A 115,571-nucleotide genomic window follows, 5' to 3' on the forward strand; every position below is an offset into this window, starting at 1 on the left:
GGTATCACGAACGGTTGGACGTAAACATGCTGCCATTCTGTCGAATCATGCTCTAAAGTTTCGGTGTGGGTGAAGTAATTTAATTAAAAATAAATAATTTAATTACAGTAAGTTAGCACCCTTTATTTCTGTCATGTAATGTTGGTTTGACCTGGTTTCAAAACCTTTATGGAGCCAAGGAACATATTTTACATTTGAAAAATCTCACCGCACACCAACAAACAAAAATGTCACATAAAGTGGATACATTAATTACTGTAGCCATCTAATAGAAGACCATTAATTTGTTCTGTCTGTCACTATGCCTCACTGGTATAAATAGATGAACAAAGATACATTATTTCTTGTAAATACATTTCTTTTTAACAATTCCGTAAAATGTTATAATTTCCCATGGCACACCTGAGCGCTCACGGCACACTAATGAGAATCACTGCTGTAGAGACTGGTGTAGCAGGCTACATCTTTACGTGGTGCTCCGTTTTGTCAAATAACACAAACATGGACTGAAAAGCACACCGGGCACATCCAAATATGTGACTTGTTCACAAAAAACTGCTTGCCAGTCATCAAACTAACGGCAATTGAACAAAACAGGAAGGAGCAATTTTACAAAGCAATACCAGTCATCTACATGAGTACTGGCAGTCATCTCTGACTATCATAACACCTTCTCTTACCAATGTCAGAAAATTAATGCCTGAAAAGATTCCAACAAAATGTTGATCTAACTCCAGATTGTAGAACTTTTAGGGGTGCTAAAAATTCAAAGTTCTGTACCATTTGTACACCCTGGAAACCCATGTTGGGTCGTGGAATAGGTACAAAAAGTTGCATTGGAGTTGACAAATTAAGTGTAGATCAGTACTTTGAGGGATAGAAAGGGACCTTTTACTGTTAAGTATAATTGTCACTGCAGTGAAACAGTTAAAGTTGCATTCAAAGCTTTAGCTGCAGTAGTTCTGCTGGCACCAAGACTTCTAGCTATGCAGGACCAGATGATTATAATGTCTTACAAAAGACTTTTTTTCTCCCTTCCACTCATTGCTATGTCCAAAATATATAACAACAGACTAAGGGAGAATGGTGTATTGTCCTTGTTTACTTAATGATATGGCATGAAGCTGAAAAGATCCAGCAGATGATACACGATTATGACGTCCAGCCTCAGAGTTTGTGTGTGTGTGTGTGTGTGTGTGTGCGTGTGTGTGTCGGGGCCTAATTAGTACACCCAGCTCGTCTCCACTTTCCAACAATATTTCAGTAACTAGACCTTGTCTCTCTCGCTAGCTTCTCAAACCTTCTCCTCTGTTTGGAGACGACTTTCACTAACATTGATTGCGTGTAAATGACTAATGACTGCTCAATCTTGTCACTTACACTTGGACTGACTGTGTACAAACATCGAACCAATTTTTCAACTTCTCTAACCTAATCCACAAACCCAAAAATAATTGCCTCATAAAATATTTAGAAGCCGTTTTATGACAAGATAATGGGCTAAACTAGTGTTTGTGGTTCATGCTTTGGCAGTCAGTGGTCAGTATAATTAGTTGGCAGCGTTCAGTGAAACTACCTCTCCAACTCAACTGATTTCTTCATAAATCCAAACTGTAGCCAAAATGTACATCCCCTTAAAATGTTTATTCTTGCTGTAGATTGAAAACACGTTGTTTCCCACCATATAATCTATCAGCAAACTCAGTGGAAGTAATGTCATGGTTTGGTCTTGAATGCCTTGTTCTGGGATGGGCTTCCCAATCTTTCTAATACTTGATGGAAGAAACATTTCTTCTTCTGCCAATTTAAAGGAAGATGCAACCAAACTAATAAGGGGATCCTGCATCATGTCAATAGAAGATAATGACCCACAAAACACACTGCCCAAACAAAGAAGGAGTTCATCAGGGGAAAGGAGTGGGATTTTTTTTTAGACTACCCAAGTCAATTTACAGACATAAAACCTATTGAGCATGCATTTTACCTGCTAAAGAAGAAACTGAAGGGAGTAACTCCCTGAAGCAACTAAATATTAAGTCTTATTTACTTTCATCTCTTTTAGGTTTTGTTCCAATACCTTTGCTCAAAATGTGGTGTTTTGTTACAAAAAATGCTTTCCTGTAAGTTGTGTATCACATCTAGATGTAAATACCTGGAAATAAAGGCTGAGCTGTCGCGCTGTCGCGCTGTCGCGCTGTCGCGCTGTCGCGCTGTCGCGCTCTCTCTCTCTCTCTCTCTCTCTCTCTCTCTCTCTCTCTCTCTCTCTCTCTCTATATATATATATATATATATATATATATATATATATATATTCATCATGTAAAGCCCAAATGTCTTCAGTCTCCAGAAAAACTAAAGGTTCACAAGAGCTATTCCAATACTTTTTGAGGGGCTGTCCAAGTTAATGTCTCCTCCAATTTCAATCAAGAGAATTTTCTCAACGAGGCATCCTTAGATGGTCTCTTTCACTAACATTGATTGTGTATAAACAGGTAAATGTCTTCCCACGCATAGTTCAACTTCTCTTCCTTATCCACAAACCAGAAAATGATGGCGGAATGCCCCGTAAAACATTTAGCAGCTATTTTATGACAGGATAATGGGCGAAACCAGCATTTGTGGTTCATACACTGGCAGTCATTGGTCGGTCTAATTAGTTGGCAGCATTTAGTGAAACTATAACTCAACACTATAGTTCCCCCTTTTCAAAGTTTTAACACTTCATTCTTGCTGTCAGTTGGGCAATATTCCCACCACTGCTGGTTTCTCTGCATAGCTTGATGCAGAAATGACTGAACCTCATTAGGGCCAAAAAAAGATTTCGGTGAAGTTTCATTATTTAGCAGTTCTCTATAACCAGCGTGACCTCACTCTCGCCAAAGCTAGATATGACCTGCGTTGTTACTGGGTTGTAGATATAGCCTTTGATGGAGAGGACGGTGTCAGAAGCCGGCTCTGCTGTAACCTCTATCCACCGAAATACTCCACAAGGTTGTTGAATTCCTTTGCCCGCGCCCATGAACCCATGTCTTAATGTTATTCCTGAGAATTGTGTAGGAGACGACAGTGCCTTGACTTGTCAATTAAGTAATCAGTTTGGACGTTTAAGAGTCGCTGAAGTATTCCTGCAGCTCCCCTTCAGACAACTGCCAGAATGACGACTGGGGCGCTGCTTTCTAGATGGGATTACGGAAGGACATGAACTACACCAGTCAGCTCCGTTGGGTGGGAAGGGATCTTCCACGTAGACTGTGCTCCACTTTGTGCATTGTCTTCGAGATTAGCTGTTGCCCAAGCCCTTGTAATGCGATGCAATATGTCTGGGGCCCTGATTAAGAGACACCTACACCAAGACTTACCTTGTGATTTTGTTATTTTTGACATAACTCAGCTTTCAAAAAGGTCTCTTTTGTAACACTCTCAAAACTAAGTATTTGAACTAGAAGAACCTGCAAAAGGTTGCTGTCAGAATACATATTTGAAACCAGTGGTGGACCCGCTGAGAAAAGCGGACAAGAGAGATTCAACCATAAAAATTCAACTAATGCTAAAAGCGGCACAAGACATACTAAGGAAAGATAGAACAACATGGCGGCAGAAGACTCGCTAGTGGAGCGACTAAGCGATCCCACCATAAAACAGTTCAAAGCAGAGCTCGTCATACTGAGGAAAGAGGACCGCACAGACACAGACGAGTTGCTATCGGAGCAACTGAGCGATTGAACTGTAGTGAGCTAAAGCAGCGACCTTTACAGACTAATGACAGAAACGTTGCAAGCACAGAGGCTAGCGAACAAGCTAACGTGTGGTTTACCCTTGTTGTTATACAGCCATACCGGAACTAAATTGACTCTTTTACGTGATTAAAATATATTTCCACCAGGCATCTGATAAGATGAGCATGCTGATTAACCCCCCCGCTAACAACTCCTTCTCTCCCGTCCTCCTGGTGTGTTTTCCTACTCCTGTCTGCGTTCCACAGTCTGTCTAACATATCTTTTCCAAAGATGGTTGGTAGTTTTTATTGGTAAAAATCAAACACATCAGGTTTACTGTCTTACTATCTGAGGATAAAATCCAGCTAACCTGTCTGGCATGCTACAGTATGGCACAGCTCGCAGGATTATGTTGTAATAAGCTTATACAAACACCCCCCCACAGTTCAATCTTATTATGGGGAGGACAAATCAAGTCAGGTGGGACTTTTTGAACCATTTTCCCCCGCAGACAACATCTGACTCTTTTCTGTGTCCCATCCATTGTCCATGCTTCAGAGGCTTCAATCAATAGATTTTTTTCCATGTAAAAAAGTGGCACTGTATATTCATATTAAGTGAAACTGATAATGGTGGAAACAATCATGTGAAACCCTTATTCATCAAATAATCATATGAGAGGTTACGCTAGTTGCCTTCCAAAAAGACTTAGCTGTTCAAGGAAGGAAGGAAGGACAGAAAGAAGGAAGCAAGGCAGGGAGGAAGGACGGAAGGTAGGAAGCGTCTTAATTGGCTATATTCGGTTCAACATCACAATTCACGGCGTCATGACTCGGAGACGTCGACCTTCCCCACACACATGAAGAGTTTTGGTCGTAAATATTGAACATGTTAGTTATTTATGATTGTCGGCCCCGACCTGTTTCAGACCCTAAAATTGGGACAAATCCACTCTAAACACATCTCAGACCAAAGAATAATCTTGTAAAATATATATTAAAAAAAGGATGGTATGAAAGGAAGAAGTCGAATAATTGTGTACTAAGGTAGCAGTTAATGACCTCGAACGTACCTTGCAGCATTGGTGGTAGCTGCCTATTCTTCTTTTGGGGTGGTAAAAGTTGACTCGGTTCAAGTTGTAGCCTGCTTTACTGATAACTTAATGGCAGTTTTCCATTGAATTTGTATGACTGTTATTGTGTAACCTTTAATTGAATTCATCCTTGCTGACGTTTGGTCTAATGTTTTCTAGAACTATTACAATGATTCTGATTGTTAGCTTCAAATTTTGGTTGTGGAGAGACCAAACCATAAACTTCATTGGAAACATTGCAGGGCAACAGAGTCCAGAGTGGTCTGTTGTTACGTTGCATTTTTTTGAAAGCATTGCTATAAGACAGCTGGAGTTTGTTTATTTGACTCCAACAGTCATTTTGTACTGAGGCCGGAGGCGTGCGTATTACTGTAGTAGTACTGAAGTGGGCCATCACGTAGTTGTTGTATGTGGCTCTGTGTTGGAATGGATAGCACATTGGGCTTCAAAGCAGCTAAAGCTGTTCAACGATTGTGGGTTCGAGTCCCACCAGAGTTGTCTCGCAGTGAAGCTTTTGACAAAATGTACCTGAGGAACATTTGCTCAAAACAATCAAGTCAAGTGAAGTGTATTTGTATAGCCCTTCATCACAAATGAGACTCAAAGGGCTTCACAGGCCCACAATTGGCAATGATTGACAAGATCCCCCTAATCTAAGCCCCCAATCGGACAAGGAAAAAGTCACAACCCCATTTGGGGAAAAATGAAACCTTGAGATTGGACCACAGATGGGAGGGAATGAACAGGCTGCAATGGATGTCGAGTGGCAAACATTTATTGCATAGTCTGGTACTGTACAATGTTGATTATGATGGCAAGATGTTGTACAAGGTTCATTAAGATGCCATAAGAGTCAATTTAAAAAGAAAAAGGCGCCGCAGGCTAGACACCTTCGGTGGTTCTGCCCGGTCGGTCAGGACTGTTATCTGGAATGTAAACTTGCGCTGGACCTCTACAAATATCTTGGTCTTTGTCATTCTACACCTCTATGTTCACTTCAACTGTTTATGACCTAGAAGTTTCTTTTCACTTGCTGGTAGACTGATTATCATAGATTGCTTCCAAGCAGTTGAACTGGATTTTACATGTCCCTCTGTGGTGCAACGGATAGTGTGTCGAATTTCTATATTGTTAACAAATCAAAGATTGTGGTTTAAAAATCCTATTAACCTGAGTACCTTTTGCCCAGGCACTTTAGGCTTTGTTGTATAAAACTCTCTGCAAACACCCTAAAGGGACATTTTTCTTCAATTGGAACATGCAACTTTGGAATCACTTCAACTATTCAATTCCTGAAAGTTACTTGAACAGTCTGTAAAGACTCAGGCTTTGAAACAGGAAGATATTGGTTCAACTTGCAACTAGTTGTTAGAGACATGCTAATCTGCCTCCTGATTGCCTAATGGCTCTCTTCCCTGGACTCACAACAAAACATCATTGCTGTTTTTTTTTTGTTTTTTTTTTTGGTCCAATGTTTTATATAACTATTACATTGATTCTGTCAGAAATTCAGTCTGTGGAGCATTACTTGAAAGAAGTGTTGTACATCTACTGTTACTTTGCATTTTGTTGAAAGCTTCACTATCAGACGACTCTGGGAGGACTCAAACCCACAACCTTTGAATCACTCCATCTGTGAGTTATTACGCAAACGTGACTGGACATCCTAAAAACATTCTGCGAAGATAACTGGTGGGATTTTAAGACAACAATTTGTCTAGCGCCTTAGTTCAAGATGATTGTGGTGGGATGAAACTAAAACCTTACTTAAGAGGGTTACACCTCAACACCACACCAAGCGAGGAGGGGATGCTGAGGACGAGCACGACCGACGGCCGTGAGGAGGCCTGGTTAGCTCCCAAGCTAGCTGGTGGCCAGCGCCTCTTGTCGATGACTCGCCGGGCTATATTTCAGCCACAAACATGCAGGGCTGTACGTAAGCTGCACCTATTGGGATTTGATTGACAGCTGAGCGGGACGTGTTTTCAGCGTGTTCCGTGGGCAAGCCCACAGCGTTCGAGAGCGGAGACAAGGGCTTGATTTTTCACGATTTTGAAGCCTCATTGTATACACATGGTGATTTTTTTTTTATCATTTAATTTACAACAACTCATTTTTTTCACTTTACTGTTGATTACCTAGACACCCATTTGTTTTACACACACTACATTGTACATTTAAATTACAGAACCCGCAGTGTTGTGTAAGGTCTACATTCAGTACATTGGAACTATTACAATAATTATGATGATCAGAGTGCAATTTTGTCTCCGGAGGGACCCAGAAAATTAGAAGTACATTGCAGATTTAACTTACTGTATTACAGTAGTTTAACCATACTGCAACAATTTTTTTTTCTAATGTTCACATTAATTTGCATTTAAGTTTCAACAGAGATACGTTTAAAATGTTTCACATTTTATTTTGTTCCATTAAAACAGCTCAACAAAATCGCTCTGTTAAGTACCACTTACACACGGTGATATTACAAACATCATATTATAGGACATTTATTTATATATATATATATATATATATATATACACACACACATATATTTATACTATGTAACATACATAACATGGCACATTCATGCATCTGCTTTGTTAATGATCAGTCGTAGGCCCAGAGGGAGCAGATATGAAGAAACACACTCAGAACGTAAATGAATGAATGACTAGCTCCTGAAAAATAAGAAGCAAACATACAAGTAAATTCTAGAATGAGTTTCGTTGGTGGTTAACAGAGGAGTCACATGTCCGAGAAGACCGATAACGATCTATACTGGGCCACCAACATGACTGTTTTAACCACCCTATTTAGTTGGAGGTAAGCACTGAATGTATAGCTGACGCTTGAGTCTGAACACAACTGGTCCAAAGGCCATTCATTGCATGTCATTTGCTTAAGTCAGTGTTGGAACTGCGTGTGTGATGAAGTGCAATTGACAGTGGCACCACCCAACTTTAGTTAGTCATTAAATGAAACAGGCACACTTTCACCTGCAGTATATGGCTGCAGCTTTTTTGTAAGGTATTAAACAAATTTAAAAAAAACCATCTAATTAAATGTATGTTTATTATTTTTTTGTTACCAAAAAATAAATTGTAAGTTCTTCATATTTAGGCCAAAATGTTTAACATTGTAATTTTGTGGATCCAAATTTTTTCTTTTCTAAAAATCAGAACCTCAATACAAGGTTTTCAGGTCAAATAAATTTGAGATGCACATTTCAATTCCAGTATATTGCCACCACTTTCTTATTTTACAGATGAAACAAATTAAATAAATAAACATTTTTGACTTTTTGTTTGAATCAAATCAGTACATGCTTTTTTGAATAAAAATAGAGAATTCGCTGGATTAATTGTTTTCTGCAATTTTTGAAAAAAATAAATAATCTAAATTCTGCAAAATGACTTTTTCTTGATCAAAACATGCATCCATCCATTTTCTACACTGCTTACCCTCACTAGGGTTACAGTTATGCTGGAGCCTATTCCAGCTCACTCCGGGGCAGGAAGCGGGGTACACCCTGAACTGATTGCCAGATTTGAACCCGGGTCTTGAGAACTGCGAGGCGGACGTGCTAACCAGTTGTATACCTGATCAAAATAAATGTGCAAAATTCAGACAAAAGAAAGCCTCACAAAATGTGGATGTCCTGATTTGTATATGGACCTAAACTTAATATATATATATATTTTTGCAGCAAAAAAGCAGACTCAACTTTTTTCAATTTATAATACAAACTTGCCCAATTCTGACATTTTCTCAGATAAAAACCTTTTTTTACTGATCAAATTTTTTTTTTTTTCTAAAAAAACAAAAAGGACAATTTTCAGATGAAAATCCAAACTTTTTTTCATCTACAATTTTTAAAAACCTTTACAAAATGTTGACATTTTTTTCTCAAGTAAAAATCTCTATGATTTCACTGGACAGCGACAATGGAGACCGGACTATTTATTCGCCTGACTATTTGGTTTATTTGCTTTACATTTTTTGTCACTGTGCGGTCAATTCTCCAGCTGTGTTGCAAATAACTAAATTCTCTCCAAGCTCAATGTGTTAATGTGACAATAAAACAAAAACAAAAATCCAGTTTAAGAAATTGATTTGAAAAATACTCAAGAACACACACAGTTCCATCAGTTGGTGAAGTTGATTGAGAAGGAAGGTGCAGGAAGTATTGGCTTTCATTTGCTCTCAATTTGGTATTCATTAGTGAACAATTATGAAGGTAGTAAAGCAATAAAGGAGGTTTTACAAACATCTTCATCTTGAGAATGCAAGATGAAACGAGTTTTGATTTTGGCAAGTTGAATTACAGTGTACAACGCATAGACGATATATTTGAATATACAGTATATGCTGTCAGTTCATATGCTGATCATCTGACTCCAGTTCACATTTGAGTATGCAGTCAATGTGTGGCGAAAGCGGCATCGTTTGTGGTTTGGTTGGACGCTGCTCTCATTCATGCGGTTTTTCTTTTAACCCCCCAAGCCCCAAAGGAGAAGGAAGAAAAAAAAAAATAATAATAATAAATCACCAAGCGGCACTCCACCATGTCACTGAAAGTAATCGTGTTCTACTGAACACACACATACTTCTTCCACCACGACTTGGAGAGCATCTTCATCTTATCGGCCGTGCTGCGCACCTTCCTCTCCCGCCGCAGCCTGCGCTCACAATTGCGCAGCCCCACGGCGATGGCGGCATCAAACACCTCCTTCAGATTCTTTTGCGTGAGTGCCGAGCACTCCACGTAGGTGACGGCGCCGATCTTGTCCGCCAGCGCGCGGGCGTCCTCCTCGGCCACGGGCCTCTCTTTTCGCCGAGCCAGCTCGATGAGCACCTTGACGTCCTGGCGCAGGTCACACTGCGTGCCCACCAGGAGGACGGGCGTCAGGGGGCAACGACGGCCGATTTCCGGGACCCATTTCTCCCAGACGTTCTGGAAGGAAGCCGGGCTCACCACGCTGAAGCAGAGCAGCAAGGCGTCGGTGCGGCTGTAGCAGAAGTGACGCAGCTTGTCAAACTCGTCCTGGGGAGAAACACGCAGGTTAGGATCATAAAAAAAAAAAAAAAAAAAGAGGTTTTCCACAAGTTCAAATGTTCAGGGTGGCAAGGTATAGAGTTAAAGACGACACACTGGTTTCCGTTTGGGTACATTTATTTACTCAACACTGTGTACAGTATCTAGAAAATTACATAAAGACTGTAATCAGTAGTTAAATTACTCAACACAAACAAAACTACCTTCACATGATCCTCATCAATTGTATTAGTAATAGCAATAGTGTCAGGGACTATTATTAGTTACATCTGGAAAGAAGCAAAAACAAACTTTCACTTTAACTATTCCACAATTCATCTGGAAAAGGAGTGAACAACAACACTCACTAGATTATCAAATACAGTGCCGTGAAAAAGTATTGGCCGCCCTTCTCAAATTCTCTTTTTTGTGTGTGTGTGCATAGTTTCCTCACTTTAATGTTTAAGATCATGAAACAAATGTAAATATCAGACAAATATAACTCAAGTAAACATAAAAAGCAGTTTTTAAATTGTGATTTTATTGGTTAAGGAGCCAAAAACTGTGAAGCTCGTGGCCCTGTGTGAAAAAGTAATTGCCCTCCCTGTTAAATAATGAATAAACTGTGGCTAATCACATTTTTTGGCCTGTTACAGGACCGATACTAAACTTGCCCCTTGCCCTTCCCATTGAGTGTTTAGTGTTGTTCGTACAAAACAGTGACTAGGATTTCTGGGAATTTTCAAAGTTGGAAACATTCCATGGGAACTATTGGGAATAATTGCCAATTTTCCTAGTTTGGGACTAATACAGGTGATCTTATCTTAAACCACACATTTAAAATTTAAAGTTGCCTCTAAATAGGGGAGTTAAATATATCCATCCAGCCATTTTCCATACCGCTTATCCTGACTAGGGTCACGGGCGTGCTGGAGTCTATCCCAGCTGACTCTGGGCGAGAGGCGGGGTAACACCCTGAACCGGTCGCCAGCCAATCGCAGGGCACATATAAACAAACAACCGTTCGCACTTACATTCACACTTACGGGCAATTTAGAGTCTTCAATCAATGTACCATGCGTGTTTTTTGGTGTGTGAAACCGGGTCCTCAGTACTGTGAGGCAGATGTGCTAACCAGTCAACCACGGTGTAAATATAGTTGGAGTAAAATTTATTTGATCATAATGCTGACAAAAACTGATTTCATGCGAGTGCAGTGGTACCTTGACTTACGAGTGCCCCAACGTCCAATTTTTCCAAGTCACGAGCCTTCACTTGTTCAACTTTTTTGCTTTGTGTAGCGAAAACTAAGAGTAAGAGCAAGCTACTGCTCAAGTGAAGTTTAAAAAAAAAAAAAAAAAAAAAAAAAAAAAAAAAAAGGAGTGGGGAATAACGGTACTTTTATCAATGCCTCAGCATGTGGGCAAGGAGACCCATCTATTCTGCAGTGATGTCTGCTTAGGGCAAAACAAAATGTTTATATTTGAGCCACTGAGCGCTAGAGAGGCCCAACTAAATCTTTGTCATTTTTTAATTTAAGTGCAGAAATTAATAGAGTAAAGGCATATCTTTTGAAGACTATTGATCTAAATCTGGGTTTTGTTCCAATTTTGACATATAGGGGGCAGTTCATCATTGCACTCAGCACTTTTTCTGATTCATCAGTGGAAGAGCACTGGTCCAAACCTGGTCCCACATAGTAAGCTTCAGAGATTGATACAAGACTCAGAAAGTAAGTGGTGCTACAGCTTGGTTGCCAGCGTGCCAGCGCATCTGCATGTCAAAATCAGTGAATGTTATTTATCAAATGTTTTTTTTTTCCCAGGTTGTTTCTTTTCTTTCGGGCAACCTAGTTAATACTGATATTGGACTGTCAAAATGCCTCAATCTGAGGAAAACCACAATTTCTGTAAGAACAAGTATCCACTATCCAGATGACGTAATCGGCGACCGCGCTGACGTCACTGCGGCTGTCCCACGCGTAGTTTGTCTGTATACTCGAGCGCAACCCACGGACACTGTTTTGAAAGTGTGCTGCAGTTCTCCTCCAAGTCGGGGGTGTCGGACCAAGATGACTAGATGATACGTTTAATTACGCCGCAAAATCGATTGAGAAGGCGGCGACGTAGATTGTACGTAGAACCGAGGGGCACGATGGCACCTCATCACAGCATGTGACTAAAACGGACCAATCATGAGAGATGATCTCCGCGGCGTTCGATGCGCACCAACTATTTTTGTCAGGTGTGCGGCAAGCTATGCAGAGGGGCTGCGTGGGGCAATTTGTTGGTCACGTGATGCCATTCGGGCTTTATCGGCCGCGCAACCGCGGGAGTATAAAGAGGCCTTTATACTGTACTTAAAAACAGTGTAATAATATTTATATAGAATGTAAATCATTTGTGCGTCATGATTTAATGCTCCAATCCAATTCATTGTGCTGCTCCTTCTGGTGTGCCCGCCTTGGTCACTAGGAGGCAGTACTGTATAATACAGTCATGCAGACACAACCGAAGTATAGACTTCTACTAATACTCAGTAAGTTCCTGTAATATTAGTCATTTTTCAGTAATTGTATTGTACATTATCATTCTAGATGTGTTGTTCCACTACATGCGTTCAAATATCTGTGGTCTAAAATCGCAACTAACTTTTAGCATGTCAATAGGCTTGAACATTAGGTGTTAATCATTAAGCTAGCGAGGGCCGTTCTTAAGGTATCATACTTTGGTGATTTTAAAAACACCATGTGTGATTCTGTATTTTAGGTTTAGTATGACAGTAAATGTCAACCGGGATCACAATTAAACAACTTGAAGCCTGTTTTTTGATGAAATGTTCACGATTTGCCAAACTGCTGCTTATTGTGAGTTTAATTACGTTTACTGACACCGTGTAGCACCAGTATCTCAAGTTTGCACTGGCAAGTCAAAGCAAGGGGGGGAGCTAAATGACAGCTTGTATCTTGAAAAACCCAGGTCACTTGTATCTCAAGGATTTTTCTGGACATCTACCAGAAATTGCCCACTCATTTGCAACCCTAACAGTGAAGTATTTGGAGGAAGTAGAAGATTTAAGAAGAAGAAAGGAGGAGGAGGAGGAGGAGGAGAAGACAACGACTTGCCCATGACACCATAAAAAAGGGGCTCAAGTGTCCTCCATGAACACTACGAGTTTCTGTGACTGGACGAGCGCCTCACACCCCCTTAAACACAGACAGATTAAAGTTGTCAAAACTTTAACACTAACCAACCCTCCTCCTCTGTCACTTTTCCAGACCCGTCTCACTAATCCCCCTTTCGCCAAATGTATCTATCCCATGTCCCCGCTGCGCCTTAACTTGTGGCTCACATGTCAGTCGGTCCATCGGCAGAGTGCACACCAGGCACCCACAACCATTTCTGGCATGTGGAATTACATAAGTGTCGACTTGAATCTGCTCATATTTGCCCTTACACGCCAATGTGTGTGTGTGTGTGGTTGCTGCAGCTCATGACACGCTATGAGCTCAGTATTAGGAGAGGCTCAGTCAGAGAGCTGGCGATGGCCGGCAGGCTTTATGCATATCGAATGTGCTGCTCCCAGGGAAGGGTTCATCAGAGGGAGCTTATGAAACAAGGCCCCACGGATCCACGCTAAGTAACGACGCTGTGTTTCACAACCACTGCTGATGGTCCGATTTTTTTCCATTTCCATGTTTGATGACGTGGAATTAATTCATGGGGTATAACTCTGGCAATGGAGCCATTGTGTAGAAATCAATGGCCACACTATTTATGAATCAATGATTGCATAAATCGGGTAATGTTTGATTTTCGGCATCATTGTGATGCGATTTTTATTTTTATAAATCTAGCACAAAATCACAACACTGATGGACAAAAAGTACTTTGTTAGTATACACTTTGTACATTTTTAATCCATTTTGTGATTATTTATTCGTTCAATATTTGTTCTGAAAAGTCCACCAACTGCCGTCGATCAAGTATGTTGTGAGAAGGGCTGCGGTTATCGAATATTTTTTTGAATCATGTATCGTACAGATTAGCCCATCGATTATCCATCCATCCATTTTCTGAGCTGCTTCTCCTCACAAGGGTTGCGGGAGTGCTGGAGCCAATCCCAGCCATCGTCGGCCAGGAGGCGGGGTACACCCTGAACTGGTTGCCAGCCAATCGCAGGGCACATATAAACAAACAACCATTCACATACACATTCACACCTATGGGCAATTTAGAGTCTTCAATTAATTTACCACGCATGGTTTTGGGATGTGGGAGGAAACCGGAGTGCCCGGAGAAAACCCACGCAGGCACGGGGAGAACATGCAAACTCCACACAAGCGGGGTCGGGGATTGAACCCCGGACCTCAGAACTGTGAGGTAGACGCTCTAACCAGTCGTCCACCGTGCCGCCGCCCATCGATTAATCAGATAAAAATGTATTTTTCATTCTTAAACACAATAATGGTCATGTCAGGTGCAAATATAATTTTTCTACACCTAGCGTCACCATCCACATATTCTATTGTAGCGTTTGCAAATTTGATAACTGTATATGGCTTTAAAAGGCGTGGCGTGGCCTGGTGAGTGCCGTGTGTGTCAGCAAATGAAAAGTGTAGAGTTATATGGCTGTTAACTGCATGTGGGAAGATTATCCCTGCAAAGCATCGAGGCAGAGTTTTGCTTCGACTTTATAGTCCACTATAAAACAACAACCTCTAGTGTAATATACTTTATATGGTAATTAATCATATTGTTTGGGGATTATTTATGTTTATGTCCTTTTTAATTCCATAATTTCATCAGACTTTTAACACAAAATTGCCTTTGTGTATGAAATAGGCTATGAATCATGCACTGAACTGATGAAGCATAAAACAATCATGCGCCAAGAATCACCCAATGTCGTAACTCAACCAGTTGAGGCAAATGGCCACCCCACCCAGGTTTCTTGTCACAGAAGTGAACTAGACCTGCTTCGTTTTAAAAAGTGCCTAGATTAAATTGTAGTCTTATTGGAAACAGCTTGTGCAGTTTTACTACAACTGCAATATAAACAATGTAGTGTCAATCAAAAGTAAACAAATGGACGTCATTAGATTGTGCTGGTCTAACCAATCGGACCAGATTCGATTAATTTAGACACAAATTAATTTAATTTCATTAGCCTCAAACTACTATCTTGAGTTCAAGCAGATCTAGGACCATCTCATTGGTAATGGGATGTGTGTGTTCGTTTGTGTGTGTGTGTGTGTGTGTGTGTTTGTCGAACTCACCTGTCCCGCAGTGTCACACAACTGTAGTCGAACTGGGCTTCCGTCCACCTGAACCACAGCTGAGGAAGTACAAACGTAGACACTGAAATCAATTGGATTCAGACAAAAAAAACAAAACAAAAACACACGCACACACACACGGACCGCCGCTGGAGCAGTTTGTACTCGACGGCCGTGTTTTTGACTACTCCAAGAGCGAAGAGCAGATTTTGTTTGTTCAGTGTGACTCTTCCACTGGGCCTCATTTTGAAAAGTGTGCGAGTCATCAGAGTTTGGACGACGGGGTCATTCGTTCTTACAATACAAAGCAATGGGCACATGGAAACGTTTACATACAATAGGCCCACAGGGGTGGGTGGCTGGGTGTGTGTGTGTGTGTGTGTGTGTGTAGTCGCTTATATGCACCTGATCAAAGCCTTGGCTGGAAAGCACCGCCCTCATCATAGTACTAACAAAGAAGCATATGGAACGGCTAGAAGACCAAGGCCAAACAATTTTTTTAGACTGTATATTTACATGTATTGTCAAGCGACCCTTATCTGACATTTACATGAGTGAACACCTGAAAACAAACTGAAAGCGTACACATTCAGAGTGTAGGTAAACAAAGCATTATATCAAACATTAAGTGGGTGTATAGTTGTCTATCAACTGCTGATGGCTGGTGTTTATTCTATATATACACACAATGGAACCCCGCTGTTAGTGGGGGATAGGGACCAGGAATATCAAAAATCCATGGATAACTGACACCCATTATAATTGCATTGGGAAAAAAGGTACATTTTTTTTAACTCCCCAAATTCTTTAATAAGTGGGGATACACCTCCAATAAGCGTTTTAGGGGTTGGTTCCCCTCCCACCCAAAAAAAGAAGAAAAAAAAAGTCTTATTATCATACTGAAAATTCTATCAAATAATCGAGTATTGGGATAAACTATATTTTTACTTAATTAAAGAGCAATTATGAATACAAAAGTGAAAAGACATTTCAATTGGTTTCCTTTTTTTATATAATCAACAGTTTTTTATTCTTATATTCACAAACAGTATTTTCTTGTCTAGAAACATTTTAAGTGGGACAATTTCAAACAAATAAATAAGTTTCAGTTTAAATTTAGCACAAGACATTAACTAAAAACAGGCATTAACAGCCTTTATGCCTTCAGCTAGCATTTCAGCATGTGACATAATACAGTAGGTTCATGGCTGTGCATTTATGAGCTTAGACCAGCTGAATACGAAAAAGATAAATATTCTTAATACTACAAGAAGTTTTGGAAGTGTTCAAACTAAAATGAAGACACCCCAAGAGGAAACGCAAATATTTCCTTTAGTTCTCTTATCATTTATCTGTTTGGGTACATGACGCATATTATTTTTCAAGTCCTCTCTGACCACCTTTGCCACGATTTTCAGCTACATGACGGAAAATGTAGCCTCTTACTTATGTCTCACCGTGCCTACACTGAGCAAAACTTACAAACAATCTGTATTAAGTTACGTTATGGATGCTATGGTTACGGGTGGAGGAAGGTGTCAGGTGTGTTATGTGACAGAAGAGTCTCTGCTAGGATGAAGGGCAAAGTTTATAAAACAGTAGTGAGGCCAGCCATGATGTACGGATTAGAGACAGTGGCACTGAAGAGACAACAGGAAGCAGAGCTGGGGGTGGCGGAAATGAAGATGTTGAGGTTCGCTCTTGGAGTGACCAGGTTGGATAAAATTAGAAATGAGCTCATCAGAGGGACAGCCAAGGTTCGATGTTTTGGAGACAAAGTTAGAGAGCGCAGACTTCAATGGTTTGGACACGTCCAGAGGAGAAATAGTGAGTATATTGGAAGAAGGATGATGAGGATGGAGCTGCCAGGCAAGAGAGCTCGAGGAAGACCAAAGAGAAAGTTGATGGATGTCGTGAGGGAAGACATGATGGCAGTTGGTGTTCGAGAGGAGGATGCAGGAGATAGGCTTACATGGAAAAGGATGACGCGCTGTGGCGACCCCTAACGGGACAAGCCGAAAGGAAAAGAAGAAGAAGAAGATGGATGCTATGGTTGCATTATACTGCAAAATAGTCACAAATTTGACGGTAGTCATAATTAACAGAGACCTAGCCCTCCGAAGGGCTAACGTTATGTTAGTAAGGTACATAAACATTAATCTCACTGATTTGCGCTACGTTAATGTTATCTTGTTTCGGTTCATACAGCTTCATACCGGGCCTCTTCAAACAAGGCCCGTGTTACAACGATTACCCGCTTATTACTCGGTGCTTGCCTTGCTGTTCAGAATGAAATGCTCTCACACTTTTGCCATTTTTTTCTTGCGTTATTCTTCTTGACATAAGTGCATTGCACATTAATGCTTGTGCGTCCCTTAATCTTCACAAGAAAAGAAATGGTTAAATTCCTCCAGCATTTTTTTAATTTGAGGTACTCAAAATACACGAGTACTCGCTGCAGCCATACTTGTAAGTCAAATAATTCATATCTCAAATTATCTTTCGCCATTGAAATGAATGAATATTCCATTATCCGCTCCAGCACACCCCCTCCTAAAAAACAACAACAATGTAGGTTGTGTTTTTTAATAAGAAAATATCACTCAATAAAATTGTACTTAATAAAAACATACAGCAATTACATAACTAAATAGATTGTAAATCATTTTTGCCACTTTTTTTACTTCAATTAATTTGTGCAGATCTTGGCCACCTGGGTGCAGTATAATACAGACAAATGGACATACAGAATATGGAACCAGTCAAAACTCCTCAGTAAGGCACAGTATTAGTCGTTCTTTGCAGAGTATAAAGAATATATACAGTGGGTACGGAAAGTATTCCGACCCCCTAACATTTTTCACTTTTTTATTTTTTTTATATTGCATTAATTTGCTAAAAGCATTTAAGTATTTTTTTCCCCCCACAATGTACACACAGCACGCCATATTGACAGAAAAAAATGGGATTGTTGAGATTTTTGCGGATTTATTAAAAAAGAAAACTGAAATATCACACAGCCATAAGTATTCAGACCCTTTGCTCAGTATTTAGTAGAAGCACCCTTTTGGGCTAATACACAGCCATGAGACTTTTTGGGAATCATGCAACAAGTTTTTCACACCTGGATTTGGGGATCATCTGCCATTCCTCCTTGCAGATCCTCTCCAGTTCTGTCAAGTTGGATGTGAACGTTGGTGGGCAGCCATTTTCAGGTCTTTCCAGAGATGCTCAATTGGGTTTAAGTCAGGGCTCTGGCTGGGCCATTCAAAAACAGTCACGGAGTTGTTTTGAACCCACTCCTTCACTATTTTAGTTGTGTGCTTAGGGTCATTGTCTTTTTTTAAGGTGAACCTTCAGCCCAGTCTGAGGTTCTGAGCACTCTGGAGAAGGTTTTTGTCCAGGATATCCCCGTACTTGGCCGCATTAATATTTTCTTCGATTGCAACCAGTCTCCCTGTCCCTGCAGCTGAAAAACACCCCCACAGCATGATGCTGCCACCACCATGCTTCACTGTTGGGACTGTATTGGACAGGTGATGAGCAGTGCTGGTTTTCTCCACACATACCGCTTAGAATTAAGGCTAAAAAGTTCTATCTTGGTCTCATCAGACCAGAGAATCTTATTTCTCACCATCTTGGAGTCTTTCAGGTATTTTTTTTTAGCAAACTCCATGCGGGCTTGCATGTGTCTTGCCCTGAGGAGAGGCTTCCGCCGGGCCACTCTGCCATAAAGCCCTGACTGGTGGAGGGCTGCAGTGATGGTTGACTTTCTAGAACAGTTTGGCCGGACGGCCAGCTCTAGGAAGGGTTCTGATCGTCCCAAACGTCTTCCATTTCAGGATTATGGAGGCCAGTGTGCTCTTAGGAACCTCTAGTGCAGCATAATTTTTTTTGTAACATTGGCCAGATCTGTGCCTTGCCACAGTTCTGTCCCTGAGCTCTTCAGGCAGTTCCTTTGACCTCATAATTCTCATTTGCTTTGACATGCACTGTGAGCTGTAAGGTCTTATATACAAGTGTGTGGCTTTCCTAAGCAAGTCCAATCAGTATAATCAAACACAGCTGGACTCCAATGAAGGTGTAGAACTATTTTAAGGATGATTAGAAGAAATGGACAGCACCAGAGTTAAATTTATGAGTGTCACAGCAAAGGGTCTGAATACTTAAGGCTGTGTGATATTTCATTTTTTCTTTTTTTTAATAAATCACCAAAAATTTCAACAATTATGTTTTTTCCCATCAATATGGGCTGCTGTGTGTACATTAATGAGGAAAAAAATTAACTTAAATTATTTTAACAACTGGCTGCAAGATAACAAAAATTTAAGGGGGGTCTGAAAACATTCCATACCCACTGCATCTGCAAGTATTTGTATATCTGCCTACGCGAGGTGATACACCGTTTGTGTTCAAATACCCGTTGCTTAAAGGGTTACGACACAACAACACCGTTGCTAGGTGAAAGCTCTGTGGTTGTTTCAAATAAACAACATGTAAGTCTCTATGTTTTACATTTAGTTTGACAGGAAAATTCAACTGGGAGAGACAATAAAGAGTTTGAAGCCTCTTTAAAGAAATGCTCACTTATTCTAACTGCCAAACTGCTACTTGTTGTGAGAGTTCAATTCACTGCCAACATACAGTGCTCTTATCTCAAACATTTGCTCGCAAGACAAAGCAAAAAAAAAAAAAAAAAAAAAAAAAAAAACTATCTTGAAAAACTCTTAAGTCGGGTCACTTGCATCTCAAGATACCACTGTATTATTTGTCAAGTTGCACCATAATCGATGAGGGAAATTTTGACAAATGCCCGTCACAATTCAAATTCATATCTGTCCATCCATCCCTTTTCTATAGGTCTTGCCCTCAAGAGGGTCACTGGTGAGCTGGAGTCTTTGGGAGAGAGATGTGGTACACCATGGACTGACTAGTTAACAGCCAGTCACAGGGCATACGTAAACAAAGAACCATTCACAATCACATTTACACCTACAGACCATTTAGATTAACCTGAGAAGTTTGCTTGGGAAAGGGGGAGGAACAGATAAAACCCATGCGAACTGTAGGGAAGGCTGAAGCTAAACCTGAACCTCAGAATTATGAGGCAGAGGTGCAAACCACAATTCACCGTGCTGCCCATGATTCATATCTAATACACCAGTCATTCGCAAAGTCTGGGTGACACTAGTGGTGTGTGGGCTCCCGCTGGTGGGTCGCAAAAGAAGCTAGAAATAAGAAAGAAACCCCAAGTACCCAGTTGTATTTACCTTTTACGTACAACAATATATTTGAATTTAGTTTTGAAGTACAGTTTTATATTATATTAAGTAAAAAAAAATATATATAATAATAATAATTTAAAAAAACATAAAAAAAACAAATTAAAGTTTTCTTCACTTTGGACATGCCGTTTTATACTTTTAAAAGTAATGCGCCGTAGCTCTGTTTTTGATTTGTAGTTACTTTACGGTGTTATCATCTGACATATGATACAGTACTTCTTAGCTAATCTGCTGCAAACTCTTCCTTATCATCACCATCTCACTCTTGAACACCCTTGCGTCTCCGCCCGCCACCTGCGACGTTGCGCAACTCCTCTCGAGTCAACTTTCACAAACTGGGACGCTCTCATTCATTCAGAGGAGGCCTAAAAGAAATGACATCATCACAAAGTGATGCCTCCCATCCCACACTCTTCGCTGCTACCCCCACCAAGTGTACAATCAGTCTCTGTCAATCCAATCTGTGCCTGTGAGCCTCTCTGACAGATGCGGAGGAGATCGCCCACGGGTCAAGGCTGACGATGACGACAACAACAACAACGGGCTCGCTTGTGCAACCCAAAACCGACAGCGAGCCACCGAGTGGGTCTTTATGATTTTTCTTCCCACACTTTCAGGTTTTTTATGTGGATTTGTGGCAGCAAAGTGGGATTTCAAAGCTAGTTAGTGCGGAGTAGGCTTTACACGATCAGGATTTTTGGGTCGATCAGAGAGTTGAAAAAAACAATAACCGATCCGATCACAAGATGGAGCAATGCGTATTTAAATGACATGTTCATTTAGTGTATATACTTGTGTACTGTATACTGAGTATCTTCAAAAGTATTCTCTATTGATGTAAAATATGTGCCTTCGCGCCACAAAAGTTGGAAATTACTGCTCTAGTCAGGTCATGTATTCTAATCAGTCAGGTCCAACCAACATTACAACATGACAGAAATAATGGGTGCTAAATTACTGTAATTACATTTCTTTATTGTAATTAAAGGACTTCACACACACACCGAAACTTCAGCGCACAGGTGTCAAACTCAAGGCCGGGGGCCAAATCTGGCCCACCAAGTCATTTCATGTGGCCCGCGAAAGCAAATCATCTGTGTCAACTCGCATGATTATTGCGCAAATTCTCATAAAATAACAAATAGTAGCGTTGAGACATTGCAAGCATTTTCTGTTTATAGTAACTTGAATAATAGTTGAGCAAACTATTATCCTTGACTTTTGATTTCAAAACTAGGTATCCATCAATTTGCTGTGTGTATGTAATAATGAGGTGACTAAACATTTATATGATTTCACAGTCAACGGCCCTCTGAGGGAAACCGTGACTACAATGTGGCCCGCAACAAAAATGAGTTTGACACACCTGCTTTAGAGCATAACGCCGGCATGTTTACGTACAAGCGTTAGTGCTAGCACTAGCTTGCTAGGCTACTTAACGTTTTGTTGCCTGCTTTAAAAGTATGTGAACATACCTCAAGCACAGCTTGAATTAAAATCCTCTCCCAAGCACCGGTGACCACCACCACGTTTTTCCCCATTTTGTTCTTATAATACACACGACGCGATCCATTGTTGTTGTCGTCGCCATGGTAACGAGTGTATCCAGTCGCGTTTTAAGTTGACAAAATAAAGCCCAGTGATCGTAAAAGACGGGATGCGGTCACGTAATTGATCGGATCGGCGAATGAGATTAAAGCCGATCAGCATAAAATGGCAATTATTGGCCGATATCGCTCAAATCAGTGTTAAGTCTAGTGCGGAGCCTGAAATGTGTGGTCGATCGGGCTGGAGCTATCAAATAGTTTCAGAATAAATTACACTACAGAGTATCCATCCATCCATCCATCCATCCATCCATTTTCTGAGCCGCTTCTCCTCACTAGGGTCGCTGGCGTGCTGGAGCCTATCCCGGCTATCATCAGCCAGGAGGCGGGGTACACCCTGAACTGGTTGCCAGCCAGTCGCAGGGCACATACAAATAAACAACCATTCGAACTCACATTCACACCTATGGGCAAATTTAGAGTCTCCAATTCATGCATGTTTTTGGGAGGTGGGAGGAAACCGGAGTGCCCGGAGAAAACCCACGCAGGCACGGGGAGAACATCCAAACTCCACACAGGCGGGGCCGGGGATTGAACCCCGGTCCTCAGAACTGTGAGGTTGACGCTCTAACCAGTCGTCCACCGTGCCGTGCCGCCCACTACAGAGTAAGCTGATAAAAAAATAAATAAATAAATAAATAAAAAAGAAAATAAATAAAAAAAGAAAAAACTAAATATATCATGTATAGTGCTGATATTAATATTGTCTATTCGGAGTCACCATCCTCTGCTTCTATACTGTATTATCTCAGACTTTGATTGTGTATGGCTTTAAAGGGCAGAGCTTGGAATGGTTACCGACATGGGTGTCAGCGAAGAAAATGAAAAGTTAAATACAACTGAACTGAAGGCAATGACTCTTTCGTGCACCGCAAGAGGGAGCCCGCATACACCACAGTTTAAGAATCACTGTACTATACCATCAGTAATTTCAAAAACAAATAGATTTTGTAAAGAGTACAAAAGCAGAAATCTCAAACATTGAACATTTTTCATTTGTAAAATTTAACTAACTTTACTAGCGCAAGGCTCCAAAACAGAGAGGACACGGTTGACAAAAGCACACTCACTGTTGCAAGCAGTGATTTTGACAACCCCACTAGAGACTATTTTTCAAAAAAAGTGATGAATGGTGACTTTTATTCCAGCGAGGAAACGGACAATATGAGGGGACTCATTTTCTCATTTTTGTCCGTATGACAAGAAACAAGCCCGGTGGAAGGCGTTCGGACTGGACATTGCCAAAAACAAGATGACAATTTATATGGTGCAAAAGCTGTGATTTATGAACGTGATGTAAAGTTTTGACCCAAGTTATGTTTAAGTTGCAAATATTTTGCAGAGGTCGCCTTGCCTCACCTGTACAGCTCCACACAAGAACGTGAGCAAGCTGGACGCGGTGCGATCTTACTTTTTGACAGGACGTACTGACCAGCTGAGCTATGCAGTATGACCGCTCATTTTATGATGTCTAATTGTTGAACATCCATCCATCCACCCAATCTCTGTTCCGCTTATCCTCACTAAAATTAAAAATGTTAATTTATCAACGATGGTGTTTGCTTACGTTTTGAAAAAGAGTGGAAGCACTTATTTACACATGTAAAGAAAAAAATATTTGTATTAGGGGTACAGCTATCAAATATTTTTAGAGTCGAGCATTCTAAAGATGATCTTATTGATTATTTGGTTCGAAATAGATTTTGCATTATTAAACAATAATATGAGGAAGTATTATTTTTGTCACCTGGGGTCATCAAGAGGACACATTCTACTGTAGTATCAGTGACTTTCAGCATGTATGGCTTTAAAAGGTGGGGCCTGGGCTGGTGAGTGACTTGGGCGTCAGTAAATGAGTGTGTGGAGTTAGCTGGCTAACCTGTTAAGTCAGGCTGCCAGTTGACTTGTCTTGGCGCAGGTTGGGCCATACCTTCAGCAGTTCGGGTATGAATGAATGTGCCTATTATGTTTTTTGTTTGTCATTTGTTCAATAAAATGATTACATGTGCACAGAATTATTTGAGTTATTCTATTAATCTTTGCAGCCCTGATTTCTATTTAATTTCTGAAAGTTAATGCAAGTTAATTCTGGGGCAAAAAAAACTGTTTCCAAACTGGTTCAGGAGAAACCAATTTCTTACGCTTGAATGACTAAAAATGTTAATCAAAAAGGTAGGTGTGGAGTTAGAGGTTTTACGATTGAGACAATTTGACGCTGGAAGGGGTTATTTCTATTCCTACAAGTTTCTATGGAAATAATAGCTTCCAAATCCAAACAAAGTTAAAGAAGTAAAGCCAGAGGACACGCTGGCTGCATGTGATTATGACATAATGTACAATGTAGACTTACTGAAAATCACTTTCATGCACGGGTCAAGTCACATTGGACTGCTAATGTTTAAGCAAACAAAAGCTTGCAGGGACACATTTGGGAAAAGTCGCAACATGGCAACAACGTCAGAAGTAAAACATGAAACGAAACCCACAAATACGGGTTGTAGGAAAAACAAACACACCTTATTATTATTATAATAATAATGGGACATGGAACAAATTTGGGTGGGTGCTGCTCTCACAGTGTCAGACAGGTAAAAACACATTCACATAATCTCAGCCAAGAACGTTATTAAGGGCTTAAGTATCCAATAATCTCATAAAAAGTACACACGTGTAACTTTACGGGAACAATATCTTGTCACTGGGGTGGTCGCCTTGAAGCAGGGGTGGGCAATATGTGGCTCGTGGGCTATATAGTACATCCTGTGAGAGCAACTGAAACCATAGAGGAATGTTAGAAAAAATATTTAAGCCACAAATGCTTATACTGTATTATTAAATAATTAACACCTGAATGCTTGGGCATTGAAAGCAGATTTTACTTGTAGAAGTGGAAGCCGGAGTGAGGGGAAAAAAAGCATGTGCCCATAAAGGTCAAAAGTATTTTCACTCATGGGGGCAGTGCTTCATCACCAACCTACTGAATTACACTTTTCAATTTCGTGTGGACACATCACCAAACACAAATACACTGTTACGAAATAGGCAGTTTGCTCACAGACACATTTTCTGAAATAGGTAGATAACAAAAGATGTTGTTTAATTTCACAATGTAGGCAGTAAGGCAGAGACAACTTTTTTTTGTATATAAACACAAGTCCGTCCATCCATTCATTTCTGATACCGCTTACCCACTTCAAGGGTTGCGGAGAAGTGAAGCATACCCCAGCTAACTGGGAAAAAGCCTGACTAGAACCAGTACTGGTTGTCAGTAGGCTTCACACAATCAGGGTCACCGATCAGAAAGGTTAAAAAAAACGACAAACCGATCACAAGATGGAGCAATGTGTCTATTTAAATTACTTGTTCATTACTTAAGTGCTCAAAAAATTATATTTACAATAAATAATGTATCTTTGAGGCGGCACGGTCGACGACTGGTTAGCACTTCTGCCTCACAGGTCTGAGGACCGGGATTCGAATCCCAGCCCCGCCTGTGTGGAGTTTGCATGTACTCCCCGTGCCTGCTTGGGTTTTCTCCGGGCACTCCGGTTTCCTCCCACGTCCCAAAACCATGCATGGTAGGTTAATTGAAGACTCTAAATTGCCCGTAGGTGTGAATGTGTGTGCGAATGGTTGTTTGTTTATATGTGCCCTGCGATTGGCTGGCGACCAGTTCAGGGTGTACCCCGCCTCCTGCCCGATGAGAGCTTGGATAGGCTCCAGCATGCCCGCGACCCTAGCGAGGAGAAGCGTAACAGAAGATGAATGAATGAATGCATCTTTGTTCAGCTATTTATGGCAGTGAGGCATAGTGACAGACAGAACAAATAAATGCTCTTCTATTAGATGGCAGGAAGTACATACAGTAATTAATGTATCCACTTTTTGTTTGTTGGTGTGCCATGAGATTTTTCAATTGTAAAATATGTGGCTTTTGCTCCATAACGGTTGGAAATCACTGCTCTAGTCAGGTCATGTATTCTAATCAGTCAGGTCAAACCAACATTACAACATAACAGAAATAATGGGTGCTAACTTACTGTAATTAAATTACTTTATTGTTATTAAATTACGCGGCACGGTGGGCGACCGGTTAGAGCGTCAGCCTCACAGTTCTGAGGACCCAGGTTCAATCCCCGGCCCCGACTGTGTGGAGTTTGCATGTTCTCCCCGTGCCTGCGTGGGTTTTCTCCGGGCACTCCGGTTTCCTCCCACATCCCAAAAACATGCATAAATTGGAGACTCTAAATTGCCCGTAGGTGTGACTGTGACTGTGACTGTGACTGCGAATGGTTGTCTGTTTGTATGTGCCCTGCGTTTGGCTGGCAACCAGTTCAGGGTGTACCCCGCCTCCTGCCCGATGAGAGCTGGGATAGGCTCCAGCATGCCCGCGACCCTAGCGAGGAGAAGCGTAACAGAAGATGAATGAATGAATGCATCTTTGTTCAGCTATTTATGGCAGTGAGGCATAGTGACAGACAGAACAAATAAATGCTCTTCTATTAGATGGCAGGAAGTACATACAGTAATTAATGTATCCACTTTTTGTTTGTTGGTGTGCCATGAGATTTTTCAATTGTAAAATATGTGGCTTTTGCTCCATAACGGTTGGAAATCACTGCTCTAGTCAGGTCATGTATTCTAATCAGTCAGGTCAAACCAACATTACAACATAACAGAAATAATGGGTGCTAACTTACTGTAATTAAATTACTTTATTGTTATTAAATTACGCGGCACGGTGGGCGACCGGTTAGAGCGTCAGCCTCACAGTTCTGAGGACCCAGGTTCAATCCCCGGCCCCGACTGTGTGGAGTTTGCATGTTCTCCCCGTGCCTGCGTGGGTTTTCTCCGGGCACTCCGGTTTCCTCCCACATCCCAAAAACATGCATAAATTGGAGACTCTAAATTGCCCGTAGGTGTGACTGTGACTGTGACTGTGACTGCGAATGGTTGTCTGTTTGTATGTGCCCTGCGTTTGGCTGGCAACCAGTTCAGGGTGTACCCCGCCTCCTGCCCGATGAGAGCTGGGATAGGCTCCAGCACGCCCGCGACCCTAGTGAGGAGAAGCGGCTCAGAAAATGGATGGATGGATAATTAAATTACTTCACACACACCGAAACTTTAGCGCATGATTTGACAGAATGCCGGCATGTTTACGTACAACCGTTAGTGCTAGCACTGGCACGCTAGGCTACATAACGTTTTGTTGCCTGCTTGCGAGCTGTATTGTATTAAAAGTACGTGAACATACCTCAAGCAAGCCTTGAACGAACGTCCTCTCCCGAGCACCGGTGACCACCAACACACGTTTTCCCCCATTTTGTTCTTATAATACACACGACACGATCGATTGTTGTTGTCGCGGCCGTGGTAACGGGTGTATCCGGTGGCATTTGAGTTGACATGATAAAGCCCAGTGTTCGTGAAAGACGGGATGCGGTGGTATTGGAATACAAGATTTTATTGCAGTAGTCTGACATAGTGGAATTTGTGACAGACTAAATTTGTCTCTTAGTGTGATGCACGCATTACGTGTTGTCTGTCTCAGACATGTTGTCCGTCCACACCGCCAACGTTTTTATAAAAAAAAAAAAACTTTATTGGTGGTCAGATATTTACAGTAAAAAGACATGTGACAAGGCTAAAAATAAACTAGCTTTCGGATTCAAAATATACCGTACACAATGTAGACGCGGAGTAAATGTCTTTTGCGGAGCAGATCAATGACGTCACTGATCGGCTCGCCAAATTATGACATGAAAGCCGATCACCATAAAATGCTAATTATCAGCCGATACCGCTTAACTTCCAGAACAAGGCCCATTTACCACTCCATCGTGGAGTTAGCAAACTTACGATGGCTACACCCCGAAAATGAGTCTTCGCTGGATTCCCCAATTTACAGAGGAACTCGGTGATGTTTTTTTTAAGCTCCCAAAAAATGAGGAAATAAAAAAAGTGATGGATTGACTTTTTAAAGACACACATATGGCGAGCTGAACAGCAACACCACCAGCCGACTCTGCAGTGCGCATTTTACAACAGATAATTTTGTAAACTTTCACCAGAGAGAACATGGCTTTGTGAGTAACTTGATGAGTGAATGGGGCAGTGCTGACTGTCTAACTACCTGGGCTTCCTCCTACCATCCCGCTGTCGTCAGCTGCTGTGTTCGGCTGCAATATTATGTCACCAACAACGAGGGTAAGTGGAGTTGTGTGCTTATTTTTATGATTATAGTCCACAATAATCATTCAATTTCAAAGTTGAGCCTCCTAATGTGATTTTACATCATAAAAGCTATCACCACCTCAGTATTTTTTATTCCTTTTGGCGCATCCATTCGATACGCTCACAGCGACTGATAGCTGGCCCTCATTATTCAAGTTTTGAAACCTGATTTTATATACTTATCGATATTTTTTTTTATTAATTTAAATTTGCTAGGCTTGTAAACATTACTCGTCTCTGTGGTGTGTCGAATTTACATGCCATTTTTTGGGCCTGCTTAATGCCACTTTAAAATACTAAAATATGAGGGAATAATATAAAGAGTTGGAAAACATGTAGCTAGGAAAAAGGGGGAAATTAAGAAATATTAAAAATATATATTATGATAGTAATACAAAATGATTAGAAAATTATATGAATTATTAGAATAGAGTACAAATACAAATGCTTATAAAATAATTAAAACACAAAATCAAAAATACAAAAAAATATGAGAAAGAAAAATGTAAAATGTCAAAACACTATAAAAATCCAAATTGGGGGTGGGGAATATTTTCAAATTATATATTAAGCAAAAATACAGAATATAATACAAACATATTAGACAAAAAAAAATCAAAATATTGGGAAAATGTAATCTTAAAAGTAGACAAAAAAAAAATCAAAATATATTCCGAAAAAACTATGAGGCATCATGAAACGGAAAAAAGAATATATACCCAAGATTAGATCAGTGATTCCCAAAGTATGGTAGCGTGCCACGCACCTCGTATGCAGGTTCCCTCTAGTGGTAAGCGAAAGAATCACCTAATTTAATGTTTGATCTGTGCATAATGCCACAGTGGCATCAACCTTTTATTTTGTTTAATCCAGTTAATTTGTTAAATTCATTTCAGGTGTTTTTAATTTTTTTATTTACTTTGAATCTTTTATAACTGTTTTATGCATTTATTTAGGTACATTTTATAGTTATCGGCAAGACATTTTAACCGAATCATTATTTAAGTACATTTTATTTCCATTGTTATATTGAAGTGCAGTATATTCAACCAACGCATAATGTTAGTGACTAACAAAAATATTAAGTGTGCTTTTTTTTTTAGGGATTAAAAAAGCGAAAGCGAGCTCGATCAAGAGATTCTAAAATGCCATGTGATATGAATTCATTGATCTTACCGGAAAAGTCGTCGAAGGCGGTGGGCACGTATTTGGTGGGGTATCCGTTGGTGGTGTAGCTGACCACCAGGCTGGTCTTGCCCACCGCTCCGTCCCCGAGCAGGACGCACTTGAGCAGCCGGTCGTGAGGCTGCCCCGGCCGACCGCTTTGGGCTTTGTGAGGCGGCACCGGCGGAGCCATGGTGGTCAGGTATTCCATGGAGGCTGAATGAGGGGACATTCAAAGAAGTCGCTCGGCCGGCTCCAACGTGAAAGCCGTGGCGTCCAACGTTTAAAAGAAACGGGAGGGGGGGGGGGGGGGGGTCGAGTGGTTTCGCTGGACAAACACGTCGAAGATTAAGGGAATTTGGTCATTATCGCGACAAATTCACGCGTTTAACGTGGACTGACCAAACTCGAAATTCTACGGTTTGCCGCTTACGAACCTGGCTTTTATATGCACGGCTCCTTTGCATAACCCCGCCCACTTCACGTTTTGGACCCGGGAGGATTTTATTTTCAACTGCCACAAGACAAGCAATAAAAGAACACCCAGAAAGTATTATTTATGAATTTTCACATGCCAGCTTCGGTGCCACTGGAATAGAAAGTTGACACGCAAGGTCGAACATCTTAAATGTCCATTTCAATTCAATTTATAAAAATTTTTTTACAACTACTCTCACATCCGCTGACCGAGTTTAACAGCTGACTCCATATGGAACATAAAGGTACACTAGTACATCCTATACCACGTACTATATATTTGTAAGCCACTGTAACATTATGCAGGTTGAACGTTAAAACTTAAATATGGTATAGGAAAATGTAAAAAAAAAAAAAAAAAAAAACAGCACTCAAATAGCGATTCAATTAAAATGTGTTGCACATAAAAAATGAATGAAAATCAGAATCAGAATCAGAATCATCTTTATTTGCCAAGTATGTCCAAAACACACAAGGAATTTGTCTCCGGTAAATTGTACCTAAATAAAAATGTAACAACAAAGTCCTTAAAGATGAAATGTAAAACTATTATATAAAAAAGTTAAATACAACTGAGCAGTACTCAGGTAGTGATTCTTTCACGTACCACTTCAGGGAGCTCATAAGTACCAATCGTAGTACGAGCACTTTGAGAATCAATGTACTATACCATTAACGAAAAACAATGGTGAGCTCAAATCAATTTCTTATTATACAGTACACTATATTGAGCATTTTCCATTTTATTGAATTAGAACGTATTTATTTAATCTTTATATTGTTCCAAGTTTACGCCTATCAAATTTAAAAATGTTAATTCAATTGTCCAGTGGCTAGTTTTTGTAGTTTTGAGTCTAACACGTTAGGCATGTTGAACACTGGACTTTTGTCAACCTCTTGTGGCTATAAGCAGCAGCACAGCAAGAATTGAATCCCTTTAGCAAAAAAAAAAAACAGCTCTAAAAACAATGAAACCTTTCTATAATCCAGTTGAAACCGTTAAATGAAATTACATTTTAACCCACACTACTGTATATGACTAGACAATATACAGGTGCACTCCAATAAAGTATATTTAATAAAGCTCAGTTCAGTACATTGAAAAAGGGAAACTCATACATTATACAGATTATATTAAACAGTTTTCGCACAGCCAGTTTCTGCCTAATTTCTATATTTAAAAAGTTTTGTTTCTTCTATCATTTCTTGAGATGCTGAATTTCATTATCTGCAAACTTTAATCAACATTACAAAATAAAAATAAAATCATGAAATATTTCAGTTGGTGTGAAAAGTATGTATAACATGAATTTCACTACAGAAATAACAGACGTTTTCCATGAATTCTAATTCATTGTTTCATAAGGCTGTGATGTCCATTATGACGTAATGGGAAAAGGTTGTGTACTGTACAGTCTTAAAATGTTAGTTAATATAAATACAGTAACTTTGAAATTGTAACCCCAGAAAGCAGTCAATTACTAAAATAGTAAATAAAACTGATAAAATAATTTATATTGATACATCAGTTAAGTACATCACTATTTCATGAATTTAGTTGTATAACGTTTTATTAAATATACTGTATTCTTTTAATTAATAATTGGTTGGAAGAACTGAGATTGGCTTGAGACCAGTCCAGGGTATACCCCACCCACCTCTTGCCCCACGTTAGGTGGGATAGGCTCCAGTTTACCAGTTGGTTGGGCTGGTGGCTGTTTGGGAACAATCACATGGTATTACTACCTCAATTTGGGATGCGTTTCACCTTAAATGGCAAATTAAAGATTAATTGGATACTTGTTTACAATTATTTTTAAAATCATCCAATTTTTCATGTTTATACCATTCCTTGAAGTAAATGACAGATTAAAAGACATTTAAGGCCAAAAAGCCAAGAGACTGCAAATGTTGGGAGGCTATCCTGACCAATTTTATTATTTCTAAAAGTGATTTTACTTACTTTTACTTACATTGTCATGTCATCACAAAGGCATCGTACAGGTACAAAAGTCAATTTTTCCAAGGGCAAGGTGCACGTAAACAAGGGCTGTGTTTGCTTGTGTGAGTAAGCTGAAATCATGAATACACTTGAACCTGCAGTAAGAAAGGCACCTATACTTACATTTCCTCGTAAAGAAATCTGACCACATATCCTTTCAAACATAATGATGCCCATAAATGATGGTCAAACTACAATAATGCACAATGTGATGAGTTGACATGAGAAAACATTGATGGCAAAGTCTGAAAAAGGACAAAAAGTGAATTTAATTGCTTGTTTCAATGAGTTCTTCACTCACACACGCAGGCAGATACACACGAAACGGTCATAAAAATTCATATGCATTCAGAAATTAACAAGCACCCCAACTGTCAATGTGACACTGCCATCAATAATGAACAGGAAGTTTCCATATGGGGTGCAAGGAGCCTCATTTGGACGACAGCTTTCAACAGACACTTGGATAATTTATTAAAAAAAAAAAAAACGTCTTTGTTTTCATACATCTTGATTAAGAATTAACCCTCTAAAAACACAATAACTTAGACACAGTTTTAATAGTAAACATCCCGTCCTCCTGGACTCAGGAGCCCGGTCATGTGGAGCTGGGACTGCTTTGCTCGGTAAGATGGCGGCGTGACGGCCCGCAGCTTCTCGTGATCCTGTCATCCATCATGTTTATTGGATTTTAGGTTTGGCACCACCCGGGGTCATGTCGGGTGGGGGGGCACCGCCGTGGGCCAGTCTTCGTATGCTGTGGGAGAGAAATAAGAAGGTGGCTTTGGAATCTGGATGATTGAGCAGTGGACTTTAACAAAGTGGATTTAGAAATTCAACTAAAAGTAGGGATGCACCAATACCAGTATCAGTCCCGATGTCTTTACTCATACTTAGACTACCCAAATGGAGAAGAAAAGAGGTGGTAAACCGTAGAAGAACACAAAGGAGACATCAGACGCCTACAGTATGTTATGGAGCTACAAAACATTGCGGAAGGCAAGTCAAGGTTTATTGTATTAATCATATCTTTTCATATTTGTTTATTATTTTGTAATATTTTCTTTCAAATATTTTTGCTTTTATACGTAGGCTATGTTCACGCTGCAGGTCAATTCTGATTTTGTTTGCCCAATGTGACGTATCTGATTTTTATCATGTCAATGGGAACAGTACAATTCCGTTTTTTTTTTCATATACGACCCAGACGTCTTTCATATGTGGATACAGCGGTGTTATTAGGCCTATTTTAAGGGGGGCGTCAGCCTGTGTGGATATACAGTGGGTACGGAAAGTATTCAGATCCCCTTCAACTTTGCACTCTTGTTATATTGCAGCCATTTGCTAAAATCATTTCAGTTAATTTTTTTCCCACATTAATGTACACACAGCACCCCACCCATATTGACGGAATTATTGAAAGTTTTGCAGATCTTCTAAAAAAGAAAAACTGAAATATCACATAGCCATTAGTATTCAGACCCTTTGCTGTGACGCTCATATATTTAACTCGGGTGCTGTCCCTTTCTTCTGATCATCCTTGAGATGGTTCTGTGTTTGATTATACTGATTGGACTTGATTAGGAAAGCCACACACCTGTCTATTTAAGACCTTACGGCTCACAGTGCATGTCAGAGCAAATGAGAATCATGAGGTCAAAAGGAACTGCATGAAGAGCTCAGAGACAGAATTGTGGCAAAGCACAGATCTGGCCAAGGTTACAAAAATCATTTCAGCTGCACTTAAGGGTCCTAAGAGCATAGTAGCCTTTATAATCCTTAAATGGAAGACGTTAGAAATGACCAGAACCCTTCTAGAGCTGGCCGTCCGCCCAAACTGAGCAATCATTGGAGAAGAGCCTTGGTGAGAGAGGTAAAGAAGAACTCAAAGAGGACTGCGGCTGCGCTCCAAAGATGCAGTCGGGAGATGGGAGAAAGTTCTAGAAAGTCAACCATCACTGCAGCCCTCCACCAGTTGGGGCTTTATGGCAGAATGGCCCGACGGAAGCCTCTCCTCAGTGCAAGACACATGAAAGCTCACAGGGAGTTTGTAAAAAAACACCTGAAGGACTCCAAGATGGTGAGAAATAAGATTTTCTGGTCTGATGAGACCAAGATAGACCTTTTTGGCCCTAATTCTAAGCGGTATGTGTGGAGAAAACCAGGCACTGCTCATCACCTGTCCAATACAGTCCCAACAGTGAAGCATGGTGGTGGCAGCATCATGCTGTGGGGGTGTTTTCAGCTGCAGGGACAGGAAGACTGGTTGCGATCGAAGGAAAGATGAATGCGGCCAAGTAAAGGGATATCCTGGATGAAAACCTTCTCCAGAGTGCTCAGGACCTCAGACTGGGCCAAAGGTGCACCTTCCAACAAGACAATGATCGTAAGCACACAGCTAAAATAACGAAGGAGTGGGTTCAGAACAACTCCGTGACTGTTTTTGAATGGCCCAGCCAGAGCCATGACGTAAACCCAATTGAGCATCTCTGGAAATACCTGAAAATGGCTTCCCACCAAAGTTCACCATCCAGGCTGACAGAACTGGAGAGGATCTGCAAGAAGGAATGGCAGAGGATCCCCAAATCCAGGTGTGAAAAACTGCATAATTCCCAAAAAGACTCATGGCTGTATTACCTCAAAAGTGTGCTTCGATCAAATACTGAGCAAAGGGTCTGAATACTAACGGGTGTGTGATATTTCAGTTTTCTCTTTTTGTAATAAATCTGCAAAAATTTCAACAATTCTGTTTTTTTTCTGTCGATATGGCGTGTTGTGTGTAAATCAATGAGGGGAAAAAAATATTTTGGCAAATGGCTGCAATATAACAAAGTGAAAAATGTAAGGGGGTCTCAATACTTTCTGTACCCACTGTAAATTGGATATGTATCTGATGCAAGTCCAGTATGTACACGCTGGTCACACTCATCTGACCTACTTTATACATCATCAAAAGGCGACAAACATCACAATTGTTAAACAAAACAGACACACAACAAAGGCAATGGCGGACGAAAGACCATAAAACTGTCAGTGGTGAAAACACGATGCTTTACAACTGATAAATGTAAGAAAATGTTGGCGCCGGTTGCACAAAATCGTTGAAATTGCCACAAATGTTTCAGAACTGAGACGTACACGCGGGGCCATATTTACTTCTGTCAACACACGGCACCTCATGTTTGCGCACGTGCACAACATGACGTCTGGTTTTGTACACTTGCGTGTCACTTCACGGACACATTCCTGTTCATAGTAGAAGTCACATTTGTTATTGTAATGTGAACGACTACATAAAAACAAATTCTGATTTGACAAAAAATCTGCCCAGCAGTGTGAACGTAGACTAATATCTTTGCTTTTCATTCTAAAAATGTTCAAATATTCATCGAATATTTTTGTATATTTCCAAGTACTAAGCAGGTCCTACCCTGCTTAGTACTTGGATGGGAGACTGCCTGGGAACACCAAGTGTTGTAATCTTTACCCGCAACCCTAGTGAGGATTAGCGGTACGGAAAATGGATGGATGTATGTAATATTTTTCAATTTTCGATCTTATCTATTTTTTTTATAACTTTTGTCTCATATTTTGTATTTTTTTTACGTATTTGTCATAGAAAAGTAGTTCTTCTAATATTTGTGTCTATTTGGCAAATAATCTTTAATATTTTCTGTATTATTGTATTTCTGTAAAATATTTTTGTATTTTTGTTCTATTGTCTAGCATTTTTATTTGCATTTGTTTCTAATATTTGTGTACCTTTGTGAAACATTTTTGTATTGACAAATATTTTCAGTATTTAGTTTTTGTTTTTATTTTACATTTCCTATTTGTTTCTTTTTTGCATTTGCATGCATTTTGTGTGATATCTTTTATTGTTATTTAAAAGTTAAATTTTTCTTCCTGAAATTTTAGGAGTTTTCACATAACATTCTCTCTCTCTCTCTGTCTGTCTGTCTCTCTATCGATCGCTGTACTCACAAGTCCTTTAAGTTGTCAATGTGGGCCTGGATCCTTCCAATAATGTTGTCCACTTGCTCCTGAGGCACATTTAATAAAAACATGTTGGCGTTAATATGCAAATGAAGGGCAGGACAGTGATCGTAATAATGTAAAAGGGTTTACCTGATGCCGTCGGTAGAAAAGTGGCAAAGAAAAGAGAGCGATCACACCTGTGCAGAGGAAAAGAAGCCCAAAAAGTGCTTAAAAAAGGCAATGCGAAGTGTTGGTATTTTCAGAAGTGTTGTGGTACCTATGATGAGGAGCGTGAGGCCATTGCACAGATCTCCCAGGTATGTAACAAGATACATCAGGACCAGCAACTATAAAACAAGGTGATAAACACTTTGGCTTTCATCACTGAGTCATCCATTTTGAAAGCAGTCATACAGTTGTGCTCATAAGTTTACATTCCCTGGCAGAATTTGTAAGATGTGTACCATTCTTCCAGAAAATGAGTGATCAGGCAAAACACATTTTTAAATATATATTTTTAATTGAGCGACTGGTTAGAGCATCAGCCTCACAGTTCTGAGGACCGGGGTTCAATCCCCGGCCCCGCCTGTGTGGAGTTTGCATGTTCTCCCCGTGCCTGCGTGGGTTTTCTCCGGGCACTCCGGTTTCCTCCCACATCCCGAAAACATGCATGAATTGGAGACTCTAAATTGCCCATAGGTGTGAATGGGAGTGCGAATGGTTGTTTGTTTGTTTGTGCCCTGCGATTGGCTGGCTACCAGTTCAGGGTGTACCCCGCCTCCTGCCCGAAGATAGCTGGGATAGCTGCACGCCTGCGGCCCTAGTGGGGAGAAGCGGCTCAGAAAATGGATGGATGGATGGATATTTTTAATTGGATTTACAGTAAATTAAATAATGGCATTTAAGAATAGTACAATCATTAAAGAAACCATAGCAATAAATACAATAGCTCTTAAGGCTTAAGGCTTGCAGTCTTTTGTGATACTTGTGGTGAGGCACTTTATTTTATCAGGTGGAAAAACCTCCCCATTCTTCTTAGCAAAAATAAAGTTCAATTTTGGTCTTGTCACGCAAAATGATTTTGTATTGGCCCAAAGTTCGAGATAGTGGGACACTGCAATTATTATGCCTTCCTCCATTTCCCCCTTGCCATTTAAAGTACAAGTCTGCCAAAATAGCATTCAGAAATCACTCCGCGAGCCCCTCTCCCTTTGGAGGAGCTTTCTGACGTCACCGTGTTGCCGCTCCAGAATAGAAAATGTTTCTACTCGAGGATGAGACGCTGAGGGTCAGATGCCCTCTGCATTGACTCAACGCGGTTTGTTGCTTCAGAACGCGCCGCTGTCTCCTCCGCACATACACAATGAAACTTTTTTTCTTTACATCCCGAACAAGCTTCATGGCAGTTGTGGCTGTAATCTTTGTTGGTCTAACCAATTATGGCTGCCTATCAACACAAACACTATATAAACACTATAGATTAGATTATGCACACTGCTGATTAGCATTTTCAAATTTCATAATTCTGCTTTATTCTTTTAATTTTTAAAAATTAGTTTCCTTATTTCAATATAGCCCGAATATACTCCTTAACTCCCGGCTCTTTCCCCCACACTTGAATTAAAACAGTACATTCCCATTTGACTATTCACTTCTTAAAGAGTTCAGGAAATAGTGAACCTTTTGAGACATACAACGTTAGAAATAAATGGGCATGACTGTAGCATTTGGGTGTGGCAGGGGGACGGGGTCTGGTTCCATCTTGACCGGGCGATTCGGACCTTTACCAAAATTTTGCACTAATTTTAGGGAAATGTTTCACCTAGGGTGTACTCACTTTTGTTGCCAGTGGTTTAGACATTAATAGCGTTGTGTTGAGGGAACATTAAATTTACACTGATATACAAGTAGTACACCGACTACTTCAAAATGTAGCAAAGAGTCAATTCTTCAGTGTTATCAAATGAAAACATAAAATATTACAAAAAGGGGGAGAAAATGGATGGATGGGCTATATTGTTATGAATGTCACTGTAGGTTGCCGGCATCGATAGATGAACACAGATATATTTGTAATTAATAAATAAGAATTTTCCTACAAATTAAGAAAAACTGGATAATTTCCCGTGGCACGCTTGATAATCACTCACTGCACCCTCATTGGGAATCACTAGTTTAGAGGACGCACTAATGAGAGAAGCTGCTATTACATTTTGGTGAGGATCTGAATAAAGGTGCGGATACAGGAATTTCATGGTTCGAGTCACGATATCGTCAAAGTGAACAATCCACAACGTGCAGAAGATAAACTGGAAGCACCTGTGTTTTTGTAACGTGTCCTATCAAAATCTAAAAGAGGTTCCAGTGAGATCATCTTGCCACAGGAGTAGCGGCATCAATGGTGTCAGTGTCTCCCTTTATAGTCTACAGTCAGTGTACCTCAATATGGGACATGACGGTCTCGGACGAAGGACTCCATCTTATCCCTTTCCATCTACATATACCCACTCCTCGTCCTGCTGCTGCGTTTCATGTCACATTCCAGCCAGGTCAGGGTTGACTCTGGAAGGTCCTCCGGTGAAGGCTCACTTAGCTCTCACTCAATCACTATGCACTGCTAATGTCCTGCAGCCTTCTCTATGTATAAACTAATGCCGTTAATAGCATGAGTGGTCAATATAAAGGTAGCAGATGAGTAAAGAGAGATTCACAACTCAAGACTAGAAATACATGGTGGAGTGATCACTCGTTTATCACGGGTGATAAGGTTCTGGACCACCCCTGCGATAGGTGAAATCTGCGAAGTAGTTACCACACACACACACACACACATATATATATATATATATATATATATATATATATATTTTTTTTTTTTTTTTATTTAAACACATTTTAAAGGTGTATGACCCTTCCCAGATTCCTATTAATCTTCCTTACACTCCTATTGACCGCTACCATACATATAAAAACGTTCTATACAGTTAAATACCTTTTAAACTCAATCATACAGTGATACACAGTAATACTGTACACTATCTACATTTCATTCCTTGTAATGTGTTTTAATGCTTGGAAGTGTTTTATTTACAACAATAAAATTACAGCATACACTCAAAATCCCACAATATGGCGAATTATGTTCAATATGAATATTTTAAAAAAATCCGCGATGCACTGAATCTACAAGAAATGAACAGCAGTATAGCAAGGGAACACTGTATTATGTAATCATCCATGCAGGTGTGGTTCCATTCTGCCACAAATGGTAAGGAGAGAAAATAATAAGTATAAAGACTTAAGAAACAAATGGACAGGAGTCTATCACTTGTATTACTTCTAGGTCTGGCTAGAAATGCATGGTGGCAGACAGGACATCTTTTGCGTTTTTAACTAAAACCGGACTCAGTAAAGCACAGAACTCCACCAAAGTTGAAGAGTTAAGTGATTTGCATGTTAGGAGGCCATTTACTGGTTTACATCAGACAACCAGACTTTACCATTTTTTATTCTTGGGCAGGGGGTGCAGTTCCAGAGGGTAACTTTAGAACACAAAGTGCTAAAATAATAAATCATAATAATAATATGAATATAATTACAGTTTCTGTCACTCGCTTTGGTACATTAGATCAGAAATTAAATTCAAAACTACTGGTTCAATCTTCACATCGTTTCAGTTGTGCACTTCGAAAATGCAGTTTCTGATTTCTCTGAACAACTTTCAAATGCTTTGGCACGTCCATGCAAATGATTATGTAAACCGTTCTCCTGTTTCCAACATTAACAAATGCTGATGTCATGTTGATTAAAATGTATTCTAATGGGACTCTGTTGAATTCCCACACCTCTCCACACACACGACATTCAGGAATTAGTTCATCACATAGGTCTTTACATGAAAAATGGTTAAACAAATTGTCATATGTCAAGCATATTTCTATACATGTCCACTACTTTCCATTAGACTTTTTCAACCAATTTTCTGAAATAGTTCGTTGCAAGAGAAGATATTCTTTGTGATGTGGATGACAATTTGTTGCCCAAAAGCCAGGAACGTCAGTTGCAGGAAGACTGTTTTCTCTAAGAAGACTGTACTTCTGTTCAAATTTCTACTTTTTTTTGTGTTTTTGTTATACAGTGATGTTTTGTCCATATTTTTTTTACTGCAATGACATGCTCAGTCAACAAATTACAGTACAAACAATAAAAGCATAAATGTGAATCTTGTCCAGTCTCTTGCAATCAATCTACATACACTAATGTGCAACTCAGAATTTAGAATAATTGTCATGCAACACCAATTCCAATGAAGTTGGAATGTTGTTTAAACATAAATAAAAACAGAATAGAATGATTTGCAAATCATGTTCAACCTATATTTAATTGAATACACTACAAAGACAATATTTAATATTCAAACTGATAGACTTTATTGTTTTTAGCAAATAATCATTAACTTAGAATTTTATGGCTGCAAGACAATGCGCCACACATTTTCAATGGAAGACGGGTCTGGACTGCAGGCAGGCCAGTCTAGTACCCGCACTCTTTTACTACGAAGCCACGCTGTTGTAACGTCGAATGTGGTTTGGCATTGTCTTGCTGAATAAGCAAGGGCGTCCATGAAAAAGACGTTGCTTGGATGGCAGCATATGTTTCTCCAAAGCATGTATGTACCTTTCAGCATTAATGTTGCCTTCACAGATGTGTAAATTACCCAGGCCATTGGCACTAACACAGCCCCATACCATCACAGATGCTGGCTTGTGAACTTTGCGTCTATAACCGTCCAGATGGTTCTTTTCCTCTTTGGCCCAGAGGACACGACATCCACAATGTCCCAAAACAATTTGAAATGTGGACTCGTCGGACGACACAGAACACCTTTCCACTTTGTATCAGTCCATCTTAGATGCGCTTGGGCCCAGAGAAGCCGGCGGCATTTCTGGGTGTTGTTAATAAATGGCTTTTGCTTTGCATAGTAGAGTTTCAAGTTGCACTTACGGATGTAGCGTCGAACTGTATTTATTGACATTGTTTTCTGAAATGTTCCTGAGCCCATTTGGTGATATCCTTTACACATTGATGTCGGTTTTTGATGCAGTGCCGCCTGAGGGATCGAAGGTCAGAGGCATTCAATGTTGGTTCTTGGCCATGTCACTTACATGCAGTGATTTCTCCAGATTCGCTGAAACTTTTGATTATATTATGGACCGTAGATGATGAAATCCCTAAATTTCTTGCAATTGTACGTTGAGGAACATTGTCCTTAAACTGTGTGGAGTTTGCATGTTCTCCCCGTGCCTGCGTGGGTTTTCTCCGGGCACTCCGGTTTCCTCCCACATCCCAAAAACATGCATTAATTGGAGACTCTAAATTGCCCGTAGGTGTGACTGTGAGTGTGAATGGTTGTTTGTTTGTATGTGCCATACGATTGGCTGGCAACCAGTTCAGGGTGTACCCCGCCTCCTGTCCGATGACAGCTGGGATAGGCTCCAGCACGCCCGCGACCCTAGTGAGGCGAAGCGGCTCAGAAAATGGATGGATGGATGGATGATTATTTGCTAAAAACAATCAAGTTTATCAGTTTGAACATTAGATATCCTGTCTTTGTAGTGTATTCAATTAAATATAGGTTTAACATGATTTGCAAATCATTGTATTCTGTTTTTATTTACGTTTAACACAACGTCCCAACTTCATTGGAATTGGGGTTGTACAAATTTAAGCCGCAGTTACATAAGAACATCCCTCCAGAGTACAGCGGACCCTGCATCCAGCCCGATTCCCCATGAATAGTGAAAAGCCGTGTATAATTGATGCCCAATAGAATTGTATTGAGAAAAAGTAAATAAATAAATAACTTTCTTGAATAAGCAAGGATAAACCAGCTACAAGTTTTTGGGATGAGCTCCACCGGAGAGGGGGAAAAATACGAATAAAAATAAAATTGGATTTTTTTTTTTTTTTTTTTAAAAAGCACGCCCGTGACCCTAGTGAGGAGAAGCGGCTCAGAAAATGGATGGATGGAATAATTTTTAAAAAATCCAGAAATAGGTGAATCCCCAGGTGCCCAATCGCGAGTATGCAGGGGTCCACTGTATACTGTTATAGTGACACCATGACTAAGCAATTCCACTATCGTATCTGTACACAGAGACAAAAAAGACCACATTCTGATGTTCAATGACAGACATTTACTTTTGAGAGAAGAACTAATGCACTCACTGCTTTGCAAATGCCGAGGATGATTTGATAATTGGACCAAAGCAATAGAGAAAAACAAATTAATTGGTCACGTAGCCTTGGCATTATAAAATGTACTGTATTTTTGTGTGTGTTTATCTTTTTGCTTTGCTCCTAAAAAAGACAACAAAATACAAATATACTGATGTCACAGTGAATATGTGATGAGGGGTGACAGTTGCCGGCAGTGACGTTGGCCACATTTATTAGCTTCATACCAGGCCTGGAGCGAGCATAATGAGAAGGACACTGCCATCAAAGCGAGTGACGTGGAGGAAGATAGGATGGATGGCGTGCGAAAGGAAAGAATGAAAGCGACGCACCAAAAATTAATGACAGGGAAGGGAGGTTTTGAAGGCCACGGACAGACATACGCATAGGCTGGCCATTAGATCGGTGTTTTTTCTCACCTTGAGGGACTCCAAGAGGTTGCTGACAAAGAAGAGTCTTTTCAGACTGTCTACAGCATACAGAGTCATGACAATGACTTTCTGCATGTACAACTCAGTCTGATCCCCACTAAAACTGATGTCCATGTCCAAGTATGACCTGACACACACATTTAAAAGATAAGGGTTATTAGAAACTGACATCATTTTCTCATTTTCTATCCAGTATATAGTTTTCTCAAAGGGGGTGCCATTCAAGCTGGGACCACCACTTGAAAATTTGAGCTTGAACAAATGAAATGACAAATGACATTATCTCATATGGAAATGCAAACGTCAAAGAATAGATTATGTTCAACTGCTGAGGTTCTATCTAAAAAAATACAGTTGTGCCTTGACTAACAAGTTTCATTTGTTCCTTGACAACACTTGTGACTCAAAACACATCTCTATTGGAGTTTGCATGTTCTCCCTGTACCTGTGTGGGTTTTCTCCGGGTACTCCGGTTTCCTCCCACATCCCAAAAACACGCATGGTAGGTTGATTGACAACTCTAAATTGCTCTTAGGTGTGTATGTGAGTACGAATGGTTGTTTGTTTATGTGTGCCCTGCGATTGGCTGGCGACCAGTTCAGGGTGTACCCCGCCTCAACGCCCAAAGATAGTTGGGATAGGCTCCGGCTCGCCCGCAACCCTAGTGAGGATAAGCGGTGAAGAAAATGGATGGATGGATGGAATTGACAAACAGCTTGAGGCAAGCACGTGGCTTCTTTTTTTAACAATTGTTAACAATATGTTGCTTGCTGTTAAGTTTACTTTACTTTACTCATTTACCACTTGTAACAAAAATGTTTGCTCACAAATCAAAGACAAAATAATTGTCCGAGTGACAGCTCACATTTAAATAAATAAATTCATAAGTAGGGTCTCTCGTAAGTCGAGGTATCACATATTTTATAGGGATGCACGATAATTGCTTTTTCTACCGATAACCTATTGCTTATCCAAACTGATACAGATATTATTTTTTTTAATGGTTTATATCAGGGGTCGACCAATGTCCAGACCAAAGACTTTCAAAATGATAGAAGGGTAGACCCACTACTTACAGTATTTATATTGTACATAATTGCATTTTATATTAAACTGGTCCTATACGAGAATGCCTTTTTATTGTCATTATACACAAGTACAATGAGACGCCATGTATAAATGTACCTTGCTATTTTGCAATCAATACTTAGATATTCAAATAATACACAGGTTCAAATATGCAATTTTTTATTTTAAACAATGTAAAAAACGGGTGGTCATTCATTGTCAAAGTTTATTTAAAGTAATTTGAATGTGTGGCTGGGCAAAGACTGCAAGGGGCGGGGTGGGGGGGATTGGGGTGGTGTTGGTGCTGCCAGACGCGCTTTCATTAGTGGATGCACGCTTGAGCTGTACCTGTTGAACAAAGGAGGGCCACTCTGTGTTTTGATATTCATTACATTCCTACATTATCTAATTTATTGTCCAGTGAGCGAATGTTGGAAAGAAAGATAGATAAGAGTCAAAATATCCATGACTGTCATGAGCCAATGTAACAGCAGCCGTTTGGCTGGCCGCTAGCGAGGAGCACGCTGCCGAATAAGACGGCTCATTATCGGTCCACTTTATTTAATTTTATTTTTTAAATATATCGGACCTAGCGGTGTAACGGTACCTGAAAGAAAAGAGCTTACTTGAAAGGGTGTTCTCCATCACCCCAGTTGAGCATATGGAGGATTTTGTAGTAGATGCGCACTGACATGGTAAAGCACACGATGGCGAGAGACGCTGTGGACACCACAGTGATGATGCTGAGCTGGAACAGGCACAGTAGGCCCACCACGAGCCCCGTCAGCACAATTCCCGTTCGCTCCGTGTCCTTCCAGTAGATCAGGTCCATGACTGTAAGACAGGGGTGTCAAACTCAAACTCACAGTGGGCTAAAATTAAAAATTAAATATCTCAGCAGACAGCTTAATCTCAAAATGAAGGCAGTCAAAAAGCAAAGGGTGCCAAGAAATGGCAATGATTTTCAAAGTGTGGCATGTTAGTGGTATGAGGGCTCCCTCTATCTGCATGCAAAAGAACCACTGGGTAAATCCAGTTCAGTTGTATTTTAAAGTTCAACACGTTCACATCTAATCTTTAGGAACAGTTTTGGTAAACATTTTATTGAACTTTTATGTACAAAATCTAATTGAATCATTCAATTATTCAACTTCAGTTTTTGTTTTTAAGATTTTCAGGAATAAAACCATTTTTGATGAACACTTTTGTTGTTATATTTGTTTTTTTTTTGTTGTTTTTTGTTATATTTTTGCATTTGTTTCTCATATTTCATGCATTTCCCATTTAATATTTTTGCATTTATTTTGTTAAACACTTCTGTATTTCTTTCAATAATTGTTTTTTATTTTGCATGACAAACTTTATTGTTCTAAAATTTGTATTAATGTTGAATATTTTCGTATTAGTATCATTTTTTCTGTATTTTTGTCAAATATTTTTGTAATTTGGGTTTGCATATTATCAGTTTTTATTTTTCTCCACTTGCATTTTTCAAAATATTTTGAATAAAATATTTTTTGTTTTTTTAAATCTAAAATATATGTATTATTAATCTATTATTCTTTTAACCTGAGTGTGCAATGACAAAGATTGTGATCAATAATATTATTTTATAATTCTGATTTTGGTCTGTTTTCCTTTTCCCCCTAATATGTTATGTTTTTTTCCTAGATATTTAATATTTTGAGCATTATTGCCATGGCTTTCATTAGACCGACCTACCTACCTTCAAAACAGTTTAATAATCAGTATTTTGGTAATTATTACTTTCTAAGATTTAGTATGTTTCTCCTAATATTTTTCTTTTATGTCCGTACTGTTCTATACTCCCCCTAATATTTGTTTATTTAATTATAATATTTTGAGCATTATTGCTATGGCTCTCGCTAGATTTATCCATTTACCTACCTACCTACAGTACCTAGCTACGTACTGTATCTACCTACTTGGTGTAAAAGGTTTGAGAAACACTGGATTAGAGGGAGATCCATGACCTCTGAGATGGTGGGGAGGGGCAAGAAGGTGTGAGTAACAGTAGGGGGGAGACCTGAGGAAGAACAGAGTGCTTTTCAGCCTCCAACATGAGAAGCCAGCGCAGCGAAGAGGACACATAGGGATCCAAGCACAGGCTAAATTTAGCCCTCGGATGACAGAGCGAAGCAAGCGGTGGATGGGGAATTTAAATGCAGCCCTTGCACGGCACCTGCTGCCAGGCGTCAGCAACATTTTCTACACTTGCTTGGTTTCCCCTCTCTTCGTCACCCAGCAACAGCTGCCCGAGAGACTGAAGATGGCGTCTGTACAGTCACGGTGTAATAGAATTATGAAACACACTATGTGATTCTGTCACAAAGGTTTTTCTATATCATTCAGTAAGTTGTGGTTGTAGTTTATATCATGCAGGTGTTTTGACTATTTTGGTTACCTAACTGAGCTAAACAAAGAGGGACAACATATATATAAAACAAATATATTGTTAAATTAACACTTTTGACTGTGTTCATCAAAACAGAGCATTATCATAAAGGCACAATTTTTCATGCAGCTCTTTTACTCCTTTATGCTCTTCCACTTAAGGCAGAAGGCACAATTACTGCATTTACTTGTTGCCATTCATACAACATAATGAGTCAAGGCTTCCTATGAGTATTTCAGCTTTGTGTTCAACTAAACTTGACAAATTTCACAGTGAGTAAGTCAATTTGTCAATACATTTTTATAATGTAAAATATTTGCCTTGGGGCGACACGGTAGACGACTGGTTTGCACATCCGCCTCGCAGTTCTGTGGTCCCGGGTTCAAATCTGGCCTTCCTGTGTGGAGTTTGTATGTTCTCCCCGTGCCTGTGTGGGTTTTCACTGGGTACTCCAATTTCCTCCAACATTCCAAAAACATGCATGGCAGGTTAATTGAAGACTCTACATTACACACGTGAGTGTGAATGGTTGTTTGTTTATAGGTGCCCTCTGCCCTGAGATTGCCTGGTGACCAGCTCTCAGTATATGAAGATCCAGCATTTGTTTTTGTCTCTTCCACAGATGGGATCTCAGATTTTTACAATGTAGTGACGGTGAAAACTATCCAAGAAGGGTTCTGGTAGACCTCAGGTTAACACTCACACTCATTGTGATTCAAGTTTCTTCCATGACGACCTGTCAATTAGGACTGGCCAAGTGTGAATTACGTCATCGCGTTTAAAAAAGGGCATACCAAAATGATGCTTAGAAATAGTAAACTACAAACCAAACCAAATGAAGAGTCTATGCATTCTAAACTTTGGAAATTATGAGATTAAGTTGTGCATTCTATTTATCTTAAATTGTTTCAAGGCACAATGAATAAACAATCAATTCTACAATATTGACACAACAATTCGATCAATTAATCAATTATGATCAGCCATCGTCTTGGAACAACAGGCCAAACCAGGGTTTACCGATCAGAGCAGTACCACAGCTAACCAAATGAAACTGTACTACCTCAAGTAAAAGCAAATTAATCAGGGTACATAAATACTGATAATCAGGCCAAATTTGAACATCATTCCACTCTTCCAGTCAAAGGTAAGCCAAGGCTTGACTGCCAGATAGCTTTAAAAGATTATCGTGAGCGATTATCCTCTGGTGAAGGATCTGCTAAGAATAATTTTTTTCCTCTCCAATCTGCTCGGAAAAACGATCGGAGCCGACAATCGTAAAAGTTAAAAACCTGTTCAATTTCACAATCAAAAATCCGAGCCAAAGTTTCCGTGATAGTGACATGACATGGAACGATTTGCTATTGAGTAAGCTTGCTGAAGCTTGCACTGTTACCAGACAAAATTAGTTGTGTTGAGTGTTTTTATAACGTGTCTCACAAGCCATTCATCACAATAAAAAAAAAGGAAAATAATTTAGCACTACAATGTGGTTACCAGAAAAGCCAACAATCACCCTAACTTACTAGTACTTATTTGTATTTTCAGATGGTATGGATAACTTGTGGCACCATGCTGTATGTCACAGGTCAATCTGGTTTGGGGGAGGGCACCGACGACTGTCAGTAGAGATATTGTGTGTTGTATACTGTGTTGGTCATCTTGAGTACACCACCCACTTTAGGTGCAGTCAGAACACACATGCTGATTTTTTCCTGGTTATGTGTTGGGTCTTTGGCATTTTAAAAATCACTTACAATGTCAAGAGGCAGTATGTGTGTAGCCCACTTCAGTCATAACTCATTTAAGGCTGTGATCAGCGGCATTCACCATTCACCAGTGTACAAATTTAGAAACCTCTGAGTGGAAATATTAAGCAAAAAGGTCACAAATCAAGAAACTGAAAGACCACACTAAACACAATACCGCCACTACTGGCTAATTCTATTTTACTGACTGCCGATCTGTCAAATTAAGACTAATGTAGGAGAATGAATGGTAAACTGCATCACAACCTCCAAACATGCCTGTAGTAGAAGCAGCTGTCTTCTGATAAATGGTCACAAAATTCTTCACACAATTTCTCCCGCCAGATATTCACTTGCACAAACTCGACAATGCTAAGAAAGAAGATTTTCAGCAAAGTTCTCTCACCTTTGCTGGCCATTTTGGCTGCCGTTTTGCCTCGCTACCCTCTCTGTCCCGCGGTGATCCCCTCAACCCCCCTGAGCTGTTTTTGGCCAGGCCCTGCTCGTTGAGCAGCCCCCAGCTCTGACAGCCCAAAATAATCTGTCCTGCAGCACAACCCACTCCCACTTCTCCAATGAAGGGGTTTTTACTCAAAGACATCAGTCAAGACTACAGTAATGCAAATTGTTTGGTCAAACAAAACTTTTACTTCAAATCAACCAACTTAACCCTTAAAAAAATAAAGTGGGTCATAAAGACTAGTGCCATTTGGCAGTTGAAACTAGAGAAGCAGGTTTAGTTTTTGTTATGTCACCTATTAAAATAGAACCAGTTAAATACTAAATACTAAATATATAACCCTAACCCTAACCAGGGTTAGGGTTAGGGTTAGGGTAAATAATAAATAATAAATAAATAATAAATAATAAATAATAAATAATCAGCTAATCTTACTAAAACTCACGTTGTGAGCTTTAGTAAGATTAGCTGATTAGCTAACGACGCTAACTGAAGAACTATCTGATTATTTGAGTGACTCACAAAACAACAACAAAAAGTAAGACAAAAAACAGTTTGCCAAGTAATAAAAGAAAAACGCTAAATCTGGAATTTTAGTCAGATAAGCTGATTTGCGAAGAAAAGTTAACCGAACAACAATCTGAAAAGGTGAAAGAAAATATTAGGGAATATGTGCCAATTTAAAGATTGTTTTTCTTTTTTTTTAACAATGCTATACCTATCCTTTGTTCGAAGCAAAACAATTCTTGATATACTTTCTGATATATATGACTTATATCTACATATGAAAGAAGCCTGTGTTGGATATGAATCAATACAGTATATGATAAATTTAGTCAATTCTATTATTGGTAATATTAAACCTATTATTGGTTTGGTGCGCACTAACAGACCAAAGCATCAGAAACACGCTCGTCCAATAGATTAATGTGTGCTATTTATTCGGACATCCTAAACTGTCAGCAGTTTCAATGTACATTCAGGTTCCCTGTAACGCCCGAAACGCGCGCACACACACACACACACACACACACACACACACACACACACACACACACACACCACTAAAATAAAACCAGCTCTGTTTTGAGTGACAGTCCACTTAGAATGCCACCAAGCAGAAAGAAAGGATGTTATCTCACACTCCAACAAGCTAGCACAATGCTGTAAATAATAAAGCCAAATGCAACTACGATACTAATACAGGAATACACTCCGAGGTTATGGCGTGTTGAAGTCCTTAGCCCATGGCAGCAATACATTCCACACAATTAGCTGATCATTCCTGAATCCCGGAGAGACAGTTGCCATGGAGAGGCAGTGAAAAGGCAGGACTTTTCAAGGGTGAGCATCTACCTTAGCCTGCTCTTGAAGGATCAATGTGAAATCTGATCTGTGTCATTCAAGAGATCATTGGAGGCATCCCTCCTGCTAAAGATAGGGACATTTAGGAAGTTGCAAAAGGAATAAAGACATGTACCTTCTTTGTGTGGGGACACTAAGGTGCTGGCTGATGGGTTAAGTGCTGAGTACCAACACTGGCTCAGCAGCTTTTCCTGAGTAGCTGGAGCGGCGGCATCCGGTGACATGGACCCGGGTTCAGTCGGTTGCTGGGGCTCCTCTGAAATGATGAATGACTCAGGCTTGGGGGTCGGTAAGCATGCCGCTGCTGCTGGGAAAACAGGGAATGAAATCACCCATCACATCACTAAAAGACAATCATCATTGCGCCCTCATGAGCTCTTGCATATACCTGGTGGATGATTCAGTTAATACAATTTGGCCTCATTTACACAGTAAACACTCACTGTTCATGGGGAATAGCGACCCAGCCATGCTGCTAACAGAAATGTCTATAATTGCCTACACGCAGGGGTGTCAAACTCAAATTCACAGTGGGCCAAAATAAAAAATTGGGACAACATTGGGACAACGTGGGCCAAACTCAATATTTAATGAAAAATCACTGTGATGTGCATGTTTCCCTTTTCTCCAGAAATGTAGTGTTAAAGTATAAATTTGTCTAAGGAGACTGGTAGCATGTCGGACAACTGGTTAGCACATCCGCCTCACAATTCTGAGGACTTGGGTTCAAATCCAGCCTCGACTGTGTGGAGTTTGCATGTTCTCGCCGTGCCTGCGTGGGTTTTCTCCGGGTACACCGGTTTCCTCCCACATCCCAAAAACATGCACAGTAGGTTAATTGAAGACTCTAAATTGTCCGTACATATGAATGTGAGTGTGAATGGTTGTTTGTTTGAATGTGCCCTGCGATTGGCTTGCAAACAGTTCAGGGGGTACCCTGACTCCTGCCCGCAGTTAGCTGGGATAGGCTCCAGTACGCCCGTGACCCGAGTGGGGATAAGCGGTACGGGAAATTTAGCTTTTACCTCCATGATTCTGCTTTGCCTTTTGTTTTGGAAATTAAAATATTTTTTGAGACTCCTACACTCCTGCCTTGCCTTCCTGCTTCCTTCCACTTGGGTCCACCACGTTTTGCCTTTCCTCCAACACCACCAAAAAACTCAATTGTGACACAAAGTAATACTCGCTTTGGTTGAGCACAAAACCATAAATAGGTTCCCCCCAAAAAATTGTAAATTTCAAGTGACTGTCAGAACTGATTGTACCTGGAAGTATCTGTGGTTGAGATAAAATCTGGATCAAACTACTCTCCTCAGTTATGATCCCTGCATCGCCCTCCTGAGTTTCTATGTCTACAGTTTGGGGCGATGGCTGCATTGTTACGGTCTCATTTTGCCGCCTCCTCCTTCTTGGGCTTGTGGTCCTCATGTCCAGACTTTCCTCCTCCGCATTGGCCCGACTGAGGAAGCCTTGTGTGTCCCAGTCAACGTCGGGGGAGTCCAGCGGTGTCTCCGGGGTGTCCGTGCGCACTAGGGAGGTCCGACTTCCCCGCGAGGCGCCCCTGCGCCTCTCCCGGTGGGTGCGTGAGGCCCCCAGGGCCTCAGGCTCGGCGATGGCGATGTAGGAGAACGTCAGCTCGAGGGAGTTCTGACGCGGCGTGCCCCAGATGGATGGGGAGGAGGCCAGCCCGTCGTCATCATCGAATCCAACCGCTTCATCCTCTGACCAGTCCCTCGCTGTTTGCAGCTCTGACTCCTCATTACCACCTGGAGGAATTGTATGATTTTATTTTGAAAAAACACTATAATAAACAACTAGCAATATACCTAATATTATTAGAATGGATTATGCCATCGATTAATCGAATACAAATTTATTTCATATTGAAACTGAATTTCAGGTGCAAGTATTGTTGGACTTTTTTTAAACTGGATTATTTGATTTATCGTTTTGGTAAACCCAAGTTGCATTCACCTTTAAATTGTGGGCTAATTATAACCTTATTCCAAGGCATTTTTAAAAAATATTTTATGGTAGCCTACATGCAAATTTATATTCAATTCATCTATCCATTTGGGCACGGTGGATGACTGCTTAGCACGTCTCCCTCACAGTTCTGAGAACCCGGTTTCAAATCCGGGCCCGCCTTTGTGGAGTTAGCATGTTCTCCCCGTGCTTGTGTGGGGTTTCTTCGGGTACTCCGGTTTCCTCCTACATCCCAAAAACATGCATGGTAGGTTAATTGAACACTCTAAATTGCCCATAGGTGTGAATGTGAGTGGGAATGGTTGTTTTTATCTGTGCCCTGTGATTGGCTAGTGACCAGTTTCGGGTGTATCTGCACACCTACAGACAATTTAGTCTTCTACCATGCATGTTTTTGAGAGAAGAAACAGAAGTACCTGGAGAAAACATACCAACTGTGGTGAGATTCAAACCTGGGACCTCTCGACTGTGAGGCACATATGGTAACCACCACTCCACAGTGCTGTCATTTTCATAAGACTTTATATTAATTTACATTTCAAGACAGGGGATTTTTTAAAAATATCGCAGCAGGTTCATCCCTGGCGGCACGGTGGACGACTGGTTAGAGCGTCTGCCTGGTTAGAGCGTCTGCCTCACAGTTCTGAGGACCGGGGTTCAATCCCCGGCCCCGCCTGTGTGGAGTTTGCATGTTCTCCCCGTGCCCGCGTGGGTTTTCTCCGGGCACTTCGGTTTCCTCCCACATCCCAAAAACATGCGTGGTAGGTTAATTGACAACTCTAAATTTAAATTTCTTTTTTTAAATGATTTCATGGAATAGTCTACACCCTCGGCAGGGTTCTCGAGGGTGCATGGGAGTTCGCCCAACCAGTCTACATGTGTTTTGTGGACTTGGAGAAGGCGTTCGACCATGTCCCTCGGGTGGTCCTGTGGGGGGTGCTTCGGGAGTATGGGGTACCGAACCCCCTGATACGGGCTGTCCGGTCCCTGTACGACCGGAGTCAGAGTTTGGTCCGCATATCTGGCAGTAAGCCGGACTCGTTTCCGGTGAGGGTTGGACTCCGCCAAGGCTGCCCTTTGTCACCGATTCTGTTCATAACCTTTATGGACAGAATTTCTAGGCGCAGCCGAAGCGTAGAGGGGGTCCGGTTTGGTGGCCTCAGTATTGCATCTCTGCTTTTTGCAGATGATGTGGTTCTGTTGGCTTCATCAAGCCGTGACCTCCAACTCTCATTGGAGCAGTTCGCAGCAGAGTGTGAAGCGGCTGGGATGAGAATCAGCACCTCCAAATCTGAGACCATGGTCCTCAGTCGGAAAAGGGTGGCGTGCCCTCTCCAGGTCGGGGATGAGATCCTGCCCCAAGTGGAGGAGTTCAAGTATCTTGGGGTCTTGTTCACGAGTGAGGGAAGAATGGAACGGGAGATCGACAGGCGGATTGGTGCAGCGTCTGCAGTGATGCGGACTTTGTATCGATCCGTTTTGGTAAGGAGGAGCTAAGCCGAAAGGCGAAGCTCTCGATTTACCGGTCGATCTACGTTCCTACCCTCACCTATGGTCACGAGCTGTGGGTCGTTTGAGTTTCCTCCGCAGGGTGTCCGGGCTCTCCCTTAGAGATAGGGTGAGAAGCTCGGTCATCCGGGAGGATCTCAGAGTAGAGCCGTTACTCCTTCACATCAAGAGGAGCCAGATGAGGTGGCTGGGGCATCTGATTCGGATGCCTCCCGGACGCCTCCCTGGTGAGGTGTTCCGGGCACGTCCCACCGGGAGGAGACCCCGGGGACGATCCAGGACACGCTGGAGAGACTACATCCTTCGGCTGGCCTGGGAACGCCTCGGGATCCTCCCGGAAGAGATGGATGAAGTGGCTGGGGAAAGGGAAGTCTGGGCATCCCTGCTGAAGCTACTGCCCCCGCGACCCGACCTCGGATAAGCGGTAGAAGATGGATGGATGGATTTCATTGAAAAAAAATAGTTACCTGTCCCTGCGTGAAAAAGTAATTACCCCCTTTGTTAAATCATGAATTAATTGTGGCTAATCACAAATTTTGGTTAATTTTCACTGATCATACCTCCAGACCTGTTCAACCAAGAAATCACTTAAACAGAATCTTTCCTGACAAAATCAAGTTGGACAAAAGATCTATAAAAGCTGCAAGCAAATGACATGATCCAAAGAAATTCCAGAACAGTTGAGAAATAAAGTAATTGACATCCATCATCCCGGAAAGGGTCACAAAAGCCATTTTTAAAGCTTAGGGACTCCAGCGAACCATAGGGAAAGCCATTATCCTCACATGGAAAAAACAGGGAGCAGTGGTGAACCTTCCCAGGAGTGGCCGGCCTACAAAGATTACCCCAAGAGAACAGCAATGACTCGTCCAGGATGCCGCAAAGGAACTCAGGACAACTTCGAAAGAACTGCAGGCTTCCCTTGCCTCAGTATATTTTTTCTTTATTTTTCTCAAGCTGAGTTCCGAGAGGTGCACCTCACACTGAAAAGCTCTGCACTATACAGACATGCAAACACCAAAGGCATGAAAAAGGTGACAAAAAAAACCAAAAACATTGTCATGGGATCCCCCGGGCACCCGCAGAGAATTTTAACATAAATTAAGCAATCTGGAAGACTTTGAAGAGTACAATAAGGCAAAAAGAAATAAAAAAATAATCACGCAGAAAAACTTATTTCCATGTTGATGTACAAATTTAAGTTTCAAATTAAATTTGCCTCATTTCTTTGCTTTTTTGTTCTGGCCTCCAACTTGAGTCAGGACCATCTCCACCTGCACCAGATGCCTGCTTCAACCTGTGCCACATGAATAGCATCCTCCTCTTTAAGCACTCTCATTCTGGAAAATAATTGATTAAAATCATTGCCTGTTTCACTTCATTTGTCACTGTTACTAACTTCAAAGGCTAATCCCAAATGCATACTCCAGGAAAATATTAAGTACAATATTTTTCTGTTTTTATTGGCCATTTCTGAATTTGTAGTTAGTTCATTCTATGTTGTGACATAATCCCTAACATCACTTAATACATTTAACATTAACATCTGTAAACTAATTAGATAATTGTAGGCACGTTTCCTAATTCATACAAGATGTACTAGCGGATCAACTTTTGTCGTCGATTTTACGTGTGCTTCGCAGTTCCGCTGGGACCGCGACCAGGGCCACGAGCCGCAGCACCTCAACGCGAAAATACAAAAGACCATTGCAACAACTACGACACTGGCTGATTTGATGAGCAAAAATGTTGCTTAAACATAAAAGTAGCAATAGAGGATGGCCGCTCCAGAGGTGGGTAGAGTAGCCAAATATTGTACTCAAGTAAGAGTACTGTGACTTGACAATAATGTGACTCGAGTAAAAAGTAGTCCTCCAAAAAATTAGTTGAGTACACTGTACACTGGGAAATAATTACTCAAGTACTGAGTAAATAGTGAGTAACTTCTGATTGTTTTTACCGCCGCATGAACATCAATTAAAACAAACTAAAAAATAAAATGTGAATGTGCAAATTCTGATGTTGTTGTGTGTGTGTGTGTGTGTGTGTCATAACGACAACAAAACATCTGCAATTTACTGCACGGTGTTTTCTCAAGTTATAAGTGAGCTGAAATATATCCATGTTTGGGCAGACAGTGCCAGACAAATCCTACACTACATGAAAACTGTTGTTTTTGTCTCGCGCACAAAATAGTTGATAAATAATCAATAATTGATCAATAAAAGTAGCGAGCGACATTTAGATCATTGTAACGGATTAAAAGTACCGTTACGTCTTAACAGTAGAAGCGGCAGAAGTGTTTTTTTCTGGTCTCGTCAGCTCCTGTGACTCGCATATTAGTCCGCCGCGGAGTAATATTCAGAAATTACATCTGTGTGAGGATGCTGGATGTGTGGAATGGATCTAGCTGCCAGCATTCAAGGACTATGAAATAGCCCATGACCTCAGCGACAACGAAACCCCCCCACCTCCAGGAAAAAACTCATCGGATCTATATGATTCACGTAAATGGCCTGGTTTGAGTTCAAAGCGAATTTTGCCGAAAGGCGACTGATTTGCATGTATGACAATACTGTGTGAGAGTCAGAATAAGGGAAACCAACTCAATGTTTTTTTTTTTTTTTACTTTTCACTTCCTGTATCTGTTAATTCCAGGTGTCTCAATCTTTGTGTCTCTCTTATGCTTAAATAAAAACTCGTCAGGAGTACCTGATGTTTGATGTCTGAAAAGAGAGAGCTCATAGCTTCTTTGAGAGATCAGAATCGAAGCATGCGATCACTTGTGGATCTTCAGTGAAGGTATTTTGAGGAGAGCAAGAGTTGCACTATTATGATATGCTTTCAAAAAACCAGAAACTCCAGTGAGTCATGTCAGAGTGTCAGTGTGCAGCTTACATACCGTCGGTGCACGGGGGTGTCGAATCTGGAGTGGAGGCCACTGAGCCATATTCCTCTGCAAGACAACAAATGGCAGTTTTTATTTTTCTAGAGGTTTGTTGGAAAACTTGTAATAGGTTAGCAGTCAATGTCACATAAATACTTTAACACCCAATGCTGATATGGTAAAACTTGGCACCCTATTTTAAAGCTGTCAGTGTGCAAATTACATAATGGTGGAACTGCAAAAGTCAAATTAATGTAAGGTCATCCTTAAACCACTATTAACTCATTCACTGACAGACATTTTCAAAGCAGAGTTCTCCATATTGCCAGCTGTTTTAAAGCATTTGACTAATTTTTCAAGACCCACAGAATATGGTGTTCTGTGACAATATAAGTATAGAGCCTAACAAAATAAAGAGTACTCTCTTCTTTCACGAGTTTGTTTCTACCCTTTTCTGTCTTTTAGTAATCAGCAGTAGAACATGGGTTGGCTTCACAGAAAAACACCGGTTCCTGACTGAATAGGAGAGAAAACAAGCTTTTTGTAAAAGAAAAACAAACAGAACAGTCACATTGACGGTAATATTTTTTGCTTTTGTTACACCACAAACTATAAAACAAGGCGTAGAAAAGGGCTTTTGGAGGCTTTTTTTTTTTTTTTCAGATACAGTATACATTATGAAATACGCCATGAGCGAGACTGACTCACTGCATCACTCGAGCTGAACGTCAGTGGTTTATTTTTTTTGCATACTGTTTGGTGTTCGGGCGGCACGGTGGCCGACCGGGTACAGCGTCAGCCTCACAGTTCTGAGGACCCGGGTTCAATCCCCGGCCCCGCCTGTGTGGAGTTTGCATGTTCTCCCCGTGCCTGCGTGGGTTTTCTCCGGGCACTCCGGTTTCCTCCCACATCCCAAAAAACATGCATTAATTGGAGACTCTAAATTGCCCGTAGGTGTGACTGTGAGTGCGAATGGTTGTTTGTTTGTGTGTGCCCTGCGATTGGCTGGCAACCAGTTCAACCCTGCCTCCTGCCCGATGACAGCTGGGATAGGCTCCAGCACGCCCGCGACCCTAGTGAGGAGAAACGGCTCAGAAAATGGATGGATGTTTGGTGTTCGTCATTCAGTCCATGAACTGCGTCATCAGTTGTGGTTTGGAGGCCTCCACCGAGATCGGAAGAAGGTGTCCATTAGCCTAGCCCTGAGGAGCTGCACAGATATTCATGGCAGCGCCACAACCGAAGCCGAAAACCAGCCATTGTCAAAGTGGACGGCGACCGGGGAAGAATGAATGGGAGAAAGATGATCCACCACAGAGTGACAGATGACGACAGCCAGATGGCTAGCCAGAAAGGAGGCAGCTGGTCCAAGGCATTAAGGATTTACTGCACCTACAGGTGCAAAACCAACCCAGGTTCTACCTTTGGCCATGGTACGGCAAGGGATCCTGGTTAAAGTAAGCCATTTTAAACTAAAAAGTAAAACATTTCTGGAGGGAGACATAACACACCACATGGCACTGTATTATCTTTCCGGTTCAATACAGTTTTCAAATAATCAAATTCGATTTTTCATTTGTTGGACGATGACATGTCTTTATTTCAGAATAGTAGGAGGAGTAACAATTCTCATTCAGAAGTCATTCGTTACTGTTAACACTAATAACGACTCGAGATTAAGCGGTTGAGTCCAAGCCCAAGTTTATACCAAGCATTTACATTGTCTGTTTGAGTGTGAGGTGGCTAAACCGGTCCGACTTCCATGTTGGCATTTCTCTCCCTCATGAGCAAGGTGATAATCCAAGATTCACACCCTAATCTTTATCTTCATTTCAATAGTCGTGATGATCTCAAATCTAAAGCGATGCAACAGTGCCATCTACAGTGAACTGTTTGTCATTACAGTGGTTTACAAACTGGAAAATCACAGACAAGCTGGGTGAGACCCTCTTCCACGCCTACCAGTTGAAAAAAGTACTTGATGTATATATCAGCCGATGGCATGATGAACGGTTGAATTCCGGTTGACGAATATAAACGTATATGGCAGTAAATCAGGTAATAACTGTATTTCTCATGACGGGCTAATTTCTGGTCCAAAGGTTATCATCACGCTTTTCTTTTTTGCATCACTGGTATTGTTCTGCGGTGGCATCACCAATTAATCAAAAGAAAATGAAAAACACACGAAAAACCTCACTAGATTTGCTGGCATCTCAACTTTTGGGGCATTTGACTTTGGAGGTTCCGTAATGGAATGGTTGCATTACATATACAATGGAACTTCCATTGCCATTCCATGACCAGAACCCTTCCTAGAGCTGGCCGTCCGGCCAAACTGAGCAATCGGTGGAGAAGAGCCTTGGTGAGAGAGGTAAAGAAGAACCCAAAGATCACTGTGGCTGAGCTCCAGAGATGCTTTCGGGAGATGGGAGAAAGTTCTAGAAAGTCAACCATCACTGCAGCCCTCCACCAGTCGGGGCTTTATGGCAGAGTGGCCCGGCGGAAGCCTGTCCTCAGGGCAAGACACATGCAAGCCCGCATGGAGTTTGCTAAAAAAAACACCTGAAAGACTCCAAGATGGTGAGAAATAAGATTCTCTGGTCTGATGAGACCAAGATTGAACTTTTTGGCCTTAATTCTAAGCGGAATGTGTGGAAAAAACCAGGCACTGATCATCACCTGTCCAATTCAGTCCCAACAGTGGACCATGGTGATGACAGCATGTGAGTTTTTCAGCTGCAGGGACAGGAAGACTGGTTGCAATCGAAGGAAAGATGAATGCGGCCAAGTACAGGGATATCCTGGACGAAAACCTTCTCCAGAGTGCTCAGGACCTCAGACTGGGCCGAAGGTTCACCTTCCAACAAGACAATGACCCTAAAGACACAGCCAAAATAATGAAGGAGTGGCTACAGAACAACTCAGTGACTTTTCTTGAATGGCCCAGCCAGAGCTCTGACTTAAACCCAATTGAGCATTTCTGGAGAGACCTGAAAATGGCTGTCCACCAACGTTCACCATCCAACCTAACAGAACTGGAGAGGATCTGCAAGGAGGAATGGCAAGGATCTCCAAATCCGGGTGTGAAAAACTTGTTGCATCATTCCCAAAAAGACTCATGGCTGTATTAGCTCAAAAGGGTGCTTCTACTAAATACTGAGCAAAGGGTCTGAATACTTATGGCTGTGTGATATTTCAGTTCTTTTTTTATAAAATCTGCAAAAACTTCAACAATTGCGTTTTTTTTCTGTCAATATGGGGAGCTTTGTGTACATTAATGAGGGAGGAAATATGAACTTCAGTGATTTTAGCAAATGACTGAATGCAATATAACAAAGTGAAAAATTTAAGGGGGTCTGAATACTTTCCGTACCCTCTGTATCATGCATCCATCCATTGAAGCTATTGCTTCAGTAGTTAACCACAGTGACAAAAGATGATAAAGCAATTTAACAGTCTTTTTTGCCCATGTGTGGGAACATGTAAATAAAACTAAGTGTGCGACATCCGCAAGCAGTGCTGCCGCATCCCCTCTGTTCAGCCATGTGTTTATCAAAGAACAGGGGAGCGGGATGAAGAGGAGGCAGTATGAGTGCTAAAATACAACATGGCTAGCGATAGAAAGATGCTGAGTTTACGATGATGAAAAGCAGGAATATGCTCTCACGTCAGCCGGAAATCGAGAAAAGAAGAGCAGACTCACGGCAGTGGGAGAATCCTAAAACCTGGCCCATACTCCATCAAGACATCGCTGAGCCCTCTCAGGCTGGAAGACACCCCCCCCGGTCCCCCTCCACCCTCAGGCAATGCCAGGGATTTGTGTGGAAAACCCTCTCGTCGTTCTCCCCCGCTGCCTCCGTGCTCCTCGGTGATGTGCGTGAGCAGCTTCCTGCCTCCAGCTCTGACACTCAGCCGCCCCGCCCTGCCTCACACCAGCATCCCACTCATACTCCCCCTCATCATCATCCACCGCCTCCTACTCTCTCTGACTGCTCTCACATCAGTGCCACGGCTGCAGCTATCAGGGTACGCTACAGTAAACAGCGAGATGCATGAGCGAATGGGTCTGGTCTGGACGTCTGGTCGTCACGGACATGCTATGTGAGCATCTAATGGGGAAAGAGAGGAGACATCAATAATGAATGAGAGGAGTGCATACAGCACATATACTGTATTATGCTGCGTTTCATCCACAACATTACCACAGTTTTGACTTATGTACTACACTACGGGTCTCCAAACTCTGATCTGTATAAATATATATCAAAATTATGGCTACATTCATTTGACCTTGTCCTGTATAACCGAGTGGTTCCACTAGGTTGCGCTGTAATGCCATACATATATATACATACACATATATATATATATATATACATACACATATATATATATATATATATATATATATATATATACACACACACACACACACATATAAATATATATACACACACACACATACATATATATATATATATATATATATATATATATATATATATATATATACACACACACACACACACACATATACATATATATACATATATATATATATATATAGGTATATTGTTATGTATATTGTCATGCACTTTGACTAATTACGAAATAGAAAAAATAAGTAAAAGCTCTGGCGGTTATATGCCTCCCTGTATGTTGCATCTTCATTCAAATTGGCGCATGTGTGCAGACAAGTCATTTAGGTGAGAAATCCAGCAGTGTTCTGCAAACAGAGGGCGGGAGGAAGGAAGGTGAGGGCAGGGCTGAGGGATAAAGATAGCCAATAGATGGAGGAGGCTAAGAAGGGAGGAGTAAAGAAAACACAGACCCAAACAGAGTTGTGGTTAAATTAACTGAGTGACACAACGGAGTCCTCGGTGCAAACGGGTGGTGAAGGATGCAAGAAAATGACCTCAGAGTTGTATTTAAGTAGATCTTTTTGACCTAGATTTGGGTTCACCAGCTCAGCAATTGCCCTGGACCTGCTGAGAAAGACTCAGGGCCGGCGCAGGGTCACCAGGAGGAGGAGGCTCGTGGTAGCCAGGTCCAGCAAGAAGCTCGAGCAGCGTCTCAGAGGCGTGATGAGGACGGCGCGCAGAGCCAGCAATGTGGAGGTGCCCTCCTTCCTCCGCCAGCTCGTCAAAGAAACTGAGAAGATGGTGACCTTCTTTTTCAAAGGCGGCTCAAGAGAAAAGGGGCCCGAGGAGCAAGACAACTGCGACGAAGACGACGACATTCCCAGCCCGTACCTGGAGAGGCCCATTCTGGAGAAGCACGTGTCCGAGGGGGGATCCCTGTCAGGGCTAAACTACGCGGTGGCGAGCATGCAGGGCTGGAGGGCTCAGATGGAGGACGCGCACACGTGCATGCCTCACATGAGAGGAGAGCTGCACGAGTGGGCCTACTTTGCCGTGTTTGATGGCCATGCGGGGAGCACCGTGGCCCAGTATTGCTCCAGGAACCTGCTGGACCACATCCTCGCCACAGGTACTGAAATAAACAATAAAACAAGCATTGCTTTTTCAGCGCCAAAGGAAAATAGATGTGCATATCTAACATTTTGTATGTCAATAGCCCTAATATGCCACAGTACCATTTTTTTAAATTTTTATTATACAGTGTGGCCTTGTGATACGAGTCACTCAACTTATAAGTTTTTCAAGATTCGGGCACGATTTTGTAATTCATCTTGAAAATATTTTTTTAGATACAAGCGCTGCATAGTGGTGGCAAATTCAACTCAACTCACTTCACAACAAACAGCAATTTGGCAGTGAATAATTCTTCAAAAAAGAGGCTTCAAGCTGTTTAATGCCACTCCCATTTGAAGTTTACTGTCAAACTAAACATAAAACAAAAACAATTAGATGTGCATTTAAAACAACCACACGTTTGCCTCCAGCTAGCTTAATGGTAGCAAACAATGCAAGACACCATAGAGCGGCTAAGAAAAAGCAACAATCGCGGTGTTACAACCCTTTAAGCCATGGCTATTTGAATACAAACAGTTGAGCAACATATGTAGATAGACAATACAGTGGTGCTTTAAGAGACACGTTTAATTTGTTACGTGACCACGCTGGTAACAACACTAGCATCTCAAATCATCTTTCCCCATTGAAATGAATGGAAATGCCATTAATCTGTTCGAACCACCCTGAAAAAAATGGCAACAAAAAATATATATTTTTTTTATTACAAAAATAGCAATGCATTACATTTTACTTCATAAAAACACACACTAATGACAAAGAAATACAACCTAAAAAACAGTTCATGCCACATTTTTTGCTTCTACTTAATGGACATTGTGTTGCTCCTTCTGGTGTGTGCACCCTGGCCACCTGGGGGGAGTGCAACACAGATATATGGCTATACAAAGACATACGACTTTTTGTTTGTTTTTGGGGTTTTTTTAAGATACGAGCAATCATTTGGACGATTTTTTTATGCTTTGGCCTGCAAGTGCAAACTTGAGGCAATGAGTTCAACTCATTTGACAATAAGCAGCAGTTTGGCAAATAGTGAATAATTCTTCAAAAGAAGAGGCTTAAACCCGTTTAATGCCACTCCCAGTTGAAGTTTTCCGTCAAAGTAAACATAAAAGAAAGAAGAACAAATTGTGTATTTAAAACAACAAGATAACTTTGCCTCAGGAAAGGCTGCTTAGCTTACTGCTAACAAAGCAAAATGCCATAGACAGGCTAACAAAAAGCATCGGTGTTGCAGATATTTGAACACAAGCAATATGGAGATAGAAATATAACAATACTCACAGGCATATATTATTTACCTTCGATGAAAAAAAACTAATATTACAGCTTCTTACTGAGTCATTTAAAGTAGTAGTACTGTAGAAAAAGAAGCAGTATTCTTCTTCGTTTGTGTCTGCATGACTACAGTATTATACTGCCTCCCGGTTGCCAAGGCGGGCACACCAGAAGGAGCATCACAATGAATTGGATTGCAGCGTTAAATCATGATGCACTAATTATATAATTGTTTACATTCTATTCAATTTGTTATTACTCAGTTTTTATAAAAAGGTGAGTATTATAGAGTCCTACTGTTATTATTATAAAAAAAATAAAATAAAATAAAAAAACACAAAAATCTTAGTTTCTTTGGGGAAGGTTGGAACGGATTAATGGCATTTCCATTTATTTCAATGGAGAAAGATGATTTGCGTACGAGACTTTTCAGTTACAAGCCTGGTAATGGAACAAATTAAACACGTTATCTTAAGGCACAATGAGAAAATTTAAAAGGCACACTATAAGACATTTTGATATAGCTTGTTAGATCTTATATTGAAAGACTACTTATTGGAAAGTCTTGAATACATTATTATTATGGTTATTATTTTTGCTTATTAGTGATGTTAACATCAAATTCAATGTTCCAAAAAGGGGTCAAATAAGCCGAAACTAGCAAAAGGAGATCTCTTTACGTCAGGAAGTTCCTGTTTAAGAATTATTTTTGCCAAATTAAACTCCAGAGGGACCTGCAACGGTGTCATAGTGCCCCGTTTGACACAGGTGGGGTAAAAGCAAGCGAAGACCCGGAGCAGGTGAAGGAAGGCATCCGTGAGGGATTCCTCGAAATTGACCGCCAGATGCACAAACTGGCCCGAAAGGACAACTGGGACCGAAGCGGCACCACAGCGGCGGCCGTCATGATCTCCCCGCAGTACGTGTACGTCATCAACTGCGGGGACTCGCGCACTCTGCTCTGCCATGACGGCCAGCTGGTCTTCTACACGGAAGACCACAAGCCCTTCAACCCCAGGGAGAAGGAGCGAATACAGAACGCCGGCGGCTCGGTCACACTGCAGCGTGTCAATGGCTCACTGGCCGTGTCCAGAGCACTGGGCGATTTCGACTTCAAGGAGGTGGACTGGAGGCCTCAGACCGAGCAGCTGGTGTCGCCCGAGCCCGAAGTGTACGAGGTGCAGCGGGCGGGCCGGGACGAGTTCATCGTGCTGGCGTGTGACGGCGTTTGGGACGCCATCGGCAACGAGGAACTCTGCGCCTTCGTGCGCAGCCGTCTGCAAGTGTGCGACGACCTACGAGAGATTTGCACTCAAGTCATAAACCTCTGTCTCTACAAGGTGAGAAGATAGGCAAAGAAGGTTCAGTAGGGCTGGGTGATATGCCATATTCAATTAAATATCACACATTGATGTTTCATAAAAAAATATATCTAAATGTTTGATAAGAAACAGTTGTGAAAGACTCAATGTCAAGGTACTGTACTTTAAAGTTAAATACAACTGAACTGTACTTTTCAAATGTAATGTAGTGGATTAGACAAACGTTTGAGGGGATTTGAACATTTAATTACCGTAAGTGATTCTGTTGTGGGCGGCACGGTGATCGACTGGTTAGAGCGTCTGCGTCACAGTTCTGAGGACTGGGGTTCAATCCCGGAGTTTGCATGTTCTCCCTGTGCATGTGTGGGTTTTCTCCGCACGCTCCGGTTTCCTCCCACATCCCAAAAACATGCATGTTAGGTTAATTGACAACCCTAAATTGCCCGTAGGTGTGAACGTGAGTATTTGTTTGTATGTGCTCTGAGATTGGCTGGCAACCAGTTCAGGGTGTACCCCGCCTCCTGCCCGATGATAGCTGGGATAGGCTCCAGCACGCCCGCGACACTAGTGAGGAGAAGCGGCTCAGAAAATGGATGGATGGATTCTGTTGTGTATAACCAGAGGGAGCCCGCGTACCACTGGTGGTACTCGTATCACACTTTGAGAACCATTGTCGTAGGGGAGGTTTTTGGGCTTTCATGTTCTTCCAATTCACGTACAGAACAACATTTCACCCTATCTGCTGAGTGTCTCTGTTTCAGATGATGAAACTCTGCCTTTAAACAGGCTTTTGTTGGTTGTTTTGACCAAACTCTCGCTCTTTTGATAACTAGCACCTTTCTGTTCACGGCAGTTTTAGTGTAACCGGTAAGCCGCCAAGCGAAAACTCGGTCAATCGATTTATCACCCAGCCCTAGTTACAGGGAGAGAAAAAAATACATTATATACATTTACTGTACACTCCTTGGGATTAACTGTAAAATCTAAGTGCTGTGTTCAAAGACATTCTCATAACTATTAGTCGAATATTAGTTTCTGGTATGTTGGCCTTTTCATGAAGGGAAATTATGTCAAAAAGTACCTGTATTTTATTATAAACAGCTCCCAAGTTCTACACTACTGCAACCTACAAGCACAATTATAAAACATACTTTTAAATTAATACCTCTGTGACATTAATGGATAAGGCAGATTTTGTTATGATACTGTGCAGCTGTAACTAATATAAGTAACATCTGGTAAGGTTCCATGGTTATTTCACAAAGTTACAACAGGTGTTTTTTATGTCTGGAGAGCTTTATGTTGAAGGGAGGTGTGGGCATGGCTTTGAGGCATTATACTGACGTCGATTTGTAAGTAGATTTACACAGCCGCCCGGTTGAGAGCGTCAACTTGACACTATAAATAGGCACGTGCGGTACTAAGGTACACTGGGAGGTTAGATGACACATGGCTGGGATTAACGCTGAATGTGAGGTCCTGCTGTTGCTCAATATACACCGGCTCACTGGCATTATCCCAACCGTATGTGGCTTTCTATTTATTTCAACTGAAAAGCTTAAAGTCCGCCAGCACTCAATTATGAGCCTTGCGGCTCCTCTGCAGAATAATGATGTCATTAAGGATGACGATGACATCATCAGCATTAAAGTGCCCCATAACATACTGAACAAGAGGTATCCTCCAATCCAATACGCAAGACAATGATTTGAGTGCCCTACAAGAACATTTTGCTTTGGTGACATCTTCAAAATAGGTTTTTATTATCATGATGTTACTTTGAAACTCAATCATTAGAATTAGATTATGCTGCACTTTAGTTTGTAATATTTTGCGAAACATAGGGGGTTGAATAACACATAAATGAAAATGTTCCATAAAAAGACAGACTTCTTTTCGAATCGTTTTTCTCTCCATATCACTTGAATAAACAGATAGCAATCTGTTGCCCCCTGCAGGGCAGTTTGGACAACATCAGCATCATCATAGTGTGCCTCCCTGGCGCTCCCAAGGTGTCACAAGAGGCCCTGCAGCGGGAGGAAGAGCTGGAGCGACACATTGACATGAAAGTAGAAGGTACTTGCCTCAAACTTAAAAAAATACCATTAATTTCTAATCTATTTTCACTTACAGAAATCATCCAGATGATGCGGTCCAAAGATGAAGACCCTGACCTGTTGTATGTGATCAAGTTCCTGGCAGAGGAGGAGATACCGGGACTGCCTCCGGGGGGCGGCATCACCAGCAAGTAAGCACTGAAACACACCATAAGGAGTCACGGTGAGGCTGCAACATTTGAAGAATGAAGTGTCCATTTGACATTTGTCACCATGCAGGCGAGACTGTATCATCTCTTCATATCAGAAACACATCGCAGCTCTCGGGACTCACGAGCCAATGGTAAGCGATATTAAAGGCACAAAACATTATTTTATTTGGCAGGGTTTTTGGGGGGCATTACTAAAACAGAGCACACACATACCGACAATAAGGCCAAATTTGAGCATTATCCCTCCCTTGCGATCAAGGTCAGCTAAGCTCCCGGTTAAGAGTAATTGAACCTCCCTGATCCAGATCTGCTCAGAAGGTCGGGCCGACAATCGTAAATGTTCAATATTTATGTCGCAAATCCTTGTGTGTGTATGTTTTGAAATGTTTTATGATAACTCATTCACTGCCAGCAATTTTTAAAGCAGAGTCACCCATGTTGCCACGCATTTTAGAGCATTATGATTGACACTTTTTTTTTTTTTAAGAAGGGAGCCAATACCTTTCCATGGCACTGTAAGCACCGAACATTCTAATAGAAAAAGTGACTCTTTGTTTGTTCTTCTCTATTCTTTAATCAGCAGTAGAATAGGTTAGTTTCTCTGACCAAAAAGCAGAGAAAATTAGCTTTTTGTGAAAAGAAACATGTCAAGCAATATCCTTTGCTTTTGTGACGCCTCAAACTATAAAACAAAAACGAGACAGAGAAAGGGCTTTCGATGGCAAAATAATAATTCATTTACAGATGCTGTAAACAAATAAGAAACGCACCATGATAGACGCTGACTTACTGCATGGCTCAAGTTGAACGCGAGTGTCTTCATTACATGCCAATCATCACTCAGTTCATAAAGTGCATCATCTTTTCTCACGATTGCGACACACGTTCTGCTACCTCCCATGACACAACTATATACCATCTCATACAGTGCTGTGAAAAAGTATTCGCCCCCTTCTCAAATTGTTATTTTTAGCATAGTTTCCCCACTTTAATGTTTCAGATCATCAAACATGTATATACCAGAAAATGTAACCCATGTAAACTTAAAATGCTGTTTTTAAATGGTGAAAACTATTCAAATTTACCTCGACCTGCATGAAAAACTAATTACCCCCTTGTTAATTCATGAATTAATTGTGGCTAATCGCAACTTTAAAAAAATATATTTTTGAGATATCCAGCACCCATAAACTGATTTTCTATGATGCAATATGGACCGGCAGCAATGTACGACACATAAAAGGTTTCATTTTTACAATATGCAGTGCATAATGCTGCTGTTTTATTGCCCTTTTAGGACATTGGCGGATCAGAAGAGGACTCCAACTAAAAGCATCGCCATAGAAACGCAGTCATCAACATCCTCCCCCAAGCCCATCCACATTTCAGAAGCGCTTGTTGACTTTTTAATGCAGCATACTGTACCTATTTATTCAAGCCAATTTGTGTCCATTTTTTGTAAATACAAAATAAATTAACGCGGTCATTATGTATCATGTGTTAGAAAGCGTCTGCATAAGGCAGCTAATTGTATCATTCCGCCTATACAAAGATTATATTTTAGACAAAAAGGGTATTCATTTAACGATGTTTTATATTGTGGTTAATATATATCTAAAAGAAGCTCTCAGTATAATGCAGTTGTTTTCTGAAAGTTATCAGTAAAGTACAGCACAAGTTTTAAGACATTTCTAAAAAGAAATATTGCTAATATAAATGTGTCCTTGTAAATATGTAATTTCTACTATTAATGTCTATTTAATGAATGGTGTGTAAACATTTGAACAAACAGCAATATTTAATAGGTATAAATATAAAATATCTTAACAATATATAAAACTATAAGAAAGCGCTCAGTGTGAAATTCCACACCACTCCAAACTACAACCACATAAAAATATTACTACATGAATCTCAATAAAAATAGAGCATTATTAGCTTTGTGAATGCTGAATTTTGGATACAGTTCTTGTGTCGGATGAGATTAGGTCGTGTACCTAATGAAGTGGCCCATGATTGTACATTCCTGATATGGTACTGTAAACGACCACAATAAACAATGCGCTTTCCGCATGTGCCACATGGTCTTGTGATGACATACAGCAGGGACAATGCTCTAAAGAAGTTGACACGATGGTGTCAGGGTTCACAAGGTGAGCAGGAAGGCACAACAGGATAAGAGAATGCACGACAGAACTTGGAAAGAGAGCGAGAGAGATACAAGGAATTAGCACTAATGTTTTATTAAATGACTGACAGGAATTTTGGAAGGCCATGTGAGGGGAGACATCACAGCTTATGGAACTGTTGTTCATGCCATATATATAGACAGACCAACAGACAGACAGACAGATAGCAGTACAGAGGGTTTATGATCCAAAGCATACCACATCATGTGATAAAGATGGTGGGGGATGGAAAAGGATAGGGGGTTGACGTCAACCCGAATTTGCCGGCTACCGACATAGTATCGGAGACGTAACAGCACGTGTGAAGTTTATTGCCTGAGACGTACTGCCGACAGCCCTTTTTCTCGAACGGGATTTTCGCTGATGTTGCCACGTATCTAATTATCTCAATGCGCGGAGCCGCAACGACTATATGAACATGCACTTTGGACAGGGCAATATCACGCTTTGGTGAGCTCTGTCTGAAAGAGAGAGAAAAAAAAATCTTGGCTCTACCGTTTGGCCGCTGATCAGTCAATTGACCGGGATTCCAGAAAAATATTTTCGGACAGCAAGAACTGCTTTCAACGTGACTGGGCGACATAAATGAGTATTAAACCTCACCGTCCCTTCCAATTGTGGAATAGATACGATTAGATTAGATTAGATTAAATTTGTCCCACAAGTGACAAGTACAAGGCAACGAAATGCAGATTACATTGAACTGTAAGTACATAATCATTAATTAAATAGCATTTACAGCATATACAACGTGGAAGACATGACTTGTAAATATACAGTGAACCCCCACTATTCCTGGAGGATAGGGAACGAGCCTTGCCGCGAATAGCGAAAATCCGTAAATAATTGTAATTGTATATAGATGCCACAAGATGGTGGCAAAGTACTTAAAACGCAGAGGACCATAAAGCACCAACACCATGCATTTAGAATGTACACAATCATGAATCCTCATGTTACATAATTGACTGTCTTCAATTAATTATAAATTAGCAATCACCTGCACATGAGACTCATCAATAGTATTATCTAGCATACTACCCTAAATAATACACGAGCAAAAACTGACTAGACATTACACACTAGCGCGTTACACAAACGGTATTATGCATTAAACTCACCTTTTTGCATTTACATACAATGGCTATTAAGAGTACCTGCATTGGGAGAGAAGCAAAAACATACTCTCTCTTGCACTTTGACTGTGCACAAAATGCATTTAAGGACTTCCAATAAAACAGGATATCTCAAACGCAGATTTAAAAAAATAACAAAATAACAAAATAAAAAACACACCAATTATTTAAACCTTCCGTCCACACCAAGATTCCATGAGATGACATGAGAGTAATTTATTTATTGCTTTGGAGTGAGCACCTAAACAGCAAATGACGACCGGTGGCTGAGCTATAGGGCGCATTACAAAGTGAGCCTACTTATGGTATACAGTATATACTGTTCTTATATTTCAACTCCTTAAGTGACTATTTTCTTTCTAAAGCAATGAACAACAAGTCAAGCAACATTTTTTGGTGTTATTTAAGACTTCTGAAGACGCTCACCCTTCCGCGTCCAGACTGAAAATGAACGGCACTACCATGAAACCACCACTGGTAATGACTGGCCAACTATCTGTATACAATAAAAGCATTTAAAAAGTCAATTGTCTTAATACTTTATGACCCATTTAAGGCTAAAAGTATCTGCTTCAATTACTCTTTTGAATTGTTGAAAACTTGTAAGAATACTCCTAGGTCTGACAGATGGATAAGAGAGGTTAAAAGTGCACACGCAGGTCTTTGTCATGTGTCTTCAGAATGTGTTGTGAGGGTGCGTGGCGAGGATCGACACCCGTGTATTAAGTGACTCAGCAGAAGCTTTATTGGACGGAGGTTCCTTCTCACCTCTTCACTCCACAAAAGTCGGGACAGTGAGACCACACAGAAAAAGGTTCTACGACAAGACGACTGCAAGGAACGTGATAAGGTGAGTAGTAACTGTGTTTGTTTGATTGGTTGTTATTCAGCAGGATGCATCAATTGGAGTGAAACTTTAAATTCAGACATTTAGAGAAATATGCGGGAGGTGCATGATTTCAGAGGGCCTCACAAAACAAGGCACTGGTGTGAAAATTGGACATTAAAGAAACTAATGAAGTTCAAAGTGGGCCACATAGGTGTTCAAATGATGTCTAAACAGACAAGGCGACGAAACAATTCAATTCAAAAGCAGTTACAAATGGAGGAAAAGAACGAAGTACATGTAATGTCAATTTAATGCAACATGTAGCACCAATAAGAGGAGTCTTACACTTGCTTGACAACTAAAGTCAATCCTAAACTTGTTATATGCCACATATGCTTACCAGCCACAATGGTAGGCACACAGTCACACACTGGTTCTGTGTGGTGTGCAACAAAAATATATGGCAGTGTGAGTTGAATTGCCACTTAAGGAATTATAATATACAGTGGTGCCCTGAGATATGAGTTTAAATCATCTTTCCCCATTGGCATTGAAATGCCATTAATCCCTTCCAGCACCCCAATTTTTTTTTTTTTTTTTAAAGAAAAAATAGCACTCACACTGTGGTTTATCAGAATATCCAGTAATGACAGAAACAAACAGAATGAAACAGTTTTTGTCACACTTTCTCCTTCAATGCACATTGTGCTGCTCAATCTTTTGTGCACACTTTGGCCACTTGAGGTAGTGTAAGACTGCTCTCTCGGCTTCTCGGTATGGCAGAAATATTTGTGGTTCTTCCTCAAGGTTAAAGAATATATATGCCTGTGAGTATTGTTATATGTTTACATGTTGCTGCACCATTAATGTTCAGATATCCATTTCTTAAAAGGTTAGCAACACCGCCACATAGATGCTAATTGTTATCCCGTGGACACTGGAGTGACCCTAACCCTTCCATTGCATATAAGCATTAATATAGCAGAGGTTATGTGGTTGTTTTAAATACACAATGTGTAATTGTCTTTGTTTAATGTTTAGTTTGACAATAACCTTCAGATGAGAGTGGCAATAAACAAATTGGAGCCTCTTTTTGAAGGATATCTACTAATTATAGCTGCCAAACTGCTGTTTGTTGTGAAGTGAGTTGAGTCACCTGCCACTACACAGCACTCTTATTTAAAGCAGGTGATTGCGGGTCAAAGCGAGGTGGTTTTGGGCCCCTGCGGCCTCCTCTGGGTGGCCAGTTTTGGGGCACCTCGGTGAGGCCGGTGGACCGCCCTGGGTCCCTCAGTGTGGGGGGTGTCCCATCCACCAGGCCGCTCTCGGGTGGGTTCCTGATCTCATCGCCACCTCTTGGTTGGGTGGAGTGGGGTCCTCAACCCCACTCCAGGCGCAGCAAGTACAGGTCACTTATAAAGGTTACAGTGCATGCGAGACGGTGTTTATTCACTTGCATGTGTCGGGAGATACTGACCTCTGGGACTTATTCGCTTGGTGTGGGGTCACTCACTCATTGTGATGAATAACTCATAACAATGAGAACTTCCTGGGTATCTCCTAACTTGCACTCTGTTTCTATAGATGTTTAGAATTTACATAGCCACTCCCACCACACTTCGTCTGTACAGCCGGTTGCACTACCGCTGTCCTGCATGTTTCCCCTCCGGTCCTTGTCCTGTCCTATCCTATATCGTCCTGTCCTTCCTACACAGGGTGTAGCACTACTGCCCCATACAACACTCAAATCTCGTGTCATTGTACAAGGCATATAATGATTTACTTTCCTCATGTTTCTTACAGCTAATGTCCTGTTTTTAGTTGTCTCCTCTTCCCATTTTATTTAGTTATCATTTCACTGTCTCTCCCTTTTGTTTTTTCTGTCACTCCCCTTTAAACACTTTCTTCTGTGTGGTTGAATTTTCAATAAAAGTCCATCAGAATACGAAGAACCACAGTGGCAGCTTAAACACTCCACTGTGGCACAGTAAACATGTTCTGGCACAAAATGGATACGGATCCTTCTTTCTGCTTGACCTAACAGGCGAACAGGACAAAAAATATATGTATTCTATCTAATTATTCTACAGGTTGCCGCATAAATTTCCATATATATGGTTTTTCAAATTGGATTATAATTTCTTTTTTTTTTTTTTTTTTTTTTTAAATACTTCCAATACCCTTAAAAAATGTCTTTGAATAATGAGCAACAAGTTGAAATCATACTCAGGGCCGACTCATTAACATGTGCAACCCCAATTCCAATGAAGTGGGGACGTTGTGTTAAACAAATAAAAACATAATACAATGATTTTCAAATCATGTACTACCTATATTTAATTGACTACACTACAAATACAATATATTTAATATTCAAAGTGATAAACATTATTGTTTTTAATCATTAATTTAGAATTTTATGGCTGCAACACGTTCCAAAAAAGCTGGGACAGGGTCATGTTTACCACTGTGTTACATCACCTTTTCTCTTAACAACATTCAATAAACGTTTGGTAACTGATGACACTAATTGTTGAAGCTTTGTAGGTGGAATTCTTTCCCATTCTTGCTTGATGTACAGCTTCAGCTGTTCAACAGTCTGGGGTCGCCGTTGTCGTATGTTACGCTTCATAATGCGCCACACATTTTCAATGGGATACAGGTCTGGACTGCAGGCAGACCAGTCTAGTACCTGACCCATTTTACTACGAAGCCACACTGTTGTAACACGTGCAGAATGTGGTTTGGCATTGTCTTGCTGAAATAAGCAGGGGCATCCATGAAAAAGACGCTGCTTGGATGGCAGCATATGTTTCTCCAAAACCTGTATGTACCTTTCAGCATTAATGGTGCCTTCACAGGTGTGTAAGTTACCCATGCCATTGGCACTAACACAGCCCCATACCATCATGCTGGCTTTTGAACTTTGCGTCCATAAGAGTCTGGATGGTTCTTTTCCCCTTTGGCCCGGAGGACACGACATCCACAATTTCCAAAAACAATTTGAAATGTGGACTCGTCGGACCACAGAACACTTTTCTACTTTGCATCAGTCTATCTTAGATGAGCTTGGGCCCAGAGAAGCCGGCGGCGTTTCTGGGTGTTGTTGATAAATGGCCTTTGCTTTGCATAGTAGAGTTTCAAGTTGCACTTAACGGATGTATTGCCGAACTGTATTTACTGACATTGGTTTTCTGAAGTTTTCCTGAGCCCATGTGGCGATATCCTTTACACATTGTCGGTTTTTGATGCAGTGCCGCCAGAGGGATCGAAGGTCACGGGCATTCAATGTTAGTTTTTGGCCTTGCCGCTTACATGCAGGGATTTCTCCAGTTTCTCTGAACCTTTTGATCATATTATGGACCGTAGATGATGAAATCCCTGAATTCCTTGCAATTGTACGTTGAGGAACATGGTCCTTAAACTGTTGGACTATTTTCTCAAGCACTTGTTCACAAAGAGGTGAACCTCACCCGATCTTTTCTTGTGAATGACTGAGCAATTCAGGGGAGCTCCTTTTATACCCAATCACGGCACCCACCTGTTCCCAATTAGCCTGTTCACCTGTGGGATGTTCCAAACAGGTGTTTGATGAGCATTCCTCAACTTTCTCAGTCTTTTTTGCCACCTGTCCCAGCTTTTTTGGAACGTGTTGCAGCCATAAAATTCTAAGTTAATTATTATTTGCTAAAAACAATAAAGTTAATCAGTTTGAACATTAAATATATTGTCTTTGTAGTGACTTCAATTAAATATATGTTGAACATGGAAATGTTCAACCTATATTGAACATTTGAAAATCATTGTATTCAGTTTTTATTTATGTTTAACACAACGTCCCAACTTCATTGGAATTGGGGTTGTAGCACAAAGAGATTTTTCCATCCCTGCGAAATGGGGACAGTAACTTTACTTTCACTAATTTACTATTAGATGGAATTCCATCTCATTACGGTATTCATGTGCGTAAATGGTTCGAGATGCTTGGATTTTTCAGCGTGGTCCTTTGGAGTGGCCTCCCAGATCTCACCCTACTGGATTTTTATCTATGGAGGCATTTGAAGGCCATGGTGTTTTAAGCATCTGCAGCACCGCTACAGTATGTACATATATGCAGTGTTTTAAAATATTAAGCAACTATGTTTATGATTTAATACCTCTGACTATTAAGCAAAGTGTGGAGAGTATCCATAACCGAAATGCATGGGTGTAGGCAGTGAATGAGGCGATCGATCATTGCCAACAGCGTCTCAAATATCCACACTCTCCTTATTTTCGTTCCTCAATGTGGTCATCTACCTACTCTTTGACAATTACGCCATGTTTTTTTTTGTTCATCCATCCATCCCTTTTCTACCGCTTATCTGAGGTTGGGTCGCTGGGACAGTAGCTTTAGCAGGGACGCCCAGACTTCCCTCTCCCCAGCCACTTCATCCAGCTCTTCTGGGGGGATCCTGACACGTTCCCAGGCCAGCCGAAGGACTTAGTCTCCCCAGCATGTCCTGGGTCGTCCCCGGGGTCTCCTCCCGGTGGGACGTGCCCGGAACACCTCACCAGGGAGGTGGCCGGAAGGCATCCGAATTAGATGCCCCAGCCACCTCATCTGGCTCCTCTCGATGCCGAGGAGCAGCGGCTCTACTCTGAGATCCTCCCGGATGACTAAGCTTCTCACCCTATCTCTAAAGAGCCCGGACATCCTGCGGAGGAAACTTATTTTGGCCGCTTGTATCTGGGATCTTCTTCTTTCGGTCACGACCCACAGCTCGTGACCATGGGTGAGGGTAGGAACGTAGATCGACCGGTAAATCGAGAGCTTCGCCTTTAGGCTTAGCTCCTCCTTTACCACAACGGTAAATGTTTTGTTCGATTCAAAATAATACAGTACAGTATAATTGTATGTGGAGCCTCAAAACCCGATACAATGTCACAGTGTTTCTGTTGCAGTGTACCTGAAGATGTTTGATGCTTTGTGTGCAGCAAAGAGTTGCTGACTGCAATTTTTCTTTCATGACACCCAACTTCATCCGCGTTCAGCCGCATCACTTGGTGTGCGGCGGCCACCAAGTGGCCAACCATGCCACTGTATTTTAATGTTGGTCATACTTGTTTTTTTTTGTTTATGGAAAATGTGTATATACATTAATCAATATCAAAATACAAGAAAACATGCTTGCACCAGATTTAACAGAAGGCTAACTTCCATCTGTAGCCCTAAACTTGAAATAAAACAAAACATATTTAAAAAAAACAACATTGGAATATACAACAAAACTAACACAAACTCATAAAATACAGTAAAATAAAAAATAAAATAAAATGATCTAAACATGCAGTGCGAGGATAATGACAGTGTAAAAAAGCCAATACTTGGAGAGTTAAATATGTTTTGAGGTGGTACTTGGTATAAAAGGTTTTCGAACCATGGATGTAGACCATATTATATAAATAAAAATATTTTAGTAATATATATATATATATATATATATATATATATATATATATCCTTAGAATGGAAACGTGGCTTTTGGGACACCCTGTATTATTTTATTTTTGATGTGTTATTTGTAATATTGTTATTATGTGCATTTACTAACACATCAACTGAACTACATTGTGTACACAATGTAATTCAATCTTTTATGTCTTCTAATGCATTGTGGATTTCATTATAGAGTAAGTATACTAGAAGGTGTTGCATTCAGCTTTTAATCAAATATTTATAGCAGATTTTTGTTTTATCCGAGGTCGGCTCACAGGGGCAGTTCAATATTATCAAAAGAATAATTTTTTTTTTTTTCATTCTTTGTGCTAAAGTTGATCCTGTAACTACTTACAATTCCTGTAAGTACATATTTAAAAAAAAAAATATTAACAAAAGGTCTGCTCTGTTGTCAGGAAAAGAATAATGAAGGCAAAATAAATGGCCTTGACAAATGCATAAGGCGCCTTCACCATTTGAATTTGGCGTCATATAAAACACCTGTAACAGGCAGAAAAATGTAACAAGCAACCCCTCTTACCTGCAGCCCAGCGCCATGCCCCTAAACGTCGGCGACACTGGCTACGGCAGCGTGGACCGCCCGGGCCTCTCGGCCAGGGGGGCCGCCGGCTCCTCGGAGACGGCCGCTCTGCTCCAATTAGCGGGGGAGGAAGAACAGGAGCGGCGGCCCATGAGCAAGGAGGCGCTGGAGGAGTCGGCGGGCGGGCCCGCCTGGAGGAGGCTACGCTGCTACCTGGTCGTGCTCTTCTGGCTGGCGTGGATGGCCATGTTGGCGACCGCCGTGGCCATCATCGTCACCAGCCCGCGGCCCGTGGCGACGCCGCTGGCTTGGTGGCAGGAGTCGCTCTTTTTTCAGCTGCAGCCTGACCTCTTCAACGCGACGCCACCTGGGAGCTCAGGGGCCGTCGACGGTGAGACACAAAAGCTCAATTATCAGTCTTTGTGAACTCCATTATAGCCCATTACAGCTGTCGTTTTTTGTTTTGTTCTTCAGTTCAAACTGTCGCACAGTTGCCGGGTACCTGTAGCCTTGACTTCTTTGGCAGTTACAATTGGGCTCTTTGTTGTTATTGTGTGCCCCCTAGCGGTCCAGAGAGCAATCACAGACATTAGGTCATGCCTACATTCGTGGAAGGTACTGTACAGGAGACAGTATATACATATAAACATGATCAATAAATCTAATGCAAACACCTGTTATATAACATGTGCGTATGTGATTGGTTGTTTCACTTAAGGATGTACACGTACTCACTGGTACACTTTCACAATCTAATGATAGCTATAATTTCTTGACAAAGATAACTCCTCTTGATAACCTGTTGTTTTTGTTTTTAACACTCATCGTCTGAGCTCAGCACTGTCTTTGTGCAGACACAGCAAAAAAAAATAAAAATAAAAAAAAACACCCACTCAAAACCACATTCGGTACAAATCATAAGTCAGCATTGTTACCAAGAATAAGACCGGTCATATCTTTTTTTAATGGAGACTTGTTGAGACAGCTCATACTGGATCTTATTAGCAGGTGTACCTAATGTTATGGCTGGTTAGTCCATAGCATTTATTTACCATTCATTTCATTCATGTAAAACAGAAAACGACATTTTTATAGAGATCAATAGGTGATGAGAGGAGTTTGAGAAAGATATGTTAAGGTATCATTTAAACTACTGTAAGTGAAACCCTAATATGAAACCTTGACTTTTGCTTGACAGGCTAACTCTGGCTCAACACCGTAAACCAGGCCTGAAACCTGAACGTGAAGATAGGGTTATCTTAAAACCATAACTGTAGTTTGAAACCCTTACCCAGGCTTGTAAACCCAGTTTAAATCCCTGAGCCTGGCTTGAAACACTAATTGAAACCCTAAAATTTCCTTTAAACCCTAAACAGGGCTTAAACCCTGGTTTAAAACGCTTAAAATCCTTGTTTGAAGCCATAACCTTAGCTTGAACCCCCAATGTTAGCTTGAAACCCTAATGTAAACCCCAAACCCTAGTTTAAAATGAGACTTTACACCGATCTGATCTGCTTGATCAGCATCAGCTGATAATTAGCATTTTATGCTGATTGGCTGATAATTCGCTGTTCCGATCATTGACGTCATTGATCGGTTCTGTAAAAGACATTTACTGTGTACAGTATAGTTGAATCCAAAAGTGAGTTTATTTTTAGCCTTGTCGGGTCTTTTGACGTAGAACCGTAAATAGCTGACTGCCGATAAAGTTTTTTTTTTAAACATGGCCATGTAACATGTAAAGCGTGGCTCAGACAAATTTGGTCTTTCACGATTGCACTATGTCAGACTCCTGCAATAAAATCCTGTATTCCAATACCACTGCATCCCGTCTTTTACGAACACTGGGCTTTATCTTGTCAACTCAAATGCGACCGGACACACTTGTTACCATGGCGATGACAACAACAACGGATCGTGTCGTGTGTCTTGTAAGAACAAAATGGGGAAAAACCGGTCACCGGTACTCGGGAGAGGACTTTAATTCAAGGCTTGCTTGAGGTATGTTCACGTACGTTTAATACGATACGGCTTGGAAGCAGGCAACCAATCGTTATGTAGCCTTGCAAGCTAGTGCTGGCACTAACAGTTGTACGTAAACATGCCAGCGTTCTGTTGAATCATGCTCTAAAGTTTCGGTGTGTGTGAAGTCATTGAATTACAATAAAGTAATTTAATTACAAGTCACTGATGGTGTAGTGGTACACTCGCCTGGCTTTGGTGTGGGCAGCGTGGGTTCAGTTCCCACTCAGTGACGGTGTGAATGTGAGTGCGAATGTGCCCTGTGACTGACTGGCGACCAGTTTAGGGTGTAGTCCGCCTTTCGCCCGAAGTCAGCTGGGATAGGCTCCAGCGTCCCGCGACCCTAACCAGGAGAAGCGGTGTTGAAAATGGATGGATAATTTAATTACAGTAATTTAGCACCCATCATTTCTGTCATGTTGTAATAATGTTGGTTTGACCTGACTGATCAGAATACATGACCTGAATATAGAATACTTTAAGATACTCAGTATACAGTACACAAGTACATACAGTAAATGAACATTTAAATAGACACATTGCTCCATCATGTGATCGGATCGGTGATCGGTCATCGCTTTTTTAGACTTGGTGATCGGCCCCAAAAATCCTGATCATGTAAAAACTATAACCTCGGTTTGAAACCAGTGACGGGAGGTATATTTCTGACCTGGGACTGTGTTGAAATCCTAACCATTTTGAAAACCTAACCTAGGCTTAAAAATCTTGATTTGAAACCCTTAGTTGGATCCCTAAACCTCGTTCGAAACTCCAATTCGAAATCCAAAACCCTAGTTTAAAAACCTGACTCCTCGTTTGAAACCCAAATATGAAACACTAACAAAAATGTTTGAAACCCTAACTTTGGGGCAATTTGAAATCCTAACAATTACACCGTTCCACAGTGGAGCAATCCATGAGTAATGTATTCATTGTATGCCAATATAGCGCAAACCAACCATGGAGTCTGTTGACTTTTGCACCATATTGTCCAGATAACATGATCAACATACAGTACGTATGTATTTTTAATTTCTTTTTAAAAACAAAGCGCTGTGTGACCAGCTTCCTTACTTCAAGTCTTTGGGCATCAGCGCGCTCATCCTGAGGGGCTTGTTTGACCCGATAAACGCCACCGAGAGCGGGGGGCGCTCAGGAGCGCTGCCGCACGTCCAGCATCTGCTCGGCGAGAGCGACAGAGTGGGTGAGTGAGCCAAAGAAGGTTTTTGGCTGGAATCATCGTTCTCAATTCTTCCTCAGATGTTTGGGTGTTGATGTCTCCTTTCAAGGCCTCAAAGTGGTACTGGATGTGTGCGATGTGCAGCTCTTTGGGACTCGTGAAGACGAGACGAAAGAAGCTTTGGATGCCACACAGGTCTAACATGCTCTCGTCACTAAAAATATTTGTAGTGATGCTGCATTTGCTAAAATGTTCATTAAAATGACCGCAGCACGCACTTCGCTTCTGGTTGGGTCAAGGTGTGGTGGGATTTTTGATTTGTGACACAGATGCAGCCTATACAGAAGAGGTAAATTCCTTGCCGCCTGTAGAGCTTTTTTTTTTGTAAAATCCATTTAAAATGATTAATGAATCAAGATATTTTGATTGCAGTCTCTGATCCTGTGGAGAAGTATTTTGGAGGAGTTCAATAAAGAAGATGAAGAAAGGTATTGTTGATTGCAGATACACTGCTGGATAGATTACACTCACTTTTATGTCTAAAGTCTGCAATTCCCTAATAACTCAAATCAATTATTTATTGTTTCTTACAAATACAGAGGTGCCTTGATTTATGAATTTCATTTGTGCTAGGGTCACGGGCGAGCTTGAACTTATCCCAGCTGACTCTGGGCGAGAGGCGGGGTGCACCACACATAAACAAACAACCATTCGTACTCACATTCACACCTACGGGCAAGTTAGAGTCTTCAATCAACCGACCATGTTTTTGGGATGTGGGTGGAAACCGGAGTACTCGGAGAAAACCCACGCAGGCACAGGGAGAACTTGCAAACTCCACACATTTGAACCCATTTGAACTGTGAGGCAGAGGTAGTAGTCAGTAATGACCAGAGGTGGCTAGTAACGCGCTACATTTACTCCGTTATGTTTACTCAAGTAACATTTTCGATAAACTGTACATGTCAGAGTACTTTAAATGCACCCTATGTTTTACTTTTACTTGAGTATTTATGTGAAGAAGGATTGATACTTTTACTCCGTTACAATGATCGACACGCCGTTCGCTACTTTTATTTATCCATTCTTGCGTGTGCGCATCTATTTTTAAACTCAATCTTCGACTTCCGCGTAGGGCGCCCGTTGGGCCAATCAAATGGGATCACTCGTGTCATTTGTCTCCAATTCACCAATAAGACGACACAAGTGTGTTTTGTTTTATCAGGATTGTTGTGGCCAAACAGACGCGAGAGCTCCTTCCCCCGCTGAGAGTCTCTGGCCAGCAACTCAACGTCACCTTGGTGGACGTGGTCCTGAGATCCGTGCTGCCCGACTCGCCTCGCCCGCTGTCGGCCCGCCAGGTGGCCGGCGCCATTGAGACTCACCTGCAGATGACTGAAGACACGTGGCTTGGCTGGATGGTAAGAACTGCGAACGTGTGTGTGATCTAGAGATTGCTATGAATGCTGTGATATGACAATCAACATTTCAGAATCATGTATGTTAAAAAAACTAAGAATCCGTATTGTAGCACAGTGTTTGCCGACCTTTATTGAGCCAACATAGATTCAAATGTCAAGCAATGTCCAATTCGTCCTGCTACATATGATACCAAATAAGTAGACTGTGTATCGATTACGTTTTTCATTATACTTATGTAATTATTTATTTATTTATTTATTTTTTTAATATTTTGAAATTGGGTGTCATGTTATTTTATAAATTAAAGAAAATTATAAAAATAATACTGTATTTGATTTATTTTGTACGTGTATGTAAATCACTGATGGAGTTGGGTGCCATATAAAATCTCACCTCGGTCGCCACATTGGGTCGAGCCAATTCTGTTCCCGTGATTGTAACACACAACGGTCTTCTGATAATTCCTATAGTTCCTTGGGAAAGGACATCCATCCATCCATTCTGCTGATGCTCACTAGGGTTGCGGGCGTGCTGGAGCCTATCTCAGCTGACTCTGGGCGAGAGGCGGGGTACACCCTGACCTGGTCGCCAGCCAATCGCAGGGCACATAGAAACAAACAACCATTCCCACTCACATTCACACTTACGGGCAATTTAGAGTCATCAATCAAACTACGATGCGTCTTTTTAGGATGTGGGAGAAAACCGGAGTACCCGGAGAAAACCCACACAGGCACGGGGAGAACATGCATAGTCTACACAGGCGAGGCCAGATTGGAACCCTCGTCCTCAGAACTGTGAGGCAGTTGTGCTAACCAGTTGTCCACTGTGCTACCAGGGAAAGCACATATGGCCTGAAAAAGAACCTCCAGTAAAGTCCTCAATTCCTTTCTTTTTCTGGCATTTCACTTGAAAGAAAACATTCACACATTTTTCGATCAGACGAATAAAAAAGGGACTTTTTAAATGATTAAGAACTGTGTGTTCAATTCATTTAAATCATTTTTACTTGAAAAGCTTTCATTTTCCATACCTTGATTGTTCATGATGTGTTAATAATTGATTTCACGCTTATAAATAAGTGAAAATGTATCATCTGACATCATGGCGTGAAGGTTTAAAAGACAACTTGTCTCGTGTTAGGTTGGAGGAAAAGCACCTTTTGACTTGAGGAGACTGCTGCTGGTGTTGCTCATGACACTGCCAGGGACCCCCGTGGTCCAATATGACCAACTGGACCACGCACAGGTTTAGTCAAAGCTTTACATTGTATTGCATTTGAAATAATAAACATGCATAAACCTTTTTGTTTCCACATAATGGGTCATTGCAGGGAGGAAATGGCAGCAAATCATCTGACTTCACAGTAAGTAGTAATAGCATTATGTTTATTGTCCCAAAGGTACCGTTTTTGTACTCTTTGCACTTTTACAGCTGTACCTATTGGTCCTGGAACATACAAATTATAGTAAAAAAAAAAAAATGGTGCGGCAGGGGGAGGGGTACATTCGTGTAATTCCTAAAAAAGGATATTTAATATGATTGTAAGCCAATGTAACATTCTGCAGAGTTTGAACATTAACACTGCACTTATGGAGAGGAATATAAAAAAACTGTACTTGAATAATGAGTCAGTTAAAAAGTGTTGCACGTAAGTTAAAAAAAAAATGTACCTAAATGTTTAAAAACGAGCATTTCAAAGATGTTCAATGCAACAGTATTTTACTTAGACGTTCAATACAACTAAGCTGTACTTAACAAATGGTTATACATTTAAATCCGTGATTCTTCGTATAACACTAGAGACAGCCAGCATACCACACTTTGAGAATCACTGCTGTCGATCATCCATTCGGTTGTCCTCATTGGGGTCGCGGGTCCCCAGCTGACTTGGGGCGAGAGGTGGGGTCCGTAGACAAACAACCATTCGTACACATATTCACACCTATGGACAATTTAGTCTTCAGTTAACCTAACGGCATGGTTTTGAAAGCAAACGATGAGAGATGGGACTACAAAAACGTCAGGAAAAGCCTACTACAAAATTTGAACTATAGTTGGGGTTAATCAGTGGCAAGTGTATGCTGACTCCCATTTGACATGAGTTTGAATGTGAATGATTGATTCTGAACACAGTCAATCAGATGTGAGGCAATAGGATCATACCATTATGTGAAAACAGAAAGGGGGGCGCTGAGAAGTGTGTGTGAGTATTTGGTTCTTGTTCTGTTCTGTGGATTTATTTGCAGTTTTGTTGTTAATTTGTGCAATAAAATGTTTGCTTAAAATATTAAACAAAAACGAATGGTTTTGTAACAGAATAAATGCACAAAATTAGGCAATTGGAAGGCTTCTCATAACAACACTACACATGGAAAGGTTTTCAACACACAAACCATTATTTTTGCATAGTTATGGTAAAATAAAGGCCTACAAAAAAATCCTAAATTAAGAGCCGTTCAGGAGTCGAAAGTCTTCTTTGGGAGCTGAGCCAGCTCTCTGAACAGAGCCGAAATTCCCGTCACTAGCGTACAGAGTGTTTTTCAGAGTCTTTTTCTACCTCTGCCTTGAAAAGACAGAAACGGACCGTACCACTGTCTTCTTCTTCAGGAAAAGGTCAAGTTGAAGCGTTCCATAGTGGCCCTCTTCAGCTCCCTGAGTCACAACAGAGCGCGTGAAGAAGCTCTCCTCTTCGGAAGCTTCACCTTCCTCCCCTTCAACGACTCCTCCAACGCAACGCTGTCCTCTCCGTCGTCGCCGCCCGTCCTGGCCTTCCTTCGCTCGTGGGGCTGCGTCCACTTCCTGGTGCTGCTCAACACCGGGTCCGAGCCCCGCGGCCTGGATCCCGCCTGGGAGATCAGGCTGCCCGAGGCCGGTGTCTTTGTGGCCAGTACGGCGATGGACCGCCTGGGCGCCGTCACCCTCCATACGCTGGTGCTGCGGCCCCGCGAAGCCGTGGTCGTCAAACTGTTTGAGCCAGGGAACTACTCATAATGTCCATATACAGTAAACAACATGACATTTTTTAAAAATTGTTATAGTCCCCATGGTGGGTGCTATTGTGTCAGTGAAATAAAAAGGATTAGATCTCCAGCCAACTTTTTTTTTCAATGCTAAATTTTCTCTTGAGACCTTTGAAATGTTGCAATCAAGTGGTTTGTGTTAGGAGAAGATGTGGAACCTGCTGCAGCTGTTTAGTTACTTATACAACAAATGACAACCTCATTTGTCTGTGTCAAACAGGTTTTCTCCACTTAGCGCCACTGAGAGTCAAGCATCGTACTGCGAAGGCCACCAAGTGGTGGAATAGAACAAAAAAGCCTCTCCGCTACCACCTCAAAAAAAATACTTTGATTTTCAAGTACCACCAGACCAACATTGAAATACAGTAGTAGGCCCAAGTGTTCATCAAACACGGAGCAGAGTTTTTATGCCTAAAAAGTATCATTCATATTATTGTAAACCCCTGTAATATTATGCATAGTTTGAACATATAATTGCACATAAACGCCAAATACTTTGTTTACCTAAATGTTAGAAAACATTTTAAATGTTAAATACAACTGAACTATTCTAAAAATCAAGCAATCGAAAAAGGTTGAAGCCTCTGTGACGTGCATATGCTGAAATTTTAATTCAGCAATGCTTTCACATACCACTAGAGGGAGCCCATACACTTGGATAATCACTGTACTATGTCAAGCTATAATCCTGTGTTTCTCACCCGCCAAGTACTGAGTCAACTCCTGTACTTAGGTAAAAAGCAAAACATTACAGACCCTAAATTTGAGTACAGCAGCTTGCTTCTACAAATCTGGTGCTGTTGTCCTTAATGCTCCCTGACTCACGTCGCTGTTACATATTTTTCACATTATTTTTATTTGTATTCATTTCATCTTCGCAATTGTTTTCCCCCCTATTTGGGGTTGCTGTTATCCATCCATCCATCCATCCATTTTCTGAGCCGCTTCTCCTCACTAGGGTCGCTGGCGTGCTGGAGCCTGTCCCAGCTGTCATCGGGCAGGAGGCGAGGTACACCCCGAACTGGTTGCCAGCCAATCGCAGGGCACATATAAACAAACAACCATTCGCACTCACGTTCACATCTACGGGCAATTTAGAGTTGCCAATTAACCTACCACGCATGTTTTTGCGATGTGGGAGGAAACCGGAGTGCCCTGAGAAAACCCACGCAGGCACGGTCGGGGAGATCATGTAAAACTCCACACAGGTGGTGCTGGGGATTGAACCTCAGTCCTCAGAACTGCGAGGCAGAGGCTCTAACCAGTCTCCACCGTGCCGGGTTGCTGTTATTTCATCTTTATTTTTATTTTATAAGTTTTGTCAGTATTTTTTTTAAAGTAAGTCTTTAATGTTGTTCCCAATATTTGTTTAGTTTTGGGTACAAGTGGATTTTTATTTGGTAAATGACAAAAGACACACTGGATATACAGTACATGTAGTTAAAAAAAAGGGGGGGGGGGTATAAATCATTCAGGATAAAATGGTTTAAAAAATTACAGTATATAAACATCTAAGTAGCCATTTAAAAATGCGTTTGGCACTTTTTTGTGTCTTTTCCACCTGGAACATACTCATCCATACACTTAAAAATAGATTGTAACTACAGGTTATTGGGCTTAACAATTCATAAAACAGTTATTCATGTCATTGTTCTTCAAAATGTGCTGCAGTACCATCAGATTCTAAATCCACATTTACAAAAGAGTCATTTCACAAAATCAGCAAAATTGACACATCACGCATAAATGCATGCATCGCAATACTTGTTTTTCTTTGGTAACATTTAATTTCACATTAAAAAAACAAAGTGTAGAGTGCTATTGAATGTACATTTACAAATCAAATCTTACATCGATTCTAGTGGAGTCACAAAACAGGTCGTAACAAGTACTTGGCTTGGGCGTCATGCGTGGATGAACCTCAAAAGTGCAAAATACACAGCACAGTGACAACAGCAAAGAGGCACAAATACACATTTGTTACAACAAGTTACATTGTACAGCAGCAGATGTTATAGAGGAAACACAACAGAAGCTCTTTAGACCGTAATATACATGCAGTGAAGGAGACAAAGAGATAATTGCAGACTTTAAATCCCAACGATGTACATGTTTCACCAATAAAACTTTCACATCATACAGAATACGAGAGGGAAAGCGCTCCCATTTGGAGATTTCATAGACTTTTCACTGTCCACATAGTTTCTTATGTGAGAAAACCCACGCAGGCGCGTGGAAAACATGCAAAAACTCCACACAGGCGGGGCCGGGATTTGAACCCCAGTCCTCAAAACTGTGAGGCAGACGCTATAACCAGTCGTCCACCGTGCCGCCACTAACTGATATATGCACAATATTAATTTACCCTGTGCTGTCATTTCATAAGCCAATCTGCCATCTAACTGGAAGGGATGTGAGTTGCAAAAGAAACTGTCAGTGATACATCTTTAGTCATGTTGAGACAGAATCATTGTGAAAGAACACTGTAAGCATTCATGCATATTATTTTAGGTATCCTTGCCAGAAGGGCGATGCTGAATTGCCAAGCATTTTTTACCTTGACCATCTAATGTGGTCGGAGTATGGCATCAAAGTTTTACGACCATTTCGAGGATTTTCGAATCGGAATAATAAATGCCCCGACACCAGTTTTACTTCAACATGAAATTAGATGATGGATGTTTATCGTAAGAGGACACATGAAAAAGCCTCAAGGACCCATACCCAAAGTTAAACAGGAAGTAGGCCATTTTCTTTAGCGACAAATGTTTCAGGAGAATCCTATGGCTTGTCTGTACTGGCATAAGGCAGATCGGCAACGTTGAATTACCAACTTTATTAGCCTACGCCATGTAAAGTGGGCAGATTGTGGCATCGAAGTTTGATGATCATTTTGACAATTCCACATGAAAAAGAGGGTGTGTTATTGCTGCTTGCAGCTATTGTGTTTGTGGAACTGCATTGTGTCATACTGAAACGTGTCCATCAAAAGTCGTTTTGCATTAGCTGTCACTACCCTGTGCAGAAGTACCAAATGTTGTGGCCAATGGGTGATTGTACAGTATGTTAATCCCTCCACGACTATGTGACATCAATGTGCTCCTTCATGCTAACTTCCAAGGGACATTCAGTCGATAGAGGGCACGCAAGCTCTATTCATGAGTCAGTGTGTCTTGTCTAGAACAGTGCAGGTTTGGAGAGGTCGAACAGAGTTTCTCGATTGGTGTTTCATCGTACACACACACACACACACACACACACACACACACACACACACACACACACACACACACACACACACACGAGTCTATCATGTACTGGGTGACGTGGGTAAACCCAAGTAGAAGCCGCTCTGCGTCACATCTGGAGATTTACATGGGATCACGTGTACCTCCTGGGCCAAGGGCACGGAGGCGCAGTGAGCCGGGGTCTTGACAGCGGCGCCCCGACCAAAGCGGCAGCTCAGCAGCGAGCGCAGGTGTCGGAAGACCGGCTTGCGGCAGATGATGAACACCCACGGGTCCACGATGGGGTTCAAGGCGTAGAAGCGGAAGGCAGTCAGGTTCTCGTTGTCGCCGCAAAACGGGTGAATGGCATTGATGTAGCTGGCGATCTGAAGTGACAGGAGGGAGGTGTCAGTATTGTTTGAGTTTATTTTTATTTTTTTTCATTTTGGGGGAGAGGGTTGCTATTTTTTATTTTCAAACAAAAGATGTTAAGTACAATATCCAAGGATAAACCAAAAGGGTACACCCTTTATATAAAACAAAAATATCAGTCATTTATTTCTTCACATTTGTTCTATTTATTATATTGACACATTTCTTTAATTTTCTGTACAATATTTCCAGATTAAATAATTCTTATAAAGTTTCTTGAGCCGATTCAGTACAATTATTAATATCATCAGAGGCCATTCCACAGTTTCATAGGGTTAGTGTTACCACAGCCTCTTTCAATTGTTGTTAGTTTTTGAGGGTTAACCTCTTCGATCTCCTCGCTACAGACGGACGGACGGATGGATGGATGGATGAACCTCAGGCCTGACGCACACACCGAGCGATGTAGCTGAACGCGACTGAACTGGACAATTGCGGATATTTGAGAGGCTGTTGGCAATTAAATATATTATTGTAAAACGCAATCTATACACTACTGTACATGCTGTAATGTGTGTAGCTCGGCGGCAGCATACCCAGAGATGTAGTTTTTCTTGTGAAAGCTCATGTGATACGACATGGCATTTTTGACTAGCCATTACATCAGAGACATTGCCATTTATGTGCGATTCAAATTTCGAATCCCAGCAAAACTAGTTGCCAACGGTCGGCCACTCATAAAAACTCGCGGCAGAACCCCGCACGGTTCACTCGGGTTCGGTGCGTTGCTCGGTGGGCAGCGGGACTAATGTATGTTTTTAGAATGTGAAAGGAAGCCATTGTACCCGCAGAAAACCCACGCAAGGAAGGTCGAAGCGCAGATTTGAACCTCAAAACTGTGAGGCAGATGTGCTAACTGCTAGCCCACCGTGCTGCCCGAGCTATGATACATTTAAAATGTCAAAAAAGGAAAGTGTCAAAGTTCTGTTCTGTGCTGCACTGTGATTGGTCAGTCAGTCCACATTTTGGGAGCGTAGCTCAGCAAAATCTCCAAGGCAGACGGTTGTGCAGTTTTCCTGGTATGTACTTAAAACGGTGGATAATGGACAAAACCGCAAGCTGTGGTGAAGCAGAGGTCCTGCAGCTGGAACCTGAAACACACACGACACCTGGCCCGTGACGACTGTTTCTCACCTCATTCTTCTGCTCTATCAACAGTCCTCCATAACCTTTGTGAAAAAAACTATAAACCATACAGTATTCGATGATGGATTGTTTTTTTGGCGTGAATGTTTCCCTGTTGCTAGGGCCTCTTTCCACCGTGAATTAGGCGATGACAGAAAGGAGACAGAGGGAGCAAGTCCGGTCCCGAGGCCCCATCTAGACTCACACGGATGTAGTCACCCCCGACAAGCAAAAAGGGTATGAGGGAGTGTGCCAATTTGGTGCTTCGGTCCACATGCATACAGCCACATGTGGCAATAGTAATCCCAGTCTGAATGTTCCAGTGGCAACATCGACGTTACCGTTCCACGACGACGGTTAGAGCATCTTTTGGCATTAACATCATGGATGCCTCACTGAAATCAACAGGTGGTGGGTCAGTGCTGGAAACTAGCAGCGGTGCTTCAAGCATGTGGAGATATTTTGCTAAAAATTAATGGTTTCTGTTGTGATACTGAATTCCAGCACAGAGGACGATAGAACCTAACTATTATAGGTTTATTATCTATTATAGGTTTAAGTTCAGCAGCAAGGTATTTGTACTTTGTTCATTCCCACCACTGCATACAGCAATTTGTTGTCTTAAGAGTGCGTGTCTCGTACATCATGAAGCATTGGCAGAAAGCTCCTCATGAGCTGTGCCACCCTGCTCTGTTTCCCAATTCATGCCACCCAGCCTCTTATGGTCAGCCAAACTGTGCACAGGAGGACACAAATCACAACTGCCAAAGGCGGCGGGGACACAAGCGATGCGCTGTCATGTGATCTTTAAACACCAGAATATGAATGTGTTTGGCCTGAGGCTGAAGCGCACAGGGCCAATAAAGACCAGTCGACGGCTGGAGGGACATACGAGAGCGTGCCAATTGGAAAGTGCACTGTTTGTTTTGTACACACTCATTAATCATCCTCTCTTCATTTCGCAGCATCCACACATTGTTACTGCTTGTCCATTTTAAATACGTAAAATATTCATCTTTGGGCTAAAAATAATTCCTCAACTAAACGATAACTCCTCAACTAAACGATAACTAATTTACTTTTAAATAAATTCAATCGGAAAGCTCAAGGATGTAATTAGTGCATGCGTACCTAATGAAGCGTCCTGTGAGTGTACTTCAGATCTTAATGTCATTGTACACAGAAACCACACGCAGTGTACTGCAGCACTGTCCACTCAGCAAACACATTAACAAATGTTTTCGTCTAATTATTTTTGCCCGCGAGTCATTGGAGCCATTACTTTGATTGTGCTGACACTTCCCCAGCATCTGCACACGTTTCGTATAAGTCGCCAGGTTTGGTTGGTTTGTTCCGCCCCAGACGTGTCCTACAAGCTGGCGAGGACGCCAAATTCCAACAACAACAACTTCCAAGAAATAGAGCACGTCGACAATGTTACGGGTTACAATGGCTGTCATTTCCCAGCTCGGGCCCTGGAGGGTTCTTCCTTGACTTGCTTGCTTCCTGATTCTGTTTGACTGTCCAATCATTACCAATCATCAGCGCACGCACACACACACACACACACACACACACACACAAGCACACACACACACACACATTACTGTCCTTTTAGTAAGCATCATTTCCAACAGAGTGCAGACACCTTTTAGAGGCACACTTCAACTACTTCCACAACACACAATCGATTGAAAGACAATACAGGAGCTGCATCCCAAACTCTCCTTTACAAAGACAACTAGAATCACATATCTGTTGTGTCGCAAATATGTCAGGAAAAACATCTGAACTTTATTTGGGGGTAATCACATTTGAATGTGATAGTTTAATTATGGGCGGCAGGGTGGGCGACTTAGAGCGTCAGCCTCACAGTTCTGAGGACCCGGGTTCAATCCCCGGGCCCGCCTGTGTGGAGTTTGCATGTTCTCCCCGTGCCTGCGTGGGGTTTCTCCGGATACTCCAGCTTCCTCTCACATCCCAAAAATATGCATGCCCGTAGGTGTGAATGTGAGTGCGAATGGTTGTTTGTTTGTATGTGCCCTGCGATTGGCTGGCAACCAGTTCAGGGGGTACCCATCCTCCTGCTCGATGACAGCTGGGATAGGCTCCAGCACGCCCGCGACCCTAGTGAGGAGAAGCGGCTCAGAAAATGGATGGATGGATGGATGTTTAATTATGAACACAGTTGCATCCCCAGTTATGAGAAGGTGTGCACACTTGTGCAATGACACTATCAGTTGTTGTTTTTTTAACTTCCCCTTGCTAAAAGACAGATATAAATAAATTTTCTTCATTTAGGTTGTGCAGGTTATTTAGGTCGCATTAATGGTGGGAATAGTTTTCATTTATCTTGGTCTCATTCGTTTATATAACAAAAACTTGTCATTTAAAAAGGGGGTGTGTAGACTTTTTATAGTCACTTTATCTATTGCATTTTATCTGTCCCTCTTCATCTCTCTCTCTCTAAATGTCAGATAAAGATTTTTTACCATTTTATTTACCGGTACATCTGTTTTTTACTTGTATAATATTTGTATATTTTCCTAATAGATTTCAAAATACGTATGTACATTTTACAATATTTGTTTGAGTTTTGTAAATTCTCTAAAATGTTTAGTATTTTTGTCTAATATTTTTGTATTTTTCAGTTAACATTTTTTAAAATATTTGTGATTTTAGTCAATTTGCTAAAACGTTCTGGATTTTTAACATTTTTTTATATATATTCTTTTTATATATATATATATTTGTAATATTTTTATTAGCATTTTTCAACTAGTATTTACTTATAAGTATATTATACACTTCAGAATCCCAAAACTATTTTCTATTCATCTAAAAGTTGTGTATTTTTCATCAAATGTTTCAGGTTTTTCAATCAATTGTATTATTTTCTAAAATATTCTTTAGAAAAATTATTATTTTTAAATTTATTTCTTAATGTTTTTCTGTACATTGTACAATAAATATTTTTTAAAATGTGAATATAATGTTTTGGCTCTCGTTAGATTGTGCAAGTCTGCTTACCTACTCTGTCTGTCTAAAAATATCAGGAAATGCCGACTAGAACATCTGAAGTTCATTTCGGTTAAATCAGAGGCACCTTAAATGGTGACAGTTTAATTTGTTTATTTTGTGTTGTTCCATTATTGCTATAATCCTATATCATTATATAATTGACTTTAAAATAATATTTAGGCACCATTGTTGTTACTTGTGTTATTGCGACGTGCCAGTGTCAATGAAAAGGGTCCATCATTATGTTGTCAATAGTTTCTGGCTGTTTATTGCTCAATCTGGTTTAAATTGAGATGGGTCACTTGGAGTTGAAAGCATCACAAATAGTATGCGTGCTTGCATGCATGCTTGTGTGCTTGCGTGTATTCTCAGACACTTTGTCATTAGGGAGCGATTGTGTCTTAGCATCCATTAGTGGCTTTCCCCCCCCCCCCTCCAGGGAATTACCTAGAGTCATTATTCTGGGGACAAAATGGCAAAGTAACGCTCATTTTTTTTTCTTTAATTGTGAATAATAAGAGGGGTAAAAAAAAAAACAAATAATCACATTGAAATTCCTTCAACACTCTTTAGACACACAGCAAGGAGGAAGTGGATACAAGCGCAAGGACAGTGAAACACCCCCAGTGTTGAAACTGGGTGAAGACAAAGGAGAAGAGGGAAGTGAGGTATCTAATATGTATAAAAAAGGGTATATTTTGCAATAAACAAGCAGTTCCTCTGCACACAAGTTGCACTATTTGAGCTTTATTGTACAATGCAATAGTTCCCTTGAGACAAGTGGATAGTCTTGCCCTTAACATTGAGCTGTTATGGAAATTTGAATTTTTGTCACCATTTTCCCCTTTTGTCGGCATGTTTATAGATGTGCTAACCAGTTAACCACCGTGCCGCCTATAACAATACTCACAGTTATATATTCTTTATACTTTATGCAAACAATGACTTGCAACGGTCATCAAATCTACATGGTATGTTTGTATGTATTCTACTGCCCCCAGAGGCCAGGGCGGGCACACCAGAATGAGCAGCACAACGCCCATTGTCAAGGGATCCTAGTGCTTAGGGCATCTGCTCCACAATTCTGAGTTTCTGGCTTTGAATCTTGGGCCTTCCTTGTATGAAGTTTGCATGTTCTCCCCGAGCTCGGGGGTACTCCAACTTTCTCCCACATTCCAAAAAAACATGCATGTTAGGTTCATTGAAGACTCTAAATTCTCCATACAGGTAGTGGTGAATGGGAATGTGTGTGTCGACTGGTCGCCAGCTCACCTGTGACTCGAACGAGTACAAGCACTGTAGAAAATGGATGGAATTGCTTGTATAGAAATATGCCTATACACGCATCAAGTGTGAAATTAAACAACAAAGTAAATCGTTTAGCTTCCTATTTCTTAAACTGTGTCTGTGAGTGGCTCATTTTCAAACTGTGTTCTCACAATTAGGTACATTTATATAATAACTGTCCCCAGACCAAGATTTCATATACTCATGGCTTGGAAGCTAGGCTAGGTGAAGATCCAGAGCCACTCTCAAGCGATGGCCGGAGTACAGCCCCTGGACTACCCTGTTTGAAACAGTGTCATGTCAAAGCCAAAAGGTAAGCAGATCTGCATTGAAGTTTGTTGGATGCATAAATATTTTTCATTAAATACTTCTGCATATGTTTTCAAATATTTGTACAATATGTGTCCATGTGTGATTTTTTTTTGTCTTATATTTGCTGTTCTATAAATGTATTCTTTTGTTTTCACTGCAAAAGAGCAACTTGAAAATAATTGTTCTTTAGCAAAATAATCCAAAATGTTTTTCTGCTGTTTACTCCCCCCCCCCCCCACACACACACACACACACACACACACACACAAACGCAGATCGATTGGGGAATTGCATAGGACTGAGGTTGAAATATTTGTTGGTTTTGGGGAAGAAAAAAAATACAAATAAATAAAAAACGAGTTGATTGATGCCAGCTCCAGCGAAACATAGCCTAAGAGAAGCAATAGCTCAGTTGTCCACACGATGCTATTGAACTGCACTGAAGTTTTGTGGCAATGGAAGTACTGCAGTAGTCATTACGAACAGTGAGTGATAAAGCCGAGGAAGGCATAAAGTCATTCCCACCATGTCTGTCTGTGTAGCTGGTAAACATTAGCCAGGGTTCAGTGAGCCCTATAATCCCCAAACCACAGAACCTTCCACAAAGCCTGGTTGTCATTATCCCCCTTTGTTTTTTCGTTTGATTTGTTACTTTGTTTTCTGTATGACTAAGTTGTATGGCTTTACGGGGGAAATTGTAATGCAACAGAAAAATATTACGGAAACAACACAGTGGCTTAATCACCCTGACATGACCCTCTAAAGTCTTGGAGCGTTGAGGTAATTTCCTTTATTTTTTATGTAGACAGAAAATGTTTGGGTTTGACATCCATGCATTTTCTGAGCCGCTTCTCCTCACTCGGGTCGTGGGCGTGCTGGAGCCTATCCCAGCTATCATCGGGCAGGAGGCGGGGTACACCTGGAACTGGTTGCCAGCCAATCGCAGGGCACATACAAACAAACAACCATTCGCATGCACAGTCACACCTACGGGCAATTTAGAGTCTTCAATTAATGCATGTTTTTGGGATGTGGGAGGAAACCGGAGTGCCCGGAGAAAACCCACGCAGGCACGGGGAGAACATGCAAACTCCACACAGGCGGGGCCGGGGATTGAACCCCGGTCCTCAGAACTGTGAGGCTGACGCTCTAACCAGTCGTCCACCGTGCCGCCTGGGTTTGACATCAAAAGTTTAATAAATTATGAGACAAGAGATCAACAGTTCAGCTTTTAAATTCAAGTATGTACATCTGGATTGTATACAAAATTTAGATGTCGTCAATATTTATATCGAAAGACCACATTTTTTAGGAGAGCAAAAGTATTGGATTCCAACCATTTTCTAGAGCACTTGTCCTCATTTATCCAGCTCCATCTCCTGCAAAGGCCCCAAAACAATAATAATAAAAAAATCTATGATATTTTGTTATTTGGTCGACATAATAAACTTAGGAGAAAACAAATGGTTTTAATGGTGTTGTGGCAGTCCTTTTAGTCTGTTATTAATCAAGTCATGACAGAAAAAGAGGGCTTAAAGTGAAATAAGATCTTTTAAATCAAAAAGCCAAGTAGCTTAATCTGAAAAGAAATTATGACAGGCTATTTAACAACACCCTGGATAATGGTGATTTGTTTTTTTCCTCTTTTTCTTTGCGGTGTCATTTGACATATCGCAATCATTTGATCACAAAGCAGCACGTGCAGAAAAACACCCTACATCCATCTTTTTCAATTCTAGTGAAAAATGAATCAAATTCTTAGTTGCTGGCGAAATAAATGAGAATTCAGAAATGTCGAGTGTGAGTAAGACTGTTTAGAAACTGTTTCTGACCCACATTATTTTGAAAGAGGTACCTTATGTGCCTACAGTAAAGCAGATGTTTTGCTGTTCAATGTTCTCAAAGAATCATATCTTTTTTTTCAGTCTTTGTCCTAAAGTTGATCCTGTAACTAGTTACAACTCCTGTAAGTACATATTTTTATTCCGTTTTTTTCTATCAATAAAGGGGTGCTGTGTGTACAATTTGGAAAAAAATGAACTTAAATGATTTTAGCAAATGGCTGCAATATAACAAAGATTGAAAAATGTAAGGTGGTCTGAATGCTTTCCGTACCCATTTTATGTGACCACAAGGAGCGCTGCTAGATTTACTAAAACTGCACTGGACTACCATTCAAAATGAATGTGGAGCTCATGTTGCCTTTTTAACACATTGAACACGTGCTTTGATCAACAGTGCTGATGCAAGGGGCAGCCTTTCCAATAGCGCTCTCTAGTTTTAATTTTTAAATGTAGTTTTAGTTAGTTTAGTTATTAGCTTCATCAGTATGATGCTGAGCAAGCTTCCATTTATCATGGACAATCCAGAGCATCCGCTGCACAGCACCATCGGCCTCTTTACCTCGTTAAACTGATTACCATTTGTTCTTCAAGTGAAAACGGTTATAGGTCAAATTGCAGGCAAGCCTATCTGCAAGTCAATGTTTGCAATGTTTTCTTCTTGGCAAACATTAGCCGTGCGCGCTTGCTGAATGGAGGATTGAATGTCCCTCCACAAAGTTCCTGGTGTTTAGAACACTTTAGGAGAATCATCTTTCCTCCCATGGAACCTTTTCTTTAATCGTCAGACAGCAGCTGCAGTACAACAAAAGTGCGTGAAAAAAAGATGACCTTTTGTAGCATGACTCACACATGAGCCACCTGTGTGCATTGCAGGTTGGGAAGTCTGTGGTGTAACGAGAACCAGAAGCAACACTAGTGTATTTACTTTAATATGGACTTGCAAAACAAATGACTAAATCGGTTGTTATGGCGTTTGTGGTACGAAGAAGAGGACCAGTGAAAGTATTTTCCCGGTTTTGTTCAGTACATTTGGCTCCCTAATTTTGATGTAAAAGACCTGTAAAGGGCGGCACGGTGGACGACTGGTTAGAGCGTCAGCCTCACAGTTCTGAGGACCCCATGGGGTTCAATCCCCGGCCCCGCCTGTGTGGAGTTTGCATGTTCTCCCCGTGCCTGCGTGGGTTTTCTCCGGGCACTCCGGTTTCTTCCCACATCCCAAAAACATGCATGGTAGGTTAATTGAAGACTCTAAATTGCCCGTAGGTATGACTGTGAGTGCGAATGGTTGTTTGTTTCTATGTGCCCTGCGATTGGCTGGCAACCAGTTCAGGGTGTACCCCGCCTCCTGCCCGATGACAGCTGGGATAGGCTCCAGCACGCCCGCGACCCTAGAGATACGAGTTTATTTTGTTCAGCTACCGTGTTCGTATCGCAAAACACCCGGATCTCAAATCATCTTTCCCAATTGAAATGTATGGCAATGCCATTGTCCTTCCACTGCAAGGAAGTCAATGTGCATGATTGACGGTGGCCGCGTGTGGTGAAGTCTGCTGCTGATGTCTAGTGCTGGGCATCTGAAGCGCACATATGCTGCATCTAAACATTTTGCTCGTACCTTAAGACTAAAAAGTCGGCCAAGCCACCTCAGAAAACTCGTAAATCAAAGCAATCGTATCTCAAGGCACCACTTTAATGTTCGAACAGTGCATAATGTTACAGGATTTTTTTTTTTTTTTAATCCAGTGTGGTACATTTGGTAAGTGCAGTTCAGTTGTTTTTAACTTTTAAGTACAAGACATGTGTGTGTTTTCAAACACTTATTTAATTAAAAATGTTCCGTAACTTTTATGTGCAAAACATTTGCTACACAACGCTTTTTGGTTTTGTACTTTCACTACCTTGGAACAATTTTGTTTGAGGGTTCGCCCCACCCAATTCTAATTAAGTCAATATCGGCATGCTGACTGAGTCACCCACACAGCGGCAGAGCTAATGGAGACCTTTCATTGTGACACCAAAGCAATGATTCAATGAGTTTCCATCTTAATGAGTCACACTAGTTAAAAAGATGACAACTACTGAGGACTTTACTCAATAAAGTATGTTTTCAATAAAGATGATGGGGATTCATGCGTATACTCACATCCAGGCCCATCAAATAACACTTTATTGATCTAAATATTGACCGGTGGTTGCCATGGGAACAGCACGGAAGGTGATGGTGGAGCTGGGTGATCTATTAGTCCGTACGTGTCCAAAACATAATGACTATGATGAGGAAAAAGACTGATTCATTAGAGGTAAATGACAGTAATCGTCATTAATACACCAGAAGGAGCTTCTTAGTTTTATTATTGATTCAACTTTTAATTGACCGCCACTCCCTTTAGGTTGTCTTTGAAAGCCTAATAAATACATTATCACGATCAGAGGCACATTAACAGGGAGTATTCACTATTAAGCAACATTTAATTAGGAAGGAAATTGTTACTAGTAACATCTGATTCTTATCTATTGTGTCCAATTGGCATTTTATTGTTAAAGTTGCCAGTGGAACACTACAAAGTGTTATTCCAGGGTGGTGGTGTATTTTGCTGTAATTTGATCGCCTTCACAGGTTTTAAAAGGCTCACAAAGCTAAAATCATATACTGTCATTTGAATGGCACGGAACATAAAATGCTGCGCGTGAACGGCACTCCCGTTTCGCAAACGTTCTGTGACGATAACATTCAGCTGCTATTGGTCAAAACTATCTTATCTCTATCTACAAGCCGTCTACTGTAATCACACTGTGAGTGTCGTTAATTTCAATTGGATGAAACGCTGGTTTAAATCAGCAGTGAGTGATATTTTACATTCAACCCATTAATGTGACAAGCCCGAGAAAACAAATTAGTCCCAATAGAGCTCTTGTAAGAAAATCAATTGGCCAAATATTAAAATATGCAATCAGCTGAGTTACCGCTATGGGTATACGTCTATACCGTACTCGTAAAAATGCACCGATACTACATCACCAATATCACTTTACTAACCAGACATATACCTTCCGGGTAGGAGCTATGTCAGCCGTGTGGAGATACTTTGAGGTACAGTAAATACGGGTAATGACAAAGGCGACTGTCCGCGAGCCATCCAGCAATATTATTGGTGGAAAGAGTTTTAAAAGGATTTATCTAGGTCAAAAGTCCTTTAAAACATCAAACCTGGCATTTGAACATGTATGTGTACACTTTTTATATCCACTGCAGCCTTGTTCCTGTTTTTGTAATCTGCCTGGTGAGCCTACAGTATTATGCTGTTTAATAAGTAGAAACAATATAGTATACGTTCATTTCTTGTAGCCGAATTTGCCTTAATTCATTATTTTACCAAGATTGTGTTTTATCCATCCATCCATTTTCTGAGCTGCTTCTCGCCACTAGGGTCGCGTAAGTAATCAGCTGGAGCCTATCCCAGCTATCATCGGGCAGGAGGCGGGGTACACCCCGAACTGGTTGCCAGCCAATCGCAGAGCACATACAAACAAACAACCATTCGCACTCACATTCACACCTACGGGCAATTTAGAGTTGTCAATTAACCTACCATGCATGTTTTTGGGATGTGGGAGGAAACCGGAGTGCCCGGAGAAAACCCACGCAGGCAAGGGGAGAACATGCAAACTCCACACAGGCGGGGCTGGGATTTGAACCCCAGTCCTCAGAACTGTGATGCAGATGTGCTAACCACTTGCACATCTGTGAAGGCACAATTAATGCTGCATTTGGAGGAACATATGCTGCCATCCAACGTCTTGTTCAGGGACGTCCCTACTTATTTCAGCAAGACAATGCCAAGCCACATTTTGCACGTGTTACAACAACGTGGCTTTATAGTAAAAGAGTGGGAGTAATTGACTGGCCTACCAGAAGAAAAAAAAAACCACGCAGGCACGGGGATTGAACCCCGGTCATCAGAACTGTGAGGCAGACGCTCTAACCAGTCGGCCACGATGCCCCCAGATTTTATTTTATGAATATTTTATTTATGTTTTAGAATAAGTGATATTGTTCAGGAGTATCTGAACTTGCACATTTATATTTGGTTAGTTTTATTTTATTTGACGTTCATGCTCTGATTTAAAAAATAATCTTAAAAAAATGATCTCTTGGATGCACTGCTGCGGTTTCGTCAAACAGGTGACAGCCAGGTCGCTGGACTCGCTGCTTCTGTCTCAGTGCGGAGCAGGCACACTTTGCTCCTCCTCCCCCCTCTTGTGTTTCGATGTTGTGCCATCACATTACTTATGACTTACCAGCAGTGCAAAGCAAACAAGCAAGAAAGCGCACACTGCATTGTGGGTTCGTTATTCATACCAAAGTGCGCGGTCAGAAATCGTCATGGAGGTAAGGACTGACTGGAGTCCGGACTGCTCGTGAGCTGCTTTAACTCGCTGCACCGCTGATGTTCACGTGTGAAAGTGCTCCCCCACCCGCCGTCAATCACCCACAGCTTTGCAAGTTAAACAGCTGCGTAAACCTGTCACCGGGAACAAAAAAGTTTTCTCGCTCTTCTCATGAAAATTACGACGGTGGGAGCAAGTTTGTGTGCGTGCGTGCGTGTGTGTGTGTGTGTGTTGTTTGGGACGGAATCAGGAAAAGCTACCAACAACTCTATGATGCAAACAAAATGAGTACTGTTGGCCGCACTCAGAGTCTTTAGAAAAAAGCTTGGCCCCCCCCCTCGCGGATGCAGGGGGGGCCGGGCCAACCCTTCCTCAAAGTGCCGACTCAGCAACTCCATACACCAGTTGACTAACATGCATGTGATATGGTTTTCATTCACTAATAAGTTCCATAGAAACGCTATAGCTTTCATTTCTTGTGCTGGGACAACTAGCAATAACTCACAGGTGTTTAGGCACTATAAAAGCATTCCACCGTGCCACTCATCAGCAGCACTGCCTTACTCATTTTGCACATTCCGTCCTGCCCTTTTCTGTCCTCGCTCATCTTGTTCTCTTGGTTAGTTCTTGCATGTCCTCAACGATGTTCCTCCACAAATAATCTTTGCTGAGTTTGAGCTTTACCAGTTAGCATAGCAGCTATCAGCTAGCATTTGCTCTTGAGCAAAATCTCATTGATTTGTAACCCTGTAACTAGAGTAATATTACAATTAAATTAGTACTAAAATGAGTATTAAAATAAAATGTATTTTAGAAGGATGTACTGTGTTCAAGCCATATTTTTTAAATATACATTTTTCAGCTGTCTGAGTATACAGTATGTAACAGGGTTGCACTAAACACAGCAAAACATATCAAATTAAGTATCTCATAAAAAGTGTACTGTTGATGGTTGAGCTGGTCGACTCAAATTAGATTTTGGTTCATTACCTGTTTTCTTGAAAACAAACAATCATAAAACTAATCATATGTAGTCGTTCTTTGGTCTTTTGGAAATGTCGGTGCCTAAATTGTTCTCCAATTCTGGGATGACTGTAAAAATAGCACCAGAAGAAGCAGAAGCGTTCATCGCCATTGCGCAATGTGCAACGAAATTGCAGAAAGCCCCTCTGAATGTGCAAGACATGGCAATGAGTTTGCATGGCATGACATGGCAAAACACAAACGGTCCAAACAGCTGTCATTCTGCCACTGCACAATTAACATCACCGGACAAGAAGGAGGGTGGCCTTGAAAGATCAGTAAATTAGACTTCTATAATGGCAAAGCTCTTAACCTGTTTGTCCTAGTCCTTACTGACTGTTGGGCACATTTGTAAATAAAGCAATAATTTTGAACTTGTCTTTAAACATACACAAACGCATACACGCTCGCAGACATGTACATAATCACAAATACACACTGGCAGAAAAGTCCGTGTGCCTTTGCAGCAGTAACTTCACGAAAGTTTGGGGCCCGGGGCCAAGTCCCAAAGGACCCCTCGAAGCCAAACACCACACAGAACTACTATGCCATAGGAATTATAAGTTTGCCGATTTTTGAGAAGAAGTTATAATGCTACCAGAACGCATGCATATTTTCTAGAAGGAAAAAATGGAATGTTATGATAATAAAGTCATATTCTATATTGTCATAATTTTTTATATATATATATTTACGAGGGAATGAAATGCTTGGTGTTGAAGTTGAGGGGAAGGCCCTTGTTTGGTTCACTTCCACTTTGTCAAGCATGATCAAGAAGTACACTGGCCCTGAAGGATCAAATAAGGATGATGGTGGGGTGGTCTAACTGGCTTAAGTAAGATAAGTAAGAAGTGATGTTGGCTTGAGCACCCTCTGTTGCTCTTGTTATTTGTGCCGGTGCAGCAGATTTTCTGATCAGCAATTGTACATACCTACGACCTGCTATTAATTCCAAGTGCTTTCATGGGAAATAAATGTTGTGGACTCCTTTCTTACCAAATACTATGCAACTTAATCCCGAAAACAACATCACTCAAGGGGAACTAATTAAGTAATTATTACAGTATTCCCCTTCATGCATCAATCTAATTTGCTCTGGTTAAAAACAAACAAACAAAAAAACATTGCAGTCCCGATAGCCGAATCACACGTCGAGTGCAATCAGACGTTTTCTCACATCTGTTTGCAATAGTGCGACCCCATTTTGGATTGGTCATGAAGCTGTAGCTGGCGTTCATATGCTTCCTCGCCGCCTTCGTCATCTAACATTTTTGTCGACGCCCACATGAGTACAGCATACCAAACAGGTCTTGGGAGCCAGTAATAACCAGGTTGCAAAGAGCATGACAAGAACAAAAGGATCAAGCTCATAACGTGAAGTGAACCCAGCCAACAGAGAGGATACAGTTTTGGAACATCACAGGCCGATACATCCAGGGTGAGGTCACAAAACTTCCCCTTAAAGGGGCCTCCCAGCTACTTGACATGTAAGATCTCAGCCTTTGTGGTTAGCTTCAGTCTTTATAACAAGCAGAACATGAGACCACGGGTGAGCAACAAGGAACAGGAACGAGCACTTTTAATGCTTCCCGTAAATTACCTGAACATAAACCTCAGTAATCACAGCCTTGAATTACATTTGTGTTTTCCGAAATTGAGTTTTCCTAAGCTAAAAATGTTCTGGCTTGTGTTTTGAAGCATGAATAAGATGCTGATTAACCTGATTGACTAGTCCTCTCTGGGTATTTGTTTTATGACATACTCCAGTCAAATGGATACACATATTAGCTCGAGCTGATTAATGTACCGTGCACACAAACACAAACACAAACACACACACACACACACACACACACACACACACAAGCAAAGTGCCTTTGTAGTGAACAGAACATTTTTTAGGCACACCTTTTTATTCCTCCTTTGTCACATGATGTGACTCCAACCACCTGCACCTAAACACCTCCAAGACCAGGACAACAAAATGGTGGCGGACTTCAGAAGATCCAAACCTCAACCTGAACCGGTTTGCATAAATGGTGACGGTGTGACAACATCACGGCCAATCCACTGCATCCACTGCACAGCACCATCTCCATGTAAAGGAGCAGCTTCAGTGACAGGCTGCTATCACTGCCCTTCTCTGCTGACAAACTGAGGAAATCCTTCTTTCCTCATGCCATGCGACTTTTTCACTCCCCCCTGGGTGTGAAACGTTAACGTCCCATTTAACGTTAGTTGTTTTCATTGTGAGGACTACGGGAAAGGTGAATTCTATCTATCTTAATGGAGCAAAAAGCAAAACAATTGTAAAATCCAGTAGTTCTCACTTTGTACATTCAGCAGAAACTAAACAGTTTAATGAAGTATTCATTTAACGTGTATTATTGTGGTTTGTAGTTTGGCGTAGAATCACACTGCATCATACTATCGTTATACAGGGTGTCTACAAATGATGATTGATTAATCAGATTTGTTCTAAGTACTCAGTGGGTAGCAAAGTGTTTAATCACATTGCATTTGTGTATTTCAGGTCCTGGTACCCTGTTGATGAACTGGTTCTGCTAAATAAATCGCCTAGAAAACGCTACCGCTCAAGAAAAGGTACAACGTATTTCATTGTTTATTGAATAAAATCGCATACGCAGAACTCAGCGAAACTACAGGATTAAGTATGCAAGACATCCACCATCCAGCTGTCAATTCATGCATTGAATTGACAGCTTGGGTTCAAATCCCGGCCCCGCCTGCGTGGAGTTTGTATGTTCACCCCGTGCCTGTGTGGCTTTTCTCTGGGTACTCCGGTTTCCCCCCACATCCCAAAAACATGCATGGTAGGTTGATTGAAGACTCTAAATTGCCCGTAGGTGTGAATGTGAGTGCGAATAGTTGTTTGTTTAAATGTGCCCTGCGATTGGCAGTCGACCAGTTCGGAGTGTACCCCGCCTCCTGCCCGAGGACGGCTGGCATGGGCTCCAGCACTCCCGCGACCCTTGTGAGGATAAGCGGCTTGGAAAATGGATGGATGGATGGATGGAAGATCACGTGCGTTTATGCTATCCGTAGTTCGTTGAACGTATGTCTTATTTAACTCTCGCGTTACATGAATGTTGCACTTTTTTGTCATGAAAGCCTGACTGCAGGTTGTGTGCAATAGAGTGACAACCCGGTCAGTTGTGCTGCATACTAAGATAAGTGTTACCTAGTCCACTTCTTTAGCAAGGCAAAAGGGCTCCCGTTTACCTTGTGTAACTCCTCAGCACCACAATGAATAGGAACATTGATTTGACACTGTTGTCAGTAAGTACTGTTATCAAGTTTTCAGTAACTTATTGGCAACGGTAAAAACCTTATGAAATGTCTAACAGTGGAGTAATCGTTTTAGATGGTGTGGGTTCGAGTCCCGGGCACTATCGCAATACCCAGCCACTGCCGGTCGCAAACCTGGATGAAAAAAAAAACATTTTTTGATTGCATCACTAAGGGCATCCGGTGTAAAAGTAGCCAAACAAATCATGTCAGTGACTCACTTTGGCAACCACGCCAAAAGTCACAACAGTTTAAGTATATTTCAGTGTCTGTACTTTTTTACTCTGACTTAAATAGAGGTGTTGAATTAGTACTCCTTACACCATTCTCTCTTTTTTTCCCCCCACAAGTATCTTAACTTCTACTTAAGTACAATGTGGGAGTGCTTTTTCCAAATCTGCATGTGAGGGAACTATTTTTGTTTTAGTTCTGGTGCTGACGCACAGCAACGCTTTCACCTAAAACAAATTCATGAACAGTCTCTTGCTTTCTGTTTAAGATGTGGTCAACACACGTCATGCAGTAACACACACACACACACACACAGAGTAAGTAGAATGTGACCTCACTGTGAGTGGCAGCGAGCAGATGGCGAAGATGACAGTGATGAGCGCCAGTAGCACCAGGTGTTCCAGCTCCTCCTCGCCGCGTCCGAACAAGGCCATGCTCAGCTTCCTCCTCCTGCCCACGGAGCCGGCTGAGCCTCGTCGCATCATCTGGCTGCGGTGCATCTGGCAGAGGCTGGCGATCACCGAGCCGTTGCAGGCGAACACGGCCAGGATGGTTAGCGCCATGAGCGAGGAGTACGTCAGCGAGAAGGCCAGAACCCGCTCGGCGTTGGCATCCCCCGTGGCGTCCATGTCGATGAAGCACCACGTCCCCGGGCAGTACTGCCTGAACTTGCCCATGCCACCCAACGGCAGTAGGCAGAAAGCCAGGGAAAAGAGGTAAATGGCGATGAGCGTCACCTTAGCGAAGCTTCCACGAATGTGCATGGAGTAAAAGTACGGGTGGCTGATGGCCAGGCAGCGCTCCACGGCCATGGCGCAGAGGATGAGGGTGGGCGCCAGGCCGAAGAAGCTCATGGCGAAGCCAAAGAGCTGGCACAGTCTCTCGTTGCCCAGGCTGATGAGGGACATGTTGCGGGCATAACAGATGAACACGGGCGGGCTGAGGAGACATGTGCCCAGCAAGTCTGTGAGGGCGAGGCCCGTCACCAGGATGGAGAAGACGGACGAGGTGGAGCGGTGCTCTTTGCGGTGCACGCCCAGGATGAAGAGCGCCAGGAGATTCCCCACCACGCCAGCGAAGAACATGAGACTGCTTATCGCCGGTTTGCCGTCGCCCTTGACCGTGAGGCTCTCGTTGCACGTGACGTTGGGACACAGCCCATCGCAATGCATGCTTGCGTTCATGTGTGAGTCACTGCAGAGAATCTAGACGGCTCCCAGATGCTCGAAGCGGCAGCAGAGCGGTCTCGGTTTCATTTGGAGGGCAGGGGTGCCCCAGATACCACAACGATTCACAATGTTCTCACCAAAGGATTCTGTGGGTGGGAGCAAGAACATTCGTGAATATTTCTAAAGACATCCACTTTTACGCCTTTCTGTGACTCTTCCCGTCTCTCTGTATCTCTGCTGCAACCTCCTGATGAGACTGTGACACTCCAAGCTCAGTGGCCACTTCCCTCTGAAGCCTCGCAGAGGCGAGGTACTGCTGATCAATTGTTAGGTGTCGTCTTGGGCTCGTGATATCAAAATGTGAACAGAACGAGGACGAGGACTGTTTCAGGAAATACCAATTCTAAATGATCCAGAAAATGTGTTGGTCTATTCATGGATCAAAAAGCTGTTTTGAATTGTCACTTCAGCTCCAAACAGCAAGTCGTACAAAAACTAGTGCAACATTGAACAATTGGATAAGTGCATTCAAATGTTCAGAGAAGATCACTCAAGCTCACCTGTAAAGGTTATAGTGCATTTTCGCTTCATCCAGAAATTTCACCCAAAAACCGTATGTAATAAAATAATAATAAACAATATAATATATTTTTGTGAACGTTGTACATATCGTAAGCATGTACAACACGGTGCATTGTTGATTCAATCTCAACTAATTTGCTGTCTAAAGCAGTGATTCCCAACCACTGTGAAGGGCCTGGACTGTAGTGGAGCAGCAGTAGGTGAACCGAGATACACCGTGGGAAATGCTACACTACAAATAATGTATGTTTGTTCATCTATTTATGCCAGGCAGAACAATTAAAAGATCTTCCGCTAGATGGCAGAAGGTGCCATCCAACTGTGTATCCACAGAATAATAGCTTTGTGTGGCACAAGTGAGTGGCGTTAGTCTGCTCAATAAACACTGGCATCGGCCGATAATTAGCATTTTATGCTGATCGGCTTTAATGTCATAATTCGCCGATCCAATCACGGGGGCTTTAGCTTGTCAACTCAAACGCGACCAGATTCACACGTTACCATGGCGACGACAGCAACAATGGACGCCGTCGTGTGTATTATAAGAACAAAATTGGTAAAAATGTGCGCTGGTGGTCAGGACAGGACTTAAATTCATGGATTGCTCGAGGTATGTTCACGTACTTTTAATACGATGCGGCTCGCAAGCAGGCAACAAAACGTTATGTAGCCTAGCATGCTTGTGCTAGCACTAACGGGTGTACGTAAACGTGGTACTGTTCTGTTGAGTCATGCTCTCAAGTTTCGGTGTGGGTGAAGTAATTGTATTACAGTAAGTTAGCACCCATTATTTCTGTCATGTCGTAATGTAGGTTTGACCCTACTGATTAGACGACATGACTTGAAGAGAGAATACTTTTGAAGACACTCAGTACACGAGTATACACAGTAAATGAGTCATTTAAATAGACACATTGCTCCATCTTGTGATCGGTTATCGTTTTTTTAAACCCGGCGATCGGCCACAAAAAAATCCTGATCGTCAATTGACACCCTGAAATGGTCGCCAGGCAAACGCAGGGCAATTTAGAGTCTTCGATTAACCTTCAATGCATGTTTTTGGGATGTGGGAGACTTCACACAGGTGAGGCTGATGGATAACAGTTTTCCAACTTGTTACGATACGCAGAGTTCACGGGGTTCAATCAGCATTTTGCCCCATCCAGCCATCCATTTTCTTTTTTGTCACAGTCACACCTGCGGGCAATTTAGAGTCTCCAATTCATGCATGTTTTGGGGATGTGCGAGGAAACCGGAGTGCCCGGAGAAAACGCACGCAGGCACGGGGAGAACATGCAAACTCCACACAGGCGGGGCCGGGGATTGAACCCCATGGGGTCCTCAGAACTGTGAGGCTGACGCTTTAACCACTCGGCCACCGTGCCGCCCATTTTGCCCCATTGGTCAATTTTTTTTTTAAAAACTCACACTCGGCTGTTGGAATAACAAACTTGGAGCTCGTTAAAACAGCACTTATCTGGAAGCACGTTGATTGAATCACTGCTCTTGATTAAATAGGAAACAGTACCATTCCAGTCATTATGCAGAGAGTCTTACCCCCCAATAATACAGCAAAAAAAATAAATACAATGGTAGCTGGTAGCTTACCTTTCCGTGGTCATGTTGTCTGGTAGCGAAGTGGATCGGTCCACATGTGAGCCACGCTGAAAGGAAGGCTGAAGTTTGAAAGCAGCGCTCAGCAACACTGCTGTTTGACTGCATGCTCTCAACAGCCCCTCTTCCCCTCCCTCTCTCTCTCTCTCCCTCCTTCTCTCTCTCTCTCTCTCTCTCAGTCGCTCACCCCCTCGCCCCGTCTGCTCTCATTCCGCCACAGCCACTTTTTTTTTTTTTTTTTTTTGCAACACAGTTGCGCCAAATGAGAAGCAAAACAGCATACAATCGAGAGCAGGAAGTGAAGCATGTGAAGTACAAACAATATTTGATTGCATTGTTTTGGATTGGCTAAAGTTTTCGGATTTTATAAAGCAGGGGGCTTCCAAGGACTCCCTCATAATCCTGGTCGCAACTAAATATATCGAGATGTGCTTTCCGAAAGGTTGTGTATTTTGGAGAAAAAGAAGACAATATTATGACTACATGTATGGGAGGAAAGATATAATGTTAGGAGTACAAAGTCGCATTTGCCCCCCCCCCCCAAAAAAAAAACAAAAAACACTCCACACTATCAACGCGATCCCAATGCGCCAAACTTCAATGATTATTATGATCATTAAATCATTGGTCCTTGCGATAAGGAAACATCAAGGTTAAGTAGCAACACAATACAGCCGTGGGAAATGAATCTGTGCAGACAATAGCTCGAGGTCAAATTTCGAATCATAGTTCCAGACTAGAGCCAAAAGGTCATGTATGTGTCAGGAGGAATTACATATAGAGTAGTGCCTTGAGATGCGAGTTTAATTTGTGAGCATGACCACGCACACGCAAAACATGCATATCTCAAATCATCCTTCCCCATTGAAATGAATGGAAATGCCATTAATCCATTGCAGGCCCCCAAAAATATTACATTTGCATTTTTAATAAGGAAAAATCGCACTCTATAATATTGAACTTTATAAAAACAGAGTAATGACATAATTCAATCACATGTCCAGAATGAGACAGTTTACATCAAAATGTAATGCTGCAACTCAATTAATTGTGCTGCTCCTTATGGTGTACCAGCCTTGGCCACCAGGAAGCCATATAATAATGCAGTCGTACAGACACAAAGTCCAGTATTATATTCCTGTGAAGCTTGTCTTGTCATGTTCTCTTATCGCTTGCTTTTCACAACAAGCAAACACAAGAGCAGGGGTGAGACAACTCAGCAGAGGAGGAAAAAAATAAATAAAAAAAAGACATATGAATAGAAATGATTGGAAGTAATCACATTTCGTCTCATTTCCTGTTGCCGTCTCTGTTTGTCTAATTGGCCAAAAACACAATTAGAACAGGACAGTGCCAATGTTTGCTAATGGAGATCAGGTTGCTTCCTAAATTGCACTCATCGCATGAACATTCATGTCTTGGAGCACAATGATGATATGGCGGGATGTGTGGGTTGAGAAAGGTATTATTCCTATGTGGACCTTCCAGGGTTATGGATGACAGACTGGCACGGTCGAGAGCGGACATGCCCGTACACGTTCGCAAAACACACGCCGACATCTAGGGACCCAAGGTGGATTGCAACAATCATTAGGCTGCTGTATTACAACGCTGACGGTAAGCTTTGCACAGAAGCGGACACTGAAGAGGATGCTGTTAATAAGTAAAGTGTCCACTTCCAGAGGCAGCAAGTGTATTTCACAAATCTAATGGCTGGGCCTTAATGGTATACTTAAAAGACTGATTGAATAAAGGCCAGCACAGTAAATCCTGAGAAGGAGGGAGGACGTATGTGTTGGCTGACTTAGACCCAGGAAGTGGACAGCATTTTCACACTAGTATGAATTTTGCTAGTAGTCCAATGTTGTTTTCCACAGAACAAAATGTAAGTGAATGCCAATCTGGAATTGATGCTTCTATTAATTGTCCCAAGACAGGGCGCCGGCTTGTTTGCGACATAAAACATCAGGTATTTATCACTGGTATGGATATAAAAGAAAAGTATTGCTCAAGTTTCTATGATCTTATTGAAAAAATAAAAAAATTAACATTTCATGGGGATAATAAAAGGGTAAAAAAAACAAAAAAAACAAAAAAACAATGAGCCTTGGGAAGAGTCACTTGTTTGAAACTTGTTTGTAATAAAAAAAAAATTTTTTTTAATCTGAAGCCAATGACAGCGAAGTGATGGTGGTGCTTAAGTAAGGTCTTGTTAGGTTTTTCCACTGCCATATTGTCTCACTAAACAGTTCATATCGCCATGGAAACTCCCATCTGCAGTTCATTGAGATCTTTTAATTAGCTTTTGAACGTTCTTAGTTCATGTCATTCCATATTTCCGTTTGGTTGACGACAACTAAGCTAGCATATGATATCACTGGTTTGTGCTGTGCGTATGGGAAGTTCTGATGAAGTACTGATCTTTGGGTACTCCACCTTTCTCCCACACTCCAAAAAACATGGACGTTAGGCCCACAATACACCAGGCGACACGACCGACTGAATTGTCGCACACTGTGCGAGGTTCTTCAACTAGTCTTCGTGGTTCGCCCACTAGTTTTGCTGCGGTTCGAAATTTGAATCGCAGGTAAATGGCGTGGCGGCGTTGCAGATGTAACGGCCAATCAAAAATACCATGTTCCATTATATGAGCTTTGACAACAAAAATTACAGTGTGTGAGTCTCCGAATTCCATTTGTTTGCGATTGTCCAGTTCAGTCATGTTCGGCCGCATCGCTCGCTTAGCAGCAGGGGTTAGGTTTATTGAAGACTCAAAATCAGGGAGCTCAAATGCATTTTTTTTCTTTTTTGTCACGGGCTACATCGTAGGCTCAGAGGGCTGTTATGACTGTGAAAAATCACCTCATCATATGACTATTACCTATTACACCCTGCATATCATTACTGTTATTTATATTTTGAACAACAAATTGAATTTTAAATCAGAAGTCATAGAAAATAGTAACAACCAAATACAAATGCAGTAGATTTTGGAAAAAAACGGTGTGGAAAATGAAGGGATGGATAACGTTGACAATGTCTTATGGCTTTAGCGTTAGAGGATCTGGGATCAGCATTGAGTGATGGTAGCTATAGGTCCGAAGTGATATGTGACCTCATTCTGATTGGCATGAAAAGGTTTTGATAAACACGCACCCACGCACTACCAGAGTGGTGGTGTGGAAAGTACACAGAGGCAGGCAGGACTTCCCCATCCTCCAGACAAACACTATACAAATGGAATTAGCTAGTGCTAATTAAATTTGAGGTCATTCAAACCTTAATGGATTTGAGGATGCTCTCTGCTGAAAAGGGTCATTGGCTATTTACATACCTCTTTAAGACTAGGACCAATTGTGCCAAATAGAACACATTTTCTCTTCTGACTTATTAATTCAAAAGTAGAACCAACCACTCAAAGTCATATAACTTGGGGTTCAATCCAAAATATGTGAAAAAAGTCAACACTTTGGAGCCGTGTGTGAAATGTTTCCTTCTTTTTTGTTTGTTTGTTAGCCACCAGTTTATCAAGCCGCCTGGGAACCGCATTAATTGATTTCACAAGGAACTCTTGTGGGATGGAAGACGTAACTTCTTGTATTTGCCCTTCAAGTTCCTCCAAAGTCGTTGGTTTGGTAGAATAGACTTGCTCCTCTAATCATGGAACATACACACAAGAAATTGAGAAAAATATTACAACATGTGAATAAATTATCAGCATTTTAAAATGGGGAGTTAATTTTCAATCACCCTGTATATCAACAATATTTAAGAATATTCACATATATATATATATATATATATATATATATATATATATATACACACACACACACACAAACACACAGTATATTATTTTAAACACATAATACATTAAATATGTTTGTTAATCATGTTAGGAAAAATGAATTAACAGTTGACAATTGTTTTTTTTTTCTCCCCTTCCTGCTGACTGAGGAGCAGCAGTCTGGGAAAGTCTCGTTTCATTCAGATTAATCTCACTTTCACAAAAAACGCACTGAATGTCAGTGACCAACCTTGATGTAAGAGTGGATGAATCAAGGGGCATTCCACATGAATCATGAATGTCAGTTGCGTGCTAAATAACAGGGGCAGTCTGGCACAGAATAAGACATGAGCTCAACATATGGCCTCATGGAACCAGCATCTTTATTTGTTCATCAATGAAACATCTATAAACATTAACCTCAACACTTTGTCAACTACTGAACGACAAAGCCCAATCCCAATGAAGTTGGGATGTTGTGTAAATCAAATAAAAACAGAAAACAATATGCAAATCCTTTTCAACCTATATGCAATTGAATACACTATAAAAAAGAAGGTATTTAATGTTCAAACTGATGAATGTAGTTTTTCCCCCCCTGAACATTCTCTTATTTTATTTTGAATTTGATGTCTGCAAGATGTTCCAAAAATGCTGGGACAGGGGCATGTTTATCACTAGGTTACATCACCTCTCGTTTTTAACAACGCTCAATAAGCTTTTGGGAACTGAGGACACTAATTGTTGAAGATTTGTTGGTGGAATTCTTTCCCAGTCTTGCTTGATGTACAACTTCACTTGCTCAACAGTCCGGGGTTCCTCGTCGCATTTTGTACTTAATTTGCACCATACATTTTCAATGGCAGACACGTCAGGACTTCTGGTAGGCCAGTCAATTACTCCCACTCTTTTACTATAAAGCCACGTTGTTGTAACACGTGCAAAATGTGGCTTGGCATTGTCTTGCTGAAATAAGTAGGGACGTCCCTGAACAAGACGTTGGATGGCAGCATATGTTCCTCCAAATGCAGCATTAATTGTGCCTTCACAGATGTGCAAGTGGTTAGCACACCTGCATCACAGTTCTGAGGACTGGGGTTCAAATCCCAGCCCCGCCTGTGTGGAGTTTGCATGTTCTCCCCTTGCCTGCGTGGGTTTTCTCCGGGCACTCCGGTTTCCTCCCACATACCAAAAACATGCGTGGTAGGTTAGTTGACAACTCTAAATTGCCCGTAGGTGTGAACGTGAGTGGAAATGGTTGTTTGTTTGTATGTGCCCTGCGACTGGCTGGCAACCAGTTCAGGGTGTACCCCGCCTCCTGCCCGATGACAGCCGGGATAGGCTCCAGCACGCCCGCGACCCGAGTGAGGAGAAGCGGCTCAGAAAATGGATGGATGGATGGACAACTAAGAAAAAACAATCCACCATCCGGTGGAAATTGGCCTTCTAAAAAGTTTTTTTCCTAGTTTAATGAATCTGTATAACTTTCACTTTATGAATTGAACTGAAATTGACTTTTCTCAGATATTGCAATTTATTGCGATGCACCTGTAGGTGAACAGTAATATATATATATATATATATATATATATATATATATATATATATATATATATAATATGCAATTTTATTCTTAGGTTTTGTTTGATTACTTTTGTTCCTGTTTCCAATTGAATTCTACAAGTCATTCTTTTTTTAAAGTCGTATTTGTACCCTACCTTCTCAGGAGAGAAAATAAAAGCATTAAGTTGCAAAGCAATTTTCACTGAATATTTTTCTTCCAACGCTTCCGAGTTTTTGAGAAGCAAAGCAAAAACGCGGTTCATTCGACCTAACGACGCCCCCTAGTGTCGAAGCTAGGATACAATCACTAATGTGAGGCTAATTTAACTTGATAGCTTGACTTGAATAAAGATCCAGCTCAGTGAGTCCCCCCTATTCTTCTTTTATAACTGCATGTATTCCTCATGGTTATCCGAGGTGTATAGTTGTCATGTGGCCAACCCGAGTATAATCGTCCCGCCTGTGACGTTGCACTTGTTAAGTCTACTGCTGAGCGTGCTCCTTCTCATCTGCTTAGCCACAGCGGACGCAAATAGCGCTGGGACAAGCGTCCAATCACATCCACTCACCTCGGAGGCCACCTCGTCCCATTGGCTCTGGATGCTGCCCGTCAGGGGGAGGCCACAAGGTTTGCGCGCGCTCTCTCTCTCGGTCGCCTTTGGAACGCGTAAGGGGTCGTGCGCCCCGGCTGACCTGGATTTACACACACGGCCCCTGCAGCGATCCCATAAGCCACTAAATATAATGACAAGATGCCTGGGTGCTTTCTCCAATAAAAGGCTTGGGGGACTCACCCTGACCAGTTTTGAGGTGGACGAATCGTGGACGGGAAGCGTCATCAACTAGCAGGAACATAATAACAACAATATTTTAGAGCTCAGACAGGAAAGGTTATCAAGTGGCAGGGAAATAACTAACAGTAATTCACAGCTCACTTACCTCAACGTGGACTAAAGCAGGGTAATCACATAAGAACAATCGGGCCAAATTTGGCCATTCCGAGCAATTATATATCCTGTGGTGGGGTGACTGCTAAGAAATGTTTTTTTCCATTTTTTTTTTATTTTAAACAATCGTAAATGTTAAATGGTACAACCATACCAATAATCCGGCCCAATTTTGAGTCCAGTTCCCTTGCGATTAAACCGTGCTGCCATTTACAGGTCAGCCTCGGTACTACAACTGACTTTTGGTTGGGGCAGGAAATCACATTGCCGGTGGAAATATAGTTGTGTGGAATGTGAGGTGTTAAGTCATTTCAAGAACACGACACACTACAACAGCAGTAAGCACACACCGACTTAATCCTCATGTGTGGTGCCTCACCTTTTTTGTTTAAGTGTGTTAAGATGTTAAACGTCAGTATGTGTGTACCCATCTTTAGTGACTACAGTATTTGGTCAAAATATGCTTTGCTGTGCAGTTTGTTTCATTTTCCACATTTATCAGACACTGTATTAATTCAAATAGTGGCAAAGGGATTTATTCACCCAATGCAGGTGATGTTAGAGAACCCCCAATTAAAATGAAGTTGGGACATTGTCCAAAATGTAAATAAAAACGCAATACAATGATTTACAAATCCTTTTCAACCCATCTTCAACTGAAGGCACTACAAAGATATGTAATCTTCACTGATGACACATTTTATTTTCTCCAAACAATATCTTACTTTGAATTTGATGCCTGCAACACGTTGCCAAAAAGTTGAGACAGGAACCAAAAGACTGGGAAAATTGAACGCTCAAAAAACACCTGTTTGGAACGTCCCACAGGTGAACAGGTTAATTGGAAACGTGAGTTTCATGATTGGGTATAAAAGGAGCTTCCCTGAATTGCTCAGTTGTTCACAAGCAAGGATGGGGCGAGGTTCACCACTTTGTGAACAACTGCGTGAGAAAATAGTCCAAAAGTCTAGTGGTCCACAATACAATCGAAAGATCCAGAGTATCTGGAAAAACCTCAATAAGCCCGACAACCAACATTGAAAACCCATAACCTATGAGCCCTCAGGCAGCAATGCATTAAAAAAAATTGCATTATTCTATAGACTATTACCACATAGTCTCAGGAACACTTCAGAAAACCATTGTCAGTTAAATTAGTTCATCATCTACAAATGCACGTTAAAACTCATATCAACAACACCCTGGGCCCGAGCTCATCTGAAATGGACTGACGCAAAGTGCTCAAGTAACATGTCCACATTTCAAATTGTTTTTGGAAATTGTGGACGTCATGTCCTCCGGGGTCAAAGAAGAATCTGTTATCAGCGGAAAATTCAAAAGCCAGCATCTGTGTTATGGGGTATGGTATGGGGGCGTGTTAGTGCCCATGGAATTGGTAACTTACACATCTGTGAAGGCACTGTTAATGTTGAAAGGTACATACATGTTTTGGAGCAACATATGCTGTCATGCAAGCAATGTCTTTTTCAGGCACATCCCTGCTTATTTCAGCAAGACAATGCCAGGCCACAGTCTGCA

At 41.3% G+C, this 115,571-nt stretch overlaps 5 protein-coding genes across 6 annotated transcripts; 2 read left to right on the plus strand and 3 right to left on the minus strand.

The window, feature by feature from the left end:
* Positions 1 to 7,289: 7,289 nt before the first annotated feature.
* Positions 7,290 to 29,822, minus strand: rhoub (ras homolog family member Ub). The gene is made up of 3 exons (XM_061681695.1): positions 29,431 to 29,822; positions 15,129 to 15,187; positions 7,290 to 9,859 (listed from the first exon to the last, which is right to left on the minus strand). The coding sequence occupies exons 1-3, from the start codon at positions 29,648 to 29,650 to the stop codon at positions 9,404 to 9,406; spliced, it is 735 nt and encodes a 244-aa protein (XP_061537679.1). The 5' UTR covers positions 29,651 to 29,822; the 3' UTR covers positions 7,290 to 9,403.
* A 2,055-nt stretch (positions 29,823 to 31,877) lies between these two features.
* Positions 31,878 to 59,751, minus strand: rtn2a (reticulon 2a). 2 transcript variants are annotated; one of them, XM_061681819.1, is made up of 10 exons: positions 59,689 to 59,751; positions 55,998 to 56,051; positions 50,866 to 51,366; positions 49,716 to 49,904; positions 44,238 to 44,445; positions 42,532 to 42,670; positions 36,153 to 36,222; positions 36,026 to 36,072; positions 35,882 to 35,940; positions 31,878 to 32,654 (listed from the first exon to the last, which is right to left on the minus strand). In XM_061681819.1, exons 1-10 carry the CDS (start codon positions 59,717 to 59,719, stop codon positions 32,579 to 32,581), a joined length of 1,374 nt encoding a protein of 457 aa, XP_061537803.1. In that variant the 5' UTR covers positions 59,720 to 59,751; the 3' UTR covers positions 31,878 to 32,578. The 2 variants fall into 2 exon arrangements, with proteins under 2 accessions (XP_061537803.1, XP_061537802.1); XM_061681818.1 differs by having other exon boundaries at positions 49,716 to 49,907.
* A 1,090-nt stretch (positions 59,752 to 60,841) lies between these two features.
* On the plus strand, positions 60,842 to 67,840 carry ppm1na (protein phosphatase, Mg2+/Mn2+ dependent, 1Na (putative)). Its single transcript, XM_061682367.1, has 6 exons — positions 60,842 to 61,475; positions 63,527 to 64,098; positions 66,039 to 66,156; positions 66,214 to 66,328; positions 66,417 to 66,480; positions 67,647 to 67,840. The coding sequence occupies exons 1-6, from the start codon at positions 61,070 to 61,072 to the stop codon at positions 67,677 to 67,679; spliced, it is 1,308 nt and encodes a 435-aa protein (XP_061538351.1). The 5' UTR covers positions 60,842 to 61,069; the 3' UTR covers positions 67,680 to 67,840.
* Positions 67,841 to 76,538: 8,698 nt separating this feature from the next.
* Positions 76,539 to 84,141, plus strand: si:dkey-202g17.3 (amino acid transporter heavy chain SLC3A2). The gene is made up of 9 exons (XM_061682366.1): positions 76,539 to 76,914; positions 79,597 to 79,749; positions 79,835 to 79,920; positions 79,997 to 80,074; positions 80,158 to 80,213; positions 80,951 to 81,146; positions 82,291 to 82,395; positions 82,481 to 82,513; positions 83,758 to 84,141. Exons 1-9 carry the CDS (start codon positions 76,539 to 76,541, stop codon positions 84,139 to 84,141), a joined length of 1,467 nt encoding a protein of 488 aa, XP_061538350.1.
* A 1,414-nt stretch (positions 84,142 to 85,555) lies between these two features.
* On the minus strand, positions 85,556 to 107,850 carry ptgir (prostaglandin I2 receptor). Its single transcript, XM_061681543.1, has 3 exons — positions 107,730 to 107,850; positions 104,709 to 105,685; positions 85,556 to 87,783 (listed from the first exon to the last, which is right to left on the minus strand). Exons 2-3 carry the CDS (start codon positions 105,552 to 105,554, stop codon positions 87,481 to 87,483), a joined length of 1,149 nt encoding a protein of 382 aa, XP_061537527.1. The 5' UTR covers positions 105,555 to 105,685; positions 107,730 to 107,850; the 3' UTR covers positions 85,556 to 87,480.
* Between the last annotated feature and the right edge of the window lie 7,721 nt (positions 107,851 to 115,571).

This window comes from Phycodurus eques, chromosome 7 (assembly GCF_024500275.1).
Source record: "Phycodurus eques isolate BA_2022a chromosome 7, UOR_Pequ_1.1, whole genome shotgun sequence".
NCBI classification, from domain to species: domain Eukaryota; kingdom Metazoa; phylum Chordata; class Actinopteri; order Syngnathiformes; family Syngnathidae; genus Phycodurus; species Phycodurus eques.

Excerpts from the sequence above, each read along its gene's own strand:
- rhoub (XM_061681695.1), bottom strand. The coding sequence starts at position 29,650 with ATGTCCCCTCATTCAGCCTCCATGGAATACCTGACCACCATGGCTCCG. Across the intron at positions 15,188-29,430 it reads CGCCTTCGACGACTTTTCCG|CTGTGGTTCAGGTGGACGGA; the intron begins GTAAGATCAATG and ends GTACTTCCTCAG. Across the intron at positions 9,860-15,128 it reads TGTGTGACACTGCGGGACAG|GACGAGTTTGACAAGCTGCG; the intron begins GTGAGTTCGACA and ends GTTTCTCCCCAG.
- rtn2a (XM_061681818.1), bottom strand. The coding sequence starts at position 59,719 with ATGGGCCAGGTTTTAGGATTCTCCCACTGCC. Across the intron at positions 44,446-49,715 it reads AGTGTCCCCACACAAAGAAG|TCATGGACCTGATCTACTGG; the intron begins GTACATGTCTTT and ends CCTGTCTTACAG. Across the intron at positions 42,671-44,237 it reads GATGGAGAACACCCTTTCAA|GTCATACTTGGACATGGACA; the intron begins GTAAGCTCTTTT and ends TGTGTGTGTCAG.
- ppm1na (XM_061682367.1), top strand. The coding sequence starts at position 61,070 with ATGAGGACGGCGCGCAGAGCCAGCAATGTGGAGGTGCCCTCCTTCCTC. Across the intron at positions 61,476-63,526 it reads GGACCACATCCTCGCCACAG|GTGGGGTAAAAGCAAGCGAA; the intron begins GTACTGAAATAA and ends CGTTTGACACAG. Across the intron at positions 64,099-66,038 it reads TAAACCTCTGTCTCTACAAG|GGCAGTTTGGACAACATCAG; the intron begins GTGAGAAGATAG and ends TGCCCCCTGCAG.
- ptgir (XM_061681543.1), bottom strand. The coding sequence starts at position 105,554 with ATGAACGCAAGCATGCATTGCGATGGGCTGTGTCCCAACGTCACGTGC. Across the intron at positions 87,784-104,708 it reads TCTGCTCGCTGCCACTCACA|ATCGCCAGCTACATCAATGC; the intron begins GTGAGGTCACAT and ends CTGTCACTTCAG.
- si:dkey-202g17.3 (XM_061682366.1), top strand. The coding sequence starts at position 76,539 with ATGCCCCTAAACGTCGGCGACACTGGCTACGGCAGCGTGGACCGCCCG. Across the intron at positions 76,915-79,596 it reads GAGCTCAGGGGCCGTCGACG|CGCTGTGTGACCAGCTTCCT; the intron begins GTGAGACACAAA and ends TTAAAAACAAAG. Across the intron at positions 82,396-82,480 it reads ACCAACTGGACCACGCACAG|GGAGGAAATGGCAGCAAATC; the intron begins GTTTAGTCAAAG and ends GGGTCATTGCAG.